The sequence below is a fragment of the Bos indicus x Bos taurus genome, chromosome 22, assembly GCF_003369695.1.
Source record: "Bos indicus x Bos taurus breed Angus x Brahman F1 hybrid chromosome 22, Bos_hybrid_MaternalHap_v2.0, whole genome shotgun sequence".
Lineage (NCBI taxonomy): Eukaryota > Metazoa > Chordata > Mammalia > Artiodactyla > Bovidae > Bos > Bos indicus x Bos taurus.
This window is the reverse complement of record NC_040097.1, coordinates 12,226,381-12,333,564: the sequence shown is the minus strand read 5'-3', so window position 1 is coordinate 12,333,564 and position 107,184 is coordinate 12,226,381. Positions and strand designations below refer to the sequence as shown.

Genomic DNA, 107,184 nt, shown 5'->3' with positions numbered 1-107,184 from the left:
TGGACTCTGCCCTGCCTCTGGCTTCTGTCCTCTCACACCCAGCCCGCCTCCCCAGCCCACTTCCTGCTCCTCTTGTGTCTGGCATGTTCCTCTGCGGAGGGTTAGGGTTCACTCCAAGCTTGTGGCTGTCCTGTAGTCCACAAGACTAGGTTTCTAAGCAAGGGTAAGGGGCAGAGCGGGGGCAGGATGAGGGAGGAAGACAGTCCTTTTCACTTTCTCAAATGGCTTCTTTGCTAAGCCAGGGTCCGGTCTCAGACACCCCTAGAATCCCCCGACTATAGGAGCAGGCAGGCAGCAGCCCTCAGGAGGCAGGTCTGGCTCCTGCCAGGTTTTCCTCTCTGTGGGCTGGCAAGGACCCGGGATGCGGTTGGAGTGAGGTGAGTCTCACAGGGCTCTGCAGTCCACCAAACTGAGGTGTCTCCCATCAGCCACATCTTCTTACAAGTAGCAGACAGCTGCTCAAGAATAGACCAGTTTTCACCCCAGTTAAGGATCTACCCCAACCTCACTCAAGTCCCAGCCTGAAAGGGCTCTGGCGAGGAGAAAGTTCAACACACAGCAAGATCAAATCCCCGGGGGGATATCTGAGATTACAAAATTGGCCCTGGTGTGCAGAGAGAATGAATGGGTGGGGCTAGGTTTAGATATAATACCTGATAAGGAGCTCAAGGATTGTTAGGCCTCCACCCTGGCTTCTCTTCCGGACTCACCCACCCTCCTGGTGCACAGGAGATGAAGAAAGTGGCCCCGTGCCCACTTCCCACTGCTCAGCCCCAGCCCGCCTTTGTGTGGGTACCACTGCTGGCCCCCCACTTCCTTAGAGGCCGTGTCCTAATGGAGCCTTTCACTTTCCCTGCTGGATTTTCATTAAGGAAACTTCTGGTTCCTCAACGTAGCCTATTAAAAAAAAAAAATCATTTTCCACTGGGGATGGGAAATGCTGCAGTCTCCAGGGAGGCCTTGCAAGGGATGCCCACCCTCATGCTCACACTGGGCCTCCAGCAGTCAACTAGTAGCTTGTACTCAGGAACTCTGCTGAGGACAGCTTAGGAGGCCAGTCTTAATTCCTGTCCCCTACAGAGGAAGATGACTGGAGTGCACCTAACCCATCCCAAGGGCGTATTTCACTGCCAAGAACATCCCACTGGGCAGAGAAGGAAGACCAGGGCAAGGGGACAGCTGCAGGCAGGAGAGGATTCCAAAGTGAAGCAAGGGGCCCAGAGCAGAGTCCAGGTGTCTGCCATCAAATGGAGGAGACAGAGACTTAAAGCCCAGATTTCCCACTTTGGGGGCCAACGGGGGCTCCGTTCTCACAGATAAAGGTACGGAAGAATGATGTGGCAGACCAGCAGCTTGCTTTATGGGCATGAGCTCATCTGTTCACTCTGCCTGCCCCCGCAGCTGATAAGAATCTGGTGCTGTTTCCTGCAGTCCAAGGGTCTCAGACAATGGTGTGAACGGCTGGCCCTACTGGAAAGGACATTGTTCAGGGAAGAAAAAACAACACACTAGCACAAAGCCAGAGCAGGATCTGCCCAAACGTAAGGGCCTGTTTACAAATCTACCATTTTCAAGTAGGGGGACACAATGGGGAATTGTTTCTGGTGAGGCTAGGGTCCCCTCCAGAATGCTCCTGGGGGCTGGGGATGGCTTTGATGGCCCAGACAGGTCTCAGATGCTCTGTGAGGGACTGACACTGATGGCGCACATGCCTTCCTGTTTATCAGAGGTGCACTTCAGGACAGGCTCCAGGAGTGAGTTTACACCCAAGACCGGGGGAGGAGCTCCTCGGCTTCACTCCCTCTACTGAGGCCATGAACTCAGGGATGTCAGGGGGCTGGAGGTGGTTTGCCAGGGAAAAGTGAGATTATTTTCTGAAAAACATCAACTCTTTGGTTTATGGCCTGCAATTGCCATTCTGCTTTTTGGAAAAAATGCACAAGACCCTTGCAAATAGCCACCCCCTCTGCAATGGGGCTCCCTGGCTTGGTCTGTAAGGGAGCCTTCTCACATCAGGGACCCTGTGATGCTACAACTCACCTGCAGGCAGTCTGGGAGCACACAGGGGGCTGATGCTATGTCCCTGGGATCAGGGCCAATGGGGGTGCTGTTTCTCATAACAACCTCCTGCTCTGTCCACAGGAAGTCAGAGCCTTTGAACCACAAACCAAAGACCCTGATGTCAGAGTGTGTGTGTGTGTGTGTACACGCAGCAGGAGGGTAAGGCAGAAGAGGAAAAGAACCGTATTACTCAATCCCCTTGGAATTGGGAGATCCCATTTTTAGGGGTAAGAGGAGGGCAGCTGTGGTTAGGAAGATCGTTTTGGGTCTAGAGAGATCTGGAAGGCAGTCCTATCTAAGGACCTGACCTATGATACTAAGTGTCATTAGTAACTTAGAAGTTATTGTCATGTCTATACTCATCTCTAAATATAACAGGGGCACAGCTCATGAATAAACTTGAATGGGTGTGTTCAGAACACCTGAATAGCAGTAAGTCCTGTGCAATCCTAAAATAGAAGGAAGCTTCCCTAAGCCTTTCTCAACCTTCCATGTGTAAAGGGTTAGAATCTTCTTCCTCAATGTGCTCCCAGTGCCCTCTGGTGTTTGACAGTTAAACAACAGCCTGATAAATGCAGGATTTGAGCACATCCAATAAATAATCCAGGTGACAGCAAACTGACTCTGAATGTGGGGTACCAAGCCAGACACCATGAGGGGGAGAAAGGTTAATAAGATAGACAGGTCCCTTCCTATCAGGGGCTTCCAATCTAGAGGAAGAGACAATTATGGGACCAGATGGAGAACAGCACAGGCTATCATAGGGGTACAAGCAGAGCTCAGAGGGAGTGCCTAGGCATGAAGAAGTGGCCCTTATACCGGGTTCATCAGGCTAATGATAGAGGTTATGGCTCTCTAGACTCTAAGCCTCATGTTCAGGGCCCATTATGCCAGGGTAGCCATGGCAGAGTGCCCATGAAAGACCCTAGATGTCCATCTCAGTGGGGGCCATCCTAAGTCAAGAAGAGCTAGCAGATGTTTCATGGCAATTACCAGAAGGGAAAAGGATAGATATGTCAGCAAAGCAAGAGGATGTAGGAAACCATACAGAGAGAAGGCTTTTGCTGTCGTCCTGTGAGGCACAAGGGTCTGAGCTGAGCATTGGCCGTGGGATAGAGAGGAAGGCAAACATGTAAAAAATTCAAATGGACAAGAAAGAGCGTGGTTGAGCAGAAAAGGAAACGGAAGGAGATTCTGAAGTTTCTGGCCCTAGTTCATGGTCCCCACAGAGGTAAGAATTAGAGCAAGGGGAGCAGGGGCCCTGGGGAGATTTTATTTGATGTCTATTCCTATTCTCCCCAAGTGAGCTATTTGTTTTAGGTCCTAAGTTATAAAACAGTAATTCTCTCAGATACACCATTTATGGAAACAAGTATTTAAAATATTCAAGACGAGGGACTTCCCTGGTGGTCCAGTGGTTAAGAATCCCCCTGCCAATGCAGGGGATGTGGCTATAATCCCTGGTCCAGGAGGATCCCACATGCTGTGGGACAACTAAGCCGGTGCGCCACAACTGCTGAATCTCGAGTGCCGAGAGGCTGTGCTCCACAACGAGAGAAGCCACCACATTGAGAAGCCCACGTACTGCGACAACAGGGTGGCCCCCACTTGCCTCAACTAGAGATAGCCTGTATGCCACAACAAAGACCAGCCCAGCCAGAAAGAAATAAATAATGCAGATGAGTCTGGGCTCTCTTGTAGGGCCAAAAAGTAAAGAAGTGCTCAGAACAAACCAAAACCCAAAGGGAACACAATAATGGCAGTATGTGAAAAGGACACAGGAGTCCCAGTGGCCAAAGCTAGAACCACCTGAATAAGCAGAACCAACAGAATAAGTACACCTGGATTATAACCCAAAGTGTAATATACGTATCCATGAGTCCATACTGATATAAATGATTGAGCAAATAAGTAAGTGGGAGAGGACAGGTAAATCTCCCATGCAGAAAGACTCCAGACAATATATGTAGATACTCAGTCCTTAAAGAAGGAGGGGACATAAATCCCCACTCATTAATTGTGGGCTGCACAGAGTGGCTTCTTTCCAAAATGTAGTGTATGAAAGGGGGAAAGGGAGTAATTTTTCTCTTTCTGGAAAAACTCGACAAACGCTAATTTGGCCAGCTGACCAAGACGAAGGTCAAGAAGGATAAGTTACACTGATCATACATAACTTCAATTTGATGTGATAAAAATGGCACTTTACCTGTGTGGTCTTCCTCCCTCAAACCCACGAGTGTGTGTGTGTGCTCCAGTCGCTCAGTGTGTCCAACGCTTTGAGACCCTTTGGACTGTAGCCTGCCAGACTCCTCTGTCCGTGGGATTTTTCTGTCAAGAATACTGTAGTGGGTTGCCACTTCCTACTCCAGGGGATCTTCCTAATCCAGGGATAGAACCCACATATCCTGCGTTTCCTACATTGCAGGCAGATTCTTTACCGCTGAGCCATCGGGGAAGCCCTAATCATAAGGAAAACCATCAGACAAATCCAAATTGAGTGGTCCTCAACAAAACACCTGACCATACTCCTCAAAATTGTCAAGGTCATAAAAAACCAGGAAAATCTGACAAACTGTTAGAGCCAAGAGAGCTAAAGACTCAGGATGACTCATTGCAATGTGGTATCCTGGATGGGTGGCTAGAATAGAAAAAAGACATTAGGTAAAAACTAAGGAAATCTGAATAAAATATGAGCTTTATTTGGTTAATAGTAATGTATCAGTATTGGTTCAATAATAGTAATGTATCAGTATTGGTTCATTAATTGTCACAAATGTACCGTATTGCTGCCAGACATTAATGGGGGGAAACTGGGCTTGGGGTATGTGGGGACTCTGCAGTATCTTCACAATTTTTCTTTAAATCTTTGAAAACTATCCCAAGTTAAAAGTTTAAGGCAAAAGCCCAGTTATTTGAGACTGGCTGATTAGGCCCAGATGAAGAGGACGTCAAAGTTGGACTTTCTAGCTCACAAAAATGGGGTTAGCTATTAACATCAATGAAGAGTAAGGGCATACACACTGTGATAAAGTTAATAAGGGTGTGTGCACACATGTGCACTGTTCTGATAGGCACCAACTGCACACAGAAATCGGGCAACTGAATGTCTGGGTGACAAAACGCACCCCATCTCCCCACTCCCACTGTGAGCTCCACCTGCCGCCCACTGCAGCAGGAGTTTAGAGGGTGCTGATAGAGGGCCATTATTTTCAGTTACAGTGGTATTTCTCACACTTGAGTAGTACAGAAATGGACTCTTTTTTTTAAAGGAAAAGATATACCCCAGATGTCTGAGAATATGCCTGATGACCCAAAATATATAAGCTCTGTAAGAAACTAATGTCTTAATTTTGAAAGTATCTTTCAGTTGTGAATTATTGCTGCAAGAGTTAAATCTTTAGGATAGGTAAAATACTGTTTAAAATATAACTTGAAACCTCTCTTGTCACTTGCAGAGCGCTAACAAAGTGTCCTTGGATGTCCAGATTAGGAACCACAGCACTGAGTCCCCTAATTTGCGGGAGAGAAAATGAAAAAAGGCAGTCATGGGGGAGCTGTGAGAAGGCCCAAGGAGCAGCAAGCTCAGAAGGAGCAGGCTCTAGGAGGCAGGTCTTCCAGAAAATCAGTGCATAGCCATCTGATGTTCAGCCTACAAGGAAAACTGTAATTGCAGGCAATTGATCATGTGGAATATATGGGAAGAATTAGCTATGGGTAAATAGCATGCAAAGAATTGAATCATTGGAAAAGACCCTGATGCTGGGAGGGATTGGGGGCAGGAGAAGGGGATGACAGAAGATGAGACGGCTGGATGTCATCACCGAATCGATGCACATGAGTTTGGGTGAACTCCGGGAGTTGGTGATGGATAGAGAGGCCTGGCGTGCTGCGATTCATGGGGTCGCAAAGAGTCGGACATGACTGAGCAACTGAACTGAACTGACTGAAATAGCAAAAAAAAAAAAAAATTTGTTTAAAGGAAAAAAAAATGTACAGGAGAGGAAAAATAAACATAGTATACCCCTTGACTCAGTAGTAAAGAGCAATTACATAGCCATAGTAACGTAAACACTGAAGGTTAATTTAACAGAAATTGTGATGTAATTATAAAAGACGGAGGGAATGAAAATGGGAAGGTTTTAAAGGTGCTAGGTCTTTATGGAATGTATAGGAAGTAAAAAATGTCCTACGATTAATATATTAAGAAATGGCTAAAAAAGTGGAAAGTAGTTGTCTTTAGGGAATAATACTGGGGGTAGGGAAGGATGAGTCCAAAAAGCAATTTTCACTATAGTCCTTTTAGTATGCTTTGACTTTTTTAAAGCATTTACTTTGTCCCCAACTGCCCCTTTGGGATTCCAAGTGAATCTGGTCAAATCTGAATCACTGTACACCTTCAGGTGTAAGTCTTCAGGGGTCAGCAACATTTGAACCAACCCCACTCCAGTACTCTTGCCTGGCAAATCCCATGGATGGAGGAGCCTGGTAGGCTGCAGTCCATGGGGTTGTTTAGAGTCGGACATGACTGAGCGGCTTCACTTTCACTTTTCACATTCATGCATTGGAGAAGGAAATGGCAACCCACTCCAGTGTTCTTGCCTGGAGAATCCCAGGGACGGGGGAGCCTGGTGGGCCGCCGTCTCTGGGGTCGCACAGAGTCAGACACGACTGACGCGACTTAGCTTAGCTGCTGCTGCGTCGCTTCAGTCATGTCCAACTCTGTGTGACCCCAGAGACGGCGGCCCACCAGGCTCCCCCGTCCCTGGGATTCTCCAGGCAAGAACACTGGAGTGGGTTGCCATTTCCTTCTCCAATGCATGAACGTGAAAAGTGAAAGTGAAGTCGCTCAGTCGTGTCTGACTCCCAGCAACCCCATGGACTGCAGCCTACCAGGCTCCTCCATCCATGGGATTTGCCAGGTAAGAGCACTGGAGTGGGTTGCCATTGCCTTCTCCAGTTTCACCTTGGTGAAACCCTGCCAACTCAATATCTGGCAATGGTCCAGAGTTTCCCCTACTAATCCAAAACCCACAAAAGCATTAAAAACAAATGTTCTGTTTCTCTCAAGACCTTCTGCCAAATTTCTATCCTAGCTGCCTTGCCTAATGTCTAGCATGGCCCCCTTACCTGAGCTGGAAATACTCAAGCCACCAGGTAGGAGGGTTTGACTGGAGCTGTGTCTTCACTCTTGCTGGGAGGTATGCTGATGACCAAGCCGCCTGGAGTGAGGGGAGCCCTTCTGCCCCACATGGGCATGTCTGTCCCTGGCCTGTCTGAGTCCAGGGCCCCAAGCTTTGCAGTGGTGGCCTATTCTCAGTCCAGGGTGGACTCCTTTGCTGCTCCCCTTCCTGATGAGATCTTGTGTTTATTTGCACAATGATGAAATCTGTCCCTGTAAAGTCCATTTACCTGCAAAATACTTCCCTCCAAAGCAACAGGTCTAAGTTGAAAGCTCTCCATTTAATTTACTGAGTTTTGTAGATCCCTTAGTATGCTAGATAAATTCCAGAGTGATTGTATAAGGAGACACCAATGGAGAGAAAACCTTTATTTGCATAATAACAAACGCAGGTGAAGAAAGAAGTATAGGAGAACTAGATCAAGGTGGAAGAATCTTGGTGGAAGAAAAGAGTATAAAAGGCCCTCTGGGGATCAGACAGGAAGAGCAGAGGCGCTCTCTCTACAAACTCGTTCTGTGATTAGCATCAGGACTGCTCTGAACTAGCGTTCCTTAGGACTTCTCTTTCCTTGGTTAAGAGACTACCTGCTGGCCCCTTTCCTTGTCTCCCAATCCCAAAGTGCTCCCTCCTCCAAACCTGATGGAGGAGCACAGCTCTGTACCCAAATGTGTTTGGCAGAAACTACTCAGAAAACGTTACTCGGATTTTTTGCAGCTCTTAGAGATTGTGACACCCTTAGATCCCCAGGATTGGCTCCTCCTGGGACCAGAGGACTCTGGGTTTTCTAATAAGGAAGATCCTGGCCAGTTGGTCCAAGAAGGGCCCGGATTCTCTTCCAGCCCGGTGTCTCTGTAGAAATGTCCCCTGGAGAGGAAGGTGCTGCTGCAACAGGGGATGTCACCTGAGTTTTCAAGTGTGTACTCTGGTGAAAGAAAGTTGGGAGAGGCCAACTCGATCCTCTGTTTCCCTCCCAGGCACAGGTCTTTATGCCCCTCCCTAGCCACTTTTCTTCCCAAATTAAAGTACCAAGTAAAAGTCCCCACCTGACAGCACACCCTCCTCCTTTACCAGGCACTGTGAGTCCCCCTGACCCCCCACCTCCACCGCCACCACGAGTCCCAGCCCTCCCTCACCACCCTCACCAAGACCAGATCATCCCTCTAGTCCCACCTATGACTTTGGCAGCAGGCGCACACTCCATGCACTCCCATTTCTTACAGTTGGATCTGAGAGAGGAGCAGTTCCTATGGGTTCCATGGGATCCGCATGTAGCGCACAGAATGAGGCGCCACTTCCTACAGGAAGAGCCAAGGGAGGGTGGTGGGACAAACGGAACACTCAGAACCACTCTCAGGATGTTCGCTGCAGTTCAGGCCCTTGCTGAGGTCTTCCTAGGAATCTTTCACTACACATTCTACTCAAGACGGAGGGGTGCCTGAGTGCTGATCCCGGGGCCTGTGGTCAGGCACAGCCACGCACAAGGTAGACTGGGAAGGAATGGCCCTGAGTGTCTCTCCATGGGGCACAAGGAGAGCAGACCCAGCAGAGAGACCTGTTCACTTGTGCATGAGTGAGTCCTGAGCTGCTCAAGGATGGGACTTAGCAGCTGTGTTTGCCCTGAGATCTGCAGACAAAGGTAAATTTCTTGTGCCTGAAAACTGTGCCAAGCCCTAAGATCGCCCTGATGAGAGATCTTTCTAGTCAGGAACTTTTCCCTACCCTTCTTCCTCAGAGCTGTCTCTGCCTCGTTCATACAGACAGATGGGGGCATCACAATGCTGATAGCGCTGATACAACTCTGAGAAAGCCCCTGGCTCGAGTTCCCAGGCAGCATCTCTGCAGTGGGAGAAGAAACAGTGAGTAAGGGACGTACAATCGGTTGGTAAAACCTTTGTTCACCCTGGAAGAACTAGCAAGAACTCAAGCTAGTACAGCAAGAGTTCAACAGGCTGCCCAAATGCTTCAACAAGGCGGGGCAAGTGGTCTGGCAGTGGGAGAGGGTTGACGCAGATGAGTGGAACACAGGGGTTCCTTAGCTCCACACTGGAATTCAAGAACTCAACAAATCCTGTTCCCCAGAGCACCTTTTTTGGGAAACATGCACACCACCCCTACTTTCCTCCCCGCTCCATTCCTTTTTATAATCGAAAAGCTCTCCCACCACCCTTCCCTTTTCACTGTGTATCAATGCTTCTGCTACTTCCTCATTCTCTGAACTATCCTTACACTCACCTCCTTTCTAGAAACCTAGGCAACCCACTCCCTGGCTCAATTCCTGTGGTCAAGTTTCCACTACCTGTCTGGAATATGAATTCCCATTCTTAGCATTTCTTGAGGAAACTCTTCTCGATTGTTGCACTGTGGACATTTGAAGAAATGCTTTGCTGATGTGTGAGCATATTTCTGTAAGATAAACATGGAAAAACTTTGTGCTTATAAAAACACTCTCTTTGATCACATTCTTTCCACCCTTACCGTCATTTTACAGAGGATACTGCTAAGAGAGGTTAGGGCGAGGGCTGCAAACCCAGGGGTCAGACCAGGGACCAAAAGCTCAAGAGAGCACCCAGGAGTGCCTCAGGTGTCATCTTCAGCCATGGGGTCTGGCAGTGGTCAACCTGGCTGGGGTCAGGTACTGTGGATACACGTTTCCCTGTCCTTCAATCTCAGGAACCACAGCTGATTGTGAAGCTACTTGACTCATTCTAGGAGTAGTTCATTCGCTCCAGCCATCCTGAGGATTTTGTTCAGTCTAAATAATGAATGAGGTACTGCAGGTCAACGATGACCAGAGACCCAGCTAAGTTTCTTCTGGAACCAGTTCTGCATACAGACTTCCAGCACAACGCACAGACGCTGAGATTGCCTGAGCATTCCCAGGATGCTCAGAGCTGGGCCATTGGGATGGTCCCCAGAGCAGAGAGAGCCCCACCTGTATGCACTTCCGGTGGTAGATGGCTTGGCTACAGCATGGGCTCTGGATGTTTTCAACACTTATTTGGGATAAGTCTTCACAACACAAGATACAGCTTTCCTCCCCCACGTTCCTGCGTCGGATGTTCTGTGTAGGGCGATGTTCCCCACAAAATGATCTGTGGCAGAGTAAATAGGCTTCGTTTTTTGTTTGTAAATGATGCAGTTTTCCAGCTGCCCGTAAGAGGAATAGCAATCAACCACTCTGGCCCGTCTCCAGTGAACCTCCAAGCTCATGGGCAGGAGGAGGAGCAGGATGAGGAACAGCCACATGCCTTCTCACAGCTGCTTTCCCACTGAGCAAAGCTCCACAGCCTCCTGTTCCTGAAAGCCCCACTTAGTTCTGAGCAGCTGTCTAAGAACCCCAGCTGTTTGTAATTTAAGGAGGGGATGGGAAGCAAGAAGCAAATCTGTGAAATCGCCAAGTCAAGACACTGTTTCTCATTATCAAATGGAGGGACAGATTTTCTGGTGAATCAAAATAGGCCCGTGAGAACTGGACTCTGATTTCATCAGATGCTAAATAACAAATTACAAAAGGGCAGCTCAACTTTCCCCCTTCATCACTCACTTGTACTCTCCAAAAAATTGTGAAAGGCAACCCCTTTCTAGGCCACAAGGAAGATGGAAGTTTCTGGCACATTGGTCCTTCTGGCAGTTGATGGCAGCTCCCTTTCTCTTGCACACAAAGCAGATCTGCAAATGAAATCCCAAGCAGTACTCAGGGCCCCAAGACAGACAGACAGAAAAACACTCTGTAGCATAGCATCCTATGGAACGGAAATTCTTTGACACAGCAGCCATTCCTCTTCCTCAGTGACCTAGAAGCTCTAAGGCATGCCAAAGCTGAGCTTCAAGCAGCACTGCATTCTTTTTGGCTTTCTCAGGATGTTGCTCCCTCACCTGACTTAGGACACTATACCCTAGAGAAGGATGGAACTTAAGAGAAAGACTAGTGGGAAATTCAAGAGTCCTTGACTTTGAAACTACCAATTACGGAAAAGAACAGCAACAGGGATGAGAGGAGTAGTAGAAGAGGCCTACCCCAAGCCCCCATTTCAGGGGATTCTAACCTTCCTAGAGGCCCGGGCTGCCTCCTTTCTGATGTCTTCAGGTAGGAATCCATGGAAACCTCTGTTGGATTGGCCCCTCTGAGGCAGCTTGCTAGATAGGATCTAGAAGGGCAGCAGAACCAGGCTGTCAACACTGATGATCAGTGAGACAGTGCAGTGGGGTGAGAAGGATGACAGGGTAAGACAGCCAAGAAATAGAGCTTGGTGGGATACATATGCATTCACAGGACAATTTATTTAACAAAGGTTTACATAGCACAGGCATTGGGGACTCTTAAGTGCTTTCCAAATATTAACTTATTTAATTCTTGCAACAACCTTAAGAGGTAGGTACATCATCATCCCCATTTTATAGTCTAGAGAGATCATCTGACTGGATCAAGACCACGGAACTCCAGAACCCGGGCTTTCATCCACCTTTGTGCTATGCCATCTTTCATTTATTGAGGACTGTTTTTGTGTGCTGAGCACTTTGAGAAACACACCTAATGCAGTGACTCATTTTCTGCTCACAAACCTGTCATACGGATGCCACTGCGATCCTCATCTTAGAGGCCACTGAGGTACAATGCATTAAGTGACCTCGCTGGGGTCACACAGCAAGGAGGCAGCTGAGTGGTGTTCACATCCGGGCCCCCAGAACCCACACTCTTCCTCTCTTGCTGTGCTGACCCTTGGTACAGAATCAATACTCTTCGCAGAGTGTATTCTTTACAGAAAAGGAAACGAGGCTTTAAAGTCACCCAACTGTAGTCATTCTGGCTTATAGGGAAAGGAGAGGTATTGAACTTTTCTTTGAAAACATACTTTAAAGGACCTTTTGTTTCTGAAAAGCCCCTAAAACAGAGTCTAGAATGGGAAATCAAACAAAAAGCAGCTGAATTGTTATGTACCCAAGAACCGTGGACATGTACGTACTTTGGAAGAATTTCACACCTGAGCCCCACCCCAAGAAGCTTCCAAAATATTAGACTTTACAGTATTAGACTGTAAGGGTATTAGACTTTACAGTAATTACATGTAATATAATGGGGACCGAGGTTATTTTAACAATAGCAAAATAGCAAACGTGAGCCTACAAGGTTGGATGACTTGAGGATACTTGAATCATAGCCCAATTAGGCCTAAAACATATTTATGTTTACACTCACTCAAGGCTTTAGGACTATATGAGTGATTTTTATCTATACTTTTAAGTGTTATTAATATTTTCTACAATGAACTGTGTAATTTCTATAAATAGAAAATTCAATAGTGAAAGATTAAAAACAATCTAAATGTCCTTTAATAGGAGTTTAATACTTTTTGGCACACCTGTACCATGGGATATCCACCAGTTATTAAAAAAAAAAAAAAACTAGATCAGTATATTCTAAGTGGAAAGATCTCTGTAAATATATGAGCTTAAAAAAATACAAAGCACTGTGTATGTTTATTTTTATGTTGAAAATATATATGTGGAAAAATGCATTGAAATTAAACAAGATCAGATCAGATCAAATCAGATCAGTCGCTCAGTCATGTCCGACTCTTTGCGACCCCATGAATCGCAGCATGCCAGGCCTCCCTGTCCATCACCAACTCCCGGAGTTCACTCAGACTCATGTCCATCGAGTCAGTGATGCCATCTAGCCATCTCATCCTCTGTCGTCCCCTTCTCCTCCTGCCCCCAATCCCTCCCAGCATCAGAGTCTTTTCCAATGAGTCAACTCTTCGCATGAGGTGGACAAAGTACTGGAGTTTCAGCTTTAGCATCATTCCTTCCAAAGAAATCCCAGGGCTGATCTCCTTCAGAATGGACTGGTTGGATCTCCTTGCAGTCCAAGGGACTCTCAAGAGTCTTCGCCAACACTACAGTTCAAAAGCATCAATTCTTCGGCGCTCAGCCTTCTTCACAGTCCAACTCTCACATCCATACATGACCACAGGAAAAACCATAGCCTTGACTAGATGGACCTTTGTTGGCAAAGTAATGTCTCTGCTTTTGAATATGCTATCTAGGTTGGTCATAACATTCCTTCCAAGGAGTAAGCTTCTTAATTTCATGGTTGCAGTCACCATCTTCAGTGATTTTGGAGCCCAAAAAAATAAAATCTGACACTGTTTCCACTGTTTCCCCATCTATTTCCCATGAAGTGATGGGACCGGATGCCATGATCTTCGTTTTCTGAATGTTGAGCTTTAAGCCAACTTTTTCACTCTCCACTTTCACCTTCATCAAGAGGCTTTTGAGTTCCTCTTCACTTTCTGCCATAAGGATGGTATGCAGGTCAGGAAGCAACAGTTAGAACTGGACATGGAACAACAGACTGGTTCCAAATAGGAAAAGGAGTACGTCAAGGCTGTATATTGTCACCCTGTTTATTTAACTTCTATGCAGAGTACACATCATGAGAAACACTGGACTGGAAGAAACACAAGCTGGGATCAAGATTGCCGGGAGAAATATCAATAACCTCAGATATGCAGATGACACCACCCTTATGGCAGAAATTAAACAAGACCTGACGCCAAAACAAGATAGGAGTTACAAGAATGAAAAGTCACAGACCAATCTTTCTCATGAGCATAGATACAAAAATGAAACAAAATACTGAATCCAGCACCATATAAAAAGGATTATATACCATGACCAGGCAGAACTTGAGCCAGAGATGCAAGATTAGTTTAACATTAAAGTATTCAATCAATGTAACAAACCACATTAACAAAATAAATGAGAAAAACCACGATCATCTTGATACAGAAAAAACATTGGACAAAATTCAGCACATATTCATAATACCCTCCACAAACTAGAAATAAAAGGTAGCTTCTCTAATCTGGTGAAAAACCTACAGCTAACATCATAGTTTAATGATGAAAACCTGGATGCTATCCTCTAAAGTTAGGAACAAGACAAGATATTCACTCAAATAACTTCTATTCAACACTAAAGGTCCCAGCTATTACAATAAAGGAAGAAGAATTAAAAGACATAAAGATTGGAAAGAAAGAAGTAGAACTGCTTTTATGCGCCCATAATTGTGTACACAGGAAATCCTAAAGGCATTCACAAAAAATTAAAAAAATAAAATCTACTGAATAAGTGAATTTAACAAGATTGCAGATATAAAATCAAAGAATAAAAATAAATTGCATTTCTATACACCAGCAACCTTGAAAATTAAATTTTAAAATACCATTATATAATAGCATAAAAATCACAAACTATGTAGAAATACATTTAACAAAATATGTGCAAGACTTCTTCACTAAAAAACATTGCTGAGGTAAATTTTTAAAGACCCAAATTAATGGGGAAATATGTCATGTCCATGGACTAGAAGATTCAATATGGCTTGTCAATTTTTCCCAAATTGATCTATAAATTCAGTGCAATACCAATCACTAACATGACAAGCCCTTTTTTAAACAAGAAAAGTTGACAAGCTAAATATAAAATGTACATGGAAAAGGAAAGCATGTGATACTGATTGCCAAAGCAATCTTGGAAAAAGACTACAGAATTTACAATACTTAATTTCAAGACGCTTTAAAGATGATCAAAACAGTGTGGTATTGGTAAGGACTGACACACACATCAATGACAGAAAACAGACCATGCAGATCCACGGACATGTGGTCAACAGATTTTGACAAAGACACTGAGGCAGTTTAATGGGCAGGGAAAGATTTCCTGGGACACACAAACAAGCACTAACAATAAAAGGAAAAACGGATAAACTAGACTTCATCAAAATTAAAAACTTCTGTCCTTCAAAAGATATCATTAAAGCAGGGGGAAGGGGTGGGATGTGTGATGTTGGCCTCAGAGGTGGCCAGAAGAAGCCCCTGAAGCCCAAGAAGCAAGCCAAGGACAAGGCATTCAACAGAAACAGAGGAAAAACAGAAAAAACTCGGGAAGCTAAAAGCAAAGGCCGGGAAGAAAGGTCCCCTAGCCACATGGAGAATTAAGAAACCTGGCAAAAAGTTGTTCCTTGTGCCTGAGGCAATGATGAGCCTTAATTCCATCCCAGGTGTTTCAACATCTGGATTACCTGCCGTAACATCTGTTGCCACCTATACCTAGAATGCAGTGTTATCCTGAAACCTATTGTAAACTTAAGAATAAAATTTGCAAAAACAAAAACAAACAAACAAACAAAAAATAGATATACAGTGACTTATCTTGACTTTAATTCTCCGAGAAGGCGATGGCACCCCACTCCAGTACTCTTGCCTGGAAAATCCCATGGATGGAGGAGCCTGGTAGGCTGCAGTCCATGGGGTCGTGAAGAGTCGGACACGACTGAGCAACTTCACTTTCACATTTCACTTTCATGCATTGGAGAAGGAAATGGCAAGCCACTCCAGTGTTCTTGCCTGGAGAATCCCAGGGATGGAGGAGCCTGGTGGGCCGCCGTCTATGGGGTCGCACAGAGTCGGACACGACTGAAGCAACATAGCAGCAGCAGCAGCAGTCATTTCTACTTTAGCTATGAGGTTCACATAAACCCAGCCCAAAATCCTGCCAAAATGTGTTCTTTGTTCTATCCTGAATTCTGTACCACCTGTAATTAAACCAACTCACTTGAAAAAAATAAAAAAGGCAAATCATAGACTGGGAGAATACACATATCAGAAAAAGGATTTGTAGCCAGAATGTATAAAGAGCTCTTATAACTCAATAAGACAAAACAACTTTTTTTTTGCCTGACCAGGGATTGAACCCAAGTCTCCAGACAACTAGACTTTTTAAATGGACAAAATATTTGTACAGACACTTCACAAAAGAAAATATGTAAATAGCCAATAAGCACACAAAAAGAAACTCAACACTTTAGGTCACCAGAAAAATGTAAATTAAAACCACAATGAGATACCAAAACATACCTACTAGAATGGTAAAATTAAAAAGACTAACAATATAAATTTTGGAAAAGAATATTGGACAAATAGAAATCTCATAAATTGCTAGTGACAGTATAAACTAGTACAACCACTTTGGAAAGTGATTTGGCAACTTCACATGAAGTTAAACATATAGTTAGTAATTCCACTCCTAGACATTTGTCCCAGAGAAGTGAAAGCATGTTTTCATAAAAAAATTTGTACATGAATTTTCACAACAGCTTTATTCATAAAACCCCCCAAATGGAAACATTCAAATGTTCATCAGCAGGTGGATAAAAAAGCAAATTATAATATATTCATACAACAGAAGACTACTACACTATAAAAAGGCACAGGCTAACAAACCATGCAACAAGGGTCCATTTTCAAAACACTGTGTTGAATGAAAGTAGCAAGACTCGAAAGAGTACAGATTGTATGGTTTCATTTATATGAATTATGAGAAGAGAGAAAAGTAGTCTATTGAGCAAAACAGTGATTATCTTTGAGAGAACTAACTGGAAAGGGTAGGAGGGAACTTTCTGGCATGATAGAAGTATTTATTTTGATTAGGGTAGTGTTTACATGCAAACATACGTTTTATCCCCATGATATATGAGTGTATCATGATATATGAGCTTATCATCAAACTATACACTTGAAATGAGTGCATTCCATAGCATACAAACTATACTTAAGAAAAAGAGAATACCAGGGAAAAAATAACTGCAAGAACTGTTTGCTTCTGGGGAGAAGGAGAAGGACTGAGAACACTGTTAATGGGAAGAGACTTTATATTGTACATACTTTATAATGTTAGAGAATTTTATATCAGGCACACATATTACTTCTTAAAAATCAGATTTTAAAAGAAAATAGCCATTAAGAAAAACAAGCCAACATGGCAATGCATCTGAGGCTGGGTGCAAAAACAAAGCCCAGACTATATAAAAAATCATAGGACATTCAAAGCAAAGGGGGCCTTATACTTACAAGACAGAAATAATGCACACTGAGATTGTCCTTCTGAAGAAATTCCCCTAATTTTTCGGGATCCCCAGGTTCTTGAAGGCATAGCCGGCAAACTGCAAAAAGGATGTTAGGAATTCATTTTGGGAACATAACCATCTAAGTACAAGGAGGAGGAGAGTACTGGGAAGAGGATCATTTTAACAAGGAAGAGGCTGGGCTGAAGTGGTATTGGGTATCAATTAGTCTTTTATATGATTTTAGCCACATCTGAAGGAGTTGGCTGCAACTGCTCACTTCATATACTTTTGCCTCAAGTGGCTTTACTTGTTCCTTGCCCTTTGGATGTGACAGTTAAAAATTACAGACCCTGAGTTCAGGATCTTAGCGATTCTGGGAAGAACGGACAGTGAGAAGTTTGCTGCCCTCTACAGGCGGCCTTTGCTGAGGCTGGGAGGCAGCAGCTGAACAGAACCACTTGTCTTTCTTACCAGGCCCTGAAGAACGCTTCCTCTGGGTTACCCTCTTTGTCTTGGCAGATCTTCTACACAAGAAATGGAAAAAATACAAGTAGTCTTTGAGGATTCTATTGACACCTTTTGTAACATTTCCCTCAAAATGTTAAACCACGGACCTGATGAAGGACCAAGATAGCTAATGGCTAAGACATTAGTTTTCTTCTTCCTTTTTCATATTTTTGAAAGCACACACCATGCCCACTGAATTATTTGAACTATGTGAGAGCACAGTCATCTTTCTGTCCGCGTGTCTCTATCGCCTGTGTGGACTGAATGATGCAAGAACAAACCCCCTTTTATTCTTTTACTGTTTCTGCCTTCACCTACCCTGAATCTCAAGTGGTACTATGTTCACAAAGCCTAATAAAATGATATTAAAATCGATTAAGAATTTCTTATTGCTAGGCAATATTCCTGGCTCTTTACATGTATTAGCTCAAAGGATTGACAGAATACTCTAAAAAGTGAGTGCTATTATTGTATATTTTCTAGATGAGGAACTGAGGCCTAAAGAAATGAAGTAACTTGTCCCAGGTCACCTAGTTAGCAAGTGTCAGAGCCAGGGTCACTCCAGTGTTCTTGCCCGGAGAATCCCAGGGACAGAGGAGCCTGGTGGGCTGCCATCTACAGGGTCGCACAGAGTCGGACACGACTGAAGCGACTTAGCAGCAGCAGCAGAGCCAGGATATGAACCTGGGCAGCAGGGCTCCAGAGCCAGGATTTTGTCTGTAGGGACATCCCTGGGAAGATAGGTTAGGGGCAGCTTCCAGGGGACCACTGGTGTGTGCTTCCACACTAACCAACCCCAGTCTCCAAGACCACGCAAAGGAGACAGAAAGTAAAGCATATACTACAGGCCACCGGGCAATTTCTCCCAAACTCTGTTAAGTCGCCTACTCCACCTCAATCTTTGATATTCCTTCTTCTTTTCTTTTATAGACTTCATTCGCTGCTGCCTCTCTCTCTCCTATCTTGAACTCTTCTGTACTATAATGAGGACAATACAGGCTCTTCCAGCTATAAATATAAATAAGTCAGCTATTAAATCTACATTAAGTTCCATAAGGTCAAAGCAACAGTGCACTTTACCTCCCCATCCATGTAACAGAAAAAAAGGGACCCACCCAGTATCAATGCCAGTAATAGCCAATAATTACTAACTGTATCCAGAACTGTTCTGGGCATTTCACATTTAACTTGCAAACCCCCCTGGAAATAGGTACCATTTTATCCCTATATTCAAGGTGAGGAAACAGGTACAGAGAGATCACAGAGGGGCACCTGCATAGGATCAGAATTACTGATATACCACAGCAGTGTGAGAACTTGGGAGATACTATTTGAACTGGCTAACTGGTTCTTCGTTTTATGTCTACTAAATATACAAGGTAGCACTCCTAACACCTCCTTTTGCCCCCAAGTACAAGCTCCTTAATTCTACGCAGGAAAAGCTAGGTTAGGTAGCTCTTTCCTAGGAAAAGAAGCCTGTGGGATTCTGGCTGCCTAAAGCGAGAACTCCCTCTAGTGAGAGACAAGATATAACCCTGACAAACCACCCTTTGGCTCCTATCACTTCTTTTCACCAGGCTCAGATGGTCACTGAGGTCTGGCCTGTTCTCAACCTTCCTCTAGATCTGAGCCAAGATTAAAAGGCCCCAAAATGGAGAAGACACCCTGCCACTCCTTCCCTGACTAATGTCAGCTGACTACAAATTCAGAGTTTTCATTGGTTAGGGGGGAAATTCCTGAATGGGAAGGGGGACAAAATAAATAAAACCCACTCCTATGAAGGAAGCACAGTGTCAAGTCAGTGGAGAGGACAGCATTTCTTAGGAGCGTTGAGTGAATTAGGTCAGTCCAGGGACACACACTCCAGCACCCACATCCTCAGAGCATATAGCTGGAGAGCATAAATATCTTCAGGGACTGTATGAAGGTAACTACTCAGGCAACTAGTTGTTCAGAAATCTAAGGCTCCATCTCTTCTAACCCATGAGTTGCACCTGCATTGATAATGACATTTGGTGGCTTATTTAACAAAAGCACTTGGACAGGCTGAAAAAGAAGGGCATGACTAGGGGATCCACGTTAGCAGGCTACAGAACAGTTCCAAGTTATTGGGGGAATCCAGATCATCTAGCAATAGAAATAAAACCTTAAAACTTCAGTTGTTTGCATCGCTGGACCAAGACGTTCCTTGAGTTAGATTCTGTGCACACTGGTAGTTACAGGAAGACGCAACGGTCTTTAAAGCATGTGAGGAGGACGTTGCAAACGTTGGCTTCCACAAGCTGCTCAGTTCGAGGTTTCCTAACCAAGCGGATGCTCCCTTGAACCGGTTATCAAGTTGTTTCGCTGGATAAGTGCTGCATAAAACTTGTTGAAAAAATTAAAACTAAAGAAGCGTGTTCGGCGCCGCCGCTGCAAGAATAAACGATGATTTATTGGAAAATACTGTAAGTGTGGCCACAACCGTCCCCCGGAGGTAACAGCCGGAGATGGTGCTCAAGGAGCATCCCGCGAATGCCAGACCAGGCTCATGTCGCGCCTGCCGGGCGGCTGGTGCGGGGCCGGGCCGGAGGTCGCCTCCGCCGGTCGCTCCTCACGGTAGCACACGGGCCGCCGCTCTCGGCTGGGGCCGCCCGTCCAGCTCTCGCCGAGGGCGCTGCTGTCCCGGAGCTTTATTCGTTGTCACAAGCCGTGGTAGCTACCTCACGGGCCGCCGCCCCGCGCGGTGACTGCGCCGGCGAAGGGGGTGAGCGTGCAAACGGGGGCCGAGTCACGCGGACTGCGACCCAGGGAGACTGAGGCCGCGGGGACCACCGCGACGCTGACCGTTGTGGCGTACCCGGACCGCTAACGGTCACGCGCCCGCCCCGCCCCTTCTCGCTCCACCTGGGCTCCAGCCCCGCCCCTTCCTCTTGCCCCGCCCTCTCGCGCAAGCGCGCCGGCGTCCGGAGTCCAAATTACGGAAGAGGAGCCTGGAGGCGGGGCGTAGGCCGTCGCGCAGAAGTGACGTAGTGCCGCCGGCGCGGGCGGGTGACGCGACGAGGCCCGTTGTCTGTGTGTGGGGTTAGGGGCCCCCGGGGCGGAGGGGGCTCCCGGCAGGGAGGCGGCGGGTGGGTCGGGAGGGCCTGGACATGGCGCTGAGGGCCCGCCCCGCGGGAAGATGAATAAGGGCTGGCTGGAGCTGGAGAGCGACCCTGGTGAGAAGGAGATCGGGCAGGCCGGGAGTTGGGGAGGCCGGGTGGGTCCGAGACGCGCCTTTCTGATCACCACTCGCTCCTCTTCTCGTTTCCCCCAGGCCTCTTCACCCTCCTCGTGGAAGATTTCGGTAAGAGCCTCTCCTGCCCGCCGGACCCGGGCTCTGGGGGCCTACTCCTGGGTCATCACTCCACAGCCAGGGGCTGCCCTTCCCGACTTCTTTTCCTTCCTTGATGGCAGGTGTCAAAGGGGTGCAGGTGGAGGAGATCTATGACCTTCAGAGCAAATGCCAAGGGTGAGTGACTTGGCGTCAGAGCCACCCTTTACACCTCGAGGGCTAGGGAGGGGCCTGAGAGAGAGTGCTCTTCAGGGAGGTAGTTTCAGAAGCCCCAAATTGTAAAATTTGTTATCAGGAAGCATCCCTCCTCCTTGGGTGCCCTCCTGATGAAGCTGGTACTGTGTTTTCCTTTCTCCCAGTTTTCCCTACGCACCACTCTTTATGTGGTACCCCCTTCCCTCCAAATTCTAACCATCTCTTAGGTTCAATTCAGCTGCTTTTTCTTGCCTTCCAGCTGGAAACCCCCTTCTCTTGACTCAGGTCACACAGTGTCTTTTGTGCAGCTGTAATTTACTAATGACTGCTTTAACATGCTCATGTGCCAGTGGTTTTAATTCCCACACAAGGGTGTCCTATGGATTGGTTGGTTTGTGGCATCTGACAAGGCCTCTCTTGGGTGACCAAGCTCAGGGTCTTGTCTTGGTGATCCTACAGAAGAGAAGTGTGGAGGAGCTGCTATAGTGACTGAACAGAGAAGTCTGCTTTTGTTTCCCAGGACAGAAGGGACTGCTATGGGTGTACATTTCCTTGCCTGACTGCACTGAGGCCCACGCCCTGGGTTTCAGAAGTTTGAATTAGTGTTTAAATATCACATCATATTGTTCTTGCCTTACCTTCTGTTCCTGCCTGGTCCTGGGCCATTGGTTCCAGCTTTTCCTTTCTTATCCCAGAACCCTAGACTGCATAAGGATGCTGAGCGGACTCCTGGAGCATCACAGCCAGAGGCTGATGCTTGACTCTGCCTGCATCAGGCTCCTGGGGTGTGAGGGCTCAGGGCCACTTTGGGCAGTCTTAGGAAGAAGCCACGGGAGAGGTGGGATCACAAGAAGGACACCCAAGAGGAGGGGAAAGGGGATGCAGATTGCCTTCCCCCACTTGACTGGTCAAGTTCTGTCCCTTCCTTTCCCCAGCCCCGTGTATGGATTCATCTTCCTGTTCAAATGGATCGAAGAGCGCCGATCCCGTCGCAAGGTCTCTACCTTGGTGGATGATACATCTGTGATTGATGATGATATTGTGAATAACATGTTCTTTGCCCACCAGGTCTGCTGGGCTCTGTGTTCTTTCTGCAGGGTGGGATGCTGCCATTTTCTTTGCTTGGAAAGTGGAAGAGGGGGAAGGCAAGAGGAGGAGATAGGCAGATACCGCAGGTGGTGGTTACAGAAGTCCCGAGGCAGAAGGAACTGAGCTCTTCTTCATGAAAAACAGGAAGTCTCTTTAAAGCAGGGCGATGCCTGAGTCCATTTTCCATGTCCCCAGACAGCTGATGGGTACTTAGTTGAATGAACAGATGTTGGGTAAAGATGAGGAGAGCTGATGAGGATTGTCCAGATATGACTGTCCTGCCTGGGACCCCTTTACTGACGAGTATGGGCTTGGTCTGAGGCGTGCTGTAGATGGGTGACTGTTCTTTGTTTCACAGCTGATCCCCAACTCTTGTGCCACCCATGCCCTGCTGAGCGTGCTCCTGAACTGCAGCAATGTGGACCTGGGGCCCACCCTGAGTCGCATGAAGGACTTCACCAAAGGCTTCAGCCCTGAGGTAGGCCACAGTGCCTTCCACTTGCCAGAAAAGGAGACAGACCTGGGGAAAAAGGAATATTCCTTAAGTCATGCCTTGTTAGGACTTTATCAGGCCACATTGTTCTCCAGTGTCTACTGATTACCGTGTAGGGCCAGTAGAGCCTATTTTTGGGGGGCTCCAGAGCTCTCTTCTGCCCCCACCAGGCCTTTAGGAGGGTCCACCTGTGCTTGTTCCAGTTCCTGGAAGGTTTCCAGACCTGCTCTCCTGAGCTTTGTTTCCCACCTGAGAAGTTGCTCTGATGTGGCCTTATTTTCCTTCCTCTAGAGCAAAGGATATGCGATTGGCAATGCTCCGGAGTTGGCCAAGGCACATAATAGCCATGCCAGGTGTGTGGGAGCTGTGGGAATTGATGGGGGTGGGAACAAGGAACGGGGCTGTCCCATTCTGGGCGCTGACTGTGTCCTTCCCCAGGCCTGAGCCACGCCACCTCCCTGAGAAGCAGAATGGCCTTAGTGCTGTGCGGACCATGGAAGCCTTCCACTTTGTCAGCTATGTGCCTATCACAGGCCGGCTTTTTGAGCTGGATGGGCTGAAAGTCTACCCCATTGACCATGGTAGGGGGTTTCTCTGCTGACCCCCTAGGGGGTTGGGGCTCGGGGTCCTCAGGGGGGTGGGTCTTGACTTCAGGCTCTGGCTGGATAGCATGTTGTACTGCATTGTGCAACTGGCCCCCTTTGGCTCAACTGCTGTCCATCCTTCTCCCACTCCTGGCCTGCCCGAGTTCAGGGTTTCCCACCTGCTGACTCCTCATCTTGGTTTCCCCAGGGCCCTGGGGGGAGGATGAGGAGTGGACGGACAAAGCCCGGCGGGTCATCATGGAGCGTATTGGCCTCGCCACTGCAGGGTAAGGACTCTGTGCCTACCCTGACCTCTGGAGCTGTGCCCTCATCGGGAGGGACACAGAAGAGGGGACCGAGGTGGAGAGAGACCAGATGATTTGTGCATGGCCACATGATGAATCTGGCAAAAGCAGGATTAGATCTTGGGCTCTCAGCTCCTTGCCCTATTTCCCATCCAGGCTATGTGTGGCCTGCTGCAGGATAGACTGGGGAGGGGCAGGCCATGGTGGAGCCTCGGGTGGCCCAGGTGTGCTGGCTCACACTTCCTGACAGGCTCCTCACACAGCTTGCTGGAAGGCACCGGCTGAGGTGCCCGGTGTGCATGGCCAGCTGCTGCCCGCCTGTGGGGGTGGGGCCTGTACCTGTGGCTGCAGGTGTGACTTCAGGGAGCCCTGCCAGCGTATCTGCCTCCTCCTGATGGCGGGGCCAGGGTGAGAGCTGCTCTCACGGCTGCGGCTGTGACTGCAGGGAGCCCTACCATGACATCCGCTTCAACCTGATGGCGGTGGTGCCCGACCGCAGGATCAAGTACGAGGCCAGGCTACACGTGTTGAAGGTGAACCGTCAGACCGTACTGGAGGCCCTGCAGCAGGTGGGGACCCCTCCTGCCCAGTCCGTGACTGGCCCAGCCACCCGCTCCTTCCCTCCACGGGGGCCTTGTCTCTTGATTCCCCAGTTACTCTCTATTGTGGGTCTGGGCTTCAACTAACCACTCCTTTCCTTGGCTCCCACGGTGGGACTTGGTGAGGGGAGGGGGAGGATAGCCTCTGAAAGGAGGTCTGGCTGATTTCTTTCCCTTTTGAGTGTGTGGAGTCTAGGCCCTTAGCCGTCTGGGGTGGAAGCCAGGGTCTCCCTTCACTTCTTTGCACCTTGGATTTTGATTTCAGCTGATCAGGGTAACACAGCCAGAGCTGATTCAGACCCACAAGTCTCAAGAGTCACAGCTGCCTGAAGAATCCAAACCCGCCAGCAGCAAGTCCCCTCTGGCGCTGGAAACAAGCAGGGCCCCGGTGGCCTCTGAGAGCACCCACACAGGTACTGGAGCTTCTCGGGCCTCAGAGCCTCCCCCTCACAGCTTGACGTTGGAAGCCCAGGCAGAGCAGGTCTTTTTCTGGGGAGGCTTGGGCAGTGGCTCAGGGCTCCTGTGGGCGGTCGGAAGTCTGCAGCCTGCAGCCCTGTCCCCTCCCCTTGGAACATGGAGGAAGAGCGGTCCCTCCCCAAAGAAAGGGCTGCCATGACCACAGGCCCCCAAGCCTTCTCTCTGAAGTATATGCCCTGTCTGCTTTCTCTGGACCTTTTTTTTTTTCACCTTCTTCTTTTTTTAATCTCACCCTTTTCCTGTCTCACTGTGGCCACGTTTGTTGATGCTGAATCCATCAGCTGTCTCTTCTGTTCTTCTCTGGGAAGGGGAGGGGAGACCAGGCCTGAGGACAACTTTTCTTGAGGGTCTGGCTGAAAGTCCTGCCTGTGCCCTCCCTCTCTCAGATGGCGTGGAAGAGGTGGCTGGTTCATGCCCACAAGCCCCGACTCACAGCCCTCCTAGCAAACCCAAGCTGGTGGTGAAGCCTCCAGGGAGCAACATCAATGGGGTTCCCCCCAACCCCACTCCTATTGTCCAGCGGCTGCCAGCCTTTCTGGACAATCACAACTATGCCAAGTCCCCCATGCAGGTAAGTGGGGAGGGTTCCCACCAGGGTTCTCTGGAGAGCCTGCCCCAGGCACTTTCCTCAGGTGGTCTCACGCATGTCTGCTCTCTGTCCCAGCCTAGGTGACCGGGGTTCTCTGTCTGATACTCAGAAGTGCCCACAACTGCAGGGATTTAGGGAGGCAGAGAGAGCTCCTCTGACTTTAAATTCAGTCTCAAAACCGTGGGGCTAAATGTTTAGGGCATGGGGTTCGGTTCTACTAGCAAAATAAATGCAGATGTTTCAGGGCACTCTCTTTCTCTTAGAAGCCCTGTGTAGGCAGGGGGCAAGGAGTGCTCTGGAGCACCTAGGTGGGTTCAGTGGGCTCAGCCTGGAGAACCATGCTGGCTTTCTGGGGGAGGTGCTGTGTCTGGCCAGGGCTGACTGGCCCCTGGCTCACGGCTGCACTGGGCCTCTGCTCCAGGAGGAGGAAGACCTGGCAGCGGGTGTGGGCCGCAGCAGAGTTCCAGTGCGCCCGCCCCAGCAGTACTCAGACGATGAAGATGACTACGAGGATGAGGAGGAGGACGACGCACAGAGCACCAGCTCCGCCATCAGGTCAGCCCCGGCTCTGTAAGGCTGGAGGTTGGGTGCTGCGGCGCCTATCTTGACTCTTCCAGCACAGAGAATGCCCTTCAGCAGATGACGCTGGACGCCTGCTGAGTGCAGGGCCTAGGGGAGGCAGACGTGAAGGGCCGACTCCAGATCCCCAGAAGTCTTCGGAGGGCTTGGGGCAGGGCTGTGCACATTTAAGTAGACATCGAGTCATGGCCTATTTGGAGGTGGCCTTGTGTCCAGGCCTTGAAGGATGGGGTCGGGTATCTTTGCTGAAGACACAGCATTGGCCAAAAGCCAGAAGTGAGGCAGCTGGAATAGAGGAGGTGTTCTCAGAGGACACCTGGCTGCAGCTGTCAGAGCTCAGAGTGCTAGGCTGGGCATGGCCAAGTCAGGCTGCTGGAGCTGCAGGGTCATTTCCTGAGGCTAAGAAGTGTTCAGGTCATCCTGGGCACTGCTGGATGTGGTCCCCTGGCCTCTTCCTTGGGCTTACCTCTCCTTGGGCTCACCTCTCCTTGGGCCCCACAGGTATAAGCGAAAGGGGCCGGGGAAACCAGGGCCATTGAGCAGCTCTGGAGATGGGCAGCTGTCAGTGCTACAGCCCAACACCATCAACGTCTTGGCCGAGAAGCTCAAAGAGTCCCAGAAGGACCTCTCGATTCCTTTGTCCATCAAGACGAGCAGCGGGGCGGGGAGTCCGGCTGTGGCAGTGCCCACGCACTCGCAGCCCTCGCCCACCCCCAGCAACGAGAGCACGGACACAGCCTCTGAGATCGGCAGCGCTTTCAATTCGCCACTGCGCTCGCCCATCCGCTCAGCCAACCCCACGCGGCCCTCTAGTCCCGTCACCTCGCACATCTCCAAGGTGCTTTTTGGAGAGGACGACAGCCTGCTGCGTGTTGACTGCATACGCTACAATCGTGCTGTACGCGACCTGGGTCCTGTCATCAGCACGGGCCTCCTGCACCTGGCTGAGGATGGTGTGCTGAGTCCCCTGGCACTGACAGGTGGGCCTTGGGTTGGCTCCCTGGCCTCTTGGCATATTGGAGAGGGAGGTGGCCAAGTGACCACCACGCATCCTGCACCCTGATGGGTCTTCTCTTGCCTTCTCTTCCCAGAGAGTGGGAAGGGTTCCTCCCCTTCCATCAGACCAAGCCAAGGCAGCCAGGGGTCTGGCAGCCCAGAGGAGAAGGAGGTGGTGGAGGCTGTGGACAGCAGAGAGAAGCCAGGGCTGGTCAGGCCTAGCGAGTCCTTGAATGGGGAGAAGTATTCACCCAAGGTGAGCCCTTCTGTGGCTTCCTTTCCTAATCCTGACAAGGGCTGGGCCCAGGGCACTGCCGTCCAGGTGCTGAGTTCTAGTGGGAATTATGGTGTGGAGGGTGGTGCCCAAAGCCAGGTGCCAGGAAGCCTGTCTGGGTGGGGTAGCGGCAGGGGCCTTGATACGCTCCAGGGCCTCTGGCTGCTTGCCCTTGCCTCTTGCTGCCCCCTGGTAGTTGGGCCTCGGGGCTGGCCAGCCCCCCTTCATGGGTGCCATTGGTGCATTTTGGCAGGAGCTGCTGGCGCTGCTGAAGTGTGTGGAGGCTGAAATTGCAAACTATGAGGCCTGTCTCAAGGAAGAAGTGGAGAAGAGGAAGAAGTTCAAGGTGGGCCCTCTCTCCAGCGGCCTGGTCTGCTGCCCACCTGTCTTCCCACAGGCGCGACCTGCTAGGGTCGGCTAGTGGCTGCTCTGGGGAGACGGCTGTAGCGTCCTCAGGTCCTGATCCTTCTCTCCCTCAGATTGACGACCAGAGAAGGACCCACAACTACGATGAGTTCATCTGCACCTTCATCTCCATGCTGGCTCAGGAAGGTGAGCCAGGCTCAGCACCCTGGCCCTCAGGCCCCTTTCCTCTGGCCTCTGGGGGTTCTTGAGCTGACTGTGGTCTTGGGGAGGGCAGGAAGAGCCTCAGCCCCCGACCTGAGGCTGCAGCCAGTTGAGTCGCAGCTCCCAGGCATCCAACTGCCTGCTCAAAGGCCTGCGTCTCTCCGCAGGCATGCTGGCCAATCTGGTGGAGCAGAACATCTCAGTGCGGCGGCGCCAGGGGGTCAGCATTGGCCGGCTCCACAAGCAGCGGAAGCCGGACCGGCGGAAACGCTCCCGTCCCTATAAGGCCAAGCGCCAGTGAGGACTGCTGGCCAGACCCTGCGTTCACTCTTGCCGCCTGGCCCTCACCAGGGCCCTCCCCTGCCCTGTCCCCATCTTCCCAGTATTACCGGATAGTTCCAGTTGGAGAGCCCAGACCCTGGGAATGGGAGCCAAGCTGGGATCCTCGGCCTCGTGTCCCTGGGCCTGGCAGGGCAAGCTGGCCCCGTCATGCTCTGGAGGCAGCAGCTAGAGCTGAGGCCCAGTGAGGTGCTGCAGCTTCCTCCACAGCCGGCTGTGGAGCAGCAGGACCTGGCCTTTCTGCCTGGGCAGCAGAATATATATTTTACCTACAGAGACGTCTATTTTTCTGGGCTCTGACCTATCTTGCCACCACTGTGTTGACATAGTCAGCTTCCTGACTCTGAGCTCTCTCCTAACACTGTCATCCTGGAGGGCCGGAGTTACTCCTGCGGGGTCACAGCTGGGGGCCACGTGAGCAGTGGGCCCTGCTGCTCCAGCCCCCGGTGGTTCCTGCTGTTGGGGAAGCCAGGTCTGCTCTTCATTCCTCCTGGGAGAGCTCCAAACTCAGGGCCCTGGCTGCTGGACTAGGCTGGGAGTGGGGTGTCCCCGCAGGGGTGGGATGAGCAGCCTGCTGGGGTCCCGTGGCCTGAGCAGAGAGGAGTGTTTGAGCTGGTTGGCCTGGCTCCAGCCAGCCTCGTCGAGACTGCTCTCTGTGGCAGGGCCCTGGACTCTTTGTCTTCAGTGTTGTGGCCCTGGCAAGGGGCCTGCCTTGGGCTCCTGGGCTCAGAGGAGCCTTTGCCCAGGCCCTCAGTATTACCATGTCTCCCTCCTCTTAGAGACAGCAGAGACAGGGCTGCTTGCAAAAGCTGGCACCACTCAGCTCTCCCTGCCATGCCAGCTTTCTCAGCTTCTGCAGGGCACTCAGGGTGGGGGACAGCAGGACCAAGTCAACCAGTCGGAGCCCCATGTTCCCAGAGGGCCTGATGGCCAAGGGCTAATGGGTCCAGCACTGCCTCTGGAGCTCAGGCCCCAGACGGAGCCCCGTGGCCTTGGGCAGGCGGCTCCGAGGCGATCCAAGCCAGCCCCTTATGTGTACATAGTGACCAGGGTGGGGGGGCAGCTGCAGCCATGGCAACTGTCTCTCTGTGCTAAGCGTAGCCCGACCCCTCTGGCCTCTGTAAATACTGGATGGATGAATGAATAAAACTCTCCTTAAAAATAAGCCCACCTGTGCTTGCTGGCCTGAGGTTTGGAGGCTAGGCTGTGGTGGGAGTGAGGACCTAACCAGACCTGGGCTGGGCCCTGTGTGTGACCAGAGATGGGAGGGGAGTGCATTCTCATTCTGGGGCAGAGGTTCTTGGGACCCTAGGTCTGGGGTTTACGGCCCGAACTGGGCGGGGGGAGGGGGGGCTTCAGTGGGAGGCAGGACCCCGAGGAGTGGTGTGCAAGGTGTACTGTGGGAGGAGAGGGCTGCGGCTTTACCCGACCTGACGGCTTTGTAACCTGAGAGGTGCTGGGACTCAGTGGAGGTGGTAGCTCCGCCTCTAGTCCTGCCTGGTACGCTGTCCCTGGAGGGGTCCTGGGACCTCACAAGGCTCACCTCTCTTCCCTTGCAGGTCAAAGCTTCCAGCTCTGCCATGCTTCCCCCTGCTAAGCACATTCTCTCTCAAGGCCACTGCAGCCTCTCACCCGCACCTTCCCTGGCCGTGGGTCCTACAGAGGAGGCCTGGTGGAAGGAGCTAAGGCTCAGCGGGACCGCTCAGGAAATGCAACTTTAATTGGCCCCAGCCCTTTTGTCTGGGTCTAGTAGTCCAGGGCACAGATTAGGGCCACACCACGCTTTATCCAGTGTCGCTGGGGCTGGTCAGTGGGGATCTCCACGGCAATGACGTAGTTTGTGGAGTGGCCGGTGGTCGATAGTGTTCCTGGAGCAGGCGAGAGGGGAGGAGGTTAAGTTCGCTGCCTCAACTGGGGCAGGAACAGGGTATAAAGGAAGGTGGTCCCTTGGTGACTGAGCTTGGGACAAGGAAGGGACCTGACCCAAGAGGAAGCCTGTCTGGCCAGTGTGGCCCAGGCTCAGACCTGCCCTGGGTTACTGCACCTGTTAAGGACTGGAATGGGACAGTTGATACCCCTGCTCATTCCCTGCTGGATCCAGCCTGGGCCTACCCATCCTGTCTGGGCCTGTTGGCTCCTGGGAACCTCCATTGGCAGGCTGGGGCTCCCAGGATCCAACATGGGTCTGCTGAGGGAGATGAGAGTGGTGAGCTCAGGGGCCACTCCCCACAGACTCAGCTCAGCCCCTGGGCACTACCCTGCCTGCTGCTGGACCAGCTCTGTCTGGGCCTCAGGAGTGCTGACTGACCTCTGCCAGCCATCTCGTTCAGCTAACCTGGGTCAGCCTAACTGGCCCAACCCTGGGCCCTGCCTATGGCCTTCCGTGTGGTGTAGGCTCCCCCGCCCTGGGTCCATACCAGCACGGGTCAGCGTCTTGTAGATGGGGCACAGATAGAAGTCCTGGTCTTGGACCTTGCGGTTGGGCGTGGGCAGGAGCCAGATAACAGCCATCTCTGTGTACAGCTCCTTGGGCCGAGACTCAGCCAGCTGGAAGGCCAAAGGGTCCCATCGGGCGCCTTCCAGGAACAGTCCGTGGATGAAGCACCCCTCCTTGGGCCTGGTCTTGAGCTCTGACACTGACTCGCGCATCACCTGGTATGGGCACACAGATGCCTCTCACATATAAACTGCAGAATCTGGGGTAGGATTTGGGTCCTGAGGGCTCTGCCTGCCCCAGCATCGGCTATTTTAGCTGGTAGCATATAGCCTGCGCCCCAGCCCTAGGGATTTCCCTGGGGCCTATAGTCTCTTCCTGACCCCCGACCCCGGCTCAGGAGTTCCCTGATCCTGCCAGCCAGCTGTGGCCTCAGTGCCCATCCCACCTGGGCCACACCCCCCGGCCTGTCACCTGACCTGACCCTGGCTGAATTCAGACCTTGAAATCAAAGGAGATGGTGTCGATGGAGATGACAGATTTGCGGGCATAGTTCTGCAGAGTGCCTGTCAGGAAAGCCTGGGGGAAGAAGAAGCCGCTGATCCAGAAGACGGCTGGGATGCCCTCGGAGATCCAGGTCTGTAGGAAGTCCAGGCGCTGCAGCAGGTCCAGGACCCATGAGGACAGTGGCTTAAGCGACGGGTAGGCCTTGGCCTTCCAGAGCTCGGGCACAGAGTTGTTGTACAGGCTGGCAGCCATCAGCTCCAGCTGTGAGGACATCACCACCAGCCCCTTGAGGGCCTTGAGCAGGTCTCTCAGCGACTGTGTGATCACTTGTAGCAGCCGGTTGTACCTACAGAGCCAGTGGCGAGGTGGAAGGCAGTGGTCTGGGACTGTGTGGCCATATCCGCACTCCCCAGTTCTAGGCCATAGAGAAACAATGACAGAACATAGGGGCTAAGAGCATAAAGCCAGGTCGGGTGGCCCGAGTACCAATCCCAGCCCTGGCTGTTAGTAAATATATGACCTTAGATCCCTTAACCTGCTGGGGCCTTGGTTTACTCATCTGTGAAATGGGGATAATATGGCTGAGTTAGAGGTTGAGTTTATAGCACTTCGCATGGCTCCTGGCCCATGGTAGCCTTTGCTATCATTTCTCTACAGCCCAGGGGCCCGCTGACTCAGAGCTGGGGCTAGCAGGGGATTACCGAATGACCTCCTGTGCTAGCACCGTGTTCATTGACTCTTCATACAGCACAGGGTACTTGGTCATGACCCACTGCAAGTTGACAGGGTCGGGCACCTTGATCAGAATGTTTTGGGCCACGTCCTCCACTATCTGTGAGGGCAAAGGGACACAAATGGGTCATGGGTGGCCCCCATTAGCCCGTGTAGGAGTCCCCTCATTCAGCGGAGCAGGCAGGATAGTGGACAGGAGACTGGCCCTGCATTGGGTGGGCCCCTTCCCTGCTGCCACAGACCTCCTCCCGGCTCTGGCCGCCTGCAGTGGAGGATTTGGGTTGTAGTTGGACGATGGTGCCAAGCAGGGTGTAGGTCTCGTTCTGGGCGAAGGTGATATTGGCGTTGTCATGCAGGCCAAAGATCTCTGGCATGTCGTTGAGTGGAAGGCTCTTGACGTAGGAGAGGTAGCCCTGCAGGGGGAGGAGGGCTGCGACTGAAGCCCCTCCCCTGCTCTACCTCCAGCCTGCAGGACAGCCCTCCAAGCAAGCACACCCCCGTACTCGTCATCTCTGGCTGCAACCTTTACGTATCCCCCTCTTACCCTCAGGACTCCATGGGCTCTGCTCCCTTCCAGCCCACTTCTCCCTGATGTCTCACTCCCTGCTTCTTCATTCAGGGACTCAACCCTGTCACAGCCCCTCCTCTGCAGGCCCTTTATGTTTCTGGCCCACATGCTGGGGTTCTCTACCTAGACCCTGGCTGCCCCGCACACATCTTAGCTGAAGCATCATGTCCTCAGGAGCCCTCCCTGACTGTATGGTCTGGGCTGGTGACCTTCACTGCCTCGCCTGGCAGCCTCAGAGGAGCCACCCCCCTGCCTCAAAGAGTAATTACCCTCAGGCAGGGGCTGAGAGGCAGGACTGAGCCTCTCCCCACAGAACGCGAGCTCCAGGGCTATCCTTGTGGGATGGATCAGTCAATGAAAAAGAGTGACTGGCCGGTAGGGGCCATGTCTCCCAGGACCCTCCACGGCACCCCAGGACCCCCACCCGGCAGGCCGCCTTGGGCACAGCCCTGCTGTGTGCTCACGTTGAGGTCGTAGGTGGGCTGGATCTGGTGGTAAACGCCCGAGGCGCTGTAGCTATGCTCTGGGAAGAGCACCTCGGGGCTGTAGAAGTCCTCTAGGATGTTCATGACGCAGCGGCGGTCCCAGTCGTCAGTGACACGGCCCCCGTAGTTGATCTCCCCTGCCGTGTACTTAAGGACCTATGGGGTGGGTTTTGAGCTGTGGTGTTGGAGAAGACCCGTGAGAGTCCCTTGGACTGCAAGGAGATCCAACCAGTCCATCCCAAAGGAAATCAGTCCTGAATATTCACTGGAAGGACTGATGCTGAAGCTGAAGCTCCAATACTTTGGCCACCTGATGAGAAGAGCTGACTAATTAGAAAAGACCCTGATACTGGGAGGGATTGGGGGCAGGAGGAGAAGGGGATGACAGAGGATGAGATGGTTGGATGGCATCACCGACTCAGTGGACGTGAGTTTGAGCAAGCTCTGGGAGATGGTGAAGGACAGGGAGGCCTGGCATGCTGCGGTCCACGGGGTCACAAAGAGTCAGACACGACTGAGCGACTGAACAACAACAATGGGTTGGGTGGGTCAGGCCCCCAGGCGCCCAGCTCCCCCCACCAGCCCGTACCCAGCCCACCTTGTAGGGGATGTGGTCATACTCGTCCAGGAACATCTTGAGCTGGCTGATGCAGATGCGCAGGTCCCCGTCTGTGAACTCGTAGGGGATGTTGAAGCCCAGGGGCCCAAACTTACGCCGCTCCAGGGCATTCCCGTGGAACAAACACAGAGACAGCAGCAGGCACTTGAACTCCATCACCTGCCGGAGGTGGGGGAGGGGAGGAGGGGCATGAAGGGTGGGGATGAAAATGGAGTGGCGTTGGCGGGGCGGTCCTGTGCCAAGCGTGTCTCACCTTGTGACAGGAGTTGAGGAACTCATCGCTGAGGCTGCTGTAAGACTTGAGGAGGTTGGCCTTGACCCCGCGCGGTGGCTCAATGGTCATTTTGGAGCCATTCTGTAGGATGGACACTGGGAACTTGTTGCTAGGCAGGCTGGTGAGCCACAGGCGGAAGTCCCGGTGCACCTGGAGGCCACGCTCCACATGAGCCCTGAGACCCATACCTGGTGGCCACCCCAGCACCAGGCTCTCCCCTACCCAGGATCCTGGGCCACCCTCGGCCTGACTCTACCCCTGGGACGGACCACTGGTTAGGAACATGGGCTTCGGCAAGTCCCAGGGTCACCTCTGTGCTGGGTGGCCTTGGCGGCAGTGACCTGAGGGGCTACTGGGAAGAATAATCTGGTTGACGCATGTTACACGTGTCCCTTGCTGAGTGCCCACTGTGGGGTGCGCTCGTTGAGCGTCATCTGTCCAGGATGAAGGTACTGGTGCCCCTTGGTGTACCTTGTCAGGGTTGATGTGCTCGATGAGGCGCTCCAGCACCGGCATCCAGCTCGGTGCCAGGTGGCAGTTCTGAAAGAAGACCCACTTGCCCCTCTCTATGGAGCTGCGCATCATGGCTTCCGCCCGAGGGCCCTGTGGGGACAGGAGCGCTGAGTGATGGGGGACCCACTGGCCAAGCCCACCGGCTCCCTCCTCCTCCACCACCCGCTTGCCCTGACCTGGCCCTGGCCCAGGGAGATGGCAGAGAGCTTCTTGGAGAACTTCATTTCTTCGGCAAATTTGTAGAGGTCAGCGGCAGGGTCAGTGCCCGGCGACAGCACGAAGATGAGGGGAGTGGTGGGGTTGGAGTCTTTGAACACCAGTGACAGGTTGGCTGTCTGCAGGGCGGAGAGATGCTGGGGTCGCCAAGAGCGTCTCCTCAGGGGCAGGCCACCAGGGCGAGAGAGGAGGCGCCTGGAGCCCCCAGAGTGGTCCCCAAGGGGTTTCCTGAGGGGACTTGGAACCTATCAGAGCCTCATGTGGTGGCTAAGGATCCTGGCTGACCAAGGCTACAAAGGGGTCCATGCAGGTGCAGCCAGGACCCTGGTCCCAGGGGGCGACTAGCCCAGGCGCCGGCTGACAGCACTTGCCTGGGGCTCAATGAAGCGTGGCTCCAGGTTGGCGGCCACAAAGTCCTGCATGGCATTGGTCACCTTGTCCCCACGTAGGCAGCGGAGGACCAGCAGCTTCTGGAACTGGTCCAGGTATTGGTCCCAGATGCCAGGCAAGGGCTCCCTGCAACAGTGCCCACATCCCCCTGAGAGCTGACCTGTGGTAGGACACTGGCCACAGGCTCTCGGCTTGGTGGGGGAGGCCAGACAGCACGGAGAATGCGGTGTCCAGGGGTGCGTGGCTGTGGGCACGGGAGAGATGTAGTCACAGCTGCGGGGCAGCCCTGGGCGGCCCCTCAGAGAAAGTCCAGGGCAAGCCTGTACCTGGGTCTCACTCCCTGGATGCACCTACCCTGCTGTGCCCCAGGCCCCAGCTCACCGGTGGGGCTCATGGCTGTCAAAGATGGCCTGGAATTCCGGCAGGTGCTTCACGAAATCATGGGTGAAGGAGGAGAAGGCCGGTAGGTTGGAGAGCGCCTGGATGTCTCTCCAGGCCCGGTCTGTCAGCCAGTCTGGGGCAGGGTTCTCACTCAGGACCGAAACGGAGCCTCCAGATAGGAGGTAGCGCCACTCGTTCTAGCAAGGGACAGAGGAGGCGAGCGCCCGGGCCCTGAGCCATGGGTCCAGCGCCCCACCCAGCAGAACCTCCTCTACCATCCTCAGCCAGAAAACTCGGGTGGTAGTCCCACAGGTCTGGGTTAGTGTTACCTCTTTCCCTTTCCCTGGCTGTGTGACCTGAGGCAAAAGATTTGACCTCTCTGAGCCTCTGTTTCCTCACTTGGAAAGTAGGAAGAATCAGGACTCTGCTTCCCAGGGGTTTCACAGGGGTAGGTCGGAGGGTTGCTGTGAGCCCAGCACCTGGCATACAGTGAGGGCTCAAGCAGTGGAGGAGGTCACTCTCAATGCTTCCCAACACACCACGAAATCCCTGGCACTCATGAGACCGTGAGTTGGGAGGCTCAGGACGGTCTCTGCTCACTAGTACTCTCAAGGTGCTGAGAAGGCCTGTGCACAGGGCCTGCTGGGTCACAGTTAACCCGGGCCTCCTGGGGTTTCACGCAAATAACTGTTTCCGGAGGCCTCTGCCCATCTGCCCTTGCTGTGCCCTCCTGCCTGATATGCCCTGTCCTTCCACCCTGTTCTGTCAGCTCGGCAACAGGGCAACCCCTCAGGCCATCTGTCCTTGACCGGGCCGTAGCTCCCTCTCTGCCACGCACCTGGTTGATCTTGCCCTGGTTCATCATGATGCGGGCACACAGCAGGAAGGCGAACATCAGCTTGTGCTTCTCGAAGAGGCTGCGGCAGACATTGCTGTAGAGGTTGTAGGTCAGGTAGTGGTTGATGTTGGCAATGCGCTTCTTCAGGTTGTCTGCAGGGCAGAGGGGTGATGGCATTGTGGGGACAGGGTGGGGGGCAGAGAAGAAAGATCCTTGGGGCACAGCCCAGCCCAGCCAGCCTCCCCAGCAGCCAAAGGAGCAGTCTGGGGCACACCCCCTTGGGGCATTTGCTCCGAGGAGGCTACGAGTGGGGTATGTGTTCGTACGTAGGGTGAGTCTGATGAAGGTGTGTACCAGTGAACCTGGGTGTGCGTCTACATGTGTGTGCCTGCTGTGGAAATCCTGGTGTGACACATCCAGGTGTGTCACCTCTGTGCCAGGGTGGAGCCTGGTTGTTTGGGTCAACATGTGCATCTGTGCCAGGGTTACCTGCCCTCTCTGAGTTGGCGATGCCTGAGAGGAAGATGTTGAGAAACCACTCGAGGGAGTACTGGTACATGGGGTCCACGTTGGCCAGGTCAGACACACAGAAGAAGAGGATCTGGGTGCGGACGGCCACAGGAACGTACTCCATGCGTGTGAGGTCAATGTCCTTCTCTGTCTGTTCTGCAATCCTGACCTTGGCCTGGGGGTGCAGTAGGAGGCTGCTTGTCAGGTAGGCTGGCAAAGAGCAGCAGGCAGAAGAGGGTGGTGATGTGGGCAGGCCTGGGGCAGGCGGGGAGAGGCGGGCAGGGGTGTGCGGGCAGTTGTGGACCTGGATCTCGGCAGCCTTCATCTTGGAAGCCTCCAGCACCTTGATGAGCTCCATGTCATCCACGGGGTTGCCCTCAGAGGAGCTGAGGCGGTACAGGATCTGGTCTTCAATGTCCTTCAGCTCCTGGCGCATCTTGGCGTTACTGACAATCAGCTGGTTCTTGGCTTCCTCCAGGTCGGGCCGCTCCTCAGCCACAACCTGGCCCAGCAGCTGGTCCTCTAGGCCGCTGCCAGGAGCAGGAGACATTATGTCTGTAGCACCTGGTGAGCCCTGGAGGGCCAGCCTCGAGCCTGCTTACCTGCCTACCTGTGCTCCTGGGGCTCCAAAGAGCCCAGCATCTCTGCTGGAGTCAGCCTGGGAGGTCTGACCTCAGCCTCAGGCTACAGGGCTAAGGCAGAGCCTGGATTCAAAGTGATTATTTCTCAGTGAGACCTCAGGTGGGAGCCTGGAATCCCAAGAGGGGCCAGGCAGTTGAATGCGGGAGCTGCTGGGGTCTCTGAGAAACTCCCTCTCAGCAGGAGGAGACTATGGGTGATGGGGAGGACCAGGCCTTAAGGGAATTTTCACCCCCTGATCCGTGGAGAGGTTCACAGTGGCCACTGTCAGGGAGGCCTTAGCACTCTGTGCGGGTGGCTGGCACAAGCTGCAGTGCCTGGGTGTAGGGCAGCAAGGGCAAGAAACAGGGCTTGGGTGCAGGGAGTCAGAGTATGCCCCCCTCGGGGCTCCAGGACAGCGCTGGGGTGAGCGCACAAGGGCCCAGCGAGGGCTGTGGGGAAAGGGCATCCGGATGAGGTGGGCTAGCGCTGCCCAGGGAGGCTGGGAGAGGGGCTCCAGACCCAGGATCAGGATGAACTGGGGGAAGCGGGGAACATTGGTTCTTACGTGGGAACAGTGCAAGTAAGGGGCATTGGTGGAAGGGCTGGAATGACCTGAAATGCAGACAGCCTGTGAGGAAGCTGGTGGGGTCTCCGAGGGGGAAAATCCCTGAGTCTCAGCCCAGGGGTGGGAGAGAGGCAGCCAGGTAGGTCCAGGCAGAGCTGATGCTCGGGGGGCTGGGGGCCAGGGGCTTACCTGGGTGACAGGGTGAAGTTGATGAGGGTGAGTCTGGTGGAGATCTCGGGTGTGTAGTGGGGGTTGGGCAGCTTGGTGGTGATGTACATCTTGAAGTCCTCGTGGTAGGGGATCACCGTGTCCCCCAGCTTCAGCACCGTGTTCCCCTGCTGCTTGTAGGTCTGCAGCGGGTGGGATGGGTGAGCGCTGTGGCCTGAGGTCCCACCAGTGAGGCAGGGGGAGGGGGCCGCCCCCACACCCGCAGGCCCACCTGCTTGAGCAGCACGGGCTCCAGGGCGGGATCCAGCTCCTCGCCCACATTCTCCAGGAGGCAGGGCTTGCCAAAGCGGATGGCATTCTCCATGCTGCGCAGGAAGTCGCGGTCGCTCAGCTTGAACACATCCAGCCCGTTGTCCTTCTCCTGGGGGCACGGAGTGGAGGGAGCGGGGAAGGGTCCGTGTGGGCTGAGAGCTGGCCTGAGGCTCAGCTACTCCGCATGCACCTACTAAGGCCTGCTGGGTGGGGTGGTGGCAGGGGTAGGCTCACCATGTTCTTGATCCATTTGTTGGCCTGGCCCTGAGGGTCAATGAAGTGGGTCCAGCGCTGGGAGAACTGGTTGATGACCCCATTCTCCACTGACAGGGTGTCGTTGGGGAGGCCAGCGATCTGTGAGGGACCAGGCTGGGTGGGGGGAGGCTCACACAAACAGGCCCGGTGGGGTAGCAGCTACCCCCAGCCTCATGCTCCAGCTGACCCCTTCCCCTTACTGCATCCTCTTGAGGGTGGAGGGCAGTACACGAGGTCTCAGCCCTCAGGACCTGCCGCCCGGCTATGGGCTGACTCCTGACACCCTCCTTCGCCGGGCCTCTTGTTTCTTTGCCTGTTGAGTCCTAGCTCAGTCAGACCATCTTCACGGAGCCATTGGAGCCCACTGGCCCTCCCAGCCTGTGTCCACACCTGGCCTGTGCCTACTGCCTCTTGGTTCTCTCCCTGTGTCAACTCTACCTGTCCTCCCCGCGCTCTGGACACTGCTCTCCTACCCCGCCCAACTCTCACAAGCACCCTTTGACCTCTCTGCCTGCAGTCAGCCAGCACCTGTGCCACTCAGCTTTCTCCTCTCCTGCCCACCAGCCTCTGACCGGCCCCAGGCAGGTTCAGGGAAGGCACCTCTAAGCAGACCCAGGAGAGAGGACGGGAGGCAGGCGGGGGCCTCCTGGCCCAGCCCAGAGCACACTGCAGGCCCAGCCCGGTTGCTCGAGCCCCACAGGGTGGGCACCTGCCAGGAGCGGATCTTCACGGGGTTCCCCAGTGTCCCGATCAGCGTGGGCTCGGCGGTGTGTGGGACGCGGTGGGCCACGAGCTGCTTGACCCAGCTGTCATACAGCACTGTGCGGTACTGGCCCTGGAGAGACACCAGACTCTGAGCTACCCCACCAAGACAGCCACAATGCCCTCCCACTTCCTCTGCACCCAGTGCTCGCAGCTGCACAGAGGGGTCCGCGCAGAGCAGGAGGCCTGAGCCCTAGCCCCACCATAGGGAACATCCTTGGCCTCCCCACCTCTCAGCCCCTTCCCAGGGAAACCGGGGGGATGACAACAGTGGCCACCCATCAGGGCAGCTGTGAGGACTGAGGGAGAGGTGCACAGCAAGCCCAGAAGAACGAGCTCAGCCTTCTGTCTAGAAACGCCAGCCCTGCATGGCAGGATTTCTGGCTGTTTTGGAAGCTGCCTTTTCCCCAGTACCCAGAACGGCTCCTGGCTCAGACAGGACATCTAAAAAAAAATGTTTGTTGAATGAGTGTGTGAGAGAAGAGCCACCCTCAGGCCACTACTTATGGAAGTGAGGCCTCACAGCGGGGCTGGGGCGGTCCTCACTGTGAAGGGGCCCAGGTAGGCCACAAAGCCGGCGGCCACCAGCACGTCCCCGAAGATGCTGTCAAGCATGTGTTCCAGGCTCTCCACCGTCTCCTGCCAGCGCACCCGCTCGTCTGACAGCCCGTTGATGAGCTGCAGGGACAGTCCATGGGGAGGCTGGCCCTGGATGTCCCTGCCTGGTGCAGTCCCCCCGACCAAGGTAGCTGGGGAGAGGGAAGGGACAGCCACCCCAGGACCACCCCCTCTACTGCTCAGGCCCCTCCAGCCCATGGGGGGCAGGCCGTGCTTGCGGGCCGTCCCCAGAGGGGTGCGCACCTTGTCAGCACGGCCCAGCCGCTGCTCGCACTGCTCACACTTCAGCTCCAGCTCCTCCTTCTTGGCGATGCACTCTCGGTACTTGGCCTGCATCGTGGCAATGCCATCCTCCACCTCGTGCAGGCGCTGCTTCGCCTCCTCCAGGATCCTCTGTGTCACCTCCAGGTCGTCCTGGGCCTCCCGCAAGGCTTGCTGCAGGCAGAGGAAACAGGGCCAGCTTTCCCGGTGCCCCCGGGGGAGCCCAGGCCGCCGCCCCTGGCCCCAGGCCTACCCAGCGCTCACCCGCTTGGGCTCCACGGCCTTGGCCACAAAGTGGTACTTGTGCATGGCGCGCACCCACTGGCAGATGGAGGTGCAGGCCTTGGACACCTTGGCGATGGCGGCCGGCTGGAACTCCTCATTGTCGATGTATGGCTGGATGGCTTTGATCACTGCCTCCCCAATGTTGTCCTGGGGATGGGAACCACGGGCTTGGGGCCGCTTCCCAGGGAGGACGGAGAGGACTCTGGTGGGTGGGGGTACACCCTGCTCTTGCCTCTATGCCCCGGGCAGGCTAGGGAATAAACACGACCCAGAAAGGCCGGAAAGAAGAGGAACTTCTGTCCCAGGATTTCAAAGAATACAATCTGAGATTTTTTCTTCCTCAAGATCTGATAACACATAGGTCCTATTTAAAACCCATTTAGAGACGAGGGCTGCTTCCTGGCTGACGTGGAGATGAGTGAGTGGTTCTAAGGTCCAACCAGGCATGTGTTCAAGTGCAAAACTCCCCACTCCCAGAGCGCATCACTCCTTCAGGGCTCTTGACCTGTGCTAGGAGAATACAGGTCTGTAGTTTAGGATGAACCCAGGAATCTGTACTGTTCATGAGCTCCTAGAGGTCAGAGCTTGGGACCAAGGGAGCCTGAGCGCTGGCCATGAGCCTCCTGCTTTGGCGTAATTGGAGGAATGGGGAGCTCTGTATGGAGTTCAGCTGTCACTGAGATGGGCCATTGTCTCTACCCTCCTTAGGATGTGCCCAGGGCTTCAGCACTGACACGTGGTGGTGGTGGGTGGCCCATGTGGGTGGAGAGAAACCTCCAAGAGGGCTGTAGGCTCCATCCCGTGAGAGCACATGCCCATGGATACTGAGAGCCCCAGACAGACAGGAAGAGAGAGAAATGCAGAGACAGACAGGTGTTAAATCTCAGGTGCTGAGACCGAGGGAGAGGCGACGTTGAGCAGCCAGGGAAGGTCTTGGCCAGGGCCACAGGGGTTGTAGGGAGAAAACGACAGGAGAGAGACTCTCCAGGTGGCAGAGCCTTGGAGTGACTGTGGGTGATTAAGGTCCCGTGGGCACTGGGGCCTTCCCAGGTCCTGAATCATCAATATCCATCTGCTACTGGGGCTGTTGCCCCCTGCCCCCTAGCTGGAGAGCTCCTCTGGGCCAGGGTCTGGTCCCCTCTGCTCTGTGACCACAGGCCTATGTGTGTTGCAGGCAGAGGGAGATGGGATGGAGGGCCCAGCTCTGTGGGGGAGGGGACAGTTCCTTCCCCCTGCCTCTGTGCCCAGCTGGCCTGGCACGCGCACCTTGTCAAACTTGAAGAGGCTCTCCAGGAAGCGGCCGGGGTCCTGCAGCAGCCCCTTGCCTGGCTCCCAGTAGTCATCCACCTTGGAGCCAGGCTTTTCTCCTGGGACCTTCTTGGGCTTGATGCCCTTCATGATGCACACAGCTTCGATGACCAGCTTCACGCCTGGCGGTGGCCGCTGCATGGCACGCACCTGGGGGCCAGGCCAAGAGTCGGGAAGGGGTAGGTCCCTTATAGTGGGCACCCCCAGGCAGGGACAGCTTACAGACAGGGTGGGTCCCGTCAACTGAGTCCCTACTGCTACAGCCCACAGGTATGCCCAGTGACCCCCAAACGTCTGTCTTAGCCCGTGGTGACTACTGCTCCCCCATGTACCCAGGCCTGGCCTAAAGGCCTTACACAGTCATTTCTCAGGGCGCAGAGCCTTCCTCAGGCACCTGCCTGGGTCCTCGGGGCTGATACAAGGAGGTAAGGGCAGGCAGCTGGGTTCAAGCTCTAGTTCTGCCCTCACCTCTTGACAGATGATGCTCACGAGATGTTCGAAGGAAAGCCTATGGGCCAGAACCCAAGGAGGCATCAGGAGAGATACCCAGAAGGGGCCAAGCCACCTACCTCAGTCACATCGTTCTTGTTGAGGTTGCGCAAGCTGGCCAGGGCTGCATCCAGGGCTGGCAGAGCCTCATCCAGGTCCTTCTGGGCATCATCAGCGATAGCTTGTGCCTTCCTGGCCTTCTCATTGGCCTTGATCTCCTCTGCTTGCACTGAATTCCGGGTCTCCTCAGCAATGGCCGTGTCCACCTAGGGGCCAGAGGTAGCGAGGCCCCACGGGTGGCCAGTCAGGGACCCATGCGCCCTCCTCCCTTTTCTCCTCTCATGTCTCAGTCTCCCCAGATGGAAGGGAATGAGGGTTGAGATGCCCCATTCTCCAAGGACCCTCTCGGCTATGACAGCCTGAGGAGATCTGGGAGTGCTAGCAGCCCCTTCCAATCCTGAGTGCTCATCGTGGGCCTGGCATGGGGCTCTGGGCTTTACGTGCTTGAGCATAACTGCCCCTGGGGCAGGACCCCCAAAACCCACAGGGCACCTCCATACAAGACAGAGAAAGATGCTCCCCCCCCACCAGCCATTTCCTTTCCATCTGCTGGAAACATTTCCACTGCCCCTGCCTTTGTAGGGCAGGACATGATTGTTTCTTCCAGAAAACTGCCATCATGAATGTGCGAATCTGCGGAGGCTGCTGTGAGGTGTGTGTGTGTATGTGTGTGAGTCACTCAGTTGTGTTCAACTCTTAGTGACCCCCGTGGACTATAGCCTCCCAGGCTCCTCTGGGAGTCCATGGAATTCTTCAGGTAAGAATCCTGGAGTGGGTTGCCATTCCCTTCTCCAGGGGATCTTCCTGACCCAGGGATCAGAACCAGGGTCTCCCACATGGCGGGCAGATTCTTTACCATTGGAGGACTAACCTTTAAACACGGGCCCTCGTGTAGACTCAGAGGGTCTCAGAGGGAGACTCAGGCAGACTCTGCACCACTGCTTGTGGCGTCCCTCCTGCTCACAACAACCTGTGCTGTGACTATTGGGTTTGGATTTGTCTGTCATGCTCATCACCCTATCTCCTGCCCAGGGCAGTGCCCGGCATAGAATAGGTTCTGAGCAAGCATTTGTTGAGGGATCGCATGACTGAATGAGGGATCTGGGCACCGAGAGTCCGGGCCACTAGGGATCTCGTGGCTGTGTGGGGATGCTGAGCCTCCTCAGACGTGCTCAGCCATCAGGGAGGGAGCCCAGGAGCACCCCCGACCTTGATCTGCTCCATGGTGAGCGTGGTGTCCCTGGCAGCCTCCTCCAGCAGGGGGCGCATAATCTCCAGCTCCTCCTGCATCTTGGCCACGTCCTCTGCGGTGCGCAGCAGCTGAGGGGTTGGGGGGGCACGGAGAGGAAATCAGGTGTGATAGGGACCAGAGAGCGAGGCCTGGAGGGGAACAAGGGAGAGGGCCCTGCAGGGCTGCCCTCATTCATTCACAAGCGAGAGGCTGTGGCTGGCTGCTTCAGGGGCCCCCAGGTTGCCCAGGGGGCCCCAGAGGAAGGGAGCAGTCCACTAAAAGTCTTTGGGGTGACCTGCTTTGGTCTTGCCCTTGGCCCACCACCTTCGGCGAGGGAAGAGGCTACCCATCTAAACGCTGTGGGCTGCCAACTGACAGGGGTCATGTGGAGTCAGGGCTGAGACAGAATGGGCAGAATCACATGCAGCCAGCGGTTGCCCACGAGGCCCCTGGCCCCACCTTGTCGAGGCCACTCTTCATGCGGTTCTTAGCGGTTTTCAGCTCCTGTTTCTTCTGCCCGACAAGGATGGAGAAGATATTGAGCAGCTCCAGGTAGCTCTTGGGAGTCACATAGTTGTGGCGGGCCAGCTCGGCCAGATACTCGACACACTTCTTGGCCACCGACTGGTGGATATACACGCAGACCTGAATCTGTGGGGAAAGAGATCGAGGATGCCAGTCTGGTAGAGATGGGGCACCAGGGTGCCCTCGAAGCCACTGAAGCCTGGGCCTGGGGAGGGAATCAGGTGCCCCTCACACTCACTCTCACAGGAGGTGATCTCCAGCTAAAGATCACCTACTCTGTAGACAAAAATCCCATGACTCAGAGAAGTCAATAGGCGTTTTCAAGTTCACACAGTTGTCAAGGGCAGAGTTCACTTTGAATTTGGGCCTAAAGGTATCCCAGCTCTTGGCCCAGTGTCTTTGTCACAGCCCCTATGACCTGCCTCTCTCAGAAAGCCCCAACATGGGGCCCCTTTGGGAGACTGTAGCTGGGGAAGGGAGGCCTCCCCAAGGCCTCAGCATGGCTGAACAGCAATGGGCTCATCTGAGCTCTTGGCCCTCAGGTGACCGTCACTTTCTTAGGTTGGGCTAGACATATCTAGCCCTCCCACCCATCTGTGGTCTCTGGGTTGTATCAGGGGGCTCTTCAGAGATGCTGCTATGGAACCCTCTGGGAATAGGATAATGGTGACTGTGAAACTGTGTGTCCAGCCTCCTACATCACCGTGACCACCTTGTGATATTCCTATTATACAGATGAGGAAACTGAGGCTTAGACAGGTAAAGCTGGCTGCCTGGAGACTTCCCATAAGCGGTGCGCCTGGGACTCTCACCCAGACCTTGGTGACCCCAAGCCCAAATCTACACAGTCTCTCCTCACACGAGCTTTCTCCTCACCAAGATACCTACCAGTCCTTCAATTACTTTGGGGGTGGCATCCAGCTCTGGGATCTCACTCAGGAACATGATGGCCACAGACTCCAGGGCCTCTGCCGGCCACTCATTAAACCAGTCAATGGTACAGCAGTTGACCAGGGAGGGGAACTGTCTCAGGCGAGCTCGGAAGACCTCTCCAATGGGGCTGGGGGCAGGGGCTCAAATGAGGCCCTGAAACACTGACACCCCCCCACCCTCCAGGAACCCAGGACCCAGGGTCATTTGACAGCCCTGTGGTGTGTGAGCCAGGACACAGGAGCAGAGCAGCCTGGGCCCAGTGGCGTGGCGGGCAGGCCCAGGCCACTTCCCCGCATGGCAGGCCCGGGTGCTCCCCCACCCCAACCACTGTCCCGTGAGGCTGCGGGGCCGCCCAAACCTCATGCACAGCACCAGGTGGATGCTGCTGCGCACACGCCCAGTGTAGGCGGCCATGAGGTTGGCCTTGGTGGGCTGCAGGCCCTGCTCCTGGATGTACGGCCGCATGGTGTTCATGATCTGGTCTTGCTCATCCATGTTGTAGAGGTTGGGAATGTCGCCCGAGTTCAGGACATTGTTAATGTCCTCCAGGAATGACTCATTCTTGATCTGGGGAGAGCAGGGTGGAGGAAATGAACCTTGATGATGGCCCTGGGGTGTTGGGCTCCACGACCCTGGTCTCCTTGAACCTTAGCAGCAGACCCCTTCCACGGACAGTGCCTCTAGGCTCAGAGAAGCCCAGGGTTACACAGGTGACCTCTCAAGTCGTGGTCGAGGACTCACACCCAGACCCGCCCTGCAGCAGAGACTCTGAACATCGGTGCTTGGCTATGGAAGGGCCTGGGTCCTGGGTGCGACATGCAGTGTCTTCCTCCTCTCTTGCTGGGCCTCTCCACATCTCACAGTTTAATCCACCGGAGAAAACCAGGCCACAGGCAGAAACAGGTCCTTGCCTATCTCATATGGCCAGGGCCTGGCCAGTGCCAGAAGGCACCCTCTCTCACCTGACTACATAAGGGGAGCCCCAGATAGAAGAGCAGGGCTGGCTGGGAGCCTTCTGGGGCTTCAGTTTCAGCCCAACCCCAAATGCCAGTCAGGTTGAAGTGCTGCCCTGTCTGTCTTGAGGTCCCGGACCCACAACCTCTCCTCTTCTCAGCCCTGGAAGAGGCTTCACACCTAGGGAGCTCCAGATGGAGTAGCCCTAGGAAGGAAGCCGTGGGCCCAGCACTGTAGGAGTCCTGTGGTCTTTGAGGTCAGAAGCCATTGACCAGTGAGTGTGGTTCTGCCTGTGGTCAGCCATGGCGCCAGGGGCCTTCTTTACCTCTGGGGATAACCATGATCTATGCCCACCACCCCCCCGTTCTGACAGGCTGGGTTTGACCCCCTGCCCATCTTACAGCCATTCCTCCCAAGATCCACCCCCACTAACAGGGACCTGGACTCAAAAGACTGACCACCATTCTGGATGGCATGCTGGGGTGAGTGGTATCCCGCTCACCCCAGACCCCGCCCACTGCCCATGTAGTGGCACCTGGGTATCTGAGAACAGGAAGGTGATGGGCAGGTTGTGCAAGCCAGCCTTGAGCAAGACCTTCTTGACGTCATCACGCCACTCCGTCATGCCGTAGTTCTTAGACAGCTCGATCTGGAAGCACTCGAACTCAGCCCTGAGACAGTGTTTGGGTAGAGAGTTCAAGGCTTCACTTGAGCCATCTGCTATCGTCCTGGGCAGACTTGCTGACTCCTTGGCCCTCAACCTGCTCTCTGGCCTCCAGGCCTTTGCTGAGGCTGCTCCCTCGGCCCGGAATGCCCTTCCCTTCCATCTGCCAAGCTCTGATTCAGAGAGAAGGCCCATGGCCACCTCCTCCAGGAAGCCCCCCTGGATGCCTGCAGCTACCCGCTGCCTTCCCCACAGCATCACAGGGCCCTGCTGCTGCCTCTCCTTGGAGCCCAGGCCTTCTAGAAGCCTGTGGGCCAAGTGGGTCTGCCCCAGTGCGGAACATGAGGAAGGACAGGGATGGACATGAGTCTGCCCCAAGCCACCCACCGCCCACCATGCCTGGGGGCCCTCACATGTGCGAGGCCAGTCTCGTGAGGGAGCTGCGGCCGCTGCCGCCCACGCCCAGGAGGAGTGCGTTGCCCAGCGCCTGGCGCAGGGTGCGGCTGATGCGGCAGACATGACTCATGGCGTCCATGAAGAGCACCAGCCTCAGCTTGGCTGTGTTGATCTGGTTGTAGTCGTCCATGTACTCCTCGATCACCTGCATCATCTGGGGTGGGGGGCGGGGAATGAGAACAGCTGGGTCCTCCTCCTGTCCCTGTGTGCCCTGTCACCCCCGACAGGGAGGATATCCCCCCCTTCCCTGTGCTCCTTTGGCATGGAGGGATGGTGGGCCTTCAGATGCCGGGTGAATGAGGCCTGACCTGTCCGACACACCGAGGCCTGAGGGTGGGGTCAGAGAGCTGCCTGCTGCCTCCAGGGCTCCCCAGGATGTACCAACCTGGGGCCCCACGAGAGCTACTGAGAACTAGAGAGGATCTCTGTGGGGAGAAACCATCAGGAGCCCCACCCACTCCAGCTTCATCCTGCCACCCTGGGGTCTTGACTCAAGACTCGTGGCCCCAGGGGCCCTGCTGCAGCTCTGTGGGTGGATGACAGCCCCTCAAACGGGTCCCCAATTATGGAGCCAGTCTCAGCTGAACCATAGGCTTGCCCTCAGGAAAGGGCCAAGCGGGGCCTTCTGCATCCATTTGACAGGTGAGGAGATGGGGACTCAGAGGGGCAACTGCTGAAGTCTCCGAGCTGGCCTTCCAGACCAGTGTCCAACCCTCTGGTCAGAGGGTGCTGGTCTCTTAGCAGCGGCCACAGAGGGCCGGGGTCCCAGGGCTAGGGCCCCAGCAGGACCCTCACCTTCCTCTCATTGGTGATGAGCTCGTAGGACTTGACGTCGGAGCCCGGCGACATGAAGTCCCCGTAGAGGATGGGCTGGAAGGGGCAGACCTCTTCAAAGCCCACCTCCCACTCATCCATGTGGCTCTCCAGGAGCTTGTCGAACCAGCCACGGTCCTCGTCGTTCACCAGGCGGTCGCGGAACACGCGGCAGTTCTCGTGGTACCACAGGCGCAGCAGCTGCACCTTGTCCTGCGGCCACCCTGGCGTCAGTGCCCGCCCTCAGCCACCTCTCAATGCCCCAGGGGCCCTGACCTGGGCCTGGCTCTCCCACTGGGACCCAGCAGGACCCTGAGTGTCTGCTGACCCATGGAGGATGCAGTCCACACACTGCTGCCCTGGTCTCCCCACTGCCACCCCCAGCTTTAGGCCCAGCTGTGCCAGCTGGGCACCCAGCTCCTTTAGCTTCAGGGTCCCCCCTCACCCCAGGCTTCCCAGGTGGTACTAGTGTTAAAGAACACGCTTGCCAATACAGGAGACATAGAGACTCAAGTTTGATCCTTGGGTCAGGAAGATCCCCCAGAGAAAGAAAGAAATGGCAACCTGCTCCAGTATTCTTGCCTGGAGAATCCCTTGGACAGAAGAGCCTGGCAGGCTATAGTCCATGGGGTCACAAAGAGTCAGGCATGACTGAAGTGACTTAGCACAGTTTTCAGAGTCCCCACAGCTCCCCAAACCCAGAGCCTGGGAGGGATGCCTGACTCCTTAAACCTTCCTGACACCCCACATCTAACCCCTCACTTGGCCCCCAAGCCCCCTCTGACACTGTCCACATCCTGCTGCCACGTCCATGCTGACTTGCCCGCCTCTCCCCGGGTGATGGGACCAGCCTCAGGAAGCCCCCAGGCTCTTCTCTCGACCCCTTTGCCTGGAGCTTGGAGGGCTATGGCTAGTTTCCTTCCTGTTCACCCTGTCCCTTAGACATCGGGCCCGCACACACTGACCCATCCATCCCCCATTCCAAAGTGCACATCTGCACCCTCCCCAACCCCGGCTCCCATCACCTCCAGGACTCTCTCTCGCTGCAGCCACAGAGCTGCACAGGCACCCAGCACCCTTGACACTGCCCCCTGCTGCACTTCTGCTCCTTCCCCCTGGCACCTTCGGTTCCTAGAAGGCATCCCATGGACTCTGCCCCCAGTTTTCTCATACCCTGGGCTGCCATCAGGAACCCACCAGGCCTTGCCAGGGCCTGGCTCCTGCTTTTGTGTGGCCCCATCACAACCACTATCCTAGGCATGGATTTCACCAGCAAGATGGGACTCAGCTGCATGAAGCTCCTGGGGGCTTGGCACCTGCTGATGCCAAGTTCTGCCCCCAGCAGCAGGGCCTGACCAGATCAAGGCTGAGGAGTTGATCAGGAAGGCCTAAAACTGGGGTCCTGGGAGGACCATGAGGGCAGTGTGGGCACTCGCTACTGGACACTTGGGGAGGGGGCCCACCAGTCCTCACCTCGACCTTGGCTGGGTCGGCCATGAGCATTCCCTGGAAGACCTTGGAGAGGTCCCGCAGGTTGAAGGTGTAGTGGGACTTGGCCGGGGTGGGCAGCAGCTGGGAGGTGATGGTGGAGTACACCATGATGGTGGCTTCCACGAGGGGATCCGTGAAGTGGGCGATGTTGGGGGCCCCAGCTAAAGGAACGGGAGAGCAGACCTGGGTCACGGCCCCTGCAGATCCGGGGCTGTGTCCTCCGCACACGCCTTTCCCCAGCCTGCAGGCTTGGACCGCCCACCCCCCACCCCCGCAGCCCTCTCAGATGCTAACTCTGACAAGGTCTTCCTGGCGACCCCCACCACGGGGTGAGGAATCTCTCGCTGGGAGCGCCCCACTTTTATATCTTTATCACTGACCTAGCCTGTCCCTGTGTTGGGGTGCTGGGATACAGTTGTGGAATTGGAGACACTAAAGGGATCAGACCTGGATGAAATGCGCTGCTTGGAGCCATGCATGGGGAGGGGTGCATGGCCCACATGGAGGTAAGGAGTGCACTGCCGTGGGTGTGGAAGCGTGGGCTCAGCCAGGACTTTGGGGGCTTATCACCCCCTTGCATTTTTACCACTAACACAATCTATTTGCTTGTGCTCTGAAAACCATCCAGTTTTTTGCTGGGAACCAAAATTCTGTCAGGGGGAATTTGGGGCAGAGGGAGCCTCCACAAAGAGGAAAAAAGGCAAAGAAGGGGCAGAAGGGCTCACTAGCCCTAACATGGGCTCCTCTGTTAACATGGGGACTGTTTTAGGTGCTGGGCACAGGGGGTGGCCCCCGCAGACACACTTCTTACCCCAGTAAGCTGACATTCTTGGTGAGGAAGACAGACTCTGACCAGTTAACAGGAGACTGAATAAGCTGGGTTGGGACATTTGATATAAATGCTGGGGAGGCCTTGTTCAAGAGTGTATAGGAACAGAGACCTGAAGCCCTGAGGGGCCAAGCAGGCCCAGAACTGGAGGAGGGACACTCACCTTGCTTCTACTATCATATGGGCATGGGCCCAGGCCCTGACCAGCCACGCAACAGGTGACTGACCCTATGGAGGCTGTCGGTGCGGGGCGACCTTTGCTCCGACACTGTCCTGAGGTCCCTACAGGAGCCTGAGGAGGGCTCACTGTGGCCCCTGGGACCCAAGCCTCAGCCACATCCAACTTGAGTCCAGGGCTGCCCCTGGAACAAGGGCCCTTGCCCCCTCCAGGCCCTGCCCAGGGTACTGGGCACTACACTTACGCACGGGCTCCCGGTAACTCTTTTCTCCGAGGAGTCCATCTAGAGGGTGGAGGGAGAGACAAGGGCTCAGAGTTAGGTGAGCCACTTGCTGCCCACCTTGACCGGCTATTCCCAGCTGAGCAGCCCCAGAGCAGCCCCTGACCACCATCCCCTCCTCAGAGCCACACGGCCCCACCCCTAAGCTGGGCATGGAGGCAAGCTCTGGCAGGCCAGAGGAGGGAAAGCCTGACTCCCCTCACCCACCACCTGGCACAGTGCCAAGTGGAGTTCAAAGGTCAGAGTGTGTTCTTGGTGGGAAGTGGACTGGTTGGGGAAACTGCATCCTGGGGCGGACCTTTCTTCAAGCCTCATGGAAGATGAGGACCACTTTGTTCACTCTATCTTGGTGGTATTTCCTCATGTTCAAAAGTATCAATAACATCTCTCCACCAGAGATTCTAAAATATGTGTGTGTGCTTATATGGGTGAACGTACATGTTTGCATATGTATAAATCACATATTCAGCAGTTTCCATGTGCCAGCTTCATACCAGATGCTCTACATGCAGTGTCTTATTTAACCTTCACAACTTGGGGTGATGGGCACTAATATTGTCACCCATTTTAGATGAAGAAACTCTGGCCCAGAGAGGTTCATGAACTGGCCCAAGATAACAGAGCTGAGTAAAGGGTGGAGCCAGTGGTTCAGCCACCCCGCTCTTCCCAGCGTGGCTCATTGGACCTGGGCTTCTGCTGGAGCCCACAGCCTCCCCCACTCCTGCCTGGTACTTACCCACCCAACTGCCCAGGATGGTGGAGAAGATGCGCTTCTTGCTGACCTCATCCATCTCAGCAAAGGACAGGTAGTTGAAGTGGCGGGTCAACCGTGGGGTGATGGCATTTCTGCCTCCACCAGGGGGGCCCATGGCACAGACAAAGTTGATGTCCACCAGCTGCTTGAAGGCTCCTGGAGTGGGAGTAGGAAGTCAGAAGCCCCTGCCAGGGGCTACATTAAGGCTTCTGTAGGCCCTGAGCACTTCCACCTTCATGGGCCTCCTCCTCCATTAAAAAAATTTTTTTTTTAGTTATACTTTACAACAGCATTAGTAATATAGACAAACGCGTTAACATCATACATTTTAAATGCTCTGGGAAAATGTTCATTTTCCCCTTGCTTTTAAAAGAGATTAGGACACTTTTGTGGACCCTCTATGAGTCAGCACACCCCACCCCATCCCCTGGCCCAGGCTGAACACACGCACCGATGATCTTGCGGTCATACCAGCCGCCGTGGTCCATCCACTGGCGCAACAGCTCAATGGGTGGCTGGGCGCCATAGGTCTCCAAGGCTGGCATGTTCAGGTCATCGATGAAGAAGATGAAGTTGCGCCCCAGGGGCGGCCCGAACACACCTTTCCGCCTGCGGGGAGGGGCTGTGTGAGCCCAGGGCACACGGCACCAGGTGCTCAGGGAGTCCAAGGCTGCAGGATGGCAGCTCCACCTCTGGGAGGCCCTCACTGACTTCAGCCTCCCCCAGATCGCTGGGCCTCTTGAGGAGCTCCTTGTCACATTCTGAGTGTCCTGGGACATCACATCTGGCTGCCCTGAGTCTTGCCTCCAGGCAGACGGATAACAAGCCCTACCCAAGTGCCCGGCCCAGGGAGGGTGCCCACAGATGGGCTCAGGGGAATCCTGATAGAAGAAGGGTACAAGGGCACCTAGGGCCCACCCAGGAGGGGAGGGGACACAGAAGCTGGCTGAGCCAGGCTGGGGGACATGGGGACCCCGGAAGGAGCCAGGGGCTTGCCTCTTGTCCAGCTTGCTGTCGATGAGGTCCTGCGTTTGGTTGGCCGAGGTGCGGGCAGAGAAGGTGAGGAAGTGGCTGATGTATTCCAGAGGCAGGTTTTTGAGGAGCTTGTTGGAGATGGTGAGGGTCTTCCCTGTGCCTGTGGGCCCGATGCACAGCACCTAGGAGAGGGGGGTCACGGGGTCAGAGCGTCCTCACAGGGCCCGATGCGCAGTGGGAGCTGCTGCCCTGTCAGTGCGGGAGGCCGGTCACTGCCGGCCTAGGCCTTGGGGTGAGGGGGTGCTGGGGTGGCGGGGGCACTCACGGGCTTGTGGTTGGTGAGCAGCATGTCTAGCAGGTAGGACATCTGGATGGTGTCCGTGGTTGGCACGATGATGCTGCAGTAGTTGGTGTCTGGCATCATGGTGAATGTGGTGGAGGAGTCCATCCACTTCACCCAGGCGACCTGGAACCACAGGAGGCACAGGCCGGGCCTGAAACCTCTCCTCGTTCCCGTCCAGGCTGAGTGTACCAAGAGGGCAAGGAGCTGCACGGTCGGGCAAGAGGGTCCAGCGGAGGGGCTGCTCCTGGTAGAAATAGGAGTCCCTCTGCCCTGCTTTACGCACAGGGTGGGGGACTCCCGGAACAAACCTCCAGGAATCCGGGGCTCTCTGCACACAGCTGCCCAAGTGAAGGCTTCACCGCATCCAGTTTACCTCCAGTGGGGCCAGTCTCTGGGTCTCTGCATATGAGGGAAGTCCTCCGGGAACTGGACAACCCAGAATGCAAAGCTCTTTGCTGTTAACTTTAGGCTTCCCAAGCCTATGGGGGCCACAACTGTGGGACTGGCATCACCTGGATACTGAGAAGTCACCTGGCCTGGTCTCCCCTGCCATCCCCAACTGCACGAATCCCTTCACCCACCCACAGCCCTGACTCAACTTGTAGACCTTCCTCTCTGTGGTCAAATCAACATGTCCCACTGGGGATGGCACTGATGGTTAGACTCATGTGTGAGACCCCCAGCAGGACCGTGTGTGGCGACCACCTCTGAGGTGCCTCTCTGGCCACTCCTCCTTCTGGGCTGGGGTCCTGATGCCACGAGGGTAGGTTCATGGAGCCCTTGCTGGCTGAGAGGAGTGATGGGGACACTGAGACAGGCCATGGGGGCTTACTCCTCCACTCTTGGGGAGCCCCACCCCTGGGCAAATGGGGCTCTTAAGTAGAACCAAGTTGATGAATCCCTGGGCTCAGCAGCAAGATGGGACAGGCAGTGCACATGGTTGAGAAGGGAGGCACTCTGTCATCCCCCAGTCCCAGGTTCAAGGCCAGCTCTGACACCGACTAGCTGGGTATGACTGTTCTGAGTCCCAGTTTCCTTGTTTGGGAAATGGACCCACTAGTAACCACCCTGTGGGTCTGTGAGGATTCACGAGATGACGCAAATAACCCCAGTATGACACCTGTGGCCATCAGCAAGGCCTCCTCTCTGCAGCCATTGAGTAGGACAGCTACCACCTGACCGCCTCCCTCCCCTCCCTGCTCCCCGTGCTGGTCCTGGGACCAGGCCTCCGTCACCTGCTTGCCCTCCTCCTCCTCGTCGTCGTCATCACTGGTGCTGCTGATGCCACCGTCCTCCAGCCTATAATCAAACACCAGCCCCTCCTCTGGGAAGAGCAAGGCCACCTGCGAGGGATCAGGGGGGGAAAAAAAACAGGTGATGAGGCCCAGTCGCTTACGTGGCTACTTGTTGTCCCTGGGGCCCTGGGCCTGGGGGACAGCCCCACAACACCCAGCATTCAGCATACACGTCCCAGCCCTTGGAGCCCAGCCCAGGGGCGGCTGCCTCTCACGTTTTCCGTCTTCATTTTGATCCTGAGCCAGTGGCTGAAGTTGTTACGGCTGGTGCTGTCCCCCGTGGCACCCACACTCCAGATGAGGGAGAAGATGAACCAGGGCTCGATCAGCTCAGGGATGCGGCTCAGCTTCTCGGGCGGCATCTTCTTGAGGCCCTGGGGACAGAGGCGGGAACAGAACTGAGCGACCTGAGGAAGCCAGGGGGGGTGGGGGTGGGGGTCGTCCCTTGGCCTCTGCAGCAGACTGGACGGGGGTGTCCCATGAACCATGTGAGCCAATCCGATTCTCTCTTCCAGGAAGCTGGACTTGGGATTTGGGGCCCTTGGGTGAGGCAAGCAGGGCAGGAAGGAGCAGGCTGCAGTCCACAACTCAGAGTCTCACTTCTTTGGGCAGGAAGGGCTTGAAGAAGCAGTCCAGCAGCTTGAGGAGACTCGTGGTCAGGTTGCTGTTGGTTGAGGCGATCACCTCCTTCACCGAGGACCGGACGAAAGCAAGGGACTCCTGCAGAGGATGGGCACCCCACTCTTGTGGCTGTTGGCATAGCACCCGGCTGCCCCCACCTGGGCCAGCACACTGTGGCTCCCTCACCTCCAGGAAGGAGATAAAGAGGGACTTGAACTGCTCCTCAAAGGGCCTGAGTAAGGCAGGGATACGCCTCAGCCAGCACTCGACAAAGGGCATGAGCCCCAGGATGCTGGGTTCCAGGTACACCATGCCGCAGCGGGATACTGTGGCTGGGGAGGCCACCGCCAGGTCTTGCACCTCGAACATCATGGTCATCGCCTGCCGAGATGAACTGCATGAGCTGCTGGCCCCCAGGGCAGGGGAAAGGGCTGTGGGGCCATGGGGAGGGGCTGCCCGTCCTGCAACAGTGGGCAGGCCCCGGGGCAGGTGGTGGGCCAGGCTCAGTGCTGGGGTAGGGGCAAAGACAGGAACCCTTGGGCCTCAGCTGATCATGTGGCTCTTGCTGGAGCCTCGGGGAGGAGTCTAAGTCAGGAGGTTCCTGGAAGCCGTCTGGCCAGCCTGGGGTCAGGGCATTTTGGGGTCCCTGGAGCCCTTGGGAGATCTGATGGGAGCTGTGTGCTCTGCTCCAGAGCCCCCAACCTGTGTACCTGGACACAGGGTCACACTGGCCTCTGTACCACCTGTACCCCAGACTCCAGGCACATTGCCAGGATGCCTGAGCCAATCTGGGCCAAAATGGCTGTGAGTGGGCCTGGGGAGCACAGAGCAGTATCAGCTAAGACTGAGGTGTTTGTCCTGAGCTGAGAGCATTGCAGAAAGTGGGTCTGCTGCAAGGGAAGCACCAAGCAGCTGTGCGGGACGTGCCTCAGGTACAGGAGCCTGGGGATGGGGAGGGTGCCGCAGCCCGGAGAGGAAAGGGTGCGGGGTGGGGGGGGTGGTGAGGCTTGGCCAGCCTGGTGTGGCCCCTGGGCCCACCCAGTTGCAGAGGACAGCGGGGTGAGTGGACAGGCAGACGGACCTCTGTGAGCTTGATGATCTCCCCAGAGCTGAGGCACAGCTTCTTGTTGTCGTCGAGCACCGTGTTCATGTTCTCAATCCAGACGGCGTCCACTGGCCCATCGAACATGTACCACTTCTTGCTGGTGTCGGAGGTGATGGCCCCCATCCGGATGAGGGAGGAGAAGATCCCATCTGTCCTGCAGCCACCAGGGAGGAGAGGGCTGTGGGCACTGGAGGCGGAGGGCCGTGGGTGCCAGGGAGGAAGGGCACAGCTGTCTCCCAGGGAAACCTGGATCCAGGCTGGTCCTGCTCTGCGTTTTTTTTTTTTTTGTCTTAAGTACCTTCATTCATTTAAAAATTATAGTAGGGAAAATAGGACTTTTTGGTGTAGTATGATATAATGAAAACGTGTGGTTCTATTCTCTCCCTGCTGTGCTGTGCTTAGTCATTCAGTCATGTTTGACTCTTTGTGACCCCATAGACAGTAGCCCACCAGGCTTCTCTGTTCGTGGGGATTCTCCAGGCAAGAATACTGGAGTGGGTTGCCATGCTCTCCTCTTCCTGCTGAGTCCTCACTAAAGTTACATTAAAAGAAGATGGAAAGTGATACCCTCAAAAGAAAAGGAAGATGGGGAGGAGGGAACACAGAAGTAGAGGCCCACATGGGCCCAGAAGATGCACAGAGGTGGAGAAGGGGTAAATGACCTCTCAGAGAAAGCAGAGTCACAAGAGTATCTAGTTCCTGCCACAGACCCAGGAAGGCTCAGACTTCAGAGGCACCAAATGCGAGGGAAGTGGGTGGGTCGAAGGGCATTTTTCTGATCTGGTCCCCGGACCCCAACCTGCCCACATAAGAGCCTGGAGTGGCTGTGATTGAGACCCTTCACCAGAAACGGGGGAAGCTGGACAGGCCCATGTTCAGAAAGACAGGTGACTGCCCTTCTCCAGTGCCCATTCCCCACTGGGTTCCCAGAACACTGGGACCAAGAAGAAGACACCCCAGCAGGAGACTGGAGACTCCTCTGGAAAAACAGAATAGCCCCAGAGAAAACCTTCTAGTGCTGACTGGTGGGCCTCTAGTCAGCTCCATGCACTTCCCCCTAAAATGCACACCTCGGCCTGGGAGCACAGGCCCCGAAGAGGGAGCACCAGCTCTCGTGGGTGCTGACAATAATCATCAACTTTTCCTGAGTGCTTGCCATGTGCTACACTGTCCCAGCCATCTCCCGTATTTTTATCCCGACTTTGCAGGTGAGGGACAAAGGTCCGGGGTTGGGGGGATGAGATGCGGCACTCAGTGAGGAAGCACACTGGTGCCAAGAGTCCCAGGAAGTTGGGCTCCAGAGCCAGAGCTCCCAATCTCCCACTCAGCTGGGGGAGGGAGGGGGCCAGGGACCCACAGGCTGCAGAGGTTTAGGAGCACGGCGGTCACTGGAAGGGTCCCGGGCCACTCACCACTCATGGGTGAGCAGGTCAAACTCCCCATACAACTGTCCCATGGTGATGGACTTGGGGTTGAGCACGTAGTAGCTGACGGCCTCGTACACACCGCCGCTGATGGACGGCTGCCCTTTCAGTGACGTCATGGCGGCGGCCAGGACTCTGTAACACTGGGGAAATGGCCAGCCAAGAGTGAGCCTCCAAGCTCCCTGGAGAGCAGGGCTGGCACGGGCTATGGGCCTCAGGGAGCAGCAGGGTATTCTAAAGGCCCAGGAGGCACAAGCGGGGGCCAAGACCCCTGCTGCTGAGGCTGCCCTGCCCTCAGGCCCACTGTGTGGGCACTGGGCCACCCAGCTTGGCTCCACTTAAGTTACTCTCTTTTTTTTTCTTTTTAAAATTTTTATTTTATGTTAGAATATAGAGAACGAATTTATGTTTGCCAGAGGGGAAGGGCGAGGGGGAGGGGTAGATTGGGAGTTTGGGACTGACATGTACACACTGCTATATTTAAAGCAGATAATCAGGGCCTTCTCTAGTAGTCCAGTGGCTAAGACTCTGCGCTCCCAATACAGGGGGCCTGCATTTGATACCTGGTCAGGGAACTAGATCCCACACGATGCAACGAAGACTTGGCACACCCAAATAAATAAAGTAGAAAACCAGCAAGGACCTACAGTCCAGCACAGGGGACGCTTACGTTACTCTTGCCGGAGCCTGTGGGCCCGACGAGCATGAGGCCGTGCCGCACCACCGTGGTCTCGTAGAGCTGGATACACTTGGTCAGGAATCCTGGAGGGACATGGCAGGGGGCCCGGGGTCAGAGTAGGGGCTTAGATCCTGGCTCTGCCACTAGTTCGCTGTGACCTCTGGTGGGTTACCTCACTCCCTGCGCCTCAGTTTCCTCCTCTGTGAAATGGGGTGGCAGTAGTTCCTACCTCACGAGGCCTGTGAAGCCCTGAGCCTCCATGAGCACGGAGGGTTTGGAGAGCTTCCAGGTCGATGAGCACCTTCACAGGCCGGGAGGGCGACTCACCCCAACTCCATAGGGACAGACCTCACCCCGTGTAGCCCTTTATCCTGCTGTTACCTGTATCCTTTATCATTATCACATCCTTTTTTAAACAATAAACCAGCAAACATTCCTGTTTCCCTGAGTTCTGTGAGTTGTTCTAGCAAATGATCAAGCCTGAGGAGGGGGGCATGGGAACCTGTGATCTGTAGCCAAGCAGAACAGAAGCTGTGGGTAACCTGGGGACCTCACACTCATGACTGGTGTCTGAAGGGGGTGCAGTCTTGTGGAACTGAGCCCTTAGAATGTGGGGTCTGTGCTGACCCTGATTCGTGTCAGATTTGAACTGACCTGTGGAACACTCAGGCGTGTTAGAGAACAGATGAGTTTGAGGTAAAACCCCACACCTCTGGTGTCAGAAGTGTTGAATGTGAGAATGAAGGTGAAAGTTTTTCTTCAGCTCCCATCACTTGAAGGGTCCCAGTGGAGACAGGGGCACAGAGCCCCAGCCCGCAGCATGCTTGGCCAGGTGTGAGGGACCCTGAGGCTGGACTGCGAGCCTGGCACAGCTGGACCTAGCCCTCTTCTGGTGCCCACAGGACTGCGGGGCAGGGCCAGGGCGCACCGTCCACGTCCTTCAGGTTGCTCTTCTCGCAGGCCTTGCGGATGGCCTTGTCCAGGATGCCGTAGTCAGTCTCCTCCTCCTTGATGGTGGGGAACAGGTCAGACACGATCCCAGAGAAGAGCTTGAGGTCCTCCTGCAGGAACTTGGGCACATTCACGTCTCGGATGGCCCGGAGGCAAATCAGCTCCTGCAGCAGAGGCCCAGGTCAGATGACCCTCGACCCTCAAGCTGCTCCGGAGCCCTCCTGGACCGCCCACCCCCCAAGACCCCCACCACCAGAGCTCCCCTGGAGCCCTCGGGCACCTCTTTGAATGGAGCTCACCTCGTCCATGCTGGGGTTTTCTCGCTTAAGGTTCCCAGCAGCTGAGATCACAGTCTTCACGGCTCTCATCCCGAAGTCATAGTGGTCCTGTCACCACCAAAAAGAAGAGGGGCGGTGGGCATTGTCCCTCTTGGGGCTTCTGGGGAGCACTCAGCCTCCCACCTGACACCTGGCTGGGCCTCATCGCCCAGCTCGTGGCTGATGTTGCTCCCCCTGCAGGCTGTCAGCACCCGCTCACACACCCCAGCCTGGGCTGGGCACTGCACTTCGCACTCCTCTGCTGTCTCTACTTCACTGCCCCAGCCGCTCTCTCCATTTACCAGAGAGAGCACCCTGCCTGCCTCCTGGCCCCTGAGGGTGAGGTGTCTGCCTTCGTCACGGCCCAGTCCCTGCGGTCCCACCCAGCACAGCGCCAAGGGCAGGGAGGCACTCAGGTTTTATTTACAGTGAGAATGAAGGAGTTTCCCTTTTAACACACATCACCTCTCTCCAGACCCACCCTCTTGACCACGCTACCATGGCTTTTCCCACTTTTGCCGCTGGGTCCATCTCTCTCCATTATACAGCAGGTGTGATGGAAATATCAAGCTCATCGTTTTGCCCCATGGTGTCAGACCATGAGGCTACATACACCTGGGCCCAACCCACAGACCAGCATGTTCCCCAGAAATCTTGGGCTTGGAGCTGGATGCAAAGACTGGGCTTGGCTTCGGGTCATCAGCACTTGGGAAGGGGTGAGCACTTTCCAGAACTGTGTGGGGGATAGTGGCTCTGTTACTGGAGATTGGTGGGGGCATTTTTGAAAGCAGACAGTTAGAAAGAAGGGTGTGTGGAGGTGCTGACACCATGATGCACCCTGTGGGGAGCTGCTCTTTCTCCTAGCAATAGATTGCTCTTCTAGCCCATGGTTTTTGGTACCAAAAACACCGGGCCAAAGGCAAGTATAGTCTCCCAAGCCACAGGGATGGCTGTTCATGCATGAACAGGTCACCTAGAGAGGGCCCATGAGGGTGACAACAGAGACTTATTTCTGGGACCATTAAGAAACGAAGCCGGTAGCATCTGAGCCCAGGGTCGGGGCTCATCTCTGCTACTGTAAAGGGGCAGCCTGCCTGAGACAGGAGCCCAAATGGAAAGCTCATCCACCAGCCCCGGTGCCTGAACCAGTAGCACCTACCCCTAGATGCAGGCCCAGCTCACCGAGGGGCAAGCCCTCCTGCTGGGAGGCTCCAGGGGAGGTGGGGCTGGCTGTCTCCCTCTGGTCCCATGCAACCTAGGTACGCCTGCTCCCCAGCCTTGGCTGTGTGGCGCTTGGGCCCTTACTGGCCAACCCTCCTTGCACCTGCACTAGCCCAGGTGGCCATCTGTTCCTGGCTCCTGCTCCAGCTCCCCTGCACACACGTGAGCCTGGCCAGGCTCCTGGCTGCTTCGGGCCTCAGTGTCCTCAGCTGAGAAGTGGGGGCGTGATTCCTACCTCGGAGGGTTGCAGGGAGAAGACAGCAGCTCCCAGACCCTGGAACCTGCTCCGGGCAGGATCTCACCTGGGAACTGAGCTGCTCAGAGGACAGCTTGAAGGTGGTCGTGATCTTCTTGGCCAGCACATTGGCCTCGTTGAAGCCAAAGGAGTAGAGAGAAATCTCCGCAATCATGGCATAATCCGGAACCATCATGGCCACGGGCCGGAAGAGTGCCTGGGGCACAGAGTATCTGCGTGAATGGAGAGGCCGACCTCCCCTCCCAGAGCATCACCCACTTTCTGGACTGTCTGGTCCTCAGAAGGCGGCTCCACTGCCCTCCTCCCTTGCCAGCACTTGGATCCTCTCTCCACTGCGCCTGCCATAGCTGAGGCTTGTACTCCCCTATGGGTGGATCCCTATGCCCGTTAGAAACCAGTCCTCTGTGTTGACGTGAACCTGCCCTTGCCTTCTCCCAGGCCCTGAGGACAAGCCTGGCCCTTCCTCTCCATGGCTGGGGGATCCCTGGGCAGGAGGGCTGCCATGGGGAAGCACAGTCCCTGATGTCCAGCAGCTGTGTCCCTGCATAAGCATGTGAGCATCTCTGAGCCCAGGCCACAGCTCCGCTGTTTCCCAGTGCCCTGAGCAGCCTTCCAGACCAACCCAGGCCTGAACTCACCTTCAGGTTATCAGGCAGCTCAGTGCGGCCAGCGTATCCCGGATTCATGGTGATAAACACAGCACAAGACGGCACGAGTGGGATCTCGACGCCTTCAAACATGAAGCGCTCCACCTGCGGGGGTGGGGAGGGCTTGGCACACCCATCCCATGCTCTGGATGGTCCCCTCATCCCACTGATGGTCCTGGCTATAACAGGTCAGCCTGGATTGACCCTTGACCATGGATTGGCTCTTCTCCCAGGATCTGGCCTAAGACCTCTGGTCCCAGTGGCGACCTCTGGCCTCCCAGCTCCCAGCTCCCTGAGGTCTTCACACATCTACTTCCACCCCCAGGATGGGGTAAGGATACGGGGCTCCCTGGCTGGCTACAAAAGTCCCCTCACAGACAGCTCTGCTAGGTGGTTGGGGGAATGCCCAGTTCCCTGTGAGATGAGAGAGGCTGGGCTCAGGGCAGAGGCCCAAACGCCTGGTTTCCCATCCCGCCAGTGTAGGGGGGTTGCAAGGCAGCATGGGCGGGGTGGGTACAGTTGAAGTGAAAAGGTGGTCAGTTACAGGAGACGTGGAGGGAAGGCTGCCCCAGAACTCACCCGCTGTTGCTGCGCCTTCTGGATGGTGGTGATCTGCTGGGCCACCACAGACAGCACCTCGATATCAATGCGATTGAACTCATCGAAGCAGGCCCAGGCGCCAGCACTGAGGGGAAAACATCGCAGAGGCATATGAGTTCAGAGCCCCCCTGGCACCTCCAAGGGCCCCTGCTGGGAGGCGACCACTGCTGCCTCTGTGGCCATCTCGGTCAGCTCAGCCACAGCCCCACCAGCCGTACCCCTTCCCAGTGCCGCCAGGGGCCAGGCCTCGACTCCTGTTGTTCCGCCCCACCCCCTCCAGCACCCCGCTAGGCTCCTCTTGGGGCAGGGTCCCCGCAAGAGCGCGGCCTCCCTGCCCTGTCTGTGCCACCCGCACACCCAGCCTCACCTGGCCAGGCCCTTGAAGAACTTGCCCATGGCCATGAAGTCGAGCTGGTCGGAGCAGTTGAACACAACGGTTTGGATGGCCAAGGCCTTGCCCAGGTCTTTTGTGGTCTCAGTTTTCCCTGTACCAGCTGGGCCAGCTGGGGCGCCCCCAAACTTGAGGTGCAGGGCCCCAGTCAGGGTCAGGTAGCACCTGAGGGGGTGAGAGGTGAGGGGCGGGGCCCTGCACCTTCTCAGGAGTCCCACAGACTCGAGAGAGCCCCACCCTCCGCTGTCTTGGGCCCCGGGGAGGGGTGACTCCTGCCCCTCCGCGTGCTGAGGGCGCCAAGCACGCCCAGCCCTGGCTGCAGGGAACCGGTCTGGAGCCCTCAGCCACCTGACCAGTGCTCCCCACCCCATGGCCCTGCAGACTCAGGGACCTGCCAGATGGCTGACCTCTGGTCACTCTTCCTTTTATTCCTCAAAACCCAGCTTGAGAATTCAGTTGCTGCTAAATACAGGCAGCCAGAGGAAGCAACTGAGGGCTTTAGGAAGAAGTGTTCACTTTGTCAAGGGACTTGCCCCCTGTTTCTCTCAAGATCAGCTGCTCTGTTATGGTGAAAGGAAGATCTGACTGATAAAACCCGTAAAGCCCACGCCCACTTGATGCTTACTGAGCACCACACAGGTGCTAAGAGCTTTACACGGCAGCTCAAGAAACTCTCCTGACTGCCCAGAGGAGGCTGCAGAGGAAACTGAGGCACAGGGGGCTTGAGCCACCCGCCCAAGGTCATGAAGCCCATGACGAGCAAGAGACAGTTAAACAAGCCCCAAAGCTGAGCTCCTAATGTTTGACTGTCTGGTTCATCACAGATGAACTGCACTCTGTGGGTCCTGGACTCCTGGGCCAGCCAGTGTGGGAGAGGGCGTGGGGAGGGGGCGCTCACCTGTCCGTGAGGGGCGTGATCACCAGCCTACCGCTGTTGCCAAGGTACTCGTAGCCGTAGATGAACTCGGCATTCACAGCCCGGATGTACAGGTTGTTATTCATCCAGTAGTACCTGGCATTGCAGGGAGATGGGTTCCCAGGGCATGTGGACCACGGGCCACTGGGCAGGGTACATGGTTGAGGAGAGGTGGTTCTTTTTTTTTTTTTTAAGAGGTGGTTCTTTGGGGAAATGAGGGCATCGTGGCACACCCGGCTTCCCCCGGGCATTGAGGTCAGCTCCAGCCTCTTGTAGCTGACTCTCCACCCTGCCCTGCCCACTCCTGCTGCTGCTCTGGCCTGCGGATGGATGTGGCCACACTGCCTGCCCCCTCACCTCAGCTGTGAGATCCACTCGAAGTCATGCACGCTGACCACGTTCTCCTGGACCAGCTTGTGCACCACATCCTTGGCGTGGACCTCGATGACGATTAGCGCCGACAGCACAGCTCGCTGCATGCGGGACAGACTTCCCCGCACCAGTGCCACCAGGTCACTGAGCTGCAGGAGCCAGGGGACCCCGTCAGGGACGGGTGGGGCCATGCTGCAGGCAGGCCTTCCCTGCCTTGCTCAGGGGTGGGCTTCCGCCAGCAGCAACCCCTCTCTTCTGGGGGCTTCTGATGGTCTGGGATGGGCAGGGTGCAGGGATCAGGCAAAGGAGGGTAGGCAGGGCATTGGTGACATGGGAAGTCTGGCAGGGATGTCAATAAAAATGGAGGCACACACATGCATCCATCTGCCCACTGTGCACGGTGCCCAGGGTCAGGAAGGGGCCTGGTGAGGAGCTTGAGGAAGCAGTGTGGTGAGGAGCCAGTGCACAAGGCAAGGGTAGGCCATGGGCCAGCCTAGGAGAGCTCCAGGTAGGAGGCTCCCACTCTGACCTTCAGGAGAGGGGCACCTGCCTGACCTCAGCACTCCCGTTAGAGCCCCCATCCCTCCCACTGGTGGCTGGTCATGAGACACTTGTTTCAGGGGTGTCTGACCCTCTACTCTTTGGTTCCAACCCCAGGCCCTCTTCCAGGATCAAGACATGACAAAGCTCCTGGAGGGACTGAGCTGCCTCAGGGTGTGGGTTGTTGGTGGGGAGCAGATGGTGACCCCCACACCCTTGAGTCTCACCTGCCGGGCAAGCTGGGGGAACAGCCGGCTGCTGAGGTTGCCAGCCTCCAGAGCCTCTTCCACCTCTAAGGTCCAATAGGTCTGACACCCGGCGATGGTCACCTGGCCAGGCCAGTTCAGAACCCACTGAGTCCTGAGCATCTGGGAAGATAACACAGGTAGGGCTGACCCAGGCAGCTGCCAGTGCCGACCCTGCAGACTGTTTTTCCCTTAGAGGTCATCTGTGCTTCTGAGCTCAAAATTCCACCCCAAGAGCAGGGAAGCCTTTAAAACTTTGGGCCTCTCAGGCTGGGCAGAGTCATCACTTCCTCTGCCGTAGAGATCTGGAAGTGGAGGGGTGGAAGCCCAGGATTGGGAAACATACATCCTGGGTTCACATCCTGACTGCCACCTGTGAATCACAGGCCCTTTGGGCAGGAAACATCTCTCAGCTACTTTGTAGGATAAGGCTTAACCCTGAGGTTAAGGGGTTCAGCTCCAGCATCAGCGGTCATGGGGGCCTGGCACACAGCAAGTGCTTAAAACATAACAACAGCAACTGATTATGACTAGGAGCCAGTCTTACTTTTTGGAGGGTGTTTTCAGATTCCTCCCTCTGCTCCCAGAGACACTCTGGCTGACTGAGAGCAACAGCAGTCAAGTCTGTAGTCTAAGGATGAGGCAGGTGCCAACTACAAACTGGCACTTGCCAAGAGCATTGCCAACGACTGAACAACAAAGGCATTTGCCAGCTGCACCCTGTGCTGCTGCAGCTGTTGACCTTCCACCTCATGAGGGGGTTCAGGGTGGAGTGAGGCACTCTGGGCTCCAGGGAACCTGGTGGGACAAGTATTTAGATAGGAGGATATTTTCAGGAACAGATTTTATGATCCCAATCACTGCATCTCCTCGTTATCTAGAAAAGCACTAAATCCCTTCATGATGATGACAGATCCTCCTGACTAGGAGAAAACCTCTTGCAAAGTAAGCGGTTGACCACAGTCATCAAGACAGTATGGTACTGGCACAAAGACAGAAATATAGATCAATGGAACAAAATAGAAAGCCCAGAGATAAATCCACGCACATATGGACACCTTATCTCTGACAAAGGAGGCAAGAATATACAATGGAGAAAATCTTTTTAACAAGTGGTGCTGGGAAAACTGGTCAACCACCTGTAAAAGAGTGAAAGTAGAACACTGTCTAACACCATACACAAAAATAAACTCAAAATGGATTAAAGATCTAAACGTAAGACCAGAAACTATTAAACTCCGAGAGGAAAACATAGGCAAAACACTCTCCAACATAAACCACAGCAGGATCCTCCATGACCCACCTCCCAGAATATTGGAAATAAAAGCAAAAATAAACAAATGGGACCTAATTAAAAGTAAAAGCTTCTACACAACAAAGGAAACTATAAGCAAGGTGAAAAGACAGCCTTCAGAATGGGAAAAAATAATAGTGAATGAAGCAACAGACAAAGAATTAATCTCAAAAATATACAAGCAACTCCTAAAGCTCAATTCAAGAAAAATAAAAGACCCAGTCAAAAAGTGAGCCAAAGAACTAAACAGACATTTCTCCAAAGAAGACATACAGATGGCTAACAAACACATGAAAAGATGCTCAACATCACTCATTATCAGAGAAATGCAAATCAAAACCACAATGAGGTACCATTTCACGCCAGTCAGAATGGCTGCGATCCAAAAGTCTATAAACAATAAATGCTGGAGAGGGTGTGGAGAAAAGGGAACCCTCTTACACTGTTGGTGGGAATGCAAACTAGTACAGCCACTATGGAGAACAGTGTGGAGATTCCTTAAAAAACTGGAAATAGAACTGCCTTATGATCCAGCAATCCCACTGCTGGGCATACACACTGAGGAAACCAGAAGGGAAAGAGACACGTGTACCCCAGTGTTCATCGCAGCACTGTTTAGAATAGCCAGGACATGGAAGCAACCTAGATGTCCATCAGCAGATGAATGGATAAGAAAGCTGTGGTACATATACACAATGGAGTATTACTCAGCCATTAAAAAGAATACATTTGAATCAGTTCTAATGAGGTGGATGAAACTGGAGCCTATTATACAGAGTGAAGTAAGCCAGAAAGAAAAACACCAATACAGTATACTAACGCATATATATGGAATTTAGAAAGATGGTAATGACAACCCTGTAAGCGAGACAGCAAAAGAGACACAGATGTATTGAACAGTCTTTTGGACTCTGTGGGAGAGAGTGAGGGCAGGATGATTCGGGAGAATGGCATTGAAACATGTAAAATATCATATGTGAAACGAATCGCCGGTCCAGGTTTGATGCATGATACAGGGTGCTCGGGGCTGGTGCACTGGGATGACCCAGAGGGATGGGATGGGGAGGGAGGTGGGAGGGGGGTTCAGGATGGAGAACACATGTACACTCATGGCGGATTCAAGTCAATGTATGGCAAAACCAATACAATACTGTAAAGTAAAATAAATTAATTAATTAATTTAAAAAATAATGAAGTACCAAACATGTGAAAAAAAAAAAACAAAAAAGGAAGCGCTTGATTTCATTAAGCTCCCGCTTCACCAAAATCGTATATACTGACCTTCCCCCAGTGCCGCTTTGGAGCAGTCCCTCAGAGCTATCTCTGCCTCCCGGGCTGCAGTCCTCATTTTGCCCCAAATAAAACTTAACTCACAACTCTCAAGTTGTGCATCTTTTTTAGTCAACACAGGCAGGTAACCCAGCCCTTGTGATGGAGCAGAAAGGCGCTGAGAAAGGAGCCAATGGAAGGATGAGCAGGCTGGGAGGCTGCGCTGGGAGGGGTGGTGTGGCTCACCCTGGGGTAGGCCTTGATGGCCCTCTCGATGATGTCCCGCACGCTGGCCTTCATGCTGTTTTCCACCTCCCGCAGCCAGTCCTCCACGTTGCTGGACGGGTAGATGGAAAAGGACAGCTGCACCTCCTCACCCTCTGCCGAGTACATATGTGTGATCTCCAGGTCCTCCTGAAACAGCAGCTGGGGTTGGGGGGAAGCAGTGAGAGTGGGGTGAACCTCAGTGTGTCCAGAGGCCCTGCCCACCAGAGCCCCAGCGTGGACCCCGCCTGTGTCCTCCACCTTCAGAAGATGGCTCTCGCCTCTGGAAGAGAGCTCCCCTTGGCTGGACCTCCCCTGATTCTTCGTGGGCAGGACGGATCTGCCTGCTCCAGCTGTGGCCCCGCCCACTTGGGGAAGGAGGCTAAGCCTGCCCTGCGAGTGCCCCCCATCCCCCCCTCCCACAGGCCTGTGAGGCCTCCCTTGTAAATGAAGATGAGGACGAGGGGATTCAGCAGCCTCTGACCTCTTGGGTTTCTCAGCCTAGTCAGCACCTCAGTGGATTGCAGGGGGGCCAGGGTACCCCTGGATGAGCTGGGATCAAGAGCTCCCCAACCCTGCGCTGAGGGAGCTGACCCTCCTCCCACAGACCCCAGAGATGTCTCCGAGGGCCTGGGATCTCATTCCCTGCTAAAAAGACTTGGGGTGAGAGAACAGGTATCCTCCCTGGGACGGTGCCCTCAGGGCACCTGAGCCCTTGGCCCAGCTACCCACCTGGGCGATGTTCTCGAAGCACTTGCGCAGGTGGGGCTGCACGGCGGTGGGGTCCTTTGTCTGGGACAAGATCTCAAGCAGCTCGTCATCAGATAGGAAGTAGAATCTGCCAGGGAGGCAGGGGTGAGGGCCGTCAGGCAGCCCTGGGTCCCAGCTGTCCCAGTACTACCGACATCCCTGCACCCCACCCTGACAGGGTACTGGGCCCCAGCCTCGATGGCAGGCGGGAGCAGAGCAGGCGTGGGCCAGGCGTCCCCCACCTGGGGAAGGCGCTCCGCTTGGTCTCCAAGTACTCGCTGAGGCCTTTCTGCACCATGTCCAGCAGCTTGTTGCAGTCCCGCAGGCTGTCCAGCAGCCTCTGGTCAGAGCACACATTGATCACCTGCGTGGCCCGGGTCAAAGACAAACTGAAAGTGAGTGTGGCCCGGCTGGGAGGCAGCAAGGTGGGCTCAGAGAAGGACCCATACGTGCTTCCTAGAGACTCTCAGCGAGCCTGGGAAGAGAGAGGGACAGGAAAATTGCCCTAAACCAGGGGCTGCCTCCATAATTCAAAAAGACACATGTACCCCAACGTTCACTGTAGCACTGTTTACAATAGCCTAGGTGGAGCTAGCGGTAAAGAACCCGCCTGCCAATGCAGGAGACATTACAGACGTGAGTTCGATTCCTGGGTCAGGAAGATGTTCTGGAGGAGAGGATGGCAACCCACTCCAGTATTCTTGCCTGGAGTATCCCATGGACAAAGAACCCTGGTGGACTACAGTCCATGGGGTCACAAAGAGTCAGACGTGGCTGAAGCGACTTAGCACAGGGGCTGTCTCCATCACTTGTAAGCCCCACAGGAAAAAAGTCTATGATTAAAAACTAGGGTTGGAATTCTCTAGTGGTCCAGTGGTTAAGAATCTGCCTTGAAATGGAGGGGATACAGGTTCGATCCCTGGTCAGGGAACTAAGATCCCACATGCTGAAGGGCAACCAAGATCCAATGCAACCAAATAAGTAAATGAATATTAAAAACAAACAAACAAAAAACTACAGTTAACCAAAGCCAAGGAATTTGATTTGCTGCAGGACTTGTCAGGTCCTTTAAAAATACTAATGGGGACTGCAAATCTCCAAGAGGAAAAACCATCAAGTGCTGTGTTTCTGAGGCGTGTCTCAAGACTGGGGAGCCCACTCAGGGGGACAACGGCTAAGACCAAAGCCTTGGACTCGTCCTCCAGTCTTCCTTGTTCAGGAAGAGGTGAGGCCAGGACCCTCTTCAGTGCCCCAGCTGCCCTCCTCCCATCCCTGTGTGAGCTCGCCTCCCGGTTCTCGTAGGCATTCTTCATGATCTTCCTCCAGATCCGCTCCATGGTCTGGTAGCGCTTGCTCTCCACCGGCAGCTGCCGGTTGATGTCCTCGGAGCTGAAGATGGGCTCCAGGTAGAGCCAAGCCCGCTGACAGTTCAGCCACTCCTCCAGCACCTCCTGGACAGGGCGTGGACTGTCAGGGCCTGCGGCCCAAGTTGGGTCCTGGCCCCCGTGACCCAGGCATTTTACCCCACTGAGTTCTGGGCAGAGCACTGGGGGCCAGAGCCTGTGCCCATGGGGAAATTTCTAGGTGGCGCTGTCAGTCACAGGACTCCAGGCAACAAAGAGGGCTGCATGGATGCCTGCCTTCCAGAGAAACCCCAAGTCCCCCATAGGATGTCCAGGCCTCCAACAGAGCCAGGGGAGCTACTCTTCCTATGAGAGAACCACACCCCAAGCAGCACACCACGAGGAAACAATACAGAGCTCAGTGCATGGAAGCCCAAACTAGTCTCCTCTCCTGGGAGGACTCTGGGTCTATGACCCCAGGATTCTTGGCGGTGTACTTGGACTTGAGCTTGAGATCCCCTAAAATACTCTCTAAAACATCAGTCCACAAGTGAGCCCTCTTCAAGTCACCGTCCCCTCTTGCCTCCACAATCCCCTTTCTGAATTTGTCTCTTGCCTTTCCCTATCAGTGCAAACGCATTCATTCATTCATGAGTTCATTCTCTTCTTCACAAGCTGTGAGCTGTGTCAGGCCCAGGTCAGGCCCATGTGAGCTCCAGAGGAAACGGAGGAGAGGGTGGTCCCTGCCTTCGAGGAGCCCACCACCCTCTGAACAGCCACTTATGCCTCTGAATCACTGAGGGCCCCAGCAGGTGTGATGGGCTCTGTAAGGGGCATCGACCAGAAGCCTCACTGGGAACACCCTGCAGGCGGGGGGTGGTGGGGGAGTCCGTGAGTGCTGCTTGATGCTGATCCCTGGAGGAAATGGGACTCCAGGGAGAGAGGATAGCAAAGGATGGAGACCCAGGGACAATGCTGATGACCTCAGGCCTCTCTGGGTGACCCAAGGAACACAGGCAGGTCTTCCTCTTTCAGCTTCTGGCCTTCACTGGAGGTCTTTGAATAGCTACCAGGAAGCCCTCTAGAAGGAGTTGCTGGGATCACACTAGTAGGCCTGCCCTGGACTGACCTCAGGGCTCTGAAGATAGCCCCAGCCACTTGCCTCGAGAGCCCTAAAGAACAGTGATCCCCAGTGCCCTGGTGCCCTCCCCCAAAGGCGGCTCCAAGTAAGACAGGAGTGGGAGTGGGAGGCTCAGGGAATAGTGGGAAGAGACACTGAGGAGCCTCAGGCCTCGTGGTGTCCAGCCCAGAAAGCCCCAAGCCTGGAGGTCCCAGCTGCCCCAAGCCCAGGCAGCACTCAGGGGTCTGGGGGCAGCTCTTGTGCTCCTCTTTAAGGGCAGCTTTGGCCCAAACTCTGGCCCCACCTCTAAGCCCTGAACTGCCAACTCCAGCAGCCCAACATCAGAGATGGAGAGCCCCATTCTAGTCCACCTCCTCTGACTGAGGGGCCTGTCAGAGAGCCAGGAGCCGGACAAACCTGGGCAAGGCACTTCACCGCGTCCAGCCCCACCCGAACATCATCAGGAGCCACCTTGGGACAGGGCACTGGGCAGGGTGGGGGAGGAGAGGGCAGGAAGGCCCACCTGCGTCAGCTTCAGCTTGGTCTCCCAGGAGTTGATGCGTTGCTCAAAGGGCTTCTTGTAGGGTGAGAAGGACATGCTCTGGGTCATGACGATGTGGTCATCGAGCAGCTGGGAGGCCTCATCTGGGCTCTTGAGGATGTAGGTGTCTGTCTCTTTGTAGGGCATCACGTTGAACAGGATGGTGGACCACTCCTTCTCCATCTTGTCCAGAGCCTGGGGGTGGGGGGTGGGTGGTATAAGACAGGGTTGGGTCCCCAGAAAGAGCAGGCCCACATTGAGCAGCACTGGGCAGGAAAAGTCAGGCTTTGCTCAACCAGGACCTTCAGTCAAGCCCCCTCTGTAAACTCTCATCTTGTCTAGTCAACAAGTCCCCCATGGGCCCTCGTCGGAATCCAGGGCAGACGTGCTGGATGTACTGGTATGCTGTGGGGCAGCTAAGTCACTGGTTAGGAGCTCTGGTCCCAGTTCCAGCCCTTACTGGCTAGGCCGCCTTGGCCAATTTCTGAACCTCTCTGAGCCTTAATTTGCTCATCTGCTAAGTGAGGCAATGCTCTCAGCACATTCCTGAGGGAGGAATAACTTGAGAGGAATAACTGAGTAATAACGGGGCTGGTGGACACTGTGCCAAGCACTTCACACACATTATTAACACACTTAATAAGACGCAGCTCATCCCTGAGGTGAGGGACCCCAGGGATGGGGCCCAGGACTGTCACCTTCCCACACCATCAGGCAGCATGTGGGTGGGGCAGGGAGGGCCTGCGGGGGGCTGCCCACCTGCTCGATGGCATACTCCTTGCCAGCCACCTCGGCCACCTTGCTGATGCTCTCGATGTGGTCCTGCAGGTTCATCTCGAGGCAGCGGGCGAAGGTCAGGTTGGCCTTGGGCCTGACATTAATGTTGATCTCGCTGGACAGCACGTCCCAGTGCCGGTTCCTCATGCCAGGGTTGCGCAGCCCCTGGATCAGTGGGATGTACGGCTTGAACTCCTCGATGCGGGCCCGGATGTCTAAGGCCACATCCTGGCAGGCTGCAGGGGAGGGCAGGCAGGGGTGAGAGGCAGCAGGCTGAGGCAGGGTGGGGGTGAGGGGAGCGGCGGTCTGGCTGGGCTGCCTACCTGGGATGTCTTTGAACTGCTTCACGCACTTGTGCATGGTCTTGAAGGACTCGATGACGTTCTTCTCCAGCTGCTCTGCGTCAATGGCTGACAGGGGGTCGTTCATCCAGCTCTCGGACCAGCGCAGCCAGTCAGAGGCTGTGGTCCAGAGGTCCAGATAGGGCTGGAACTCCTTCACCATCCTGGAGAGCTTGTCGTACTGCAGGGGCAGAAGAACTGGGGCTGGGCCGGGCTGCTCCTCCTGGCCGCCCCCACTTCCTTGCTCCTGGCTGCAGTCCCTGATTCAGTCCCCAAGGACTCAGGCCTGGCCTCCCTTCTTCCTTCCCCCACATCTGGGCTCTGAGTGGCTGAGCCAGGTCTGTGCTGAGCCTCCTGCTTTTTGCTGGGGGTCCAGCCAGCCTCCTCGCCCTGGGGACCACAGGGTGGGAAAGCTCATCTCGGCAGCCTGTTCAGTCCTGCCCCCGCCAAATGGCAGGGCCCTGCCAGCTGGTGGCTGGTTCCAGAGGTGGCCGCAAAGGCCACGGGCTTCTCCTTGAGCTTTTCTTGGGGATGGGGGACAGTGTGCCAGGGCGGGTAGGCCTACGTTGGTGATCGGCAAGCCAAAGATGCGTTCGCGGTTGTTGTAGAGCATCGCCAGCTGCTGGCAGTCCTTCAGCTGCTTCTTGACCCGCCGCACCTCATTGGCGATTTCATGTGCACGCAGAATCTCCACGTGGGTGGAGAAGCCAGCTACCACCAGCTGCGGGCCAAGGAGCGAGGGATCAGGGGCTTCTGCGGCCCCACTTATGCCCATGTATCCCTGCGCACATCCAGGGAACCTGAGGTCCCCAGAGCATCAACATCTCCCAGTTCGGAGAGGACTTTCTCCTGGAGGGGTGCTTCCTGGTCCCTCACAGGCAGCTGACTGCCCCTGGTAACACGACAAGGTCAGATGAGACCCGGTGCCCTGAATGCCATGCCCACTGGGGCACCAGGATACAGCAGAAGAGCTGGGGCTCTCTGAGACCCTGAATTTCCCAGGAACTTGCTGCCTAGGCAGCTCTCTGGCCTTCAGTGCATTCTTTTAGCCACTTGTTCATTTGTCCAGCAACCACTGACATAGCACCTCCTGACTGCGAGGGGCAAGGCGCAGACCTGGAGGGGTGTAGTGGGGTATGGGGTGCGGGGTGTGTGTGTCTGCGTCCTCAGCCCAGCCTCACCTGCAGCCCTTCCAGCTTCTCCTGGAAGTTGTTCTGATCCATAAGCTGGATTTTGCGGAACTTCTCCTCATCTTCCAAGTGTTGCTGTCGCACCAGCTCTATCTGCCCAAGGATCTTAGTAGGCCAGTTGCTGGCAGCCCATCTGGATGGAGCGGGGATGGGGAATGGTGGGGATGTCACACAGAAATCATGGGGTGGCAGGCCAGGTTGAAGGGGAAACGGGGGATCTGGGCAGCAGCTGGAGCAGCCAGGGCTGGGCAACAGGGAAGTGGAAGTGAGCCTTGAGGCAGCCGCTGCCATCCTGCGGAGTGCGGCTGCCTGGCAGGGGAAGTGGTCCCTGCCCTGGGGTTGCGGGCAATGTGCAGGGAGATGCACACCCAATGTGCCCAGTGCACAACAGGACACAGAGGGAGTGGTGGCTGATGTGAGAGAAGCCATCCTGAGTTTCCCTCTTAAACCCCAGGCCTGCAGGGGCCTCAGCTCAGATGAGGCAAAGTGCCAGTCTCTAGCCTTTATTTCCTTGGTTATCAGCCAGGGATACCAGACCTGCTTCCTTCATATCAATGCCCTCTGCCAGGCTGACCTGGGGGCTCTGTGGGCTTCAGGGATTCTGCATGCAGGTGGCCTCAGGCTGCAGGTCCTGTGGGAGGCCGCCCTGGGCACCAGGATATCCCACAGAGCAGGTGACTTAGGGCTCCCGGGCAGGGTTCCCAGGAAACAGTGCCAGTCGCTCCCAGGCCCCAGCAACCTGGAGGCACCCCCAGTCTGTACGACAGCTGGGCAAGGGGACTCCAGGCCTGAGTAAGGTTGTCTCAACCAGAGGTCATTTTCCACGAGGCTCTTGAGCTGAGGTGGGAGGGGCCAGTGCTCCTCCCCAGGCGCCACCCATCAGGCTGGGCTTTGCCTTTTCTCTGTGTTCCCAGGGACCCTCATGGGCCTCAACCACAAACAAGGGGATTGTAAGCCCAGAGATCACATGTGTATCAGCAATGACGGGATAGAGGATGGAGATAGGCTGGGGGCAGCAGGGTCCCTAGACCACGGGAACCAGACTTCCTTCCGCCCCACTGGCCAGATGGCCCTGGCCCACGTGGAGCCACGGCCTCTAGCATCTCAGCAGAGCATCTCTGGTGTGGCCTGCAGCCGCTGTGGTTCAGTACCTCTTTCCCCTATATCCTGCTATCCACCACCCACCTGGTGTGGGACCAACCTCCCACTCACTTGTCATTGAAGTCTTCGGTGCTGAGGTTGTAAAGGAATTCATCCATGACCTGGTAGTCGCCCATGATCTTCACAATCCGCTCCTGCATGTACAGGCAGCCATGAGAACCACGTGTGCCTGGGAGGATAACTGGACCAGGCTCCCCAGAGTGGTTGGGTGCTATGGAGAGGCTGCCCTCTTTCGGAGAGGCGAGGCCTGGGACGGTGAAGTAGATGGCAGCTGCAAGGCTAGCTTTGAGCTTGGGGGTCCTGGGGCCGTGGCCACCACATCTCCGACCTCCAGCCCCCGACCCATGCCCTCCGCCCTGCCGACCTCCCAGACAGCAGAGCTCCGAATCTCCACTGTGCACCCAGCCTCCCAACCCTCAGAGCCCAGTTGTCCTCTGTGTGTCCACCTCAGTCCCAGCTTCCCGGCTCCTGCTCCTCCAGCTCCCAGTGGGCCCGTCTCACCTCCAGCCCCACCAGCTTCTCGGGGACACCCTTCATCCACTCGCGAAGCTCAGCCAGCTCCTCGATGCTGTTGGGCTTCTCGTAGATTTTGCGGCTGATGCTGCGGAATTCCTCGCAGATCTGGCAGGAGGGGAAGGGCTCTGGGGAGGCCGCGGGCCCCTCTCTTGCCTTCCCAGGGCCCTGCTCCTCCTCCTTGGTCCCCCACCCCACCACATCCTTCAGTGCAATCTGAGAAGGGGTGCTCCCTGCCAGCTCACTGGGGAGCTGAGGGTCACCTGGCACGTCCCCTCCTCCCCAGCCTCCTGCACCAGCACCACACCCTCAGCTCTGGGGGTTCCTTGTGAGGGGTCCCCAGGTCTGTACAAGTCCAGGGAAATAGAGAGCAGCCCCCACCTCCTGGGACCTCTCATGGGGACCCCTGGTAGGGTCAAGGCAAGGAGACTTCCAGACCCTTCCATCAACACGCCTAAGCCTCACTCTGCATGCACGGGTGCATGTGCTGCTGCAGTTGCTGGGGCTGGGCAGGCGGGCACTTACGTTATCCACCTCCCTGTGCAAGTTCTTGGCCAGGATATCCAGCATGGAAGTGGCCAGGGCCTTGCGCTTCTTGGACAGGCTCTGCTTGACGTTGTCCACATTGATGTAGAAGGGCCCGATGATGATGCTGCTGGGCAGCGAGCTGTCCAGGACCTCTTTCTCGTGCAGGTGGGTGAGCACCACCTCCCGCACCTCCTCGGCTGATGGGCACTGGGTCTGGAAGGCCCTGGGGATAGCAGGCACCCACGAGGGGCAGAGGCTGGTGAGAGGGTGGGCGGGGGTCACCCAGACAGGCAGACACACTCCAACACGTGCACGCACTTGAGGAAGGTGTTGACATCGTTGTTGTTCAGCTCCAGGTACTTTCTGAACTCCTTGGCGTAGGCCTGCAGGGGGATCATGGCCTTGCGCACTGCGTTGGCGATGACGGCCCGCAGCTCTTCCACCAGCGGCTCGTGAAGCCCCACCGACTCCAGCAGGGGGTCGCCGCTGATGAAAATGTCCTCCATCACCAGCTGGGGGTGAGGGGGAAGGGGCACAGAGCTGCATGAGCCACAGGGCAGGTGGGCAGAGGGGTGGGAGTGTGGTTCAGACTGAGTGGGCAGGAGTCTGGGGGTAGTGGTGAGGGGAGAGGGTTTCCTGTTGGGTCCCCTAGATGGGGCTATGGACTAACACAAGGCCTGTGATGCCCACTGAGCAGCAGCATCTTCCTCTGCCTTCCCTGGCTCAGCCCCAGGGCAAAAAGACAACCACGTTGCTGGTGGCTCTAAGCAACAAGGGAAAGAAGAGGGGACTGGGTTACAGAGGCTCTGGCGTGGCGGGCTGTGCTGTGATGAGGAATGAGGGCTTTTGAGAAGGGATCTCAAGAGTGGAGGTGGGTTTGTGTCTATATCCTGAGGGGAAGAGAGAGGTCAGGAGCTGGGTGGGATCTGGGTCAGACATTGCCGTGGCAGAAGTGAGCGAGCCTCACTCCAGTCACAGGTCTGACCCTTTGCAGCTAGGTGAGCTTGGGCTTCTCCAAGCCTCCTCTACAGAATGGGGATGTTAATGGTTCCCAGTTCGGCTGGTGGTGGGGACTAAATGAGCTATTCAAGAATTACGGGGCTGAGCATGCTGCCAGCTGGGTGGGAGGCCCATGGTGGAGGTGAGCTGCCTGGACGCTATGGCAGCACCCAGGCACGAGTACCCACTGTACCTTCTCCAGCTGGGGCACTGTGTGGGTGGCCAGGATGCCCTTGTCAAAGAGGGTGAGCAGAGAAGTCTCAAACTGCTCCAGCGGCGTGCTGTAGTGCACCCCCGAGGTGTCCAGCATCAGGTCCACGATGAACAGCGGGTTCTTGCGGGGCCTGTAGGGACAGTGGCCGGGGGGAGGGGGCGGGGACAGTGGGCAGGGACCTGAAGAGGCATGCACGAAGGAGGCACAGCCCCTGCCTGTGCTGTGGCCTGATGGCTCTGGAGCTTCTCCATGAGTGAGACTTGCCTGTGCCCTCTTCCCAGAAACTGCCAAGTTAACAGAGAGAAAGACCCAGACCAGCCAGACAGGCTCCTCTGTTCCAGCCACTTGCCCAGAGGCCCACAGGCACCAGGGAGAGGGAGGACCTCCACGCAGTACCGAGGTCATCAGGGCAGGTCAGCCAGACCCTGGGTGCTTGTGGCACCCACACCTTCCCTGGGAGCCCACCACCCTTAGCTCCAGACGCCCCATCACAGGCAACGGCCCTCAAGCCTGGATCCCCACTGAGCCTGCCCATGCTCTGGATTGCTACCACCCTGACCTCGAATGAGCATCTCAGACATTCTGTGTTCCCTGCCTCCCCCCAGTCCCCACAAGGGTTCAGTGAACGCTAGGGGTCAGCCTTGCTTCCTCCCCACACACGTCTGCCCTCCCCCAGCACTGCGGCCCATGCGCTGTCCCAATCTGCCCTACCAGCCCATCACCTTGTGTCTAGACAAGGGCCAGGGCCATGGTCCGACTTCTCTTCTGCCTCGCTCATCCTCATAAAACCAAAGCATGGTTTGGGGATGTAGTTCAGATTATTACTCCCCTCTGATGGCTGCTGACCACATTTACAATAAACCCAGCCCCCGACCATAACCCCAGGAGGCTCTGCATCATCTGGCCTGGTCCCCGCAACCTCTCTTGTGTCATCCTGACCAGCTCTCCCTGCCTTCCCCACTCCAGCCGAAGCCGCTGGCATTTCCTTCTGTGATGGCTCCAAGTTCTCTCTCCCTTCCGTGACTCTGCCTGGTGCCCTTTCCCCAGCATCTCCTAACCGGGTTTCCTCTCATCCTCAGTTCTTGGCTCAGATGCCACGTCCTCCCTAATCCTCTGCCAATGCCCCCTCTCCCAGGTCTGTCACAGCCCCTGCCAAGATCAGCAAGGACTGTATCTGTTTATTTCTTTGCTTGCTGTCTGTGCCCAGGTGAGAGCGGGGGTCACGCCCTTCTTGTTCCCCTAGAATGCTGCCTAATTCATGGCAAGTGCTCAGAAAACATTTCTCGGGCTTTCTTGGTGGGCCAGCGGTTAAGAATCTGCCTGCCAAAGCAGGGGACACCAGTTTGATCCTGGGTCCAGGAAGATCCCACATGAATTGGGGCAATCAAACCCGCAGGGCACCACCATTACTGAAGCCCGCATGCTCTAGAGCCCGTGCTCCACAAGAGAAACCACCGCAGTGAGAAGCCCGAGCACTGCGACCAGAGGGTAGACCCCTCTCACCTCAACTGGAGAGTGCCTGCGTGCAGCAGTGAAGGCCCAGCACAGCCAAAGAGAAAAGTAAGTAAGTAAACATTTCTCTACTGGGGAACTCAGTGACTGACTGAGAGAGTGAGAGATGGAGGTCACCAGAAGACACACCAGCCAGAGGTGCTGGGACATCCCCCAGCAACCAGGGGAGCAACCCCTACCCCTGGCATCCAGGACCTGCCAGAGCTGGGCACCCTGCCCCTGGCGGCCCCAGTGTCCCCAACCCTGCACCGCCCTAGCCACCGGCGCCTGAGAAAGAACAGTGCTGGTGTCGACAGGTGGCTCCGCCCGGCCGAGCCCTACCTGTAGGGGCTGTTGATTAAGTCTTCGCCCCAGACCATGTCGTCGGCGCAGCCGAGCACGCTGCAGCAGGCGTCGCTGATGAACTGCGAGAAGCTGGCGAGGGAGTCCTGCACCAGGAAGCGCAGCGTGTCCTGCAGCATGTACTTGAGCAGCTCCATCAGCTTGCGCAGCTTCGACATGAGGTACACCTCCCAGTTGGTCTCGTAGAGGTTGTACCAGCCTTTGCTCATGTCGCGGAGGCTGCTGCGCATGGCCACCTTAAGCGTGCTGATCCAGCTGTCCTTTAGGAACATCTGCACCTGCGGGCCACGGCTGGCATCACCAGGCCGCCTGATGGAGGGGCCCGCCGCCCGCAGCCGCCACGATGGGGGGGCCCTCCAGACTCAGATGACCGGCACCCCCCACCCCAGCCTACTGCCAAGCCCTGCCAACCAACACCCCCTGCCCGCCTCCCCACCGGGGACCAGGGCTTGTGGGAGAGGGGAGAGGGGAAGGAGGGAGGGGCAGCAGAAGCTGGGCTTTCCCAGCAGTCAAAGGAGAGATGGAGAGACACGGAGAATGAGGCAGAGACAACAAGGCACAGAGTGGAGCAGAGAAGAAGACGCTTTCCTCCTAGTCCGGCTCGTGCCTGTCTCCCTTGATGCTGTACACCCCTTGCCCCTCATGCTCTCATGCTCAGGTAGATATAGGGGTGTATGGTCCTGCTCCCCTTTCCAAGGCCAGGAGTCTGCTTCAGATGCCTCCAGTGTTGGACAGAGCACGACTAGAAAAGGTGCCCAGCCTGCTTGTCCTTTTCTGAGATGAACCACCCCCTTGGTGGCCGCCCCAGTTTCCTGCAAGGTCTAGGAAGAGGCAAGACCTGGTCTCAAGGAAAGCAGGAGCTCTCAGCTGATGGACTCCCAGGCTTCTCAGGGCCCCTGTCTGTGTCCAACAGCTCCGAGGCCCTGGCCCGCTGCCGCCCTCCGTCCCCTGGATGCCCACGCACCTGGGAGAAGGTCTGCGACTGGATCTGCTCAAACTCCTCCAGGCGGCTGTACTTGGAGAGGCTCGAGTGGAAGAGGGACATGGTGGTCACCTTGTTGCACTCAGCCCGCACCTTGCTGAGGGCCGTGATGACCTCCGACCGCGTAAGCAGGGACACAAAGGTGAAGTCCGCCTTCTGTTCCAGGAAGGGGTACCTGGGTACACTCACCAGTCCTACCGGGGTCGGGGGGCAAGGGCCAGTGGCAGACCAGCCTTGGATGGGCCAGGGATCAGGGCCAATCTCCCAGGTAATGATGGGGAGACAATTCCTGCCTCCTCTCTGGAAGAGACACCCATGTCCCTGGAAAATCTTCTTTCCCATCATCTACCTGGGTGACCCAAAGGCCCCACAGTGAAGTGCCCATTCTGGGATGGGTAAACCAATTCCCTCCAGGTGACTCTGGGTCACAGGCCCCTTCAAGGTGGGTAAGAACCGTGGGCTCCTCCCACCCGCTCTAGCTCACCCTGCACACAGCCCCTGGGCCCATCCATGTACCCAGTCACTTCTGCACCAGACTTTTCAGAAGCACTTTCTTCCACCACCACCTGCTCCCTGACCCTAAACCCCAGCTCTCCAAGCAGGAGGGAGAAGAAGGGGATGAGTTCTGGGGACAGGGAGGTCCCAGAGGGAGGGGCTGGAGGCCTCTGGCCAGGGGTGGCCATGGGACCACCTTTGCCCAACCACCCTCACCTTGCTTGGGCACCTTCTCCTCCTCCTTCTTAGGCAGAGTCACGTAGGAGAACGTCTCTGGCTTGGAGGAGACAATTTTGTCAAAGTTGATCTTGTTCATGCTGCGCTCGTAGTCCAGGTTTACTTCCCTAGAGAGGTTGCTGAGGTGCTCCAGAACCCTGCCCACAGGGAGCGGAGAGGGCAGAGTCAGCGAGCTCCACACACCCTGCCACCCGCGTACTGCAGGCCGGCTGGGCTCACGGCTCTGCCCTGCCACGGACCTGGGGATATGAGTTTAGGGTGTCCCCTCTGCATTCTCGCGTGCACCTTTGTAATTTACAGCCAAAGATATTCTAAATGATACAAAACTTAAGAAATGGAATTGTGGACAACCAAGGTAATGATGGTGACATCAATTCAACTCTCCCCAGATACATTTTTTTTTTAAAAAGAAAAGGAAAACCACAGCAAGAAGAACAAATAATATTTACCAAAACCTACACGTTTAGCATAACTAGAATAAAGACAGCATCCAAACTCACATTATCTTCAAGCAGAAAAATAAACATCAACTCTCGGTGCACTCTGGCTCACACTGCAGCTGCAAGCCTTCATGGAGAACAAGGGAAGTCCGAAAAAAACTACTGTGGGGAGGGAAGTGTGGTAGCCCCAAGATGGCTCTAAAATCCCTCCAGAAAGAGAAAATGTTTCCTAACTGCAAAAATACCAAACAAGGTACATCAGGGCGCTTACTAAAAGGGACTTAGCAGTGCTCGTTCAAGGTAGGAGTCTCCGAAAGGCATGACTTATAAAGGGGGAAGGTTAACAGGAAAGGGGTCTTTTGGAGATTGGGAGTGTGAGGCAGCTAGAAAAACAAGTGAAAATTAAGAATCCTGCAAGAGAGAACAAAATCCTGGAGGACACATGACTCTCCCCGCCTCCCTACCCGCAACACACACACACACACACACACCATGGCCCTGTATTTTTTAAAAAATTAATGGGCCAGTTTGCTATACTAACACAAGAGGGCGCACTGGAACTAAAAATCTTATGCATCTTTCCAAATCCATGAAATGAGTGGGTGAAAGACTGACTATATGTATATAAGGCAGCTGTAAGAAAAAGAAAACACCTTACTTGATGAAAATTCTCACATACCTTTCAACAAAGATAAAGCAGAGTAAAACTAATACAACACTTCAAACTAAAGTGTATCTTTTCAAACACGCATCTGGACACATAATAGGAAGAAAAGAAATGATATTTAGTTGGACTCAGTGAAAAATAGAACTAAATTATCTAACGAAGGACAGCTAAATAATTATAAGGTGTCCAAGGAAGAATACAGTCAAATTTAAAAGGTAATAAAAAATATATGAAAATTAGGAATATAGCCAAGAGAATAAAAATGAGAAGAAGAAAGGACAGAAAAGGATCAGAAAGTTGCTGAATTAAAAACAGGCAGAGTGCCCCTGACCCTGCAGCAGGCCATCGCTGACCCATGTCTCCGCTGGAGACTCCTGGACACTCACAGCACACTCTAAGTCTTATGACCAAAATCAATTGAAGCCTGGCAGGAAAGACAAAGGTGGCATTTAGGAGGTCTCTATCACAGTCCAAGAGAGGATGATAGTTAAGTCTGGACTATGGAGAAAGTAAGAGAGATGAAAGAAGCCTGGAACTGACGAGGAAACTGAAGGTCAGAGAAGCGGAACAATTTGCCTGCACCCATGGAACTAATCAGGGGCTACCCCAGCCTTTAAACTGTCATCACACTTGGAAACCACAGTGTTACATACATGGTCATATTCAATTCTGTGTCAATAAGACCCTGATAAAAACTCTGGACCCCGGGGATAAGAGATAGAGCCCTGAGCCTTTGGAGTGGGAGCACTGACTCCAAGACCCTAGACTACCAGAGAACTAACCCTAGGGAGTATCAAATAGTGAGAACTCACACAAAGGAAACCACTCGAATACAAGACCCGGCATCACCAACCATCAGTAGCACCCTGTGCAGGACACCTCACCTAAACAACAAACAAAACAAAAATATAAACCCAGTCATCAGCAGACAGGATCACCACCTCACTCAGCCCTGCCCATCAGAGGAAGAACAAACAGACAAAAACTCAGCACAAACCTCACCCTGTATGAAGCTTACACAAACCACGGGACCAAACGTAGGAGGGAAAAACAAAAACAAAGAAAGAATTCAACCCTGAAGGAGATCTCAAACACAATAAGGTTTTTAAAAAAAATGAAATGGCAGAGAAATACTACACAAATTAAGGAACAAACTAGAAACACAGAAGTCCAATTAAATGAAGAAGAAATAGGCAAACTACCTAAAAAAGAATTCAGAATGATAATAGTAAAGACGATCAAAAACCTTGAAAACAAAATGGAGAAAATGCAAGAATCGATGAACAAAGACCTAGAAGAATTAAAGAATAAACATACAGAGACAAACAACATAATTACTGAAATTAAAAATACTCTAGAAGGAATCAATAGTAGAATATCTGAAGCAGAAGAACGAATCAGTGAGCTAGAAAATAAAATGGTGGAAATAACTTCTGAAGAGCATAGTAAAGTAAAAAGAATGAAAAGAACTAAGGATAGTCTCAGAGACCTCTGGGACCATATCAAAAGCACAAACATTCGAATTATAGGGGTCCCAGAAGAAGAAGAGAAAAAGAAAGGGTATGAGAAAATTTTTGAAGAGATTATAGTTGAAAATTTCCCCAACATGGAAAAGGAAATAGTTAATCAAGTCCAAGAGGCACAAAGAGTCCTATACAGGGTAAACCCAAGGAGACACATGCCAAGACACATACTAATCAAACTAACAAAGACTAAACACAAAGAAAGAATATTAAAAGCAGCAAGGGAGAAGCAACAAGTAACATACCAGGGAAACCCCATATGCTTAACCGCTGATCTTTCAGCAGAAACTCTGCAGGCCAGAAGGGAACGGCAGGATATATTAAAAGTACCGAAAGGGAAAAATCTACAACTAACATTACTGTAACCGGCAAGGACCTCATTCAAAATTGATGGAGAAATAAAAAGCTTTTCAGACAAGCAAAGTTAAGAGAATTCAGTACCGCCAAACCAGCCTTACAACAAATATTAAAGGGACTTATATAGTCAAGAAATACAAGAGAAGAAAAAAGATCTACAAAATCAACCCCAAACAAGAAGATGGCAATAGGAACATATATGTCAATAATTACTTTAAATAGAAATGGATTAAATGCTCCAACCAAAAGACACAGACTGGCTGAATGGATATAAAAACAAGACCCATATATATGCTGTCTGCAAGAAACCCATTTCAGACCTAACGACACATATAGACTGAAAGTGAGAGGATGGAAAAATATATTCCATGCAAATGGGAAGCAAAAGAAAGCTGGAGTAGCAATCCTCATATCAGACAAAATAGACCTTAAAATAAAGAATATTAGATAGGGAAGGACATCACATAATGATCAAGGGATCAATCCAAGAGGAAGATATAACAATTGTAAATATCTATGCACCCAAATATAGGAGCACCTCAATATATAAGACAAACATTAACAGACATAAAAGGAGAGATTGACAGTAACACAATAATAGTAGGAGACTTTAACACCCCACTCACACCAGAGGACAGATCATTAAAACAGAAAATTAATAAGGAAACACAAGTCTTAAATGATATACTAGATGAGATGGATCATATTTATTTCAGGACATTCCATCCAAATGCAGAAGAATACACCTTCTTCTCAAGTGCATGTGGAACATTCTCCAGGATATACATCTTGGGTCACAAATCCAATCTCAGTAAACTTAAGAAAACTGAAATCGTATCAAGCATCTTCTCCAACCACAATGCTATGAGACTAGATATCAATTATGAGAAAAAAAAGAAAGAAACACAAACACATGGAGATTAAACAACACGTTTCTAAATAACCAACAGGTTACTGAAGAAATCAAAAGGGAAATTAAAATTTTCTAGAAACAAATGACAATGAAAACATGACAACTCAAAACCTATGGGATGCACCAAAAGCAGTTCTAAGAGGGAAATTTATAGCAATACAACCATACCTCAAGAAACAAGAAAAACATCGAATAGACAACCTAACTTTACACCTAAAGCAACTGGAAAAAGAACAACAAAAAACCTCCAAAATTAGTAGAAGGAAAGAAATCATAAAGATCTGAGCAGAAATAAATGGAAGAAACAATAGAAAAGATTAATAAAACTAAAAGCTGGTTCTTTGAGAAGATAAACAAAATTGACAAACCTTTAGCTAGGCTCATCAAGAAAAAAAGGGAGAAGAATCAAATCAACAAAATTAGAAATGAAAAAGGAGAGGTTACAACAGACAGTGCAGAAATACAAAGGATTATACGAGACTATTATGAACAACTATATGGCAATAAAATGGATAGCCTGGAAAAAATGGACAGATTCTTATAAAAGTTCAATCTTGTAAGACTGAACCAGGAAAAACAGAAGTTATGAACAACCCAACTACAAGCACTGAAATTGAAGCTGTGATCAAAAATCTCCCAAAAAACAACAACCCAGGACCAGATGGCTTCACAGGCGAATCCCATCAAACACTTAGAGAAGAGCTAATGCCTATCCTTCTAAAACCCTTTCAAAAAATTGCAGAGGAAGGAACACCTCCAAGCTCATTCTATGAGGCCACCATCACCCTGATACCAAAACCAGACAAAGATAACACAAAAAAAGAAAACTACAGGCCAATATCACTGATGAACATAGATGCAAAAATCCTCAACAAAATTTTAGCAAACAGTTCAGCAACACATCAAAAAGCTCATACACCATGATCAAGTTAGGTTCATTCCAGGTATGCAAGGATTTTTCAATATATGCAAGTCAACCAATGTGATACACCATATTCACAAATTGAAAGATAAAAATCATATGATAATCTCAATAGATGCAGAAAAAGCCTTTGACAAAATTCCGCATCCATTTATGATTAAAACTCTTCAAAAAATGGGCATACAAAGAACCTACCTCAACATAGTAAAGGCCATACAGGATAAGCCTACAGCAAACATCATTCTCCATGGTGAAAAACTGAAAGCATTCCCCCTAAGATCAGGAACAAGACAAGGGTGTCCACTTTCACCACTATTATTCAACATAGTTCTGGAAGTCCAAGCTACAGCAATCAGAGAAGAAAAAGAAATACAAGGAATCCAGATCGGAAAAGAAGTAAAGCTCTCACTGTTTGCAGATGACATGATACTGTACATAGAAAAGCCTAAAAATAGTATCAGAAAATTACTAGAGCTAATCAGTGAACTTAGCAAAGCTACAGGATATAAAATCAATACACAGAAATCCCTTGCATTTCTATATACTAAGATTGCTTTGGCAATGAAAAACCAGAAAGAGAAATTAAGGAATCAATTCCATGCACCATTGCAACAAAAAGAAATAAATATCTAGGAGTAAATTTAACCAAGGATACAAAAGAACTGTACACAGAAGATTATAAGACACTGATGAAAGAAATCAAAGACAACATAAACAGATGGAGAGATAGTCCATGTTCCTGGGCAGGAAGAATCAATATTGGAAAATGACTATACTACCAAATGCAATCTACAGATTCAATGTAATCCCTATCAAATTATCAATGGCATTTTTCACAGAACTAAAACAAAATATTTCACAATTCATATAGAAACACAAAAGACATCGAACAGCCAAAGCAATCTTGAGAAAGAAGAATGGAGCTGGAGGAATCAACCTTCCCAACTTCAGATTATGCTACAAAACTACAGTCATCAAGACAGGATGGTGCTGGCACAAAAACAGAAATATAGACCAATGGAACAAGATAGAAAGCCCAGAAATAAACCCATGCACCTACGGGTACCTTAATTTTGACAAAGGAGGCAAGAATATACAATGTGGCAAAGACAGCATCTTCAATAAATGATGCTGGGAAAACTGGACAGCTATGTGTAAAAGAATGAAATTAGAACACTTCCTAACACCATACACAAAGATAAACTCAAAATGGATTAAAGACCTACATGTAAGACCAGAAACTATAAAACTATTAGAGAAAAACATAGGTGGAACACTTGATGACATAAATCAAAGCATGACCCACCTCCTAGAGTAATGGAAATAAAAACAAAAGTAAAAAAGTGAGACCTGATTAAACTTAACAGCTTTTGCATGGCAAAGGAAACTATAAGCCAGATGAAAAGACAACCCTCAGAATAGGAGAAAATAAAAGCAAATGAAACAATAAGCAGCTCATACAACTCACTGCCAGAAAAACAAACAACCCAATCAAAAAGTGGGAAAAAGACCTAAACAGATATTTATCCAAAGAAGACACACAGATGGCTAACAAACACATGAAAAAATGCTCAACATTGCTCATTATTAGAGAAATGCAAATCAAAACCACAATGAGCTATCACCTCACACCAGTCAGAATGGCCATCATCAAAAAGTCTACAAACAGTAAATGCTGGAGAGGGTGTGGAGAAAAGGGAACGCTCTCGCACTGTTGGTGGGAATGTAAATTGATACAGCCACTGTGGAAGATGGTATGGAGATTCCTTAAAAATCTATGAATAAAACTACCATATGACCCAGCAATCCCATTCCTAGGCATATACCCTGGAAACCAAAATTGAAAGAGACACATGTATCGCATTGTTCATTGCAGCACTATTTACAATAGCTAGAACATGGAAGCAACCTAGATGTCCATTGACAGATGAATGGATAAAGAAGTTGTGGTACATATACACAATGGAATATTACTCAACCATAAAAAAGGAATGCATTTGAGTCAGTTCTGATGAGGTGGATGAACCTAGAACCTATTATACAGAGTGAAGTGAGTCATTAAAAGAAAGATAAATATCATATTCTAACGCACATATACAGAATCTGGAAAAATGGTACTGAAGAATTTATTTACAGGGCAGCAATGGAGAAACAAACATCGAGAACCGACTTATAGACACGGGGAGAAGGGAGGAGAGGGTGAGATGTATGGAGAGAGTAACATGGAAACTTACTTTACCATGTGTAAAAGAGATAGCCAATGGGAATTTGCTGTATGGCTCAGGAAACTCAAACAGGGACTCTGTATCAACCTAGAGGGGTGGGATGGGGAGGCAGATGGGAGGGAGGTTCAAAAGGGAGGGGATATATGTATACCTATGGCTGATTCATGCTGAGGTTTGACAGAAAACAACAAAATTCTGTAAAACAATTATCCTTCAATAAAAAAATAAATTGAAAAGAAAGTTTTTTTTAAAAACAGGTTAATAAGAAGCAACATGATAGAGAGGAAGATAGGATGGAGTCTCTGATGAAAAGAAAACAATGGAACAGAACTAATATTTAAAACAACAATTCAAGAAAATTTTCCAGAAATAAAAGAATATCTGAATTTAAACATTTAAAAGGCCAATTGTGTACCTGGGAAAAAATATCCAGAATGATCAACTCTAAGATGTACCCTAGTAAAATGACTAAAGATGAAAAAAGTCTCCAAGGCCTCCAAGGAAAAAAAAAATCAAACAACTTACAAGTGAAGGGGATTTTGACATCAGATGTCTCAAAAAGAACATACAAAGCAAGACAAGAGAATAGCATTTTTAAAAGCAAGGAACAAAAGTATATGAACCAAGAATTTTATATCCAGTCAAGCTGTCATTCAAGTTTTAAATATGCAAGAACTCTAACACGATACCTTTGAGCCCTTTATAAGGAATCTTCCAGGAGCTTCAACCAGTCAAGAGACTGATGGGGTTCAGGACACACCACCCAAAAACATGGTACCTTGGCACAGAATGTTCTAAGCTGAAGGATCACAAAAACAGAAGGTGCAGGAAGGATTCTCTGACCTTCCCCTGAAGCAGGTCATAAGACCCTCAAGTGAGAGATAGCACCCCTTACCTGGAAGAAGGAGACATCCTTAGCTCCAGGATGGAGGAGGCCAAGAGCAACGGGAATGTACAGACCTTGTTAAGCTCCCCCGGGCGACTCAGTTCATATCCGTTTGTCCTATCACACTTCCTGAAACCTTCCATTCTTCATCAAACCCAGTATAAAAGCACTCAGGTTTAACCTCTTCGTCCTTATTTCCATATGAATGCTCCCATGTCACATAAAACTCAAACAAGCTTCCCTCTTGTTAATCTGTTTTCTGTCACTGACACCCAGCCAAGAACCTAGAAGGGTATAGGAAGGGAGAGGGTATCGCCTTTCCTGCAAGATGACAGGGGAAACTTCAGGAAAAGGGTTCATATACTTAATATAGTAGATTGAAGATGAACACAGAGAGATGAAAGTGGAAGAATATTATCTTAGAATACTAATTAGAAAAAGGCAACTTAAAATGGGAGGGAAAAGGGATGAGATAAGTAAAATAAGATCAAGTACTGTTGCATAGGAAATAGAAGGTTAGCAGACACATCAAAAACCAACAGACTGGAGAGGAGAAGGTTAAATAAGGAAGCAGGAAATTATGAGCACTGTAAAAGGATAAGCACAAAAGAAACCAGTAAAATAAAGGTACAAACTGTCCTAAATACCACAAGAAAAATTTTAAGTAAAAGAACAAAGAAAACGCATTATGAGGAGAAAGAAACAGTATCGTATTATAACATGCATAATAATTTTCATGTGAAACAACATGACAGAGATGAGATCAAACCTATCAGCCGTATCCATAGAAGTGAATGGGCTTAACTCACTTTTCACAAGGAAAAAGATTCTTAGTTTGACTCACAAAGTAAAACTCAACTATATGGTGAAAACAAGAGACCTACCTGCAACAAACTAATTCAGAAGGATTGAAAATAGAGGGAGGGGCAAAGATTATATCTATATACATATATTTAATGGAAACAACAGCAAAAAAAAACCCCAGCAAGTTACAATTGTGATATCAAGCAAAGTAAAATTCAGGTCAAAAAGCATTAGACCTGATCAAGGATACTTTTAAATGCTAAAAATATCAATTTATAGTGATAATATAACACACTTCTCTCACTGCACAAGAGTAAGTGAAGATGCAGAAGATGTAAATAGTATAACCAATAAGGTAGATTTTTATGGAGTAGACGCATATATAAAACTTTTGTACCTTTATCATAGGAATACACCTCTTCTCAAGTGCAAGTGGAACATTCACAAACACTGATCACATACTGTCATACAGAAAATACCAGCAAGTTCTATATAGTAGAAATATTAAAAATAACACTCTCTGATCTCAATACAACAAAACTAGAAATTACTAACATTGTAGCAAGTAGTTTCCATATGGAAAAAAGTTAAAACCTTATATTAAACTCTATGATGAAATAGAAAACAAAAATCAAATTTTTGTAATTAAAAAAAAAGAACTACTACATATCAGAATCAGCAGACTACTGCATTTTTAAAGTTATCAGAAGAAAATTCATAGTCTTAAGCCCATTTATCAACAAGAATATAAATAAGTGAATTAAACACCCAGCACAAATACACACGTGCACACAGACTATGAATATAGCAAAACATAAGCCAAAAGGAAGGAAATAATAAAAACAAAAGTAGAATGATAAAGATGTAATAAAGTCAATCAAATTAATAATCCTAAATCCTATGTTTTTAAATTAACAATCCAAACAAATCACAAGTAACTTAATAAAGTAAAAAAGAGAACATAATTCTACAAAATAAGAGGTGACTAAGGAAGGCAATGTTAAAATGAAAAAGATTTTAAATCATATTGCATATTTCTATGCAAATATATATTAAAATCTAGACAATATGATAATTTTCTAGAGAAATAAAATATAACAAAATTGACTCCATTGGAAAAAGAAAGCTTAAATAGACCAATTTCTGTAGAAAAATTAAGTTACAGAAAAACTAAAAAAACACCACGTCCAAATGGTTTATGAAAGGATGACCACATAGCCCCAATGCAATATAAATTGTTCCAGAGTACTGAAGGAAAATGTCAAAATTCTTTATATGAAGTAAGTATAACTTTGCTTCAAACCTGTTAAAGACAGTACAAAAAAAAATTACAGACCAACATCACATATCAATGATAAACTTCTAAATAGCTTATTAACCAACAAAACCTAATACTACATTAAGAAATGATACACCATGGCTAAGTGAGATTTATTAAAGGATTGCAAGTTTGTTTCAATATTCAGTTTAGTTCAGTTGCTCAGTTGTGTCCAACTCAATACTAGGAAATCAATTAATATAATTCACCATAGGAATAGATCTAAGGAGACAAACATGATTATCTCCATTGGTATTTTTAAATGTATGACATTTTTAATACATTTAAATGTATTTAGAAATATATGACAAAAATTTAAGAAAATAGAAATCAACAGGTACATTATTAAGTAAACAAAACCCAAAAGCTAGCATTTTTCTTAATGGAGAAACACTAGAGGTATTTCCACTAATATTAGGAATAAGGTAATGATGCCTACTGTCTCCACTACTATCCAGTATTGTTACTGGAGGAATTAGAGACTGCAATTAGACAAGAGAAAGTAATTAGAAGACTGCATGCATGCTAAGTCGCTTCAGTTGTGTCCAACTCTTTGCGACCCTATGGACTGTAACGCTCCAGGCTCCTTTGTCCATGGGATTTTCCAGGCAAGAATACTGGAGTGGGTTGCCATGCCCTCCTCCAGGATATCTGCCCAACACAGGGATCAAACCTGCATCTCCTGAGGCTCCTGCATTGTAGGCGGATTCTTTACCACTGAGCCACTGGGGAAGCCCAATCAGAAGAAGAATAGGAATATAATAAGTAAAACTATCTCTATTTCTAGATAGTGTGCACTTAGAAAGCCCTAGAGAATCAATGATAAACTCAAACAGTAAATGATTTCAGGAAGGTAACAGAATGTAAATTAGTACAAAGAAATCAATCAGTAGACATAATAGTAGAGAAAGCCTATTCATAACAACAAAGAAGATAAAATATTGTATTAACCAAAAAATTTATTTGGATTTTTCCATAACACTGTATGGAAAAATGCAAACCAAATTTTTTGGTCAATCCAATACTTAATGAGCAATATGCAAAACCTACATGAATAAAACTTCAAAGCACTCCTGAAAGACACAAAGGTGGACTTGAGTAAATGGACAAACATGCCTTGTTCTTGGATAGGTCAATTTAAGATCCCAAAGACATCAGCTATACCTAAAGTAATTGAAAAATATAATGCAATCCCAATAAAAATACGAAACATTTCCAAAACAGACCTAGAAAAGTTGATACTAAAGTTCACATGGAGAAATAAGCATAGCAATTCCCTATCAAAAACTCAACAACTGTTTTTTGCAAAAACACAAAAATTCATCCTAAATTTCATGTGGAATCTCAAGGAACCTCCAAATAACCAAAACAAACTTGAAAAAGAAGAACAAAGTGGGAAGACACATTTTTCAATTTCGGAAATAATTACAAACCTACAGTAATCAAAATATGTGGTACTGGCATAAAGACAGACTGATAGACCAGTGGAATAGAAAAGAGAGTCCGGAAATAAACCCTCACATAAATAACCAAATGATTTTCAACAACGGTGCCAACATCATTCAATGGGGAAGACAGCCTTTTTAATACATTGTGCTGGGAAAACTGGATATTCACATGCAAAAGAATGAAGCTGGACCCTTACCTAAGACCATATACAAAATTTAACTCAAAATGGATCACAAATCTGAACATAAGAGCTAACACTGTAAGATTCTTAAAAGGACACATGGGAGAAAGGTTCATGACATTGGATTTGGTGATGATTTTCTTATACATGGTGCCAAAAGCATAACAATAAGGAAAAATTGACAAATTGGGCTTCACCAAAATGAAAACCTCTGTGTCCTAGTTACACAAAAGACACTATCAACAGAATAAAAAGGCAACCCATGGAATGGGAGAGAATATCTTCAAATCACATATCTGATAAGGGATTAATATCCAGAGTACATAAAGAACCAAAAGTACAAGCAACGAATTTGAATACACATTTCTCCAAATAAGAATACACAAAACAGCCAATAGGCACATGAAAAGATGTTCAACATCACTAAGCATTGCTGCTGCTGCTGCTGCTAAGTCACTCCAGTCGTGTCTGACTCTGTGCGACCCCATAGACAGCAGCCCACCAGGCTCCCCCATCCCTGGGATTCTCCAGGCAAGAACACTGGAGTGGGTTGCCGTTTCCTTCTCCAATGCATGAAAGTGAAAAGTGAAAGTCAAGTCCCTCAGTCCTGTTGACTCTTCGCGACCCCATGGACTGCAGCCCACCAGGCTCCTCCATCCATGGGATTTTCCAGGCAAAAGTACTGGAGTGGGGTGCCACTGCCTTCTCTGACCTAAATGCCTATGTATTAGCAAATGGTTGAATAAACCATGATACATGGTACATCCACACAACAGATGACCATGCAGCTGTAAAAAGAGAACGAACTGAAAAGGACTGATTCCCAGGATGCATCATACGTGAAAAAGGCAAGATAAAAATGAGTATCTATGGTGTGCTACTCATCATGTAACAGAGGGGATAAGAACATGGGAAATAGATGGGGAAACAGTGGAAACAGTGTCAGACTTTATTTTTCTGAGCTCCAAAATCACTGCAGATGGTGACTGCAGCCATGAAATTAAAAGACGCTTACTCCTTGGAAGGAAAGTTATGACCAACCTAGATAGCATATTCAAAAGCAGAGACATTACCTTACCAACAAAGGTTCGTCTAGTCAAGGCTATGGTTTTTCTTGTGGTCATGTATGGATGTGAGAGTTGGACTGTGAAGAAGGCTGAGCGCCGAAGAACTGATGCTTTTGAACTGTGGTGTTGGAGAAGACTCTTGAGAGTCCCTTGGACTGCAAGGAGATCCAACCAGTCCATTCTGAAGGAGATCAGCCCTGGGATTTCTTTGGAAGGAATGATGCTAAAGCTGAAACTCCAGTACTTTGTCCACCTCATGCGAAGAGTTGACTCATTGGAAAAGACTCTGATGCTGGGAGGGATTGGGGGCAGGAGGAGAAGGGGACGACAGAGGATGAGATGGCTGGATGGCATCACTGACTTGATGGACGTGAGTCTCAGTGAACTCCAGGAGTTGGTGATGGACAGGGAGGCCTGGCGCGCTGCGATTCATGGGGTCGCAAAGAGTCGGACACAACTGAGCGACTGATCTGATCTGATCATTTGTGCAAAACGAAATACAAGAAGGATAAACCAGAAACTACTGACCTTGGTAACCTATGGGTGAGAACACAGTAGAAAAGATGGGAGATGTGGATAGAATGAGTGAGGGTGAAGAGTAACAAATCTCTGAGTATATATTTTTGAGTAATATATACTACTGACTATATTTTATATATGGGTATATATATTACATATAAAAAGAAATGCATACATACGTGTTTATATTTTCTATATATTCAATACATATGTATTACATAAAATGTAATACATGAGTCATTATTCTATAATATAATATACATATACTTAGATCATGCTTATATTCTATATATACACATATATGTATTTATTTATATTTATAAAATAAATGGACCAAGCTATAGTTCATTAAATGAGTGAATCACACTCAGGAGAATGGGGAGAACTAAACCAAGTAACTTCTGAACCTAGCATTTGCACTGTATGCCCCCAGGCTAAACAGAAAAAAGAAAACTAAACAAATATCAAAGATTACTTATCAGAGTTTATCCTCCAAAGAGGACAGATTAGCAACTGAAATTACTTTCTGTGTATCCTAGGTCTGAGCAAATAAGTAAATACACTATGAAGAATAAAAGCCAATTTTCTTCAGAAATAGAAGTAAAAAAACAAGCACAAGTAAGAATGAGGCCTGTGGTTTGAAGTAAATGTGAAGGTATCAATATGAACTCATGATTTTTGACATTTCAATAGATAGATATATGATAATTAGACATATGTGTGGAGGCTATATGGAACATAATGTAATATAACACTATAATATGATATAATGTAAAATAAATAATATGTATAGCTTAGGTCTATCTGCTAGGGCCTCAAAGCTTGATTTCTCAGGAGCAATGAGCACATCTTAATGCCAAAATTTTGTCTTCTAAATGCGATTCCCCACCAAGAGGAACCAGGGCCCGTTGGAGAAATAGTTGATTTCAGGGCTGGGTCTGGGAAAGTACAAGATGACCCTGGAAATTCTTGCTATGCCAGAAAGTAAAGACATGCTCAAAGAATAACAGAAACATTAACAAGAAGACACAGGAAGCAGCCTGAAGAGCTCCCACTGGGCAACTCTGAGCCAATTTCAGCATGAAAATTAAAAATGGTAGTAACAGATTATAACCCTTGGAATAAAATTAAGAATCCATGAGTCCATATTGATAATGAGAGACCTGGAGCTGAACAAGGCATTGGTCAGGGTCCAAGAAGTCCATAGTATAGTGGGCAAGACAGCCCCAAACAGATGAGCATGGCGAGAGTACCCCTCTCACATACAGGGCAGCACTAGCTCCCTACTGACAGCTCCCTGGAGGAGGTGCTGCTGGGTATGGGGTAGGGTCTGGGTGGGGAGGACTCACGCGGGCCCTTTGCGCATCCGAGGCGTGCTCATGGCCCACTGCTTGATCTTGTTCAGGCTCTGCTCGCTGACGAGCCGCTGGCCCTCAGAGGGCATGCAGTCCACGTACAGGTTGTACAGCAGCAGCGCCTCCGTGTTCTTGCGCAGGGCATTGGCCTCGACCACACGTCGTGTGAACACACGTGGGTCCTCAGCACAGAAGAGGAGCTGGATCCTTGGCACCCAGTACTGACAGATCAGGAGGGGTGACCTTCCTGGGGATGGGTGGAGGGACAAAGGAACAGCCAGTTGGGCCCTCTGGGCAGGAGCACTAGATTCCGGCCTGGCTCTGCCACTGATGCACGGGGCCCTGAGCAAGTGACCCCATCCTATCTGTGAAAGGGGTATGACATGCTCCCTGCACTGCCCACATCACAAGTTGGATCATGATTGGATATGAAAGTGCTTCGTTAAATGTGAAAAGCTGGGCATGGACAAGGGGTTTCAAAGGAGTGGGCTATTCAAGCGCCCATTCCTGGATGCCACAGCCAGGGCGGACATCACTCATTGATGGGCCTCGGGCTCCTTCTCAACATGACACTGAAAACACCATTGCCAGCTGCTCAGAGGTGACATATCAAATAACGACCAGCTGCCCTTCCTGGGGTCTCTGAGTGGTGGGTCCTCTGATTCTCACTGGTTGGGGGACAGACAGCCACAGGACAAGAGAGCAAGGGGGGATTCAGACCTCAGCTGGTTATGCCCTGGGCAGGGGCCGGCCTCAGTCACAGGCCAGGCCGGGCCTGAGCTGGGGGTCTGCCTGAGGCAGGGGCAGAGACCTCGTACCTTCAGGCGTGACCCCGCCATTCAGGATAGGCTTCCCCATCTCATCTCGCACTAAGCCATCCTCACTCGTCTTGTGCACTAGGTACAGCTTGTTCTCCTTGTCGTAGTCCAGGACACCGACACTGCACCACTTGTACTTCAGCTTCTGACTCTTGGGGTCCTCTGAAACAGGAGGGGAGTCTATCAGTGCTCCCGGCCATGGGGTGGAGTGAGGCTGCTGCATGTGGGCAGTGGGTGCTAGGAAAGGTCTCGGTGGTCACTGATCTGGCCTCTCTCCCGCCACACTGACTCCCTTTCTCTGGCTGCAGCAGGGTGGGGGCCCTGCCTCCTCCCAGCTGAGCTGGGCAGGAGGAGCCAGGAGGGCCAGGCCCCTCTGCTCTGGTCTCTGCATGGCTCCCTCAGGGCAGCGAGAGACACAGGCCAGCAGGGCTGGGACCGGGAGGCAGGAAAGCCCGAAGCAAACAGATTCGGTTGCGGATCTAGGTGTAAAGCTCACCATGTTCCAATTGGACCCTTTCGAGGCTGAGGGAAGTCCTGAGGCCTTATGTGGCAGCTGAGCCCCCAAGCCCCTCCATCAGAGCAGGGCAGGGTAGAAGACGACAGCTACCCTGCAATGGCTTCAGAGTGGGCCTCGGGGTCTGTTTGGTCAGAATGCACCCATGCCCTGGCCTGAAATTTTTGACTCCTTTTGCTCACCTCCTGCCACTGCCCCCCTTCCTCATCCCTCTCCAGCCACACTGGACATCTGGCTACCCCTGATCTAGAGCTGGCTCCTGCCTCAGGGCCTCAGCGGCGGCTGCGCCCTCTATCTGCAACAGTCTTCGCCCACATCACCTTGATGCTGGCTCGTCCCCTGCTCAAGTGGCTTTTCCTTGGAGAAGCATCTCTGCCTAAAATAGCACCTTTTCCCCCGGCACTCTCTGACCCTGTCTGCATATCTCACAGAGCCTGAAGTCATACTGTGTACACATCCTCTCCGGGCCGGAATTCCGAGTAAATGCTCCCGCTGACCGATGCCAGGCAGGTGAGGACAGGTGTGATAAACCTCACCGGCTTTGGTTCTGTTTGGCTTTTCCCTTCTCGTCCTAATTAGTTCCCTTCCTGAAAATGCTGACCTGTTCTTGGCTCAACTTAGAGGAAAAGATGTCACGAGAAGCCCCCAGCAGAAAGCAGAGGCCCCTGGCAGAAAGGCTACCGACCTGTCCCTCCCATTAGAGCCGCCACTGAGGGCCCGGGCCGTGTGAAGCGGAATCAGCAGAAGCACCTCGGGGAAGCCACTGCCTGGTGCATTTAAGGTTAATGCAGCCCCAAACTTTCCGCTTTTATCACCAAGAATCAGAGATCTGGGAACAATTGAGTTAAATTATTTTTGTAATTAAGTCCAAAGTAAAGGGATCATTCTGGGTTTCTTGTCTAGTTCAGAGAAATTGATTCCAGCATTAATGCGTTTTTAAATTGAAACGCAAACTTACAGCTTGCACAATGGACTTGCTGTGGGCCCCCTGGAGGTAGAGCAGTCTGAGAACCAGCGTGGCTCCTAGAGTCCTGTCTCCCGTCTGGGCGCCGGCCCATTGGGCTCACTCCCCCCTCCACACATGGGGCAGAGAGCAGAGAGGCCCTCGCCCAGCACAAGGGGATGGCCACCTTCAATCTCAAGACCCGGACCTTCCTAGGATGTCTACATGGAGACTAGTCATGCAGGCCAGGGTGGGAACCATGGAAGGTCAGCCTGGCTCTGCTCTGGACAGCAGCGGACTGGAGAGAGCGTCCGAGGCTGCCAGGGCAGATCTGGGGCCAAAGGAGGGACAGACACAGACAAGTTTAAGGTCTGGCAAAAGTGTGCAACATTACTGTGGGGATGTGGGTGTCACAGCGATTGTGAATGGGTGACTGTCGACATGTGTGTTTGTGTGGTGAAAATGTGCGTATGACTGTGTACGTGTGTGTGAGAGATGGTGGGTGAGCGTGACAGTGGGCTTATGAATGTGTGTGTTTGAAAGCAAGTATATGAGTGTGTCATAGTGTGTGTGCTGTCCATGCAGAGGTGAAAGCCAAGAGGCCACAGATACAGGTGGGGCAGAGGAGTTTCTGGGTGATAGAGTGGAATTGTGCCCCTTATATACACTTGAACATGTCTAATAAGCCTGCCTATTTTTCATTACCAATAAATCGAAGACTTTTCTTTAAGACACAGCTGTTCCCTCCCCAGCCCACCAATCCATGGCATCCCTGGCCCCTGCCTTTCCTCCTGTGGGGCCAGCCCTCTGGCCTGTATCCTAGCTGGGAGGGAGGCCTCAAAATGTGGGGCCACCGCCTCCCACGGTTGAGGCTCAGGACAGCCAAGGAGTCCGTGGCTGGGTTGCTGCCAGGACAGCATGGTGCAGACCAAGATCCTGTCCTCCGTGCTCCCGCTGGCCCTGCTCACCGTGCCCCAGGAAGTCATCGGTAGGCAGGAGGGCTTTGCCAGGGACAGGTTTCCTGTTCTCAGACCCTGGCTCCAAGCCCATGTTGATCCACTCAGTGGGAGTCCGGCAGTCAAACTCCTCATTGTCAAACACCTAGGAGGAAATAGCAGGTGCTGGGCAGAGGCAGCTCATCCTGGCGGCCCCTGTGGGCTGAGCATGCGAGGCTAGAGGTGCCCGGTAGCCTCCTCCCTGGATGCAGATGCACGTCTGGGGACCAGGGGCCCGAGTGCCCCCTCTGCTGCTCACAGGGCTCCGTGAAACCCTGTCCAAACAAGCTACCCTGAGGTTCAGGCAGAGGGGTGACTGGGGACTCAGAGCAGGCCCTCTCTTCCACTGGCCAGGACCACCCAGCTCAGGATCAGTGGAAGAGGCGGTCCTTGGATTTTCCTGAGCGCCCACCCTGACTCGGAAATGATGGCGATTCAGGTTGTCAGGAGGGTAATGTGCATCGAGATTCCACTCTGTCTCCCCAGACGCACTGCCAGGCAAGAGACAGTCAGGGCCATGGAGAGAAGGGCAGGGAGGTGGGTGAAAACCAGAGCCGGCTATGCTCTCTCTTTCTCCTCCCTGGACTCCATTTCCCCACAGAACTCCAAAGAGGCTACACAGTTGCCCTCCTCTACTCCAGCTCTCTCCAGCCCAGTGACCCCAGACGCAGTGGTCAAAGGGAGCTGAACGCTACTCCACAGTCCCTCTGGGCTGCTTCTTGACGCCTGAGGAGGGGGTGGGGCCAGAACTCATGCACAAAGGCTTCCCCAGTCTCCCAGAGAAGCAGCAGAGAATCAGCATCCCATGGGTGCTGGGTACCCCCCCGCCACCATGCCCCAGCCTAGGATGTTGAAACTCCCCCTGCGGAGCAGATGTCCTGTTTGACATACAAGTGCTTGTCATTGCCAGGGGATCCCCCTTTTGAATTTGACCCCTCTGCTCGGGTCTTGCACCCCCATCTCCTGACCATCAACTCTCCGTGGACGCTGGACTCACCTTCAGTGGGAGATAGATGGGGAAGAGCGGGTCATGACCCTGCTCAATAGTCTGGGGGTTGTGGGGGTCTGGGTGCCTGGGCATGAGCTTGTCGGAGTCAATGCCCTCGTTGGCCAGCAGCTGCTCGATGTCCAGGCTCAGGTAGAGCTGCTTCCTCCTGCCCGAGGGAGACAGAGGGAGCTCATGACATCTCAGCTCAGGTGAGTCGCCCCCTCGGGTGTCAGCAAGGGCCCATGGAGTTGAGGCAGTAAAGGTGGGGCTCAGGGACCCCTCCAGGGCCCTATGCTCTCTGGAACCCATGAGGAAGTGGTGTGATGGCTGGAGCCGCTCTCCAGGGCCCCAAATACCCTTGCATCCTGCCTGCAGTCCCACCACATTGACTTAAGAGCCACCCTCCTTGATTTCACAGCAAGGAAAGCAACGTGTTTCCACTAAGAAACCAAAGGGCTAGAAGAGCTGATTGGAACACTTGCAACACAGACCCATCTAGGTAACCTCTGCCATGAGGATGGTCACCTAGCTGCCTACCATCCGTCACCCCTTGCGGTGGGCAGATGCCACCTCCCACCGCCGACCCAGCCATACCTCTCGATCTCAATCTTGCGGGGGCACTGGCCCGGCAGCACCATGTAGGGCACCTGTACTTTGGGCTCGTAGGCCTGCAGTGGGAAGTCAGTCTGGGTGAGCAGCTTGGTGGTGGACCCGATGCGCTCGCGCTCCAGGCGCTCCTCGAAGTCCTCAGAAACCTCAAAGGTTCTGACTGCGGGCAGGGGCAGGGGTGGGGACTCAGGCTGGGGCCCGACACCCCCAGCACCATGCTGGGCAGGGAGCAGGCATGTGGCTTTGGGGCAGGGGGAGTTCAGAGTGGGCCTGAGGCAGGGAGAGGCCAGATGTACACTGGGAGCCCCGGGGGATCCTGAGCCTGGAGGATAAGGGGCTCTGGCAGGCCTGTTTTGGGTCGTGCTCTCCCTGCCCAGAGCTAGTCTCCTCGATCGTTCTCCTCCATGCTGCCCATGACCCTGCTGCCAGTGGCTTTTGCTCAAGCCAGGTGCTGAATCAAACTACTCGCCAGGATTACAGCTGGATAGGAAGGTGAAGTGGTAGCTCCCTGCATGTCTGGGTGGGTTCCTGCCATCCCCACCCCGCAGGCCCTGCCAAGCATCTCGGGGTCTGAATGCCATGCATTCACTGGGACCGCTTCCAGACATAAGGCATCCTCGACACTGTAGGAGAGGGTAGCACCACCACCCTGCCCCCACGGGGTCCCCAAGTCACAAAATGGCCATCCCTCCTCAGACAGGCTTCCGTTCCAGTTCTGAGGGCAGGGGCACTGGGGAGAGAGACCAACTGGTAGGGTGACATTTCAGTTTCCCGGGACTCAAGATGTTAAGTGGGAAGGAGAGTCTCAGGCAAGCCAGAGAGGTGGGGAGGGGGTGTGGAAAAAAGCTTCGGGGGATGGGCCACCTTTCCCAGGGCCGGGTGGAGGGGGACCTTTGGACTGCTTAGTGATGGCCCCCAACCACTCTCCTGGGAGGTCCTAGGAACCCCCTGCCTGGGCCTCACATCTCTGGGGTCAAGACGTAGCCACATGGCAAGAGGGTCCACCTTGGGTGTACCCACTCTACAGGCTTACGGAAGCTTCCAGAGGCTGAGCAGGGGCCATCCCCCTGCAGCGAAGTCAGCTCTTTTATCAGAGCTGTTGGGTTCTGAGGGAACCCAACGCTATCAAAAAGCCCTGGACCAGAGGCAGTTTTCAGATTCCTAATCATCTGCTCTTGAGCCTGTGGGTCCGTAACACACTCCACCCCAAAAATCCTGAGCTTCTGGGCCTGGCCCTGCCCCTGCAGGCCCAGAGCCCTAGGCATCTTCCCAGGCCTCCACAGCCTCCACAAAGCCTTCTGCCAAGAGCCCTGACTGCCACCACTCTCTGACCCTTCTGGGCTGCTCTTCCTCATGTGGGTGGGGACACAAAGCTGCTGACCAACCCTTCTCCCATCCCTGCCCCTGCCATGGATGGTGGGAGCACCATTCCCAGTCCCCCACAGCCCTTGATCTGTGGTCTGTAACCATTCTCTAGGCCACAGATACTTGTAAAACTGCTGACCGCAGTAGGCTGCGTCCTCACATCACTGCACAGAGGCACATACATGTGATGTTTCCTCTGCCACCTCTGGGGAGTCACAGACCACCACCCCCGCAAGAGGCCTGTGGGTCCCAAGAAGGCGAGTCTGGACAGTGCCAGCACACAGCCAGGCCTCTCCTAGGGGTAGAGAGGAAGGGCAGACAGCCGGGACCATGGAGGACCTGGGCCTGATCGAAGGGAGTGTCCTGCCTGCTGGCCAGTCAGGAGGGTTCCCCCCAATTCCTCACTGCCTTTCAGGGCCCCTCCCTGCTCACTGCCTCTCTTGGAGCCACCCTCTGCTCCCTTCTGCCACTGGGGGCTGCCCCGCACCCTGCAGGCCTGTCTCAGACCTTACAAAACTCATCACGGAGCCTGAGAGGAGCATCCTTCTTCCCCTCCCCAGCAGTGACCTCCCCGGCACCTTCCTTCTCCAAGCCCTGTTTCTGGTACTGTGGCCTGAGCTGGAGAACAGCTCAGACACAGTCCTGAACTCCTCCAAGCCCGTGTTCCAGGGGAGGCAAGAAATATACCTGTCAATTTCCCACTGGCCCCATCCAGGCTGAGAGAAATGAGGCTCCAGACCTCAGCAGCCCCAGTACACCTGGGCACCCTTGCCATATACAGCTTTGCCGAGAGTAATGACTAAGCAACTGTGCTTCACTGAGCACTCACCATGAGCGGGGCCCTTGCAAAGCACCTTGTGTCTTATTATCCCCATTTTACCAGTGGAGGAAATTGAGACCCTCAGCCAAGAGCAGACAATCTCCCTCAGGCCAGAGGCACTGCTTTTGAAGGCACCCACCCACACAGCCTCGCTGGGCACTGACCTTCTGGGGTGAACTTGTCAAGGTCGGCCTGCCACAGGAGGTCCAGGTTTGTGCAGGGGCCATGGCACACTTCCTGAAACCAAACCCCACAGCCTTGAGGGAGCATAAACATCCTGAGGACAGGCAGGATCTGGAAGGACGCCCAAGGCCAAGTATCTTCCCTGAGTCCACTAAGCTGCACTCCAGGCGCACAGGGACAGGGACAGGAAAGAATCAACGGAGAGGAATTTGCACAATTCCTCATTCAGAGGCCAAAGTGGGTGACAAGCGATGGACACCTGGGACACCCTGGCCCAACCCCGCTCTGGTCATGCACAGGCCCCTCGTCTCTCTGAGAACAGTCCTGGCGTGTGTCCAGGGGCTGGGCCACAAGACAGAGGTCCTCTGCCTAAAAGCATCCTAAGGCTGTGCGGGACCCACAGGGCTCTTTTCACCCTTCCCTAGTTATATCCCTTCCCTTCTCTGTCCTCCCCCGCCCTCCATCTCTCTACTCCTCTACATGGGCCGTGGCCTGTCAGGGATCTCCAATCTTTGTACCTTCTGTTCCCCCTGCCTGGAACACCCTCCAGACCCCATCCTACCCAGCAAATTCATACCTATCTTGTAGATCTAAGTGGTACATGACCCCCTCCCCAGCCAGAGTTGGGGGCAGGAGTGGGGAAATACTTCCCCACCAACCCACTGCCCCATGACACTGGGTATATGGATGACAATCCTCGTGTGCTGTCACCAGGGATGGATGGGCAGATGGGTGGGTGGGTAGAAAACTGCTAAACTGATAGGCACCTGGATGGATGGATGAAAGGAAGAAAGGGCAAATGAAACCCACAAGGAAGGTTCAGGCTTGGTAAGGGCACGGCTGCCACACTCACCCCAAGTTTATCCAAGCTTCCGGGGCTGAGGATGTCAGAGTAGAATCCGCGCTGCTTCATCAGGGGGTACTTCTTGTCAGAGCCTGTCAGGGGCAACTTCCGGGGCTGCCCCAAGTCTGAGGGCATGGGTGGGGTCACGGACAGAGGTAAAGGTGGGGTCTTAGGGTCAGGGCTTGGAGGAAGTTTCTGTGACCCAGAATCTGGTCCCTGAAGAATCCTCCCCGGGTCACGCTCCAGGTCTTTCAGATTACACTCAGGGCCCGCAGAGGTCCATCTGCACTCTTGGCCCTGAGAGGCCCTTCCTGGGCTGTGGCCTTCTCTGTTAGGTTGCTCCATGCTGCTTTCTCAGGGTGATGTCCCAGCCAGAGTTCCTAGGACAAGATACTGATGTCCACTGGGCCCTGGTCAGCCTCAGCTCAGCTCCCAGGGCCACCAGAGTACAGGGATGTCTAGTCGGCCACCCCACAACATGCCCCAGCCCCAGGCATGGAGAAGAGAGAGAGGAGTACTCTCCTAACCTGAATATTACTCAGCCACAAAAAAAAAAAAAAAAAAAAAAATGCCATTTATAGAAACATGGATAGACCTAGAGATTATCATACTAAGTGATGTAAGTCAGACAGAGAAAGACAAGTACCATGTGATATCACTTATATGTGGAACCTAAAACATGGCACAGATGAACCTATCTATGAAACGGAAACAGACTCACAAACATAACGATCCGACTTGTGGTTGCCAGGGGTGGGGCGTAGGGGTGGAGGGAGAAGGCTGGACTGGGGGTTTGGGGTTGGCAGATGCAGACTACTGCCTACAGGATAAACAGACAATAAGGTAATCCTGTACAGCACAGGGAACTAGATCCAATCCCCTGGAAAAGTGAAGTGAAGGTTGCTCAGTCGTGTCTGACTCCTTGCGACCCCGTGGACTATACAGTCCATGGAATTCTCCAGGTCAGAATACTGGAGTGGGTAGCCTTTCCCATCTCCAGGGGAACTTCCCAACCCAAGGATTGAACCCAGGTCTCCTGCATTGCAGGCAGACTCTTTACCAGCTGAGCCACAAGGGAACCACAAGAATACCAGAGTGGGTAGCCTATCTCTTCTCCAGTGGATCCAATCCCTTAGGATAAACCGTAACGGAAATGGCTATATGTATATGAGTCACTTGGCTGTACAGCAGAGATTGGCACAACATTGTAAACAAACTATACTCAATAAAAAACTTTTTTTAAAAAAAAGGCAGTCAGTCTACAATTATCTCAATAGAAATGTCAATTTAAAGGAGGGCATCTCAACAAAAAGAAACAGAGGCCTGGCCCAAATAAGGCCCCCTCCCACTGCCCAGTCCCATTTCCCACCCGCTGCCCACAGGAGCGGTGGGACAGGCCTCTCTTTCAGCGGCGTGTTTGGTGCTCCGTTATCTCCATTTTAGCCTGGTGGGACTGGCCGGTGCAGGCCGCTATTAGTTCATGGCAGGGGAATCTTGCCTGGCCTGACCCGAAGGGTGGGGCAGGCAGCCAGACTGTCTGGGGCAAGGCTACCCAGCAGTGTCAAAGCATCCTGTGGCTGCTGGAGTCTGCTTCTAAGAAGGGGGTGGTGAGTTGGCAAGATCACTTGAAGGCACAGGAAGCACAGATGGTGCTCTGGCAGCAAGCCCCACACTGCAAGGCCAAAGGCCAATCAGCTTTTCACCAGTCAAGCATGTCCCACCAGAACTCTGCTCCCTGAATCTACTCCCTGGTGGCCAGCCGTCTCCCGGGGCAGGTGCTGAAAATGACACTGAATCTGGCCCACCTGTCTGACTGTCGCCAGCCCTTCCCAGAGCATCTTGAAGACAAAGGACCCACTGGCCCCATCATGGCTGCAAATCCACAGGTATCTGCTTCATCTTTTAACAAAATCACCAAACAGAAAGAGCATGCCTTCGAGAGGCTAGGTCAAAGCCCCACACAAAGGCATTCCATTCCCTGGTCTCCCTGGTTCTCAGATAGGCTTGACCATGCGTGGCTGTTTCCTGGTGTGTTACAAGACTGACGGACGTAACAGGTGCAGAAGCGTCCAGGAAGCTGCAGTGTTGCTGGGGGCAAAAGGAGCCAGTGACGAGTGCACATGCTGCCCCTGGGGGCCTTTTCCCTCTGAGCAGGTTGGCAGTGGGACGTGCATTCAGGCATGTCCCAAGACGGAAGATGGGAGAGAGGTGCAGACTCAGAATCCTGTTTCCCCTCCATCCCTCAGCCCCACACAGGATCAACAGATCCCTTCCAACCTCACCCAGCTCTGGACACCTAGACTTCACCAGTGTGCACAGGATCAGTGACAGACAGGCAGGCAGGCAGACAGAAAGACCTCTGCCTCCTGTCACAGCCTCACAGGTGACAGCAGCCTGCACACGGGAATGGGTGTGGCTGGTAAGAGAGAGGACATGGTCTCCAGCAAGGCCTCTGCTGGGCACCCTCTCATTTGTGTGAGGGAACTGGCCAGTAGGAGGGCAAGGTGGCCCTGGAAGGTGCAGCGCTGGGAATGGTGACTGGCACTGGGAGTTTAGATGGAGTTCACACATTATCTTGTTTAAATCTCTGAGGTAGGAACTGAGACTATTCTCAATTCTTAGAGATTCAGAGGTGGGAAAAACGAGGCTCAGGAAGGGTAAGTGACCTGCTCAAAAGGCACTACTGGAATGTGAACACAAGTTACTGTTTCTCCAGGAAGATTACCTGGGAGCCCCGCTGGTGTGAGTCAGAGGAGGCTTCGGGATGGATTCACAGACATTCAACCCTGTGTGACCTGACCACTTGCCGGGCACTTGGCTAGATGGACATAGATGAACAAGGGACAGCTACTACTAGAATCACCAATCCACAAACGAGGAAACTAAGGTCCATAGAAGTTAAGAAACTCAGAAAAGGCACACAGCCAAGAAGTGGCAGAACCATAATAGAAACTGAGGTCTCCGCCTCTGGCTAGCCTAAAGATCCTTGTCCTTGGCTTCACAACAGTGGTTCTCAAACCATGTGCCAAGGAGCCCTGAGGTTGAGCAAGGTGAGTGCCTAAGCACGAGGGCTTCGGAGCCACCCACTACTGAGCCACCCAACAAGGACCCTGCGCCTTTATCTGTTTTACATATTAGGGTTCCGCTCAAGCTCAAATGCAACAATTTTCAAGTAGCATTCATCTCTGGAACCTCAACACCTAGCAAGGGACTAGCATGGGCTTGACACATGGCAGGTGCCTAGAAAGCATTTGGTGAGTAATTGCACGAACGACTGAATGAATGGGGAAAGTAAGGGAGGAAGTTGATCCTGTAAGCCCTGTGAGACAGCTGCAGCAGCACTCTGCCGATTTACGGATGAGACACTGAAGACTAAGAGGACTGGGCAGTGGTCAGGCTCAGGAGAGGGGCTGCATGGCCGCTGAGGACCAGAGACCTGGCTCTTTTCCTCATGGGAAAGGAGAAGGAGGGGGCTATGCTCTCAGCATGGGGTGGAGCAAAAACATAAAAATTTTAAAAGTGGTCTCGTCAGTATGGAACTTATCTACAAGATTGTTTAAAAGCGTGCCCCACTCCCTTGCCACTGACCAAAGACAAGAAACCGCTTGTGGGCTCGTCGGCAGGGATGTGAATCCTGAGCCAGGAGGGCGTCCTCTTTGGTGTACACTTGCCCCCCGCGCCTTATTGAGGTCCCCCTGCAGGTGTTGGCCCTGCGATCCCCCAGGCCCACCGACCTACCGACCTACCGGCTCCACCGCAAACGGTGTGGGGTCCGGCTGCCCGTCTCTATGGAGAGACGCTGGGTCCGTTGCTAAGGGGCGGGACCATCCGGGAAGGCTCGCGGGAGCTTCCGTCAGTAAACCTCCGTAGGTCTGCACTGGTGTCCCCTACACAACGCCAGACTTGGTTCCTCCCGCCCAGACTCGCGCAGCTCGTCCACCCTGGACTGGTCCACCTCCGGGCGGCTGGATGGGGGTCGTCGGGAAAGCATCAGCCGTCTAGGCTCTCAAATCCAGCCTCCATTATCCATCTCCCCTCCCAGACTTTTCTAGAGAAAGAGACAAAATGTGCAAAAGCTGTTTTCAAAGTGTGAACAACAACTCTAAAGGGTCCACTCTGAATCCTGGTTAAAAAAAGAAAACCCAAGTTATATAAATAACATGGGAAGAATAACTGGGGAAATATACAAACTGAAGTTTGTATGTAAGGCACAGATGTCAGAAAGATGGTCAGTTCACTGTGGGAAAGGGTCGTTTCTGGACCCCCACATCACCCAAGACTCAGCTTAAACACACACACATACACACACTGCTGCTGCTGCTGCTAAGTTGCTTCAGTCGTGTCCGACTGTGTGCGACCCCATAGACGGCAGC

The 107,184-nt window shown here is 52.8% G+C and overlaps 3 protein-coding genes across 6 annotated transcripts; 1 reads left to right on the top strand and 2 right to left on the bottom strand.

Annotated features, from left to right (window-relative positions):
- Window positions 1-7,441: 7,441 nt before the first annotated feature.
- On the bottom strand, window positions 7,442-20,541 carry PHF7 (PHD finger protein 7). 2 transcript variants are annotated; one of them, XM_027523128.1, is made up of 10 exons: window positions 19,805-20,541; window positions 17,623-17,675; window positions 17,156-17,247; window positions 11,288-11,389; window positions 10,786-10,910; window positions 10,174-10,333; window positions 9,538-9,644; window positions 8,961-9,077; window positions 8,412-8,536; window positions 7,442-8,163 (listed from the first exon to the last, which is right to left on the bottom strand). In XM_027523128.1, the coding sequence occupies exons 1-10, from the start codon at window positions 19,825-19,827 to the stop codon at window positions 7,937-7,939; spliced, it is 1,131 nt and encodes a 376-aa protein (XP_027378929.1). In that variant the 5' UTR covers window positions 19,828-20,541; the 3' UTR covers window positions 7,442-7,936. The 2 variants fall into 2 exon arrangements, 1 of the variants encoding a protein (XP_027378929.1); XR_003507788.1 differs by lacking the exons at window positions 7,442-8,163; window positions 8,412-8,536; window positions 8,961-9,077; ... (2 more) ...; window positions 10,786-10,910; window positions 11,288-11,389 and having other exon boundaries at window positions 16,384-18,666.
- A 127-nt stretch (window positions 20,542-20,668) lies between these two features.
- Window positions 20,669-29,222, top strand: BAP1 (BRCA1 associated protein 1). Of its 3 annotated transcripts, none has more exons than XM_027522335.1 (17): window positions 20,669-20,855; window positions 20,954-20,983; window positions 21,094-21,148; window positions 22,102-22,234; window positions 22,614-22,733; window positions 23,040-23,101; window positions 23,187-23,329; window positions 23,541-23,619; window positions 24,083-24,206; window positions 24,502-24,649; window positions 25,100-25,284; window positions 25,724-25,857; window positions 26,383-26,861; window positions 26,973-27,133; window positions 27,405-27,497; window positions 27,631-27,703; window positions 27,886-29,222. In XM_027522335.1, exons 1-17 carry the CDS (start codon window positions 20,819-20,821, stop codon window positions 28,017-28,019), a joined length of 2,190 nt encoding a protein of 729 aa, XP_027378136.1. In that variant the 5' UTR covers window positions 20,669-20,818; the 3' UTR covers window positions 28,020-29,222. The 3 variants fall into 3 exon arrangements, with proteins under 3 accessions (XP_027378136.1, XP_027378138.1, XP_027378137.1); XM_027522336.1 differs by having other exon boundaries at window positions 20,693-20,855; window positions 24,137-24,206; XM_027522337.1 differs by lacking the exon at window positions 22,102-22,234 and having other exon boundaries at window positions 20,686-20,855.
- Window positions 29,223-29,758: 536 nt separating this feature from the next.
- DNAH1 (dynein axonemal heavy chain 1) lies at window positions 29,759-106,854 on the bottom strand. Its single transcript, XM_027522338.1, has 78 exons — window positions 106,558-106,854; window positions 102,821-103,191; window positions 101,949-102,021; window positions 99,585-99,759; window positions 99,000-99,156; window positions 97,976-98,108; window positions 95,551-95,712; window positions 94,727-94,979; window positions 80,086-80,243; window positions 79,357-79,568; window positions 78,372-78,670; window positions 76,518-76,668; window positions 75,644-75,837; window positions 75,323-75,548; window positions 74,786-74,905; window positions 74,336-74,418; window positions 73,115-73,256; window positions 72,499-72,654; window positions 71,916-72,114; window positions 71,575-71,828; window positions 70,798-71,010; window positions 69,098-69,262; window positions 68,054-68,175; window positions 67,794-67,899; window positions 67,044-67,223; window positions 64,217-64,357; window positions 63,435-63,598; window positions 63,060-63,173; window positions 62,138-62,326; window positions 61,750-61,855; window positions 61,162-61,275; window positions 60,570-60,719; window positions 59,029-59,115; window positions 58,707-58,893; window positions 57,770-57,861; window positions 57,088-57,242; window positions 55,652-55,829; window positions 54,757-54,951; window positions 54,550-54,669; window positions 54,165-54,323; window positions 53,890-53,997; window positions 52,637-52,777; window positions 52,333-52,493; window positions 51,788-51,945; window positions 51,319-51,492; window positions 50,547-50,585; window positions 49,278-49,456; window positions 47,787-48,017; window positions 46,949-47,145; window positions 46,407-46,542; window positions 45,276-45,484; window positions 44,873-45,044; window positions 43,919-44,110; window positions 43,438-43,548; window positions 42,249-42,434; window positions 41,638-41,829; window positions 40,351-40,518; window positions 40,069-40,260; window positions 39,754-39,885; window positions 39,155-39,280; window positions 38,425-38,544; window positions 38,150-38,299; window positions 37,900-38,060; window positions 36,829-37,054; window positions 36,504-36,699; window positions 36,015-36,166; window positions 35,177-35,373; window positions 34,777-34,921; window positions 34,366-34,524; window positions 34,148-34,279; window positions 33,656-33,826; window positions 33,382-33,561; window positions 32,763-32,939; window positions 31,973-32,143; window positions 31,700-31,830; window positions 30,993-31,344; window positions 30,475-30,709; window positions 29,759-29,925 (listed from the first exon to the last, which is right to left on the bottom strand). Exons 2-78 carry the CDS (start codon window positions 103,154-103,156, stop codon window positions 29,804-29,806), a joined length of 12,801 nt encoding a protein of 4,266 aa, XP_027378139.1. The 5' UTR covers window positions 103,157-103,191; window positions 106,558-106,854; the 3' UTR covers window positions 29,759-29,803.
- Between the last annotated feature and the right edge of the window lie 330 nt (window positions 106,855-107,184).

What these genes read in the sequence shown, in the direction of transcription:
- DNAH1 (XM_027522338.1), bottom strand. Translation starts at nt 103,156, where the DNA reads ATGGAGCAACCTAACAGAGAAGGCCACAGCCCAGGAAGGGCCTCTCAG. An exon ending in GAAGCTTGGATAAACTTGGG is followed by an intron (nt 102,022 to 102,820) that starts GTGAGTGTGGCA and finishes GTTTGGTTTCAG; the next exon opens with GAAGTGTGCCATGGCCCCTG. An exon ending in GCCTCTTCAAGTTTGACAAG is followed by an intron (nt 40,519 to 41,637) that starts GTGCGCGTGCCA and finishes TCCCATCCCCAG; the next exon opens with GACAACATTGGGGAGGCAGT.
- PHF7 (XM_027523128.1), bottom strand. Translation starts at nt 19,827, where the DNA reads ATGCAAACAACTGAAGTTTTAAG. An exon ending in ACCACCGGAAGTGCATACAG is followed by an intron (nt 9,645 to 10,173) that starts GTGGGGCTCTCT and finishes TTTATCTTACAG; the next exon opens with AAATATGCTCACACATCAGC. An exon ending in GCCTGCTGCCAAAGTCATAG is followed by an intron (nt 8,164 to 8,411) that starts GTGGGACTAGAG and finishes TTCTTTCACCAG; the next exon opens with AGTACACACTTGAAAACTCA.
- BAP1 (XM_027522335.1), top strand. Translation starts at nt 20,819, where the DNA reads ATGAATAAGGGCTGGCTGGAGCTGGAGAGCGACCCTG. An exon ending in GGAGCTGGAGAGCGACCCTG is followed by an intron (nt 20,856 to 20,953) that starts GTGAGAAGGAGA and finishes CGTTTCCCCCAG; the next exon opens with GCCTCTTCACCCTCCTCGTG. An exon ending in GGGAGAAGTATTCACCCAAG is followed by an intron (nt 27,134 to 27,404) that starts GTGAGCCCTTCT and finishes GCATTTTGGCAG; the next exon opens with GAGCTGCTGGCGCTGCTGAA.